Below are 144,179 nucleotides of genomic sequence, written 5' to 3' on the forward strand. Positions count from 1 at the left end.
ATAATAAAATTAAATATTAAACAATTAATACAATAAATAAAAATTAAACGTAAGAGATGAAACGACAATACCAAATTTTGGAAGTATCCGAAGGTTGCGACTTTAGAAACTTCTGCTCGTACTTTGTAAATGCAAAATTAAAAAATTAAAATGAACACTTTAAGAAATTAAATATATTGAATATTTGAGAATTGAGAATTGAGATTTGAGAGAGAATGAGATTTTGAGAGAGTGAAAAATTATGTGAAAAATGATTTGAAGGTGTAGGGTATTTATAGAATTTTTTTTGGGATTAAAAATTAATTTTTAAAGTAATTTCTTTTTTTTAAGAAATGGGCCCAAACTAGCCGTTTGGACCCAAAAACAGCTATATAGCCGTTGGACCAATGACTAGTTTTGCCCAAAACCCAAAAATTAAAAAAAATAAATTCTGGGCTTGGCCAGGCCAGTTAACCGGTGGGCCTGGATTGGGCTTGGTCTATGCCGGGTTAACCGGGCCCAAATTAAAAAAATAACCGGTCCGGGACCCGAAACCCTAAAGCCCTAGGGCTTACTGGGCCAGGTCAAACTGGGTCGGGTCCTTTAAGTGGGCCTGGTAGGGTCGGGTCAGGCCAGCCCACTTGACAGGCTTAGTTATGTTAGAAATAATGACCAAATCAACTCATTTTTTGCCAGTCCATACTCTTATTAAACCGAGGACTATGCCAATCTCTATCTCAGAGAGTTGGTTAGGTTTCACGGTGTTCCCTTATCTATCATCTCAGATAGAGGTGCTCAGTTTACCTCTCACTTCTGGAAAGCATTCTAAAAGGGTCTTGGTACCCAAGTCTACCTCAGTACAGCCTTCCTTCCTCAGACAGACAGTCAAGAAGAAATGACCGTTCAGACTCTTGAGGATATGCTGAGAGTATACGTTGTTGATTTCAAGGGTAGTTGGGATGACCATTTGTCTTTGATTGAATTCGCATACAATAACAGCTATCATTCCAGTATCCGTATGGCTCCATTTGAGGCTCTCTATGGTAGGAGATGTAGGTCTCCAATTGGTTGGTTTGAAGTAGGTGAGGCTATAGTAGTAGGGCCTGACTTGGTGTTTGATATGTTAGAAAAGGTTCAGTTGATCAGAGAAAGGCTTAGGGCTGCCCAGAGCCGACAGAAATCATATACTGATATGAGGAGAAAGGATCTCGAGTTTGAGGTCGGTGACTTCGTTACTTGAAAAGCTCTCCCATAAATAGAGTGAAGAGATTCAGCAAGAAAGGGAAACTCAGTCCCCGATATGTCGGTCCCTTCAGAATTCTTAGTCGTTTCAGAAAGGTTGTTTACGAGCTTGAGTTGTCTTCAGATTTAGCCTCAGTACACCTAGTGTTCCATGTCTCATTGTTGAAAAAATGTATTGGCGATCCAGCTGTAGTTGTTCCCTTAGAAAGTGTAGATATTCAGAACAGTCTCTCCTTTTAGAAAGTCCCAGTCGAAATTCTTGATCATCAAATTCGTAGAATAAGGAACAAAGAAGTTACATTAGTCAAAGTTCTTTGGCAGAATCAGTCCGTTGAGGGAGCCACTTGGGAAGTAGAGGCAGATATGCGAACCAAGTACCCTCATCTCTTCTCTGCAAATCCAAATTCAGTATAAGGTAGCAATCTATTTAAGATTTTCTTTTCTCTGTTATGCTTTGTTTCAGCCGCACATCATATTCATGTCAGGCGTGGATTCATGAATCAGTTTAGTTATGCATTCCATGTATCAGACATGCATATTCAGTGTGTAAGCTCAGTCCATCAGTTCCCTCAGCTTAACCAGTTTCATTTGTGGATGAATGATCCCAAGGGGGAGATATTATAGCACCCTATATTTTTCTAGCATAATCTAAGTCCCAATACATGAGTATTCGTACATGAAATTTTTGAAGCACTCATTATTATTTAGTTTAGAGCCTGCCATTGCATAGGAAATTTAATTAGCTTTTCAATGATATAAAATTTGCCTAAATTCGATAATCGAGTAAGAAGTTATGGCGATTTTAAGTTTTAGTCGTTAAACATCGTTATTTTAAACCTTAGCACATCACGTAGGCAGCCCAAATGACAATATTCAATTTCTAGTGTGACTCCACGATCATGACGCATTGTAGAGCAGGCCAATTTCCCATTTGTCTATTTCCAGTGGGCCTCCGCGATCATGGTGCATCGTAGAGATGGCCAAATTGGCATCCACAGGCTTACCGCAATGGTGGCGCATCGCGGTGTTTGTCCAGGTCCCAGTTGTCCCTTTTCCAGTGTCTTGGTGCGATAGTGGCACGTCGCGCCAAGGCTAAAAATTGGGGCGGTTAGTTTTCAGCTTCCGTTTTTAAATTTTTTCAAGGGTATTCGAGTCTTTTTCCACGGCCTTAATTAACCTAAAATACAAAATTTAACCCTTAAACACCCTAAGTAGTCATCATTATTTCAATTGCTCTCACAATAAAAAAACCTCTCTTTCAAGAACGAGAAACCCTAGCTTTCAAATTCAAGGACAATCCTCAAGAACTCACCCAGATCTTCAAGAAATTCACTATCCCAGGTATGTTTGATGTTTATCCATGGATCGCTTTCACCCATGGAGTCCAAGAAACCCTTTTAAATTATAAAATTTGTGATCTTTTCAAGTTATTATGTTTTAAATTATGATTTCATCCATGAATCTCCATGTACTATTGATTTTATACCATATTACCATGAAATTATTATTATTATTCAATCTTCCATGTTTTAATATTATTATTTACTGAATTAAACTATGATTTAATTCTACTATAATGAATTCATAGTATTCCTAAAAATTCTATGACATTTCTATGATTGTTTTAAACCATGAACTATAAGTTCTTGATAAAATGCCTACAAGAGTGATTTATCTAATAAGAGCCTTCATGTTTTGGTCTTCAAGCTTTAGTGTCTTTTCAGTATTGTTGTTTTGAGTCCTGGGGGTATTGAATGCCTGAAAAACATAGCTATTTATTTAGTCTAGCCTCAGTACATTACAGAATAGTCGTCAGATTATATTATGAGCACTATCAAAATAGTAAGATATCGGTTATTCAACTCAGAATAGTCTAGTATCTCAGTGTCTTTTAGTTGGGAGTAAGATTTAGCACCAAGAAAGTATAGGGATGACGACTTCCTCGTTAGATAGGAAGAGTCGTTATAGCAGTCCCTATACTCCAGAACTACGTAGCCAGCGTAGGATATGAGTAGTCACCAGTCAGATTAGGCTTGATAATCTCGCACCTTTGGATATTATATCAGTTTAGTGGATCCACACAACCATTATTAGTACCCATGGCATGGTATTAACACCCTTCCAGCTGGGGTTACAGGTTGGACCCCAATTAGCTTAGATTGGGGCATGTAGGTTAGATGATACCTGTTGCAGTCTCAGATATAGTCTCAGTTACAGTCCCAGCTTAGTTATTCAATCTTAGTGTTGTTTGACCAAAGCATATAGAGTTCAGTTATCTCAGTATTTTAGTTTACATATTTTACTCAGTTATGTTACATGCTTGGTCATGCATCCTCAGTATTTACAGATTTTTATGCATTATCAGTATCTACAGATTTCATGCTCTCTACTATGTACTCCATGCTTTACATTCTTATCCAGTTAATTATTAGTTCTGTTCATGAAACCATGCATACCAGCCTGCCTTATTTAGCATACCAGTATATTCAAAGTACTGATCACATACCTTTTTTTTTGCGCTATGATGTTGTAATACCCCGTATTCTATCTAGCTTAAATTCATCCCAAAGATGTCAAAGACTTGTTTTAAAGATGAAGCTATTTTTAAACATGTGGTGTTTTTAAGATTTTCACTTTTTGTCATGTGGAAAATTCAATAAGCTTTCCATCGATATAAGATTCACCTAAATCCAATAACCAGGTAAAAAGTTATGACTAATTCAAGTTTTAGTCATAAAACACCGTCATCTCAGTCAGTGGCGCATCATGCCATAAGCCAAAATGACATTCATCAATTTCCAGTAAGACTCCGCAATTACACCACATCGCGGAGGACTCCCAAATTCCAATTGTTAAAATCCAGTGAAGCTCTGTGATTTCCCCCTGTCGCGCCATCGTCCAATTTTCCAGTTGTCAAATTCCAGTGAAACGGCGCGATAGCACCGCGCCGTGCCTAGGGTCCAGGTTGGAAAATTTTTACAAAATTTAAAAGACGCATCCAGGGTTAAATGGGTCTTTTCCCATGACTTTAGTTAAACCCTAAATAAAAAATTTAACCCTACATAACCTAAGGATATCATTGTTCACTTTATTGTTCCCAAATTGAGTTGCTCTCTCTCAAGAACAAGAACCCTAGCTCTAATATTCAACGGCCAAATCACAACAACTCTCCATCAATCCTTCCAAATTCATTTACTCAGGTATGCATACTGTCCATTCATGGACTCCTTTCGTCAATGAAGCCCAAGAATCACTTTTCAAAGTTTAAGTATATGGATTTTTATGAATTCCATGTTGGGTTTGTTTTTGTTCATGTTGATAATGACCAATTAAATTCTAATCCATGTTTGGTGATAAATTTTATGTGGAATTAGTTATTATATGTGTAGATTCATGTGAACCCATGTTTTAAACCCTTGAATTGTGAAACTAGAATTGAATCATGATGTTTACTTGTTCTGCAATGTAGCCTACATATACTATGCTCACTATGTGTTTGATTAAATGCCTATGGGAAGGAAAAGTACCATACTAGTATGATAATATGAAATCCCCATTCATATACAATTTCATGCATGTCAAGTCTTTGATGAAATGTCTTCATCAATGGATTATGGATATGTGTGTAGCCATTGTTGTGCTTTAGAATTTATGAAATGAATTACTTTTATGATATCGAGTCCTGGGGGTATTTAATACCTGATAATTTAGCTGTGCCTAGAGCCAGTATCATGTTTTTATGATATCCTCAGTCAAGCTATGTTCAGTAGAATTCAGCTAGTCATGTGACTCAAGAAAAATTTAGTAAGCTCAGTAATCCCAGTAAATCTCAGAAAGCTTAGTAATTCAGTAATCTCAGTAGTATTTCGTCAGTCATCGAAACTCCGTGAACTCAGTCCAGTTCAGTTCAGTTAATCATGTTCAGTGTCTCTTCAGATGGGAGTAGGAGTTAGCACTGAGTGAGCACAAAGATGGGAAATCACCTATTATTAGAGGGTGTGATTCTTAGAAGCAGTCTTTACACTCCAGAACTACGTAGCCAGCATAGTTTGAGGCATTATAACCTATTATATAAGGGAAGATGAGGTGGCTTAACCTGTTATATGAGGGTCCCACTGTTCTCATTAGTATAACCTGTTATATGAGGGTCACTCATAGTTTGTCCTTACTAGTGGTGCAGTATTGACACCCTTCCAATTGGGGTTATAGATTGGACCCCAACTCAGCCATAATGGCTTATTAGGGGCATGTCAGTTAGATGACTACTTCCCATAATTTTAGTAACAAAATTAGGACTATCAGATACTATCATTCAAACTCAGTAATAGAACTCAGATAGTTCTACAGAATTCACGACTGTCTGATATAGTTAACTCAAAATAGTACAAAACTCAGCTAGTTCTATCAGAACCTAGACTGCCAGATACGGTCAATTCAGAATAGTACGAAACTCAGCTAGTTCCATCAGAATCTAGACTGTCAGATATAGTTGCTCAGTATCAGTTATACAGTTATCAGTATCTCATGTTATCAGTACTTAGTCTCAAAAATCATGTCATCACAAACTCAGTTACAGTTATTATGTAATTATGTATGCATTCTCAGGTTCATGTTATCTAGTTAGTTAGTATAGTTCATGCATGTGAACCTTTTGCATTCAGCCTACCTCACATGCATACCAATACATTCAAACGTACTGATGCATTTGCGCTATGTTGTTTTATACCATAGGTTCAGAAGCATAAGCTCCAGAGCATCAGTAGCATTCCAGATTTTAGCAGCCAGATTTAAAAGTGAGTCCTCATCTTTTGAGGACATGAACATTACTTTATTTCTTCATTACTTAGTCTATTACAGTAGTTAGAGTTAGTTGGTAACATGTCCCATCAACTCCTTATTCAGACAGTTAAAGGCCTTTTAGACATCATGTTTCAGACAGTTTATTTCAATTGTGTTGGGTATTCATACTTCATCCATATGTTATGTTTTGTTTTATCAGTTTTGAACCTTAAGGCCTTTATTTCCGCATTATACAGTATATTATGCAGTATTCAGGTACATATATCAGTCATGGGTTAGCTTATGGTCCTCCGAGGTCACGAGCACCATGTAGTACTCCGGGTACCAGATTTGGGGCGTTACAAATTTGGTATCAGATCCTAACGTTCAATAGTGTCCTATGAAGTCTGAAAGTCGTATTTAGTAGAGTCTTATGCATGGGTGTGTTGTGCGCCATATTTATGTGCAGGAGGCTATGAGATGTTTTAGGAACAGTTTCCCTTCTTTCAGTATTCATGTCGTGCCAGTGAGCGTGACCTCAAATTTAACTCTCCGTCTAATCTATTTCTGCCTTTCTTCTATAGAACATGCCTCCCAAAAGAAGAAATAGAAATTAGTCAGCCCCTCAACCCGTCCAAGAAGACCCCTTGGACGAGCATGTTTCTCATGCAGAGTTCAGAGCTGTATTCACCACTCTTGCTAATTTAGTTACTGCTCAGAGTGAATGGCCCGTTGTCATTCCAGCTAATCCAGTGGCCAATTCAGTTGCAACTAGTATTTGGGACTTCACCCGAATAAATCCTCTATTTTTTTATGGGTCTAAGTCAGAAGAGGATCCTCAGGAGTTCCTGGACCAGGTTCAGAAGGTTACAAATATCATGGGGGTTGCTTCTAGTGAGAGTGCTGAGCTAGATGCATATCAGTTGCAGGATGTTGCTCACACTTGGTTCAAACATTAGAAGTCAGAGAGGGCTGTAGATGTAGGGACTATTAAGTGGGAGGAATTTGCTACTGACTTCTTAGATAGATTCTTTCCCCTAGAGCTGAGAGAAGCTAAAGTATTAGAATTTATCAACCTCAGGCAATACGATATTATAGTCAAAGAGTATTCTCTTAAGTTTACCCAATTAGCCAGATATGCTCCTCATGTAGTGACAGATAGCAGAGCTAAGATGAGTAAGTTTGTGTTAGAGGTAAATGATAGTGTGGTTAATGAGTGCAGATCTACAATGCTAATTAGTGAGATGGACATAGCCAGGCTTATGACCCATGCTCAATAGATAGAAGAGTAAAAGATTAAAATGAGAGAGAAGCAGAATAAGAGAGCAAGGACAGGTAGTTCTAACTTTTCTCAGCGCAGTTCAATCACCCAAATCAGTAGGGTTCCATTTCCAGTGCTACTAGTGGGCAAAGCCCAAACAAACTTTATGCTCTTTAGTCCTGACAGGATCAGGAAAATTCTCCTGATATGGTTACTGGTACATTTCAGATCTTTCAATTGCATGTTTATGATTTGCTAGATCTAAGAGCTTCCTTGTCTTTTGTTACTTCATTTATAGCAGTTGGTTTTGGAGTCAGTCCTGAAATTCTAGTAGAGCCCTTTTCAGTCTCTACCCCAATAGGTAAAACCATCATAGCCCGGGTGGGTATACAGGAACTGCCCGATTATGATATTTCAGAAAGTCACCTCAGCAGATTTAGTCAAATTAGAGATGACTGATTTTGATGTCATTCTCAACATGGATTAGCTTTATTCCTGCTATGCCACAGTCAATTTCAAAAATAGAATAGTCCAGTTTCAGTTTCTAAATGAACCCATCCTAGAGTGGAAGAGTAGTGTATCTGCTTTCAGAGGTTCGCTTGTTTCCCACCTTCAAGCATGGAAAATGCTATCTAAGGGATATGTCTATCATATTGTTCATGTTAAGGACTCTAGCTCCAAAACTCCTAGTCTTGAATCAGTCCCAGTCGTAAATAAATATTCAGATGTCTTTCTCGAAGATTTTCCAGGAATTCCTCCTGAAAGGGAAATAAACTTTAGTATTGATCTTCTTCCAAATACTCAGCCTATATCTATTCCGTCATACAGAATGGCACCAGTAGGACTCAAAGAACTGAAAGAGCAGTTGAAGGATCTCCTATATAAGGGATTCATCAGACCCAGTATGTCCTAGTGGGGTACACCAGTCTTATTCGTGCGTAAGAAAGACAGTTCTCTCAGAATGTGCATTAATTACTGTCAGCTCAATAAAGTCATAGTCAAGAACAAGTATCTTCTTCCCAGAATTGATGACTTATTCAACCAACTTCAGGGTGCCAGGTATTTCTCTAAGATAGACCTCAGATCATGCTATCATCATCTCAGAGTAAGAGAATGTGACATTTCTAAAATAGCTTGCCGTACTCGGTATGGTCACTTTGAATTCTTAGTTATGTTCTTTGGTCTTACAAATGCCTCTGCAACTTTCATGGACTTGATGAACTGGGTGTTCAAAAAGTACTTGAACATGTTCGTCATAGTTTTCATAGATGATATTCTTGTCTATTCCCACAGTGAGCATGATCATGCAGACCATATCAGAATAGTATTTCAACTCTTAGAAATCATCAATTGTTCGCCAAATTTAGTAAGTGTGAATTTTTGCTAAGGTCAGTATTATTCCTTGGTTATATCATTTTCGGTGATGGCATTAGAGTAGATCCTCAAAAGACCGAAGCAGTAAGAAACTGTCCCAGACCCGTCTCTCCATTAGATATCAGGAGTTTCTTGGGTTTGGCTGGCTATTACAGATGATTTATTGAGGGATTTTATTTTGTTACATCCCCTATGTCTAGATTGACTCCGAATAAAGTTAAGTTTCAGTGGTTAAATCCTTGCGAGAAGAATTTTCAGGTATTGAAGACTTGACTCATCTTAGCTCCAGTTTTGACTCTCCCAAATGGTCCAAATAGGTTTGTGGTATACTGTGATACATCCAGAGTAGGTTTAGGTTGTGTCCTTATGCAGCATGATAAGGTCATAGCCTACGCCTCCAGAAAACTTAAACCCATGAGAAGAATTATCCTACTTATGATCTTGAGTTAGCAGCTGTAGTATTTTCTTTAAAGGTTTGGAGGCATTATCTATACGAAGTTCATGTAGATGTGTACATAGATCATAAGAGCCTTCAGTATGTCTTTTCTCAGAAAGATCTTAATCTTTGTCAGAGAAGGTGGTTAGAACTCTTAAAAAATTATGACAGAGTGTCCTTTATCATCCGAGCAAGGCCAATATAGTGGTCGATGCTCTCAGTAGACTGTCTATGGGTAGTGTTGCTCATGTTGAGGACAGTAAGAAAAAGTTAGCTCAGGAAGTCCTTCAGCTTTCCAAACTAGGTATTCGCTTAGTCGATACAGCGGAGGGTGATGTATGGGTTCAGAGTAGTTCAGAATCATCTCTAGTTTCTGAGGTGAAAGAAAAGAAAGATAGATATCCCAATCTAGTTAAGTTAAAAGAGTCAGTCAAGGATCAGAAAGTAGAGGTTTTCTCCCAAGGGGGAGATGGTGTATTGCGTTGTCTGGGTCGTCTGTGTATTCTTGGTGTAGATGACTTGAGGCAGCGAATTCTTATAGAAGCACATGGTGCGTGCTACTCTATTCATCCATGGGCCACAAAGATGTACCGCGACTTGTAGGAGATCTATTGGAAGAGTGGGATGAAGAGAGATATTGTAGAGTTTGTTACTAAGTACTCTATATGTTAGCAGGTTAAGATAGAGCATCAGAAGCCTAGTGGGTCCATTTAGGAGTTCAATATTCCCACTTAGAAGTGGAAAAAAGTAAACATGGACTTTGTGATGGGTTTGCCTTAAACTCGTCATCAGTATGATTCAGTTTGAGTCATTGTATATAGAATGACCAAATCAACTTATTTTCTCCCATTTTATACCTTCTATTCAGCCAAGGATTACTCCAAACTCTACATCAGGTATTGGTCAGATTACACGGTGCTTCGTTGTTCATTGTCTCAGATAGAGGTACCCAGTTCAACTCTCATTTTTGGAAAGCATTCCAAAAGGGTCTTGGTACCCAAGTTCATCTCAGTAAAGCCTTCTATCCTCAGACAGATGGTCAAGAAGAAAGGACTATTCAGACTTTAGAAGACATGCTGTGAGCGTATGCAATTGATTTCAAGGGTAGTTGGGATGACCACTTGCCTATGATTGAGTTTGCATACAACAAAAACTATCATTCCAGTATTAAGATGGCTCCATTCAAAGCTCTCTATGGTAGGAGGTTTATATCTCCAGTCAGTTGGTTTGAAGTTAGTGAGGCCTCAGTTATAGGGCCTGACTTAGTATTCGATACCTTAGAAAAATTTCAATTGATCAGAGAAAGACTCCGAGCTGCTCAGAGCTTTCAGATGTCTTATACAGATGTGGGAAGAAAAGATCTCGAGTTCGAGATTGGTGACTATGTTTATCTAAAAATCTCTCCAATGAAGGGAGTGAAGAGGTTCGGCCAGAAGGGAAATCTCAGTCCCCGATATGTCGGTCCCTTCAAAATTCTCAGTCGCTTTGGCAAAGTAGTTTATGAGCTCGAATTGCCTTTAGATTTAGCCGTAGTTCATCCAGTCTACCATGTTTCTTTGCTCAAGAAGTGTATAGGTGACCAAGCAGTTGTAGTCCCTATTTGGAGCATAGATGTTCGAAATAACCTCTCTTATGAGGAGATTCCAGTCGAACTTCTTGACTATCAGACTCGTAGACTGAGGAACAAAAGAGTCCCTCTAGTCAAAGTCCTTTGGAGGAATCAGTCTGTTGAGAGAGATACTTGAGAAGCATAAGCAGACATGCGTACCAAGTATACTCACCTCTTCTCTGCTAACTCAGATCTAGCTCAAGGTAACAGTTCTCCTTAAACTTTTCATCTTCACGTTCATATTTCAGTTACAAACTAGTTTCATGCTTAGATTCCTATTTTAAAACTTGATATCCATTTACCATTTCATATCCAATCATATGATCATATATCAGATCAGTCATGTGTTCATGCATCAGACATGCATTCTCCTTATGAGAAGATTCAGTTAGTAGAAATCTCAGTCATGTATGCATAAGTTAGTTCATTCATGTATTCATGCATCAGATATGCATGATCAACATATCATACTCTTAGTCATGCATTCATGTATCAGCTTAGTCATAAATTCATGCATCAGATATGCATACTCAGTATGAATCTCAGAAATATCAGTCATATAGTCATGTTTCAGTTGTTTATGATTAGTAGATACTTCAACTTATAGTTTCTCCCATCTCAATCAGTCTTATTCGAGGATGAATATTACCAAAGGGGAGATATTGTAATACCCCATATTTCTATCTAGCTTAAATTCGTCCCAAAGATGTCAAAGACTTGTTTTAAAGATGAATCCATTTTAATATATTTGGTATTTTCAAGATTTTCACTTTTTGTCATGTGGAAAATTCAATAAGCTTTTCATCAATATAAGATTCGACTAAATCCGATAATCGGGTAAGAAGTTATGACTAATTCAAGTTTCAGTCGTAAAACACCGTTATCTCAGTTAGTGGCATGTCGCACTATAAGACAAAATGACATTCATTAATTTTCAGTAAGACTCCGTAATGTCACCGCGTCGTGGCGGACTCCCAAATCCCAATTGTCAAAATCCAGTGAAGCTCCGCGATATCCCCGCATCGCGCCATCGTCCAATTTCTCAGTTGTCAAATTCCAGTCACACGGCACGATAGCGCCGCGTCGCGCCAGGGGTTCAGGTCGGGAAATTTTCACAAAATTTAAAAGATGTGTCCAGGGTTAAATGGGTCTTTTACCATGATTTTGTTCATCCTTAAACACGAAATTTAACCCTACATGACCTAAGGATATCCTTATTCACTCATTTTTTCTCAAATTGAGTTTCTTCCTCTCAAGAACAAGATTCCTAGCTCTAATATTCAAGGGCCAAATCACAACAAATCTCCATCAATCCTTCCAAATTCATTTACTCAGGTATGCATACTGTCCATTCATGGACTCCTTTCGTCAATGAAGCCCAAGAATCACTTTTCAAAGTTTAAGTATATGGATTTTTATGAATTCCATGTTGGGTTTGTTTTTGTTCATGTTGATAATGACCAATTAAATTCTAATCCATGTTTGGTGATAAATTTTATGTGGAATTAGTTATTATATGTGTAGATTCATGTGAACCCATGTTTTAAACCCTTGAATTGTGAAACTAGAATTGAATCATGATGTTTACTTGTTCTGCAATGTAGCCTACATATAATATTCTCACTATGTGTTTGATTAAATGCCTATGGGAAGGAAAAGTACCATACTAGTATGATAATATGAAATCCCCATTCATATACAATTTCATGCATGTCAAGTCTTTGATAAAATGTCTTCATCAATGGATTATGGATATGTGTGTAGCCATTGTTGTGCTTTAGAATTTATGAAATGAATTACTTTTATGATATCGAGTCCTGGGGGTATTTAATACCTGATAATTTAGCTGTGCCTAGAGCCAGTATCATGTTTTCATGATATCCTCAGTCAAGCTATGTTCAGTAGAATTCAGCTAGTCATGTGACTCAAGAAAAATTTAGTAAGCTCAGTAATCCCAGTAAATCACAAAAAGCTTAGTAATTCAGTAATCTCAGTAGTATTTCGTCAGTCATCGAAACTCCGTGAACTCAGTCCAGTTAAGTTCAGTTAATCATGTTCAGTGTCTCTTCAGATGAGAGTAGGAGTTAGCATTGATGAGCAAAATGATGGGAACTCACCTGTTATTAGAGGGTGTGATTCTTAGAAGCAATCTTTGTGCTCCAGAACTATGTAGCTAACGTAGGTTGAGGCATCGTAACCTATTATATGAGGGAAGATGAGGCGGCTTAACCTGTTATATGAGGGTACCACCGTTGTTATTAGAGTAACCTATTATATGAGGGTACCACCGTTGTTATTAGAGTAACCTATTATATGAGGGTCATTCAAAGTTATACAGTATATTATGCAGTGTTCAGGTACAAATATCAGTCATGGGTTAGCTTGTGGTCCTCCAAGGTCATAAGCACCATGTAGCATTTTAGGTACCCTATTCGGGGCATTACAGATATATTATATCATAGGTCCTGATGCTTAGTTCCCAGCTCATGATTAGACTTATCAGATCCTCAACAGTAGCGATGGTGAGTCCTCATACTTCGAGGACAGGCTTACTTTATTTCATGTCTCAGTTAGTAGTTAGTTGGGGCCTGTCCTATCAACTCATATTCAGTCAGTTAGTTTTAGAGGCTTTTCAGACATTAGAGTCAATTATTCAGTATTCAGATATTATAGTTAGTTATCTAGTTTATCACTATTTTATTAGATTTAGCAGTTGTTTCTATAGACTCGTATTTTAGTTTCAAATTCAGTTATTAAAACCTTATGGCATATCAGTTGTTCTTCTATAATTATGATTATATTATTCAGTGCTCACAGCAGGTACCAGCTCATGGGTTTGCTTGTGGTCTCTCGGGACCGTAAGCACCGTGTAACGACTAAGAGGTAGTCTCAGGTCGTTAAAACTTCTAAGAAGGTCAATTCTCAATCAAACACTTCTAATGTTGCTGATTCCAAATTCTTTGCTGAATTAGAAAGCATCTTTTGTATTACTTTTAGAAGCTCTGGAGCTGTCACAAAGAGCAAGGCCCACATGCGAGGACAACAAACACATCAAGTGTCGTCCGCGCCAACTCTAATTTTTTAATCTTCAACCCCATAAGGAGGAAGATCCTATGAAAGTTCTTCAGAAGAGGGAAGCAATGTAGCAGAGACACTTAAGAAGACTCAAGCTTTACTTGAGCTCTGGGTCAAAATACTCTAGCAGAAAGAGCGATGGTCGTTTAACTAACACATCATCTCCACTTACACCACATAAGCTGAGCACTTCAAAGATAAATTTATGTGATAATCCATGTTATTCTACAATATCTCCAGTGATCATGCAAGTAATGGTGACTGATACCTTATTATAGAGGAGCAGTTTTTGAATATGACTAAGGAAATTGAGGGTCTAACCAAATATGTGCAAAATAAATATGCTCAAATTGATAAGTTGGTGGATAGGATGTATGAATTAATAGACAGAGAGTCTAGCCATGCACCTAGAAAATATTCAGAGGTTTACGAGAAAGATCATCTTTCAAAACAAACACCACCAGCTAAGGAAATACAAGTTTCTTCTGAGGGAATGATACTGATTGATCAACTGAAGGAGTTCATTGAATGGACCCTTAAATACAAGTATGATGTCACCACCAAGTCCTTCTTAACATACACCAAGCCTTACACCTCAAGGATTGATAGCCTCAAGATACCTACCGTCTATCAACCCTCCAAATTTCAATAAATTGAGGGCAAAGGGGACCCAAAATAACATGTCTCACACTTTGTTAAGACATGTAATAATGTTGGAACTTATGGTGACTATCTTGTCAAATAATTTTTCCGATCCTAAAGGGAAACGCCTTCGATTGTTACACGAACCTTGAATCTAATTCCATCGATAGCTGGGAGTAACTAGAGCATGAGTTACTGAATTGCTTTTATAGCACAAGGCATATAATGAGCATAATAGAGATCACATATACTCATCAAAGAAAAGATGATCTAGTCATTGACTTCATCAATCAATGGAGAATGTGATCCTAAACTACAAAGATAGGCTCAGCAAAATATCTGCAATAGAGATGTGCACCCAAGGAATGTACTGGAAGATTCTCCATATCTTGCAAGGTATTAAACCAAAATCCTTTGAGAAATTAGCCACTCGTGCTCATGACATAGAGTTGAGCATGGCCTCTGCCGAAAAAAGAGTAGCACCTATCCATGACTCTCTAAAGGGAAAGGATAAACAAAAATCCAAAAAATGAAGCAAGTTTGTTCCTAAAGGTGACAATAAGGAATCCATGAATGTCAATGTGTCTCCTGTAAAGTTCACCACAAAGGTGAGAAAAAAATCAAAGCATGAACACAACTTCTCGAGCATGTCCAAATTAGAAGTTGACCTTGAAGGGGATGTAAGAAAAGGAATACCCTTTTCTTGATTTAGACGTTACCAAAATTTTTAATGAACTTTTTGAGCACAAGCTCATTGAGCTACCAGAGATGAAGTAGCCTGACGAAGCTAGAAGGAGCAATGACCCAAATTATTGCAAGTATCATAGGCTTGTGGATCACTCTCTGGAAAAATATTTTGTCTTCAAGGACTAAGTTATTCCATTGGCAAATGAGAAAAAGATCTTCTTCGATGATGAGATGGCCAGTTCACATCAAATCTCTATCACTTTTGCCTCGCTCGATCCGGTGTAAATATGCATTGAGAGCATAATGAGAAACTATTAAAGCATGATAAATCTTCAATTTACAAAGGTGATGATGGAGGTTAGTTTCTAGTGACAAGGCACAGATGCAAAAAGACGAGTCTACGAAATGAGTTATTTAAGCATCCAACTAGAAGGAGGATAGTGAAGAACCCCAGGAACCAGAGGATGGTTGAGCTTCTAAATAAGACGAGGGTAATGGAGCATCACCACTAAAAATCACCGCGTCCAATGACTTTGGAAAAATTCTTACCAAGTTATTTTCGTACAAAGACTGCTTAAGTTAACCTTGAGGTATCTTGTTTTAATATGCCAAAGAGGGGTAAAAGGGTGAAAATCTACCTATAAAAGTTCCTTCATCTTTGGAAAAACTTGCTGAACCTCTTGCCCAAGAGGCACATGCATATGACACAAAAAAATTAGATTTACAGATAATGATCTTCTACTTGGTGAAACTCTACACAACCTTCCCTTGTACATGATGGGTCAAGTTCTAGGAAAGAAGATAAATAGAATCTTGATAGATGAAGGATCCATAGTTAACATCCTATCGATTTGCACAATTAAGGAACTTGGCATCACTACTGATGAACTTGCTGAAAGCTGTTTGTTGATTCAAGGGTTCTACCAAGGGGGTCAGAGGGCCATGGGCTCTATCAAGTTGAGGGTTCATATGGACAATTTTTGATCGAATGTATTGATGTATGTGATCGATGCCAAGACATCATAAAACATACTGCTTGGTAGTCCTTGGGTACACAAGACCAAAATTGTCTCTCCTCTTACTATCAATTCTTGAAGTATCTCGAAGGTAGAGAAGAAAAAAAGATAACTGCTGATGATAAGTCATTCACTGAAGGTGAGTCATATTTTGCTGATAAAAAATTCTATTTGAAGAATTATTTTGTAAATGAGAAAAGGGTTGATGATGTCCCAACAACTAAGTGCAATGATCTTACAACTAAGAAGATCACGATGGATGTAAAAAAGTCATCACTAAGAAGCCTCCTTCACTTCAATTAAAGGGAATATCTCATCCTTGAAAAGAAAAGTGACTCCCGTGCTCCGTTATGTACCGAAGATAAAGAAGGATGAAGATCATTCATCTGATACCTAAGATAATATACTAAATGGCCTAAATCTACCTATCAAGTGGATTGGTGCAACAAACCCATCCTTAAGGCTACTTGGAGAGTGTGTGGCTCAAAATCCGCTACAACTTCCTATGAAATATACAAAAGAAGGCCTTGATACAAATGCGTACAAGCTATTTGTAAAGGTTGGATACAATCCTAATGAGCCATCAAGGTTGGGTAAAATTTCATTAGAAAGTACAAACAGGTAGGCACGTGAAGGCCTTGGGCACACGCCACCACTTCCAATTCGCATCTCTATAAGAAGGGCAGTTAGCACCTACATCACTGTTGAAGAGAAGTCTACTAATTCTAATAAAAAGACTTTTGTATTTTCTTAACTCAGAGAATCAACTACAAGAACTTTTATATTCAAGAGGTTGGGTCCACTAAATAAGAAGAAAAGCCATAAGCATCGGAGAAGTTGTCAATGCACAAAGATACACTCTTCACTCAACATTCAGAAGAATTTTCAAAGTTGATTCCTTTTAGAATGAGGCAGAAGATGGACCTTGTGGTTTCATGTAAGAAGGTGTTAAAAGATAAGGCTCATACTATTGTTCATACCAAGAAGCGTGAGGAAGATGAAGCAAGTGTTGGATCCTTATATCATGTTACAACCAAAAGTGAGAATGATGTCTCATATCAAATAAAGGTTGATGAAGAAATGAAAGATACTTTCTAGTGTTACCACATATCTATCAATGACAATGATCCACAAGAGGAGGAAAATGCTGGAGATGCTCTGTCAGAACTAAGGGTGGTAGCGAACCAGAGTTAATCCGATTTTGGTCCTTTTCCAGTCATGGTCCGGTCCGGTAATGCAATGGTACCGGTTTGTACCGGTATACCGGTACCAAATGACCCGTAATACGGTACCGGTGTGGAGGGGCATTTTTTCGGTAGTTCCGGTTCCGGTTGGCCAAATCCGATCCGACGTCGACCGGTGCATGTTAATTTTTTTTTTAATTTTTTTTTGGTTTTGGCCGTTGTTGACCATTGTAAAATAGTTGTTGGAGGGGGAAACGACTATTTTGTGCCTTCCCCTCCCAATTAGCCCACTACACCATTAATTTTCTACTATAAATATCCTTTTAAATCAATTTTTTTCTCACAAATTTCTCAATTTCTCATACTCTCTAAATCTTAAATCTTAATATTCTCATACTCAATATTTATAATTTTTGTATTAATTGGAGCTGTTGATTTTTTTAAAGATTCTACAAGCTTCAATTATCATATTTCAATTACGACATTTGGTATACGTCTGCTTTTACGCAGACGTTCGGTATATTCGTTCCAACTTTAATCTCTATTTTTTTAATTTTTAATATCTATATTTGTTTACTTACAGTCTTACATTTATTTTTTGATTTATAATATTTATATTGCTTGTTTTAATATTTTAATTATATTTAAATTTAATTATGGATGCAAATAAAAGTAGTGGTAAGAGACCAATCTTTGGTAAGGTTTTTCGTAGAAATAAAAAAAATAATGCTGCTACTAGTTCATTATAGCCTAGATTTAATGAAAATTCTTTATTACAACCTAATGGTTTTGATGTTGGCGCCGGTATGGAATTAGACCATGAGACACTAAGTTGGCGTTATAATAATTTTGAGGAAGATTTACCGGAAGAAGAAGATATAGAAGTACAAGAGTTAGGTGAAACCCCTACCCCTACTATTCTGGTTACAGAAATACCAAAAGACGATGATGTACTTTCCCCTTTACCGGAATTTAGTAGGGCCAAAGGTAGTGAACGTCCTAAACGGTCTTTAGTTTGGCAATTTATGAGTCAAGATAAGGAAAAAATGCTACTACTTGCAATAAATGTAAGAAAGTTATGAAACATTTGACTGGGGGAAAAATGGTGGGATAGGGTTGCTTACTACGCATTTGAGGAAATGTAATACAAAATTTATTTGTCTAGAAAATGAGGCTAAGGCAAAAAAAGGTGGTACATCATTGACGGAAGAATATTTGGGAGGTAATATGGTTCAAACGCGTTTAGATAGGTTTAACCCAGCTAGCTCAATTTCTATATTGACATATAATGAAGATGTAGATAGAGAAGAACTAGAAAAAATGGTTGCTGTTATGGGATTGTCATTCAGTTTTCCTTCGCATCCCGATTTTATTCATTATATTCAACGAGTATATAATCCTTCTTTCAAAGTTTTTTCACGAAATATAATTAAAAATGATATTTTTAAATTTCAAGGTGAACATTGTCATTTTCTTCGTTGCTTATTTGGTAAATTTGATGGTAGAGTATCTATTACTTCTGATATGGGTCGTAGTATTATCGGTAATGATTATTTTACTGTCACAGTTCATTGGATTGATCACCATTGGAACATGAAAAAAAGAATTATTGCTTATAAATATGTTGACGAAACTTAAACTGTTAAATATATAAATTTTACAATAGCGGAATGCTTAAAATATTTTAGACTTATTAATAAAACTATGACATGTACATTAGATAATTCTTCTAATAATTTGAAAGTCATTGATTTTTTAAATACTAGACTATGTCCCATGGATAATGATTATTTTCATGTTAGATGTACTGCACATATTTTAAATTTGATAGTAAATGATGGTGTTAAGTTATTTGGAGATGGTTGTTATAGGGTTCGCATTGCATGTAGTTTTATTTTAAAAAATAAAAAAAAGGCTATAATAGATGATTTTAAATATCAATGTAAAAAATGTGACCTTCTATATAGAAAAGTTCCAAGAGAAATTCCTACTAGATGGAATTCTTTGTATCAAATGCTTGAAGTTGCTAGTGTGTATCGTGAACCTATACAATTAGTTTATAATTCGCTTAATACGACTAATGGTTTAAGGCTAGGTTCTGATGATTGGATTGAAGTAGAAGAACTTTATAAATTTTTGAAAACTTTTTATCAAGCTACGAACACAGTATCTGCACAATATACTCCAACTATTTCTTCCGTTTTAGTAAATATTACTGCTATTTCTAAAGTACTTGCTAATTATAAAAAATTTATCCTTACAAAGAGGCAATTGACGCTATGGTTGACAAATTTAAAAAATATTTTTTTCCGATTTCATAAATTTATTTGACAGCTACTTTATTCAACCCATTTTACAAAGAACATGGTGTAATTATGATGGTTCAAAAAATTTACACCAATTTAGAAATTGAACCTCATGAAAGGCCATCGGTTGAAACGTGTTGTGCTAGCATAGTACCTAAAGCCAGGTGTTTATATAACATGTATCAAGTTATGGAACATAATATTGCGCCAGTCGAACCTCCTACTTTTAGACATGGATATGATGATTTAGATGATGAGATGGGTGAAGAACTTGGTCTTCAATGTTGTAGTAGTAATGATTTTGATTCATATATTTCTCAGGATCAGGAATATATTAGAGATGCAAATGGACAACAACAACTTTTAGGATGGTGGAAGACCCGTACCAAACAATTTCCAAAACTATCAAGATTGGTTCGAGATTTGCTAGCAAGTCAAGCTTCTTCAGTCGCATTGAAGACGAAATAGATGAAATATTTGAGGAGAATAGTGATGATGTAATGGAAGCAATGGAAGAACAAGGAAAAAGACCAATTCCGAAAAATATAGAAATAGGGACATTATCGATATTAAGATTCTAGAGTACAGATCTAATTCAAACAGAACCCTTCCTAGAAGGTGGCTTCGTATATTAGATTCTCTTTTAATATTTATAATAAATGTACAATGTAATGTATTAAATTAGAATAAATATAAATTTTTCAAAGGTTATGTAATAAAAAGTTAATGTTATGAGTTAAACTTATAACTATTTTAAAAATTATATATCAAGTTGATGTTAATCTTTTGTAGCATAACTTTATAATTATATTAATAAAATAATTTAAATTATTAAAATAATTATATACTTTTAATTTTTTTAAAGTTAAAAAGTAAATGTTATAACTATACATACATTCTTTTATTATAAAAGTCATAACATTAATAAACAATTAAACAAATAGTGAGATGCAAACAGTAAAACGCCGGAACTCCAGTTTCCGTACCAATCCGACACGGTACCGCACCGGTGACAACCGGACCGGGGTGGAAGGACCATATTTTTCCGTGGTACCAGTTCCGGTTGTACCGATTTCGGTATAATACACCAGCTATTCTCTCCGGTAACGGATCCGGTTCCGGTAAAACCGTTCTGGTTGTTCCATTTCGGTTTGTTGTCGGGCTTAATCAGAACTCAAATAAAGAGTGAAGACCACAATAGTGTAACGCCCCAATTTTCTATAACCAAAATGTCACACGGTGCTTATGATCCCAAAGGACCACAAGCTGACCCTCTTCTGATATCTGTACTTGAGAACTACATAATATAATATACTAAATGTGAAAAACTAGCAGAAACTTGCCATAAGATTCAAAACATCTAAAATAATCAATACTGAAAACTGAATACTAATATATTTGTCCGAAAATCCTCTAAACTGTCTGAACTGTGGAGTTGATGGGACATGTCCCCAACTAACTCTATCTACTAAAAATAAACTGAGACTAATGCAATAATAAGATAAGGATCATCCTTAAATGATGAGGACTCACTGCTACATCTACCAATGCTGAATGAATTTGGACTGCTAAGGATACTCTAGATCTTGCGCTTTGGAACCTATTGTATAAGACACCATAGCACAAGAAAGCCTGCATCAGTACTTTGAATGTACTGGTATGCTAGATGAGGTAAGGCTAAATGCAAGGGCTTATGCATGAACAATACTGACTGAATAATCTGAATATACTAAATGAGGATACATGCATGATTGCATAAATCATAGCTAAAATCATGGCAACACTGAATACTAACTTCTGAATAATTGAACTTCTGAAAACTGAGCTTATTATTACTGGCATCTGAATTCACTAGCATTGGGAGACTGAACATTTGAGTCTTACAAATAACTGAGTTCTGAGCTTGCTACTATCGACTGACTAAAACTGAGATCAAACCTCTCTAACAGATGATCTTTGAATCTACTAATAATGATAAGGAATTTTTGCATCTGAGATCAGGCCTATTTAGCGGAAGATCTCTGAATCTTTTAACAATAAAAATAATGGACTAAGTTTGAGATCAAGACTATCTAATGGGTGATCCCTGGATCTTTTGATACTGATAAGGATAATAATAATAATTGACTGAGTTTGAGATCAAGCCTACCTAGTGGGTGACCTCTGAATTTGTTGAACTATCTAAGTTCCTTACTAAGATGGATAACCGTATCTGACGATCCTAAATCTGAAGAACTATCTGAGATCTTGACTAAGACTGAATCTGAAAATAAAACTATAACTGTGGAAGTTCTCACTTAACCAACATACCCCGAATCTGATCTGGTGTGGTCCAAACTGTAACCCCAGCTGGAAGGGTGTCACTATCGTACGAAGGGTAAAGATCTCTGCTATGGTCAAGCCTCTCTAACGGGTGACCCTGAATAGGAAGTCAAGCCTAAGACAATATGATAGTCAAGCCTTAATCTGATGGGTGACCCCTGGTCCTACACTGGCTATGTAGTTCTGGAGTTCGGGGATTAACGACTCTGCCTCTCTAATAGGGAAGCCGTTATCCCTTCACTCGCTCGGTGCTAGTTCCTACTCCAAACTGAAAGGAACTAAACTGATTGTCAACTGAACTTAGACTGAGCTGAATCAGTTACTGATTATCTTACTTGACTGATTTGACTGAGTTTACTTGATTCCATTGTCTGACGGAATACTTCTAAATTCTACTTTCTGTCCGAATACGACTGAGTTCTATAACTTACAGAGCTTTACTAAAATTTGAACTGAATACAAAATATACTGAGGTCTGAACTGAGTACTGAGCTGGATTAGACTAAATATTGAGATTTACTGAGTTTTCTTAACTTCTGTCACTAACTGAAATCTACTGATCATAGCACGACTAAGATTATCTTGAGACTGACTCGGCTCTAGACAAACAGCTAAATTTTTGGGTATAAATACCCCAGGATTCGATAGCATAAGAAAATAAGACATGACAACTTTTGTGTAACAACATGACAATAGACTATCGTTCGTAACATGATCAAGGAAGTATCACTTCAAGCACTTAGTAATCTTAAACATGTAATTGTATATGGAGGCATGCTATTGTCTTATAACTTATTCAACAAGGAACCCACATGAATAGAGAGTACATGCAACGTATCATACTTCACTTATCTTGGCATTGCAACAAATACATGACATGCATTACTTGTCACAAAATTGGGGATTTTATACTTCACATGCTTCAATGGTACTATTTTCTTCATATAAGCAATTTATCAAACATGTAGGAGGTACACTTTGATCATACAACATTCAAGACCCTAAATTAACATGATTACATGATTCAACATGCTTCTTGAAGGGCTTTTATCATGAACATCACATAATCACCATACTAAGATCAAAGGTTGAATCTTTATAACCAAATCATGAATCAAAACATATCAACAACATGAACTTCAACTTATATTCACATAAATCATGGGATCTCATAAAAATAAAATCTTTGAAACTTTAAAGAGTATTCTTGAACTTCTTGGGTGGAAGGAACCCAAGAATCAACATCAAACATACCTTAGTATATGATCTTTGAAATTTTAACGGAGCAATCTTGATGACTTTGGTCTTGAATTATGAACCCTAATATTTGTTCTTGAAGGAATTTGAGAGAAAACTAGTATTTTTGGGTGAAATAATGAGAAATATTGTGTTAAAGAGTATATAAGGGGGTTGGAAATTAACTATTTTACCCTTGGAAACACGAAAGCTAAAGGCTGAAATATTGGCCCAAGGCTATAGCTTGCGCGGCTGTAATAACCCGTACCTTTTCCTAGCTTGAAATCGTCTATAAAATATTAGGTTCTTTTTTTGAAAGATGAATCCACTTTTGTACATGTGGTATTTTTAAGACATTCACTTTTTATCATGTGGGAAATTCAATAAGCTTACCATGGATATAAAATTTGCCTTAATCCGATAATCGGGTAAAAAGTTATGACTATTTCAACTTTCCATCGTAAAACAATGCCATATTGGTCAGTAACGCGCCACGCCATAAGTTAAAATGACAATTGTCCTTTTCCAGTGTCTCAGCGTAATTTCCTCTGCATTGAGCCAATGTTTCAGGTGGAAAAAGAAGGGGCAATGCAATGGCTCCGCATCGCGCCATCCCTCAGTTTTCCAATTGTCAAATTTCAGTGACACGACACGATAGCACCGCATCACGTCAGGGGTCTAATTCGGGAAATTTTTATTGAAATTAGAAGACATGTCCAGGGTTAAAAGGGTCAATTTACCACCCCTATTTAAGCACTTTTACACGTAATTCAATCACTTTTCACCTAAAATACACTCTCTTCTCTCAAAAACCTCTCAAGAACAACCTAGGGCTTTTCATAGAAGATTCAAAATCAAGAATTTCCTCCGTCAGTCTTCATGTTTTTACGAACCAAGGTATGCGTTGTGTTCATTCATGGATTTTTTCTATCCATGAAGCTCAAGAACCTTGTTTTTATTTATAAATCATGGTATTTATGTTGTGGGTTAATTATAATTATGTTGTTGACGTTGATTGATTTCAAAGCTGAAGTCCTTGTGTGTTTTTCATGATATTATGTTGATATGCAAGTTAAAATCCATAAATTTAGTTGCTAATAATGTGTAATTTGATGATTTCACCTATGCTCTAAATTGTGCATGCAAGGTGTCTGATAAAATGCTTGAAGGAGTAGAAATCATGCCTTATAGTTCAAAACATAAACTAAATGTGACATGTTTTTCATCTTCCTATGTTTAAATGGTCTCCATGCTATCATTGTGAAATGTATATGTTGTCGGAATGCCCATGATATTAGAACATGAGATTATGATATGATTATAAGCATTTTCGTCCATGTTAGATAGTATGATAGCCATGTACTTAGTGAAATCCACAACTTATTAGATTATGTATTATTGATGTGGATCTTGTACGCAAGAAAGTCATGCTTTCTCAGTTTCTTTCTATTGAGTCCTAGGGGTACTCGTACCCGATAAATATAGCAGTGTGCCTAGAATCAGTGTCATGTTTCCAAGATATCCTCAGTCAAGCCATGTTCAGTAGAATTCAGTCACCCACAACTTGTTTTTACCAGTGGTGCGGTGTTGACACCCTTCCAATTAGGGTTACAGATTGGACCCTAACTCAGCCATAATGGCATATTAGGGGTATGTCGATTAGATAACTACTTCCCACAGTTTTAGTTACAAAATCAGGACTATCAAATATAGTTATTCGGTCTCAGTAATAGAACTCATATAGTTCTACAGAATTTAGAACTGTCAGATATAGTCAACTCAGATACAGTATAGAACTCAGCTAGTTCCATCAAATTTAGGACTGTTAGATATAGTCACCCATGTCATCAGAACTCAGTTATAAGCCATGTTAGATATCAGTAAATTCATGTTATCACGATCTCAGATATAGTTACTATGTATTCATGTATGTATTCTCATGTTTATATTAGTTAGTTAGCTAGTATTGTTCATGCACATGAACCCCATGCATTCAACCTACCTCATATGCATACCAGTACATTCAAAGTACTGACGCATTTGTGCTATGGTGTCTTATACCATAGGTTCAGAAGCACAAGCTCCAAAGCATCAGTAGCATTCCAATCTAAGCAGTCAGAGTTAGCAGTGAGTCCTCATCTCTCGAGGACATGATCATTTATTTATTATCTCATTAAGTAATTTATTAGTTGGAGTTAGTTGGGTACATGTCCCATCAACTCCTCATTCAGACAGTTCAATCAGTTAGAGGCTTTCCAGACTATCATGTTTAGACTATCATGTTATTTCTATTCTATTTTGGGTATTTCATACCCTATTGAAATGTTATATCTTTATCAGTTATGTTATAGTATTGAACCTTATGGCCTTTCAGTTTATGTTTTCATAATCATACAGTATATTATGTAGTATACAGGTATAGATATCAGTCATGGGTTAGCTTGTGGTCCTTCGGGGTCATGAGCATTGTGTAGCATTACGGGTACTAGATTCGAGGCATTACAAACTTGGTATCAGAGCCTAAGGTCAATAGAGTCCTAGGAAGTCTTAAAGCCGCATCTAGTAGAGTTTTGTACATGAGTGTGTTGCACGCCACATTTATGTACAAGAGGCTATAAGATGTTTTAGGAACAGTTTCCCTTCTTTTAGTATTCATGTCGTGCCAGTGAGCAAAATATCAAGTCAATCTCTTAGTCTAATCCATTTCTCCCTTTCTTCTACAGAACATGCCTCCTAAAAGAAAAAATAGGAATCAGCCAACCCCTCAGCCCGAAGAACATTTGGGCGAACATGTTTCTTATGCAGAGTTCTAAGCTACATTAACTACTTTTACTAACTTAGTTGCTACTCAGAATGAATGACAATCTATCGTTCTGGCCAATTCAGCGGCAGCCAGGATTTGAGATTTCACCCCAATGAATCCTCTATCTTTCTTGGGTCTAAGTCAGATGAGAACCCTCAGGAATTCCTAGATCAGGTGCAGAAGGTTACTGACAGAATAGGGGTTAATTGTAGTGAGAGTGCTGAGCTTGCTATATATTAGTTGCAGGATGTTGCTTACACTTAGTTCAAGTAGTGGAAGTCATAGAGAGCAGTTGATGCAGGGTTAGTTGAGTGGGAGGAGTTTGCTTCTGCATTCTTAGATAGATTCTTTCTCCAAGAGCTGAGAGAGGATAAGGTATTAGAATTCATCAACCTCAGGTAGGGAAACATTAGACTGAAAGAGTATTCTCTTAAGTTTACTCAATCTAGATATTCCCCTCATGTGGTTGTAGACAACCGGGCCAAGATGAGTAAGTTCATTTCAGGGGTGAATGATAGCATGGTAAATGAGTGCAGATCCGCCATGCTAAATAGTGACATAAATTTAGCCAAGCTTATGAATCATGCTCAACAGATAGAAGAGCAGAAGATTAAGCAAATGGAGAAGCAGAATAAGAGAGCTAGGACAGGTAGCTTTAATTTTAGTCAGCCTATGTCTGAGGGAGGCAATCGTTCTCAGATTTGTCCTAAGTCATCAGTTCCAGCTCCTTTGTCAGCCAGTGCTCTAATGTCAAAATTCAGAGATGGCAACAGAGATAGAGCGCCAGGATCTAAGTCTCAGGGCAGTGTTAGAAGTGCCCGAACTAACCTCCTTTGTCAGACTTGTGGTAAGAACCATAAGGGTATGTGCAGAGATGGCAGTGATGTATGTTTCGGTTGTGAAAAGCCAGGCCACAGAGTCAGAGACTTCCCTTAGTCAGGTTATCAGAGTCATCTCCGCTCCTCAGCTTAGTCCGGTTGCCCAAATTAGTAGGGTGCCACCTCCAATGCTACTAGTGGGCAACACCTAAATAGACTCTATGCTCTCTAGTCCCGGCAAGATGTGGAAAATTCTTCTGATGTGGTTACTGGTACATTACAGATCTTTCATATGCATATTTATGCTTTGCTAGATCCAGGTGCTTCCTTGTCTTTTGTTACTCCCTATATAGAAGTTGATTTTGATGTTAGTCTCAAAATTTTAGCAGAGGCCTTTTTAGTCTCTACCCTAGTGGGTAAAACCATCAAAGCTCGGTGGATATACATGAACTACCCGATTATGATATTTCAAAAAGTCACTTTCGCAGATCTAGTCGAATTAGAGATGACTGATTTTGATGTCATTCTCGGTAAGGATTAGCTTCATTCCTGCTACGCCATAGTCGAATGTAAAAATAGGATATTCTAGTTTCAGTTCCCAAATGAACCCATCTTTGAGTGGAAGGGTAGTGTATCCGCTTTCAGGGATCAATTTATTTCCTACCTTCGGGCAAGAAAAATGATATCTAAGAGATGTGTCTGTCATGTTGTTTATGTTAAGGATTCTAGTTTCGAAACTCCCAGTCTTGAACTCGTTCCAGTTGTGAATGGATATTCAGATGTTTTTCCCAAAGATCTCCCAAGAATTCCTCCTAAAAGGGAAATAGACTTTGGCATTGATCTTCTTTCAGATACTCAACCTATCTCTATTCTGCCATATAGAATAGCACCAGTAGAACTCAGAGAATTGAAAGAACAGTTGAAGGATCTCCTAGATAAGGGATTCATCAGGCCCAACATTTCTCTGTGGGGCGCGCCAGTATTATTCATGTGCAAGAAAGATGATTCTCTCAGAATGTGTATAGACTACCATCAACTTAATAAGGTCACGGTCAAGAACAAGTATCCTCTTCCCAGAATTGATGACTTGTTTGACCAAATTCAGGGTGCTAGCTATTTATCCAAAATAGACCTCAGATCTGGCTATCATCAGCTCAGAGTCAAAGAATGTGACATTCCAAAAATAGCTTTCCAAACTCAGTATGGTCACTTCGAATTCCTAGTCATGTCCTTTGGTCTCACCAATGCCCCAGCAGCTTTCATGGACTTGATAAACCATGTGTTCAAGCAGTACTTGGACATGTTCATCATAGTCTTCATAGATGATAGTCTGATCTATTGCCGTAGTGATCGTGATCATGTAGACCATCTTAAAATTATACTTCTGAATCTCAAAAATCATCAGTTGTTCGCCAAATTCAGTAAGTACAAATTTTGTCTAAGGTTAGTAACATTCCTTGGTCATATCATTTCGGGTGATGGCATTAGAGTAAACCCTCAAAAGATCAAAGTGGAAAAAAACTGGCCCAGACCTGTCTCTCCATTAGACATCAGGAATTTCTTGGGTTTGGCTGGCTATTACAGATAATTTGTTAAATGACTCAGGAAAATCTCAAGTTTCAATGGTCAGATCCTTGTGAGAAGAGTATACTATGATGCATCTAGAGTGGGCTTAGGTTGTGTCCTCATGCATCATGGTAAGGTCAAAGAATACGCCTCCAAACAACTTAAACCATATGAGAAGAATTATCTGACTTATGATATTGAGTTAGCAGCCATAGTGTTTGCCTTAAAAATTTGGAGGCATTACCTATACGGTGTTCATGTAGATGTGTTCATAGATCATAAGAGCCTTTAGTATATGTTTTCTCAGAAAGATCTCAATATTCATCAGAGAAGGTGGTTAGATCTCTTGAAAGATTATGACATTAGTGTCCTTTATCATCTGGGAAAGGCCAACGTAGTGGCCGATGCTCTCAGTAGACTGTCTATGGGTAGTGTTGCTCATGTTGAGGACAGTAAGAAGAAATTAGCTTTGGAAGTCCATCAGCTTGCCAGACTAGGTATTTGCTTAGTCAATACAGAAGAGGGTGATATATGGGTTCAGAGTAGTTCAGAATCATCTTTAGTTTCCGAGGTGAAAGAAAAGCAAGATAGGGATCCCAGTCTAGTCAAGTTGAAGGGGTCAGTCAAGGATCAGAAAGTAGAGGTTTTCTCCTAAGTGGGAGATGGTGTATTACGCTGTCAGGGTCATTTCTGTGTTCTAGGTGTAGATGACTTAAGGCAGCGATTTCTTCCAGAAGCGCATGGTACACGCTTCTCTATTCATCCAGGGGCCACAAAGATGTACCGCAACTTGTGGGAAGTCTATTAGTGGAGTGGGATGAAGAGAGATATTGTAGAGTTTATGGCTAAGTGCTCTGCATGTCAGCAGGTTAAGATAGAGCATCAAAAGCCTAGTGGTCCCATCAGGAGTTCATTATTCCTACTTAGAGGTGGGAAGAAGTGAATATAGACTTTGTAATAGGCTTGCCTCGAACTCGTCATCAGCATGATTCAGTTTGGGTCATTGTACACAAGATGACAAAATTAGTCCATTTCCTTCTAGTTGATACCTCTTATTCAGTCGAGGATTACACTAGACTCTACATTAGGAAGTTGGTCAGATTACACGGAGTTCTGTTATCTATTATCTCTGACAGAGGTACCCAATTCACCTCTTATTTCTGGAAAGCATTCCAAAAGGGTCTTGGTACCCAAGTTTATCTCAGTACAACCTTTCATCCTCAGATAGATGATCAAGCAGAAATGACCATTCAGACTTTAGAAGATATGCTATGGGCATGTGCAATTGATTTCAAGGGTAGTTGGGATGATCACTTGCCTTTGATTGAGTTTGCATACAATAACAGCTATCATTCCAGTATTTGGATGGCTCCATTCAAAGCTCTCTATGGTAGGAGATGTAGATCTCCGATCGGTTTGTTCGAAGTTAGTGAGGCCTTAATCATAGGGCCTCACTTAGTATTCGATGCCTTAGAAAAATTCCAGTTGATTAGAGAAAGACTCCGGGCTGCTCAGAGCCGATAGAAGTCTTATGCAGATGTTCATAGAAAAGATCTCGAGTTCAATATTGGTGACTATGTCTATATAAATATCTCTCCCATAAAGGGAGTGAAGTGGTTTGGCAAGAAAAGGAAACTCAGTCCCCGATATGTTGGTTCCTTCAAGATTCTCAGTCGATTCGGCAAGGTAGCTTATGAGCTTGAATTGCCTTCAGATCTAGCCTCAGTTCATCCAGTTTTCCATGTCTCTTTGCTCAAGAAATGCGTAGGTGACCTAGCAGTTGTAGTCCCTATTTAGAGTGTAGATGTTCAGAACAACCTCTCTTATGAAGAGATTTCGATCGAAATCCTAGACTATCAGACTCGTAGATTGAGGAACAAAGAAGTCCCTCCAGTCAAAGTTCTTTGGAGAAATCATTCCATTGAGGGAGCTACTTGGGAAGCAGAATAAAACATGCGTACCAAGTATCCTTACCTCTTCCCCGCCATCTCAGATCAAGCTCAAGGTAACAGTTCTCTTTAAGTTACTCAATTTCATGTGTTCATCACAAACTTGGTATCAAGTACTATTGCATATTCAGTCATGCATTCATATATCAATTCAATTATATAATTATGCATCAGAAATACATTTTTATTAGGAGAAACTTAGTTCCTTAGAACACTCAGTCATGCATTCATGAATCAGTTACACATGCATCAGATATGCATGTTTAGTATGATATATTCAGTTATCAGTCATGTCAGTCATGAGATCATGTTTCAGTTATTCATGTTTAGTATATTTGTTAGTTTATGTTCTTACCCTCACCCTCAGTCTCATTCTAGGACGAATGTTCTTAAGGGGGTGATATTGTAATACCCCGTACCTTTTCCTAGCTTAAAATCATCTAAAAAATGTTAGGATCTTTCTTTGAAAGATCAATCCACTTTTGTACAGGTGGTATTTTTAATATTTTCACTTTTTGTCATGTGGTAAATTCAATAAGCTTTCCATCGATATAAAATTTTTCTAAATCTGATAAACGGGTAAGAAGTTATGACTATTTCAAGTTCCCGTCGTAAAACAGCACCATATTGGTCAGTGGCACGCCATGCCACAAGATAAAATGGCAATTATCCTTTTCCAGTATCTCAGTGTGATTTTCTCCGTGTCTCACCAAAGTTCCAGGTCACAAAAGAAGGGGCAATGCTATGGCTCCACGTCGCGCCATCCCTCAGTTTGCCAATTGTCGGATTCCATTGACACGGTGCGATAGCGCCGTGTCGCGCCAGGAGTCCAATTCAGAAAATGTTTACTAAAATTACAAGACACGTCCAGGGTTAAAAGATTCAATTTTCCACCCCTATTTAAGCCCTTTAACATGTGAGTCAGCCACTTTTCACCCAAAATACACTCTCTTCTCTCAAAAACCTCTCAAGAACTACCTAGGGCTTTTCATAGAAGATTCAAAATCAAGAATTTCCTCTGTCAATCTTTGTGTATTTATGAACCAAGGTATGCGTTGTGTTCATTCATGGATTCCTTATATCTATGAAGCTCAAGAACCTTGTTTTTATTTATAAATCATGGTATATATGTTGTAGGTTAATTGTAATCATGTTGTTGATGTTGATTGATTTCAAAACTGGAGTCCTTGTGTGTTTTTCATGATATTATGCTAATATGCAAGATAAACATGAATTTAGTTTCTTATGATGTGTAATTTGATGATTTCACCTATGCTCTAAATTATGCATGCAAGGTGTTTAATAAAATGCTTGAAGGAGTAGAAATCATGCCTTATAGCTCAAAACATAAACTAAATGTGACATGCTTGTCATCCTCCTATGTTTAAATGGTCTCCATACTATCATTGTGAAATGTATATGTTGTCGGAACGCCCATGATATTAGAACATGAGATTATGATATGATTATTAGCATTCTCGTCCATGTTAGATAGTATGATAACCATGTATTTCGTGAAATCCACAACTTATTAGATTATGTATTGTTGATGTGGATCTTGTACGCAAGAAATTCATGCTTTGTCCGTTTCCTTTTATCGAGTCCTGGGGGTACTTTTACCCAAAAAATATAGCAGTGTGCCTAGAATCAACGTCATGTTTCCAGGATATCCTCAGTCAAGCCATGTTAAGTAGAATTCAGTCAGTCTCATGACTCAGGAAAACTCAGTAATCTCAGTAATTTTAGTCAGTTTTAGATATTAGTAGTGTTCTATCAGTCAACGGAACTCATTTAACTGAGCCCAGTTCAGTTCAGTTAATCATGTTTAGAGTCTATTCAGATGGAAGTAGAAATTAGCACCGAGTTAACCCAAGGATGGGAACACACACTGTCAGATGGGGTGTGACTCCTAAAAGTCATCCTTGAATTCTAGAACTATATAGCAAGCATAGTTTGAGATATCAACACTTCCGATGAGGGTTGATAAGGTAGATAAACACTGTTAGATGAGGGTCCCACCATTCTCGTTTAGGGGACACTATTAGACAAGGGTCACCCATAGCTTGTCCTTACCAGTGGCGTGGTATTGACACCCTTCTAATTGGGGTTACAAATTGGACCCTAACTCATCCATAATGGCGTATTAGGGGCATGCCAGTTAGATAACTACTTTCCATAGTTTTAGTTACAGAATCAGGACTGTTAGATACAGTTGTTCAGTCTCAGTAATAGAACTCAGATAGTTCTATAGAATTCAGGACTATTTGATACAGTCAACTCAGATACAGTACAAAACTCAACTAGTTCCATCAAATTCAAGACTGTCAGATACAGTCTCTCATGTTATCAGAACTAAGTTATCATCCATGTTAGTTATCAGTAAATTCATGTTATCACAATATCAGATATAGTTACTCTGTATTCATGCATGTATTCTCATGTTCATATTAGTTAGTTAGCTAGTATTGTTCATGCACATGAATCCGATGCATTCAGCCTATCTCACATGCATACCAGTACATTCAAAGTACTGGCGCATTTGCGCTATGGTGTCTTATACCATAGGTTCAAAAGCACAAGCTCCAAAGCATTAGTAGCATTCCAATCTTAGCAGGCAGAGTTAGCAGTGAGTCATCATATCTCAAGGACCTAATCATTTATTTATTATCTTATTAAGTAATTTATTAGTTGGAGTTAGTTGGGGACATATCCCATCAACTCCTCATTCAGACAGTTCAGTCATTTAGAGGCTTTCCAGACTATCATGTTCAGACTATCATGTTATTTTAGTTCTATTTTGGGTATTTAATACCCCATTCAAATGTTATATCTTTATCAGTTATGTTACATTCTTGAACTTTATGGCCTTTCAGTTCATGTTTTTGCAATCATATAGTATATTATGTAGTATACAGGTATAGATATCAGTCATGGGTTAGCTCATGATCCTTCGGGGTTATGAGCACCATGTATGATTCTGGGTACCAGATCTAGGGTGTTATAGCGGTGCCCTGCTATTCCCAGGGGAGAACCTGGGCGGTACCTTGCTTTTCCCATAGAAGAATCGGGCGGCGCTTTGCTACAGAAGGAGAGAGCCAAAGCTCTAAGCTGGGCGGTGCCCCTCTGTAGCCTTTAGATATTATTTTGCCAACCCAAACATAACCTTAGGCTTGTCCAAATATTCTGAAACTCACCCGAGATGTACTCTTAACATGCCCCATCATAATGTAGCAAGAAAATCAAGAAACGGAGGTCGGAAAGGTCACAAAATAATTCATCAATTTTTTGAAGGCTTATGGAATGGAAAAGTTTCAACACTTAGCTAAATTTTCTAAGTGTTAATCCTCTCTTGGCACGCTTTAGAAGCTCTATTGACTCAGAAATTTTTATGAGGTGTTACATTATCTTCCCCTTGGGAACATTCGTCCTCAGATATGGCTGACTAAGCTGAGATTTCTGATCGACCGAACTGGCTTAAGGGATGAGAACATCTGAAACATATCTATACGATGGAAACTACTAATGTACTAAACTTTATACTGAGTATATATCGCTGATGCATAGGATTTCCGGCTGAAACTATCGATAAGCAGAATTCTCGTAATGAACATGCATAATTGATGCATGGGTTCGTGATTGAGTTGTTCTCATGAATGCATGACTGAATGCCCTAAAAAGCTGATCTTTTGTACTTAACATACATATCTAATTCATGGATATCTGACTGAATTGACTCCTGAAAGCATGACTGACTATGCAATGATAACTGATGCAAAGCTTGTAATGAGAGTCTGAGCGTGAAAATAAATGGGTTTAAGGACTTGAAAACTTTAGGGAGTTATAGGATATCTCCCCCTTGGGACTCTAAGTCCCTCTAGGAATTCTTACTTTGCTGATGTACTGGGGCAATGCACATGGCATCTACAAACTGGATTATAACTGAACCTCGAGAGTCTAAAACTAATGCATGAACTAATTTGCTTGAAACTACTAGGATACTCTATCTTAGAATAGTTACATTCCAGAGATTCCTTATAACATGCTTAGATGAAAAGGTGAGAAAACAAACTATATGAATCTAACTGCCTGACTACTAAACTGACTTCCTGGCTTTGCTATCTACTTTATGCTAAAACATAAGCTCAAATGGGAGCAAAGGATATAATAAAGCATATCAGAAAGATGAAGGACTCATAACGTACCCGAATCTATATTAGGGAAACTTCCCTGATCACGGTGGGTTTGAAGTGCATAGAGTCTGTTCTGATGCTGACCACTATTGGCATCAAAAGTGACACCCTGCTGATGTAATTCTCTACCCCTCTGAGCTAGCACTCTACAATCTCACAATCTGTGGCCTGGCTTACCACATCCAAAACATACCTGACTATTAGCTCTATACACACCTAGGTGATTCTTGCCACACTCTCCATAAAATGGATAGGTACGCTTACTTTTCACACTACCCTGGGCTTTGGAGTCTGGCACTCTATCATGACTGACATATCAAAACTTTGGTGTAGGTACACTAGCTGAGGATGGATCTGGAACTAAAAACTTCAAACTATGCTGAGAACAGTTATCACCTTATGACCCTGCTTGAGAGAAATTATGACTACCTTTTCTAAATCTCTTATTAGATCTCTCTCTCTCCCCTTAGATTTTTCTGCCTCTATTTGCTAAGCATGCATCATTAAACTAGCAAGATCCATGTCTCTATTGAGCATAGTGGTTCTATACTTCTTTAACACCAACCCGAATACACCAATGACAAACTTACTTATACTCGCTCTAGGGTCAGCTATCAAGTCAGAAGCATACTTAGGTAACTGGTTGAACTTAAGACAATACTCCTTTACTATCATAGAGCCTTGCCTCAAGTTCATAAACTCTTCAACCTTAGGTTCCCTCATATCTAGGGGGAAAAAATTATCTAGAAAGGCATCCTAAAATACTTGCCAAGTCATGGGAGCTGCATCCTTCCCTCTACTCTTCTTCTATGCTACAACCCAGCAATGAGCGACATCCTTCCGCCTATAGGATCCTAATTCTATACTCTCCTTCTCAGACACATGCATAATCTAGGTGGTCTTCTTCACCTGCTCAAGATGAAGCTGTGGGTCCTCACCTGCTACTGACCAAAAGAATTCTAGCTGTGGCTAAACCCCCATCTTGCTGAGGTAGGGCTGCAACCTGACGGTTACCCTGAACATTAGTCATCATAGCTTAGGGTAGCACTTGAAAATCTACCCGAAACTCTGCATGTGACACATTCTTGTTCGGAGGATCTATGGGCTAGGTGGCTTGTTATCATCCCTATGGGAATTAGCTTTGCGAGGAGGCATACTCTGAAAATGGAAGAAAGAGATGGATTATACAAAGGATTAACTTGAGTTCATGCTCACTCGCATGAATGAATACTGAAAGAAGGGAAACTATTCCTAGAAACATCTTATAGCCTCTTGTACATAAATATGGTGCGTAACACTCCCATGCACAAGACTCTACTAGATGCGGTTTTTTAGACTCCTAAGACACTATTGAACCTTAGGATTTCTTACCAATTTTGTAATGCCTCAATTTTGTATAACCGAAATGTCACACGGTGCTCATGACCCCAAAGGACCACAATCTAAAACTCTTTTGATATCTGTACCTAAGAACTACATAATATAATATACTAAATATGGAAAACTGGTAGAAACTTTCCATAAGGTTCAAAACGTCTAAAATAATTAATACTCAAAACTGAATACTAATATATTTATCCGAAAAACCTCTAAACTGTCTGAATTGTGGAGTTTATGGGACATGTCCCAAACTAACTCTATCTACTAAAAATAAACTGAGTCTAATGCAATAATAAGATAAGGATCATCCTCGAATAATGAGGACTCACTACTACATCTACCGCTACTGACTGAATTTGTACTGCTAAGGATGTTCTGGATCTTGCTCTTCAAAACCTATGGTATAAGACACCATAGCACAAGAAAGTATGCATCAGTACTTTGAATGTACTGGCATGCTAGATGAGGTAAGGCTGAATGCAAGGGCTTATGTATAAACAATACTGACTGAATAATCTGAATATGCTGAATGAGGATACATACATGATTGCATAAATCATAGATAAAATCATGGAAACACTAAATACTAACTTCTGAACACTTGAGCTTCTGGAAACTGAGCTTATTATTACTGACATCTGAATTCACTAGCACTGGGAGACTGAACATCTGAGTCTTACTAATAACTGAGTTCTGAGCTTTGTACTATTGACTGACTAAATCTAAGATCAAATCTCTCTAACGGATGATCTCTAAATCTACTAACAATGATAAGGAATGATTGCATCTGAGATCAGACCTATCTAGCAGAAGATCTCTGAATCTTTTAATAATAGAAATAATGGACTAAGTTTGAGATTAGGCCTATTTAATGGGTGATCTCTGAATCTTCTGATACTAATAAGGATAATAATAATAATTGACTGAGTTTGAGATCAAGCCTACCTAGTGGGTGATCTTTGAATCTGTGGAACTATCTAAGTTCTTTACTGAGCTGGGTGACCGTATCTGACGATCCTTAATCTGAAGAACTATCTGAGATCTTGACTGAGACTGAATCTGAAGCTAAAACTATAATTGTGAGAGTTCTCACTTAACTAACATGCCCTAAATTTGATCCGATGGGGTCCAAACTGTAACCTCAGCTGGAAGGGTATCTATACCGTGCCATTGGTAAAGACCTCTTCTATGGTCAAACCTCTCTAATGGGTGACCCTAAACAAAAAGTCAAGCCTAAGATAGTATGATAGTCAAGCCTTAATGTAATGGGTGACCCCTAGTCCTGCACTGGCTATGTAGTTCTGGAGTTCAGGGATTGCTCCTAACGAATCTGCCTCTCTAACGGGGAAGCCGTCATCCCTAGACTCACTTAGTGGTAGTTCCTACTCCAAACTGAAAGACACTAAACTTTGATTGAGCTGAATCTGTTACTGATTATCTTACTTGACTGATCTGACTGATTTTACATAATTTCGTTGTCTGACGGAATACTTCTAAATTCTACTTTCTGTCTGAATACAACTAAGTTCTATAACTTATGGAGCTTTACTAAAATTTGAACTGAATACCAAATACTAATGAGGTCTGAACTGACTACTGAGATGGATTAGACTGAATACTGTGATTTACTAAGTTTTCTTAACTTCTGTCACTAGCTGAAATCTACTGATCATAGCACGACTGAGATTATCTTAAGACTAACTCGGCTCTAGACAAGCAGCTAAGTTTTCAGGTATAAATACCCCCAGGACTCGATAGCATAAATAAATAATACATGACAACTCTTGTGTAACAACATGACAATAGACTATCATTTGCAACATGATCAAGGAAGTATCACTTCAAGAACTTGGGAATCTTAAACATGTAATTGTATATGGAGGCATGCTATTGTCTCATAATTTATTCAACAAGGAACTGACATGAATAGAGAGTACATGCAATGTATCATACTTCACTCATCTTGGCATTGCAACAAACACCTGACATGCATTACTTGTCACAAAATTGGGGATTTTATACTTAACATGCTACAATGGTACTATTTTATTCATATAAGCAATTTATCAAACATGTAGGAGGTATTCTTTGATCATACAACATTCAAGACCCCAAATTAACATGATTACATAATTCAACATGCTTCTTGAAGGGCTTTTATCATGAACATCACATAATCACACATACTAAGGTCAAAGGTTGAATCTTTATAATCAAATCATGAATCAAAGCATATCAACAATATGAACTTCAACTTATATTCACATAAATCATGGGAACTCATAAAAATAAAATCTTTGAAACTTTAAAGAGGATTCTTGAACTTATTGGGTGGAAGGAACCCAAGAATTAATATCAAACATACCTTAGTATATGATCCTTGGACTTTTAACAGAGGAATCTTGATGGCTTAGGTCTTGAATTATGAACCCTAATATTTGTTCTTGAAGGAAATTGAGAGAAAACTAGTATTTTTCGGTGAAATAATGAGAAATCTCGTGTTAAAGAGTATATAAAGGGGTTGGAAATTAACTATTTTACCCTTGGAAACACAAAAGCTGAAGGCTGAAATGTTGGCCCAAGGCTACAGCCTGGGAGGCGCCTTGCTCTTTCCATAGAGGAACCTGGGTGGCACCTTGATATAGAGGGAGGGGGCCAAGGCTCTAAACTGAGAGGCGCCCCTCTGTAGCCTTTAGCTACTATTTTTCCAACTCAAACACGACCTTAGGCTCATCCAAAAATTTTGAAACTCACTCGGGATGTACTATTGACTTATCCTATTGCAACACAACAAGAAAATCAAGAAACGGAGGTCGGGAAGGTCACAAAATAATTTGTCAACTTTTTGAAGGCTTATGGAATGGAAAAGTTTCAACACTTAGCCAAATTTTCTAAGTGTTAAGCCTTTCTTAGCACGCTTTAGAAGCTCTATTGACACAGAAATTTTTACAGGGTGTTACAAATAGATCTCTTGAAGGAAGTCAATCTTGGAATTGATGAAGATCCAAGACAAACTTACCTGAGAACTTTTCTAGAAATGGTTGAAGAAATTGCTTATCTAGACATACTCTATGATTATAGGGATGTCTTTTCTTGGATTTATAAGGAGGTGTCTGGCTTAGATCTGAAAGTAGAAGTCCACTAGTTGGCGGTCAAGAATAATGCTCGTCCTATTAAGAAAGCCTAAAGGCACTTTAGGAAAGAGGTTGTTCCATTCATTGAAAATAAAGTTAACAAACTCATTGAAGCTGGTTTTATTCATGAATTCAAATACCCCACATGGATTTTAAGTATTGTTCCTGTGATAAAGAAGAATGGAAAAATTTGAGTTTGTGTCGACTTTAGGGATCTTAACCACACCTATCCTGAGAATGATTTTCCAATTCCCATTTAAAATTTGATGATTGATGCTACCACCTGTTATTAGGCGATGTCCTTTATGGATGGTTCATTTGGAAATAATCAAATTCACATGGCACCAAAGGATGAAGATCTCAGTGTATTTCATATGCCCAAAGGCATTTACTCTATAAGGTGATGCCTTTTGGTTTGAAGAATGCTGGTGCCACTTATCAAAGGGCTATACAAAACATCTTCGACGACTTACTCCATAAGAATGTTGAGTGCTATATGGATTACTTTGTAGTGAAGTCAAGAAAGAGGGACGACACTTGAAAGGTCTAAGAATGGTATTCGAGTTGCTATGAAGATATCAACTTAGGATGAATATATTGAAATGTGCCTTCGGAGTTACTTCTGGAAAGTTCCTTAGTTTTATTGTACGACACCGAGAAATTGAAATTAATCAGGCCAAGGTCGATGTGATTCTAAAGATGTCAGAGTGTTGAAACATTCATGAGTTAAGGAGCCTTCAAGGAAGGCTAGCATAATTAAGGAGGTTCATCTTCAACCAAGTCAAAAAATGTCAACCATTTAGCTATCTCATAAAGAAGGATGTTCCTTTCGAATGGGACCAAGCTTGTAGTTATGCCTTTGAAAGTATCAAATCATACTAGATTAAGCCTTCGGTTCTTGTGATACCCATACCTGGGAAACCATTGATACTTTATATCGTGGTATAAGAGAGGTCATTTGAATCACTAATGGCTCAAAAAATAGTGAATGAAAAGTGATAATGCTTACATCACTCCCATGTTTGAGGGGTGAGACGGTCATTGTCAATAACCCAACTCGAGTTTGGGTCGAATCCACGAGGAGTGAATTACAAATTTCAAGTCCTATGGGTGGTCTAATTACTAAAAGGTTACCCAAAATGCTAACAAACACGACACGTAAAATAAAATGGGGGAATTGATTTGGGATTTGTTTGTAATGATTTTTGGTTAAAAATGCCCAAATATTGAACTTTTGACTTAAAATCAAGATTTGAGGAGATCTTGGGATTATGTCTACCTAAAAGTAAAAACATGTGGGCTGATAATGGTTTACCATGAAACTTAGTTGTTAACTAAAGGATAGGCTAGGTCAAAGATCATTGTGGCTAATCTTTCAATAAAACCAAAATGATTTCACCCATTGACTCTTTCAAGCACCTAATAAGTGTGCAATTCGTAATCACCCGAAACTTTAATCAACCATCCCTATTTCTAGGATGATGCTCTTGACATGATTTACACTCCAATTACACTTATTTCTAAGATTGAAAAAGGTAGTAAACCATAGGCTTAATTATCCACCATTGCCTTGTCCCTCGATAACCCTCTTTCAAGGATGTTATGGGATACCTCATGTTTAACTTCATCCATCTTTCAAGGATAATGAAGGACTGTTACTAACGAATCTACCTATATAATGGGGAAGCCTCCATCCCTGTGCTCGCTTGGTGCTAAATCCTACTCCCAACTGAATGACACTGGATTACAAAGCTCTTCTGAGTTTAACTGACTGATCTGATAATTCTTGTATATATTCTGATGCTATTCTATAGATACTGAAATGAGACTAAGTAAACAATTATGGTTTTCAGGTATTCAAAGCCCCCAGGACTCAAAAGCTATAATAGTAAGATAATATTAAAATTTGAGGACATAGCATGAAAGCCTTTATCAAATATTCCTTCTTGTAGGCATTTTACCAAAAAATTATAGTTCAATAGTTTAATCTAGTCATGGGAATAGTGTGAAACTTGAAGTAACAATATGATTTCAAGATCAATGACACCTAATCATGATTTAATTCGATGAATAATAACAATAAAACATGTGGGATTTGAAAACAACAATAATTTCATTGAAACATGGTGTAAAGTAAATATTCATGGAAGTTCATAGAGACTCATAGTTTAAAATCACAATTTAATATCACAAATTTCAAAAAGATTATAACTTTTGTAATTAAATTGGGTACTTGGACTCTATGGGTGAAAGGTACCCATGGATGAACACTTAACATACCTGAGTTGACGAATTTGTGATGATTTTTGGTGAGTTCTTAAGATTTGGCCTTGGATTTTTAAGTTTAGGGCTTTTGTTCTAGAAGAGAATTGATTTAATTTGATAGAATAATGTAAAAATGAGTAAATAATGCTTTATAAGGGCTTAAATCCCGTGTTATGATGGATTAGTATCCTTGGGAAAAGACCAAACGACCCTTGAAATTTTAAATGGTTGTCTGGAAATCCCACTTTTTGGCCTTGGTGCGACACAGTGCAATAGCATCGTGCCACTGTAAAATGATAATTGGGAACTGGACTTGTGGCGCGACATGGTGGAATAACGGTTTCCCACTGGTGGGGTCTTGGAAGTTCACTGTGACATGGGACAATCGTGTTAGTTCACTGCTTTTTGACAAGTTCCATTTGGCATGCCTCTGTGATACGTTGATTGCCAATTTGGCACACTATTTTACAAAAATGGCCATAACTCTTCACCTGGGTATTGGATTTGGGCGAATTTTATATCGTTGGAAATCTAATTCAATTTCCCATAATTTGATGCAATTTGAGTTGGAAAATTCTGAGTAGAGCAAAAGGTATTCTCGCTTGAAATTGATTAAGGGGCTATTCTCACATGGAATTTAATCATTAAGGGTTATTTGGATTCATTTAACAGCTGGGAGTTATTTGAGACCTAAATACACTTCAAACTAACTTATCAAATTATCCAAGAGCTATATTGCACAATGCGTGAGCTCGAAATATGATGCTAAAATAGTTTTGGATTTTTGAGGTATTACAATATCTCCCCATTGGGAACATTCATCCTCGAATGAGACTAGCTAGACTGAAAGCACTAAGGAACTGAGAGTACAAGATGAAAACATGGTATAATGACTGGGTCTTAGACGTGATCCATTATTGAACTGGGTCTATAAATGCATGACTGACATGAACATGATGTTCAACTAAAATTGAGCATAATAAAGAGAAATCTTAAGAAGATTAGTACCTTAAACTGAATCTGAGTTTGTAGAAAAGAGGTGAGGATACTTGGTCCGCATGTCTACTTCTGCTTTTGAAGTAGCTTCTTCAACGAACTGATTTCTCTAAAGACTTTGACTAAGGGAGTTATGACTACTGGGTCACCAATGAGAGCGGACCTGGACTGGAACCTCTTTGAAAGAGAGATCATTATAAATATCTATGCCCTCTAAGGGAGCTATGACTGCTTGGTCACCAATGCATTTCTTTAGCAAGGAGATGTGGAATAATGGATGTACTAAAGCTAGATCTGAAGATAACTCAAGCTCGAAATCTACCTTTTCGAAATGGCTGAGAATTCTATAAGAATCGATATATCGGGGACTGAGCTTCCTCTACTTGTCGAACCTCTTCACTTCTTTCATTGGAGAGATAATCAAGAATACAAAATCATCGATCTCAAAATTGAGATCTTTTCTCCTCATATCTGTATATGTTTCTATCGGCTCTGGGCTACCTTAAGCCTTTCTCTGATCAACTGAACCTTCTCTAAGGCATCAAACACAAAATCTGGCCCTACTACTGCGGTTTCACCTACTTCAAACCAACCAATTGGAGATCTACATCTCTTCCCATAGATAGCCTCAAATGGAGCCATCTGGATATTGGAATGATAGATGTTATTGTATGCGAATTCGATCAAAGAAAACCGATTATCCTAACTACCCTTGAAGTCAACTACCCACGCTCTTAACATATCCTCAAGAGTTTGAATGGTCCTTTCTGCTTGACCATCTGTCTGAGTGTGGAAGGCTGTACTGAGGTGAACTTGGGTACCGAGACCTTTTTGGAATGCTTCCCAGAAATGAGAGGTAAACTGGGTACCTCTATCTGAGATGATGGATAAGGGAACACCATGCAACCTAACCAACTCTATGAGGTAGAGTTTGGCATAGTCCTCGACTGAATAAAAGGTATGGACTGGCAAGAAATGAGATGATTTGGTCATTCTATCTATGATAACCCAAATTGAATCATGCTGATGACGAGTACGAGGCAAGCCTATCACAAAATCCATGTTCACTTTCTCCCACTTCTTAGAGGGAATACTGAACTCCTGTATAGACCCACTTGGCTCCTGATGTTAAATCATAACCTACTAACATATAGAGCACTTAGCTACAAATTCTGCAATATCTCTCTTTATCCCACTCCACCACTAGATCTCCCACAAGTCGCAGTACATCTTGGTGGCCCCTGGATAAATCGAATAATGCACACTATGCACTTCTGCAGGGATTCATTATGTCAACTCAACAACGCACGACACACATAATCTGCCCTGACAATACAACACACTGTCTCCTTCTTGGGAGAAAACCTCTACTTTCTGATCTTTGACTAACTCTTTCAACTTCACAAGACTAGGGTCTCTATCCTACTTTTCCTTCACCTCAGAAACTAGAGATAATGCTGAACTAATTTGCACCCACATACTACCCACTTTGGTATTTTCAGGATTAACTCTAATACCATCACTAAAAACTATATAACCAAGAAAAGCAAATGACCTTAGCACAAATTTGCGCTTACTAAATTTGGCGAACAACTGATGGGCTCTGAGGGTCTGCTATACTATTCTGAGAAGGTCTGCATGATCATTTTTGCTAAGGGAGTAAACAAGAATGTCATCAATGATGACTATGACGAACATGTCCAAGTACTACTTGAAAACTCGATTCATTAAGTCCATGAAGGCTGCTGGGGCATTCGTGAGACCAAAGGACATGACTAGAAATTCAAAGTGACCATACTGGGTTAGGAAAGCTATTTTTGGAATGTCACATTCTCTGACTCAAAGTTGATGATAGCCTGATCTGAGGTCTATCTTAGAAAAGTAGCTGGCACCCTGAAGTTGGTCGAACAAGTCATTGATTCTAGGAAGTGGATACTTATTCTTGATGGTGACTTTGTTCAACTGACGGTAGTCGATACACATTCTGAGAGAACCATCTTTCTTATGCATAAAACTGGTATGCTTCACGGAGAGATGCTGGGCCTGATGAATTCCTTATCTAGGAGATCCTTTAATTGTTCTTTTAATTCTTTGAGTTCGGTTGGATCCATTCTATATGGCGGAATGGAGATAGGCTGAGTATCTGGGAGAAGGTCTATTTTGAAGTTAATTTCCCTTTTAGGAGAAACCTCGAGAAGATCTTCAGGGAACATATCTAGAAATTCCCTTACTACTAAAATGGACTTAAGAGTTGGGGTTTCTGAATTTGAGTCCTTGACTCAGAAAAGCTTATAAATACACCCCTTGGATATTATCTTTCTCGCTCTAAGGTATAAAATCAACTGACCCCCAATTGCTGTAGTACTACTCCTCCATTCAAGGACTGGTTCATTTGGAAATTGAAAGTGAACAATTTTATTTCTACAGTCAACGGAAGCATAACATGAGTTGAGCCAATCTATGCCGTGAATGATGTTGAAATCATTTATCTCTAACTAAACAAGATCAACTGAAGTGACTTTTTCAGATATTATGATTGAACAGTTCCTGTATACCTTCCTAGCTACAACGGAAACACCTACTGGGGTAGACACTAAAATAGGCTCTGCTAAGATTTCAGGACTAATTCCAAAGTTGATGACTATATAAGGGGTAACAAAAGACAAGAAAACTCCTGGATCTAGCAAAGAAAAAACATGTAAATGAAAGATCTATAACATACCAGTGACCCCATCAGGAGAAATTTCCTGATCTTGTCTGGACTAAAAAGCATACAATCTGTTTGGACGCTGACCACTGGCAGTACTAAAAGCGGTACCCTGCTGAGTCAGGCAATCAACTGAAATTGATGACTGATAGGACTGGCCCTATTGGCGTAAATACCTACCTTTCTAAGCAACTACCCAACACTCCCAAATTTGATGGCCAGGCTTACCATACCCAAAACATATATAACTGCCCACTCTATACTTATACTGATGGTTTCTACCATATTTCTGACATAAAGGATTGGTACGGGCACTGTCAACACTTCCTTGGGACTTAGAGCCTGGTTCCCTATCCCTATTATCATTTCTAAATTTGGGAACTGGGGAACTAGCTAAAGATGGTGCTGGGACTGAAGATCTCTGACAAAACTGAGGATGGTTACTACCTTCTGACCTTGACTGACTGAAATTAAAGATACATGTCCTAGCCCTCTTGTTCTCCCCCTCTCTTTCCTTAGTCTTTTGCTTCTTTATTTATTGAGCATAGACCATCAACCTAGATAGGTTCATCTCCCTAATTAGCATTATGGTCCTACACTCTTTGACCACACTATCAGATACACCAGACATAAACTTACTTATCTTAGAACTGCTATCAGCTACTACGTGAGAAGCATATCTGGCTAATAGAGTAAACTTAAGGGAATACTCTTTCACACTAATATTACCCTGCCTCAAGTTGATGAAATCTAACACTTTAGCTTCAATAAGCTCCAACAGAAAGAATCTATCTAAGAATGTTGTAGCAAACTCCTCCCACTCTATAGGTTCTGCATCTGCACCTCTCTCTACCTTTCACTGCTTAAACCATGAGTTGGCTACATCCTGCAACTGATATGCAGCTAACTCAACACTCTCTCTAGATTTCACCCCCATGATATATGTTACCTTCTACACCATATCTAAGAAATCCTATGGATCTTCTTTAAACTTGGATCTCATAAAGGAAGAAGGATTCATTCGGATGAAGTATTGAATCCTAGCTTAGTAGTATTGGCCACTGGATTAGCCAAAATAGTGACTGGCTGAGCATTCTAAGCCGCTACAGAGTGAGCTAGAGTAGTGAATGCAGCTCTGAATTCTGCATGAGATATATGCTCATTCAAGGGATCTTTCTGAACAGGCGAAGGTGCTGGCTGGTTCCTATTTCTTCATCTGTTTGTACTTTTGGAAGGCATGTTCTGGAAATGAAAGAAATATTATATTAGACTAAGATTTTAACTTGAGCTCATGCTCACTCGCATGACATGAATACCGAAAGAAGGGAAACTTTCTTAAAACGCCTCATAGACTCTTGTCCATAAGTATGGCGTGCTACATACCCATGCACAAGACTCTACTTGACGCAGCTTTAAGACTTACTAGGAAACCTTAAAACCTTTCGCTCTGATACCAAGTTTGTAACGCCCCAAGAGTACATCCTAGGTGCTACATGGTGCTTACAGTCCTGAGGGACCACAAGCTAACCCATGAGCTAGTACCTGCTGTGAGCACTGAATAAAATATAATATACACCGAAGAACAACTAATAAGCCATAAGGTTTTAAGTAAAGAAAATTGAATAAAAAAACTATAAACCAAATTATTGAAATAATCTAATAAAGTCAACTGAATTCTGAATACTGAATAACTGACTGTAGTGTCTAAAAGCCTCTAATTTGATTGAATGTAAGTTGATGGGACAGGCCCAAACTAACTCCAACTAACTACTGAACTGAAAATATGAAATAAAATAGTCTGTCCTCAAAATATGAGTACTCACCACTGCTACGGCTGATAGTCTAAGATGTCTAGGCACGATTCAGGAATTGGGCATCCAAACCTATGATATGATACATCATAGCGCAAAATAAGAGTATGCGATCAGTACTTTGAATGTACTAGTATGCTAAATAATGTAGGCTAATATGCATGGTTTCATGAACATGAACAAATAATCATCTGAATATGTACGTGTAAAAATAAGGTACTGAATAGAGTGTATGAAGTCTGTAGACACTGAGAATACATCTAATCTGTAAATGCCAAGGATACATGACCAAGCATATAACTTGAACTGAATATAATCTATAAACTGAAATACTGAATTCAGATAACTGAGTTACTAGAAACTGTATACTATGGTCTAGCAACTGAAATTGAAATACTGGACTAATCACTGGACTGAGACTGTGGGAGATATCATCTTACCGACATGCCCAATACGAGTTAATTGGGGTCCAACCTGTAACCCAAGTTGGAAGAGTGCTAGTACCATACCATGGGTTCTAACGCTGGCTATTTAGATCTACTATACTGATGTATTGGCCCAAAGAACTAAGGGTGTCAAGCCTAAACTGACGGGTGACCCCTGCGAGATAGTCAAGCCTAAACTAATGGGTGACTTCTCATATTCTATGCTGGCTACATAGTTTGGGAGTATAAGTACTGCTACTAATTACTCTACCTATCTGATGGGGAAACCGCCATCCCTGTGCTCGCTCGATGCTAAATCCTACTCTTAACTAAATGACACTAGATTACTAAACTGTTCTGAGTTTAACTGACTGATCTAATATTGCTCGTATATATTCTGAAGCTATTCTGTAGATACTAAAATGAGACTAAGTAAATATCTATGGCTTTTGGGTATTCAAAACCTCTAGGACTCAAAAGCAATAATAGTAATATAATATTAAACTTAGAGGACATAGCATGAAGGCCTTTATCAAATACTCTTTCTTGTAGGCATTTTACCAAACACTTGTAGTTCAATAGTTTAATCTAGTCATGGGAATAGTATGAAACTTGAAGTAACAACATGATTTCAAGATCTATGACACCTAATCATGATTTAATTCGATGAATTATAACAATAAAACATATGGGATTCGACAACAACAATAATTTTATTGAAACATGGTCTAAAGTTAATATTCATGGAAGTTCATAAAGACTCAAATTCGGGACAACTTTGATGTTCACTTTATGTATTTTCTTATTTATTATCATATTCAGTCGATCATGATCATGTTGAACATTATCAGCTATGATATCTAGTTAACTTTAATCAGTATCAGTATTACTTCAGCTGGGAGTAAGATTTACCACTGAGTAAAACAAAGGATATGGGCTCACCTGCCAGTCGAGGGTGTGACTTTTAGTAACAGTCCCTAAGTTCTAGAACTATGTAGATAGCATAGGTTTTGAAAGGTCTTCCTGCTAGTTGAGGTTCTACACTTTCTTAGGGTTACCTTCTATTAGAGGTTGATACCCTAGTCCTTAGGGACAACAGTTTAGTGGATCCACACACTAGTGTCGGTACCCGTGGCAAGGAAATGACACTCTTCCAACTGGGTTTATAGGTTGGACCTCGATTAGCTCAGATTGGAGAATGTCGGCTACATTATAGCTCCCACAGTATCAGTTTGGTATCCAGATTTTATCTTAGGTTTACATGACCAAGGGTTTAGTTTATCATCTATTCAGCCAGTCAGTTTTTACAGATTATTTTAGGACATATTTTACTTGGTTTTACATTCATTTTACATGTTCATGCATTCATGTTTATTATCTATATGCATTTCAGTTAGTCCCTATTTAACGTACCAGTATATCTAAAGTACTGACCGTATACTCTCTTTTGTGCTATATTGATTTCACAATATAGGTTTAGATGCTTAGTTCCCCAATCGCCCTTAGCTAGCTCAACACCACTCAGCAGCAATTGTGGTGAGTCCTCATCCATTAAGGACAAGTATTTTTAGCTATTTTCAGTATTTTCTTCATTTCAGTCATTCGGAGTTAGTTGGGTGTTTGTCCCATCAGCTCCTCATGTCTTAGAGGCTTTCAGATGTTTAGGCTATTAGACTTGATTTTAAGTTTTATCAGCTATTTTAGACATGTTAACTATTGTTGTAGTAGTACATCTTAATAACATTTGATTAGTTTATCTTTCGTATGTGATATTCTAGTATTGTTTTATTAAGTGCTCACAATAGGTACCGAATCACAGGTTAGCTAAGGGTCACTTGTGGCCTTAAGCACCATGTTATGACTAGGGGTAGCCTTAGGTCATGACAAAACTTGGTATCAGAGCCAGATTTTAAACTGTCCTAGTGTGTTTGAAAGTCACGTTGAATAGATCCTTGTGTATGGGTGTGAAGTGCACCATATTTATGGGGGAGAGGCTACAAGACATTTCAGTAAAGTTTCCCTTATTTTAGTGTTCCTGTCATGTGAAAGAGTGTGAGATCTATTGAATTCTCTTTTTTTAACTCATCTTTCATCCATTTATAGAAAATTCCTCCTAGAAGAAACAACAGAAGAAGAAATAGAGATCATCCCGCACCACCATCTGCTTAGGAAAATCCCCTGAATGAGCATGTTTCCTATGCCAAATTTAGGATTACTTTTAATATTTTGGCCCAGACTATGGCTGCTCAGAATAAACAGAAGGTTGTTGTCCCATCCAATCTAGTAATTAATACAGCTACAACTAGGATTTGAGACTTTACTCGGATATATCCTCTATTGTTTTCTGGATCCAAGTCTGAGAAGGATCCACAAAAGTTATTGGATAGTGTGCAGAAAGTAACAGACATTATGGGTGTAACTTTTAGTAAGAGTGCTGATTTAGCTGCTTTCCAGTTCCAGGGAGTTGCTCACACTTGGTTCATGCAGTAGAAGGAGGACAGAGGTGTTGAAGCAGGACCTATAGTTTGGGAGAAATTTACATGACTTTTTTTGATAGGTTCTTCCCACTAGAGTTAAGGGAGGCTAAGGTGCAGGAGTTTATAAATATAACGCAAGGTAACATGAGTGTGAAGAAGTACTCACTCAAGTTTACTTAGTTGGTGAGGTATGCTATGACCATGGGGGCCGATTCTAGGTCTAGAATGTATAAGTTTGTGTCTGGAGTGTTAGTGTAATGCCCCAAGAGTACACCCTAGGTGCTATACGGAGCTTACAGTCCTGAGAGACCACAAGCTAACCCATGAGCTGGTACCTGCGATGAGCACTAAATAAAATACAATATACGCAAAAGAACAACTAATAAGCCATAAGGTTTTAAGTAATGAAAATTGAAAAAAACTATAAACGAAACTGATGAAATAATCTGATAAATTCAATTGAAGTTTGAATACCGAATAACTGACTGTAGTATCTCAAAGCCTCTAATTTAACTGAATGTGAGTTGATGGGATAGGACCCAACTAACTCCAACTAACTACTGAACTAAAAAGTTGAAATAAAATAGTCTTTCCTCAAAATATGAGGACTCACCACTATTACAACTGATAGTCTGAGAAGTCTAGGAGCAATTCGGGAATTGGGCATTCGAACCTATGATATGATACATTATAGCGCAAGAAAAGAGTATGCGATCAGTACTTTGAATGTACTGGTATGCTAAATAAGGTAGGCTAATACGCATGGTTTCATGAATATGAACAAATAATCGTCTGAATATGTACGTGTAACATAAGGTACTGAATAGAGTGCATGAAGTCTAGAGACACTGAGAATACATCAAATCTGTAAACTAAAATACTAAAATCTGATAACTGAGTTACTAGTAACTATATACTATGGTCTAGCAACTGAAACTAAATTACTGGACTAATCACTGGACTGATCATTATGAGAGGTATCATCTAACCAACATTCCCCAATACGACCTAATTGGGGTCCAACCTGTAACCACAGTGGGAAGGGTGCTACCATGCCACGAGTACTAATGCTGGATGTGTGGATCCACTATACTGATGTATTATCCCAAATGACTAACGGTGTAAAGCCTAAGCTGACAGGTGACCCCTGCGATATAGTCAAGCCTAAACTAACGTGTGATTTCTCATATCCTATGCTGGCTACGTAGTTTGAAAGTACAAGGACTACTACTAATGACTCTACCTATCTGATGAGGAATCCGCCATCCCTGCGCTCTCTTGGTGCTAAATCCTACTCCCAACTGAATGACACTGGATTACAAAGCTCTTCTGAGTTTAACTGACTGATCTGATAATGCTTGTTTATATTCTGAAGCTATTCGATAGATACTTAAATAAGACTAAGTAAACAACTATGGTTTTCAGGTTTTCAAAACCCCCAGGACTCAATAGCTATACTAGTAAAATATTATTAAAATTTGAGGACATAACATGAAAGCCTTTATCAAATATTTCTTCTTGTAGGCATTTTACCAAACACTTGTAGTTCAATAGTTTAATCTAGTCATGGGAATAGTGTGAAACTTGAAGTAACAACATGATTTCAAGATCAATGACACCTAATCATGATTTAATTCAATGAATTATAACAATAAAACATGTGGAATTTGACAACAACAATAATTTCATCGAAACATGGTGTAAAGTAAATATTCATGGAAGTTCATGGAGACTCATAGTTTAAAATCACAATTTAATATCATAAATCTTGAAAAGATTATAACTTTTGTAATTAAATTGGGTACTTGGACTCCATGGGTGAAAAGGACCCATGGATGAACACTTTAACATACCTGGGTTGACAAATTTGTGATGATTGTTGGTGAGTTCTTAAGATTTGGCCTTGAATTTTAAAGGTTAGGGATTTTGTTCTTGAAGATAATTGATTTAATTTGTGAGAATAATGTAAAAATAAGTAAATAATGCTTTATTAGGGCTTAAATCCCATGTTAGGATGGATTAGGAACTTTTGGAAAAGACCAAACAACCCTTGAAATTTTAAATTGCAGACTGAAAATCCCAATTTTGGGCCTTGGAACAACTTGGTGCAGTCGCGTCGTGCTACTGGAAAATAACAATTAGGAACTGGGCTTGTGGCACGATGTGGTGGAATTGCAGTTTCCCACTGGTTGGGTTTTGGAAGTTCACCGCAACGTGGGATACTCACGTTGGTTCACTTGTTTTTGACTAGTGCCATTTGGCATGCCTCCGCGATGCGTTGATTGCCAATTTGGCACACTGTTTTATAAAAATGGCCATAACTTCACCCGGGTATCAAATTTGGGTGAATTTTATATCATTGGAAAGCTAATTCAAATTCCCACAACTTGATGGGCTTTGAGTTGGAAAATTTTGAGTAGAGCAAAAGGTATTCTCGCTTGAAGTTGATTAAGAGGTAATTCTCACACAAAATTTAGTCATTAAGGATTATTTGGATTCTTTTAACAAATGGGAGTTATTTGAGACCTAAATACACTTCAAACTAACTTATGAAATTATCCAAGAGCTATATTGCACTTTGCATGAGCTCAAAATACAATGCTAAAATTGTTTTGGATTTTTGGGGTATTACAATTAGATAGTGTAGTCAAGGAGTGTAGGATAACTATGTTGATTAAGGAGATGGACCTTCCTAGGCTGATGGTACATGCTTAGTAAATTGAGAAATAGAAGCTCGAAGTAAAAGAAAGAAAGAATAAGAGGGCTGGAACCGACAATTTTAACTTTTCACAGAAAAGGTTTGATGATAGGAATCATTCTCAGATTTGCCAGAAATTTCATCTCAAATCTCATCTTCAGTAAGTGTGTCAGTGCCTAAGTTCAGGAAGGACAATTGGGATAGAGTGACAGGCTCTAAGTTCCATGGTAGCGTAAGTAGTAGTCGCACCAATCCTTTTTGTAAGAAATATGGTTAGAACCATAAGGGTTAGTGCATGGCAGACAGTGATGTGTGTTTTGGATGTGGCAAGCCAGGCCACAGGATCAGGGATTTCCCAAGGGTTGTCCAGAAGGGAAAAGGTTTTCATCTATAGGGCCATCCAACTTTTTATCAACTCCAGTAGAAAACCACCTCTAGTTCCACCAGTGGATAGTGTTAGAACTGATTTTATGCTCTCCAGACTTGATAGGATCAGGAAAGTTCTCCTGATGTGGTTACGAGTATGTTACAAGTTTTCCACCTTCATGTTTATGCATTGTTAGACCCTGGAGCTTCATTTTTTTTATGACTCCTTATATCGTAGTAGACTTTGGCATCAGTCCCAAAATCTTAGCAGAACCCTTCTCAGTGTCTACCCGAGTGAGTATTTTTACTATAGCTTGAAAGGTATATAGAAATAGCCCGATCATAGTATCCATTCATGGTATGCCTTAGTTGATTAGAAATAGAATTATCTAGTTCTAGTTTCCTAATGAGCCACTATTAAATTGAGGGGTAGCACTTCAGTACCTAAAGGTTAGTTTGTCTCCTATCTTAAGTCAAGAAAGATGATATCCAAGGGACGTATTTACCATCTCATTTTAGTCAATGACTCAAATTCTGAAACTTTGAGTCTTGAGTCAGTTCTAGTAGTGAATGAGTTTCCAGAAGTGTTCCTTAAAGTTTTTCCCAGAGTTCCTCCTAATTGGGAAATTGACTTTGGAATAGATCTCCTACTAGATACCCATTCTATCTAGATTCTACCATACATAATGACTCCAGTTTAGCTTAAGAAATTAAAGGAATAGTTGAAAGATCTCTTAGATAAGGGTATCATCAGGCCTAATATTTCTCCATAGGGTGCTCCAGTTCTCTTCATGCATAAGAAAGATAGTTTTCTCCAAATGTGCATTGACTTTTTTTAGTTCAATAAAGTCATAATTAAGAATAAGTGTCCTCTCCCCAGAATAAATGACTTAGTCGACCAACTTCAGGATGCAATCTATTTCTATAACATAGCCCTCAAATTGGGCTATTGTCAGCTTAGACTTAGAGAATGGGACTATCCAAAGATAGATTTAAGAATTTGGTATGGTCACTTTGAATTTCTAGTTATATCTTTTAGTCTAACAAATACTCCTAAAGATTTTATGGACTTGATGAGCAGGATATTCAAGAAGTACTTGGTCATCTTCATCATAGTATTCATAGAAGACATCCTTATCTATTCTCATAGTGAAGGTGATCATGCAGAATATTTGAGAATTGTATTGAAGATACTTAGGGATCGCCATTATTTGCTAAGTTCAGTAAGTGAAAATTCTTGTTATGATCAGTACGTTTCCTTGGTCACATCATTTTTGATGGTGGCATTTGAGTTGACCCTCAAACGATAAAAGCAGTGAGAAACTTTCCTAGAACTATCTCTCCATCAAACATTAAGAGTTTCTTGGGTTTAGTTGGTTACTATAGAGGGTTTTTTGAAGGGTTTTCTTCTATTTCTTTTCCCATGTATCGACTAAACCAAAAAAAAGCCAAATTCTAGTGGTAAGATTCCAGTGAGAAGAGTTTTCAGGAGTTGAAGACTCGACTCACTTCCGCTCCATTATTGACTCTACCAGATGGCACAAATGGGTTTGTAGTTTATTGTGATGCTTTTAAAGTTGGTCTTGGTTGTGTGTTAATGCAGCAAGGGGCCATAGCCTATGCCTCTAAACAACTTAAACCCCATGAGAAGAATTACCCGAACCATGACCCTGAGTTAGATGTAATTGTCTTTGCCTTAAATATTTGGAGGAATTACCTTTATAGGGTTCATGTTGATGTGTTTACGAATCATAAGAGTTTGCAGTATATGTTACACAGAAATACCTGAGTCTTCATCAGAGAATATAGCTGGAATTATTGAAAGACTATGATATGAGTGTGATGTATCCCCTGGGTATGGGTAATGTAGTGACTGATGCCCTTAGTAGATTGTCTATTGGAAGTATTATTCATATTGAGGATGATAAGAAGGAGTTAGTTTGTGAAGTTCATCAGCTTGCTAGGTTAGGTATTCAACTGGTTGATTCGGATAAAGGTAGTATATAGGTTCAGAATGGTTTGAAATCTTCATTGGTGGCCGAAGTGAAATAAAATCAGGGCAGGATCATATTTTGGTCAAGTTAAAAGAGGTAGTTCGAGATCAGAAAGTGGAAGTTTTCTCCAAAGAGAAAGATGGTGTGATTCGTTGTCAAGACAAGTTATGTGTTCCATGTGTTGATGGTTTGAGATAGTGAATATTAGCTGAAGCGTATGGTGCGTGATTTCTATTCACCCAGGAGCCACTAAGATGTACCGTGATTTACAGGAAATCTATTGGTGGAGTGGTATGAAGAAAGATGTTATGGAATTTGTGGATAAGTGTTTGAATTATCAGCAGGTTAAGGTTGAGAACCAAAGGCCTAGTGGTATGCTTCAGGAGTTCAACATCCATACTTAGAAGTGAGAGGTGGTGAACTAGATTTTGTGACAAGGTTACCTCATACGCGCATCAGCATTATTCGATTTGGGTCATTGTAGATTGAATAACCATGTCAGCCCACTTCTTACCAATTCATACTTCATATTTAATTGAGGATTATGCTATACTCTATCTTACGGAATTGATAAAATTGCATAGGGTTCCATTAACCATCATTTCAAATAGAGGTACCCAATTTACATCTCACTTTTGAAAGGCTTTTCAGAAGGGTCTTAGTACACAGTTCATCTCAGTATAACTTTTCATCCTCAGACAGATGGTAAGGCAAAATGGACCATTCAAAATTTAGAAGACATGTTGAGGCCTTGTGTTATTGGCTTTAAGGCTAGTTAGGATGACTACTTACCTTTGATTGAGTTTGCTTACAATAATAACTATCACTCTAGTATTCAGACGGCTCCCTTTGAGGCTCTCTGCAGAAGGAGGTGTAGATATCCTAATAGTTGGTTTAAAGTAGGTGAGGCTGCTTTAATAGGACCAGATTTAATATATGAGGCGATGGAGAAAGTTTAATTAATCCGAGAAAGGATGAAGACAACCCAAAGTCGTCAGTAATCTTATGCAAATGTGAGGAGAAGAGATCTTGAGTTTAACGTTGGTGACTTGGTTTATTTGAAAATTTTACCCATGAAAGGGGATAAGAGGTTTGGTAATAAGGGGAGGCTCAGTCCCTGCTATGTTAGCCCATATAGGATTTTGAGCCATTTTGGAAAGGTAGCTTATAAGTTAGAATTGCCTGCAATTTGGTATTAGTGTATCTAGTGTTTCATGTCTCTTTGTCAAATAAATGTAATGGTGACTCAGCTTTTATTATTCCTTTCGAGAGTATAGATGTGAAAGATAGTCTCTCATACGAAGAAGTCTCAGTTGAGATCCTTGATCATCAGATTTGTAGGCTAAGGAACAATGAAGTTCCCTTGGTTAAGGTTGTATGGAGAAATCATTCCGTTGAGGGAGCTACTTGGGAAGCAGAAGTAGATATGTGAGACAAGTATCCCCATTTTTTCTACGAATTTAGATTTAGCTTGAGGTAATGGTTTCTCTTAAGTTGATTCTCTCATTTTTTATCTCTTCTATCCAACCATCCTCATGTCATAGCATACATTCATGAATTCAGTTCAGTCCATGCATCATATTTCAGGTTTAGTTATTTAATTATGATTCAGCTCTCAACTTTCTTAGTATCTCAGCTTAAACAGCTTTATTCGAGGAAGAATGATCCTAAGGGGGAGATATTGTAATACCCTACAAGATTCTAGACAAGTTTCCAGCTACTAGTAGCATGTTTAAAGGGTCTAAAGTCATTATTTCACACTAAGTACAAGAGACTTTGCCATTTTAATACCCCAAGAGTTCAAACAGTTTATATTTTGCCTTCTCGAGTTTGAAACATTGATTTTTGAGTTGAAATGTGTTTAGGGATACTAAAAGGGTCATCCGGGAGAGTTTCAGAATTTTCAAAATAGGATCGAGGTGTTTTTAGACTAGGGCGGCAGAATGCCTCTGCGATTTGGGTGTGTTTCAGAGGCTGGACAATGATAAATGGAATGTCACGGAGGTTAGTCTCCATGATACACACCCTGTCATAGAGGCTAGTCTCTGCAATAACCTGCATGCCACAGAGGCTGTGTTTTCCTGCAACATTATTTAAAGCCCAAGGGGGCATTTTGGTTATTTCTCCATCTCCCTAATCGTCCAAATCACGAATTAAAGTCCAAAAAGGACCTTATTTGCCCCATTCGTCATGAGTTAATGACGTAAAAACATCTCTCTTGCCAAGAACACAAAATTTCAAGTTTTTTCCTCAAGAATTCAACCATTCAAGCTCCTAATTCCAAGTCTTCTTAAAGAATTCAAGCAACTTAGGTATGTGGGGGTATTCATCAATGACTTCCTTCCACCCATTAAGTCCCAAGAATCCTCTGTATTTTATATATAAACCCTTTTCCCTCTTCTTATAAAATTCCAATGTTAAGTATGAATTTACTCAATGTTCTCCTAGTAATTTTGAATACAATCCATGCCAATATGTTTACCTATGTGAATCATGTTATTACATGCTTTAAATTTCAATCACCCATATCATGCTCAGTTGACACCATGTTAATTTTCTAATTTATGAATTAAACTATGTGAGCATGTTGTCCTCATAAGTTTAACCAATTCCCATACTCAAAATCATGAATTTCATCAGTTAGGGATATATTCTATGTTTTGGGTCTCTAAATCATGAATTTTATTACAGTGTTGCTAAATAATGTCATTGTATTTAAAGTAATATTCAGTGTTGGAGGGTTATGAACACCCAATACCTATCTGTTTATAAATGTTTCTATTTTCAAGCAACAAGTTAGTCAGATCATGGTTTTATTAGCATACTTAGTTGGTCATGATCATGTTGAGCATTATCAGTTGTGATGTATAGTTTACTTAATCAGTACCAGTGTCAGTTCAGTGGGAAGTAGGATTTAGCACTAAGTGAACCTAGGGATGGGGAATCACCTGCTAGTCGAGGGTGTGACCTTTAATATAAGTCCCTGAGTTCCAGAACTACATAGCTAGTGTAGGTTTTGAGAGGTCTTGCTGCCATTTGAGGGTCGACACTCTCTTAGGGGCACTTGAAAATAGAGGGTGACACTCTAGTCCTTTGGGAAACCAGTTTAGTGGATCCACACAGCTAGTGTCAGTACTTGTGGCAAGGTACTGACACCCTTCCAACTAGGTTATAGGTTGGACCCTGATTAACTCAGATTAGTGCATGTTGGTTATATGATATCTCCCACAGTTTCAGTTTAGTGTCCAAATTTTATCAGCTCAGGTTTGCATGACCAAGTATTCAGTTTATCAGCTATTCAGTCAGTCAGTTTTACAGATTATTTTAGTACATGTTTTACTTGGTCTTCCATTCATTTTATATGTTCATGTATTCATGTTCAGTATCCATATGCATTTCAGTTAGTCCCTATTTCACGTACTAGTATATTTAAAGTACTGACCGCATATCTCTTTTGTGCTATATTGATTTCACAATATAGGTTCGGATGCTCAGTTTCTCGATCACCCTTAGATAGCTCAGTACCACTCAGTAGTAGTTATGGTGAGTCCTCATCCATCGTGGACAAGTATTTATAGCTATTTTCAGTATTTTCTTTATTTTATTCAGCTGAAGTTAGTTAGGGATTTGTTCCATCCACTCCTCATGTCTTAGAGGCTTTCAAATATTCAGATATTCAGACAGTCAGACTTGTTTTCTGTTTTATCAACAGTTTAAAACATGTTAACTATTGTTTCAGTAATACATCTTAACAATATTTGATTAGTTTATCTTCCACATATGATGTTCTAGAGTTATTTTATTCAATGCTCATAGCAAGTATCGAATCATAGGTTAGCTTGGGGTCACATGTGGCCTTAAACATCGTGTTATGACTAGGGGTTAGCCTCGGATCATGACATTCTCCTGCCCCATCTAACCCCACCCCCACACTCTTTGATCTTTGTTGTAGTTAAATAAGAAATGATTAGTAGTATTACTATAATGTATTTTAATATTTGGAGTATAGTGTAATTTTTCAAGATCTTTTCTTTTCACTTTATTGCGGTTCATATTATATGGTGTTTTTAGTTTTAATATACTTTATTCATCTTAAAATAGTTAGCATATAGTATAAATTTGGCACAACTTTTAAGAAAAAATTATTTAGGGATGTAAATTGACTAATATAACCCTATTATCTATTTAATATTGATTACATGAATCTTCTTCAATTAATAGGAAAAACCTTTATTTCTAATGCTAGAGTTGAAAAAAATGGCTAAATATCTCTTGGTCTTTTAAACATGCCAAATATTTTGAGATAATTTTTTTTAACAAAAATGCCAACTATTTTGAAATAAAAAAAACAATCCTTAACATGTGATAGATCTTTAAAAGTAAACGTATTTTTACAAAATTATCCTCAATAAATAGTAGTATCAATTTAATATCCTGAACCCTTAAAAGTAAAAAGTATTTTTACAAAATTATCCTAATCAAAATAATGGTATCAATTCAATATAATTTCTTGATTATATAAAAATTATATATCTACATAAGTATAAAATTGAAAAAGAAGTCAACATCTTCCTGATTTTTTTGTAAAACAATATAGCCATGCGTAAGCTAAATTATGCCAAATATGGACGGCAGGAAGTAAATTAAGTTACCTTTTTGGTCAAATTAAGGTAAATTTATAGCTATATACTAGTTACTAATAGCCCGTGCCATGCACGGGCCCAACAAATATTTTTTTTAAAATTTATTTTAATTATTGTGATTTATAATATTTTTTAAAAATATATAACATATTATTTTTTTTAGATATTTTAAGTTGTTAAGTATTGTAATTTATAATACTTTTTATGTAATTTTTAAATGCTTGGATGACCATAATAATTAATTATGAGTGATATAGTAAAGCTACGAGTGAAGCAGTGAAACAGACATGTCTTAATGACTCACAACAACTAATTAAAAATGATACAACAAAATTACTATAAAAAAATACTTATGAAAAAATTTAAATGGTCATAATAATTAATTAGGAGTGACATAGTAAAATCACGATTGAAACAACAATGCAGACATATGTAATTAGAAGTGATACAACAAAATTACTATACAAAAATAGCTTGGTGAAGTAGCTGAAGCAGATATGTCATAGATATCTATTTTACCTTTTTATTAAATATTATTAATTTTCTAATACATAAATAACTGATATTAATTAATTAGAGATGATATAATAAAATCACGGAGGATGCAACATATGAAGCAGACAGGATCATAAATATCTATTTTACTTTTTTTAATTATATAATATTAATTTGTTAATACATAAATAACTTATAATAATTAATTAGAAAAAACATAATTAAAATCACGTAAGAAGCAGTTGAAGAGGCAAGAGGCAGGAGAAAGAGAAATAAATTATAATAATTAATTAGAGATGATATAATAAAATTATGAAGGAAGCAACTTATGAAGCAGGCAAGATCATAAATATCTATTTTATCCTTTTTATTAAATAATATTAATTTTATAATACATAAATAACTTATAATAATTAATTAGAAATCACATAATTAAAATTATGGAAGAAGCAGCTGGTGAAACAGGCATGTTCACGGAGAGCTGCCTGTTTCTCCTAACTTTTGCCTCTTATTAGATAGTAATTTTCTTTTTCAATGGACGCATTTATTAGATCTTATTTACGTTTAAATAATTTAATATCATATGTTCCCCTCTATATCTTTTCTATGGGTTTAGGAAATATAATTTGTACAAAATATTTTAGATCACTTGATTAAAATTTTTTGAAATTAATAATATTTTTCTTGAATTTCGTTTAAGGCCAAGCTTAACTTATCACATTTAACTAGCATAAAATCATGACATACAAAAATAATGTGTGAAAAATTAGTGATATCAAAAAAATATATTTCTCCATTTATATAGTTGCAAATACCATAATTTATTGTGTTAGCCTATATAATATCAACTTACCTGTTTCTTTTGGTATTTATTAATTTCTTGCTAAACTTGCTTTCTCATGGTTAATTTTTTTTCTTTAAAACTTATGAAATTCTTTAACTAAGGAACATAATAATTAAGATACTTATCAAAAAATATGATTAAATGCAACTACACTAAATTAATCATGCAATAAAAATAACATAAATTAAACTTATCTCATTTGATTAAAATTACATTATTTGAGTTTGAGTCTGAGCTTAGCACGAACCTCCTGCGACTACTATAAATGATAAAGTAGAATAATCTTGCATGAGGTTATGCCAAGTGACATATCAAGAATTAGTCTCTTACAACAAAAAGAAATTTTATAGATTATTAATTATTTAACATTTATTTCATATTTCATATTTGTGGCAAAATTTTAAATCTCTCTATATATAATAAAGGAAAATAGTCTTGCATGAGGTAATACTAAGTGGCATCTTAAGAACTAGTCCCTTAAAATAAAAATAAATTTTATATATTATTAATTATTTAACATTTATTCCATATTTATTTCATATTTTATATTGTGGTAAAAATTTTAAAATTATTGTTAAATGAATTAGTAATTATAGTAATATAAAATAAGGAAAACATGATCTCAATATCTTATTCAAATATAAATTAAATTTTTAACAAGGATTTTTGAATTTGAATTTAAATTGAAAATTTTACCTCTTATATATACCCTTTTTATAAATATTACTAACTCCCCCCCCCCTCCCCCCCGTCTCCCCACACACACACATTCTCTCTCATTGTTGATCATTAGCTTTATTTGTCATTATCATGCTTTGGATTATGAGTATGTAGCAATTAAAGAAGAGTTGTCGATATTTTTAAAAAGATTATCTCTAATTTTGTTGATGATTTTAGGCTTAAATAGCAAGTTTTTGTAGAGTACAAGATCAAACATCGTCATGCATTGTTATCATTAATTTAAAGCGAGTGTTCAACAGAAGAATCGACGTATGAGGAGGTTCAATAATGTATTCAGAACTTAACATAGATTTGAAATAAAGAAATAGCAATTATCGAAAATAATTTGAATTACTCGTAGTGTTTTTCTTTCTTGATAAAAATAATTTGTTGGTTTCCTGATTTATTTGTAGAAATATAAATTTGTAATGTGGATAATATAGTTCCTTGAATATATATATTATTTTGGGGTCTTACATAAATATGATATGAAGGTAATTAACTTTCTTGATCTTTTTTTAATCCTTATATCAAATTTCGGTAGAGTAAGAGACCAGGCATGTTAATGAAATGTTATCACTAATTCAAAACGAGAATTTGGTAAAAAAAGAAACATATGAAAAGATTGAACTCTACATTCACAATATTGTTTTGGAACAAAGAAGTCATTTGCTGAATATTTATATGGATCAAGAAAATTATTTGTCGAATATAAATTTAACTATACACAATATTTTTCTTCTAAAGACAAATATAATGTGATAAGTTTGGTAATTTTTTGATTCAATTTAAAAATATCTTTTTATTATAGAGATTAACTAACGTGTAAGATATAAAAACTTTAAATAAAAGAAAGTTATTACGTAATAAATTAAATCATTGTTAAATTATAAATTTACGGTAAAATAGTGTCACTATACAACAAGGTCTATATATATACACGATACAAAAAAAAGTGTAAGAAATATTAATGAAGTTACAAATATGATTATTTCAAAGCTAATTGAAAATTAAAATTGCAAAATTGAATTCTTTACTAATAAAACCCGTTTGGCTATATTTTCATCGATCAGAACATTCAAGCCTATCTTTGCTACACCCACTTTACGAATTTCTCCCCACTCTCTCAAAGATTTTTTTGCCACATATTCCCCCTTCCTAACTATTTCACTTAACGAAAGTTCATCTCCCTCTTTCTTTTTCAGCTATAACCTTAGCTCGAGGTAGTTACACCAAAATTTACCACAATAAGAAATATCTACTCTCTTATCTATGATATTATTACGATTCCACAACCACTATCATACTAACACAAGTAGGGTCATTGAGGGACCAGAGCATAAGCATCACGAATGGGAGTAATACTATTCAATTATAACTTATATTTATTGATCTACGCAAGATAGGGCATGAGATAAAGATATGATTCAATAGGCACGAAGTGCTTCGTACATCAAATGTATTTATCATATATATAGAGTCGTTCGGGCATAATCATAACACAACAGAAGTTCTTAGAACTGGGCACAGTGAGAAACATGAGAGCATGTATCATGAGCTATATAACATAAATCCGAAATTCATGTAGTCAACGATCTAGATAAGGATTTTCACTTGAAGCTATTGGTCCTCATTTAACGAACTGAAAATGTCCATGAGTTTACATAAACCTTATCGATCTGGCTAGACTTGACATGAAATGAATCGATAACATATAGAAAGAATACTTTCTTAGAACTAAGCATGATATGGGACATGGAGTTTTTTATGGATCATGAGCATTCTAACATAGAACTTGAATACTTGAAAGCTTGGATTTTTGAGAGGCATTATTGCTTCTAGTTTGGAGGTCAGAACATAGACATAAGTTGCATAGAGAACTCGAACCTTAGTCATAGGTATTAGTTAAATATGTAAGACATTTGTAGAATGTCCTCTTAAATTGAAGTATCAGGAGTTTACTAGAATGGGAATGGATTTATCATGACTCTTTCTTGAAACTTGACACCATGGAAAAATTCAAGAACTACCTTAGTCCATCATCCCCCCCCCCTAAATCAAAGTCATAATCCTAGACTTGCAGACATATTCTCTAATCAAATCTATATAACAACCCCCAACACAATGGGGGTATCACTATACACTTGAACGTCTTGAATGTCAGACTCACCCTGATAAACTATGTAGGAAAAGTACTAACTCCTTACTATACATTCATCCTAAGTGCACTACTCTTAACTTCTTTTAGCCTCCAAGATTGAACCCTAACCTGACTACCTTTGAAACTTAGTTTGGGAATGAAGAGTGACCCTTTAAGAGAATACTGAAGTTTGAAGGCTTAAAAATGGGTTATAAAAAATTGGACGGTATATAGGACATAAAGGACCAAAATAACCTTAACATACTTTTAAAATTAAACCTCATCAATGAAAGAAGAGAAGTATATGGCATGAAGCCCAAGGTGAACCTACAGCTTCCCAGCAAGAAGCCCAATGTGAAAGAATAGCTTCGTAGCGCATAGCCCAGTGCGAAGCTGAGGTAGTGAGCCTTCACAGCTCTCTCACGGCGCGGAGCCAATGAAAACTCACCCTTTTATGATGCACAACCTATTTTCCATGCCCAAACTTTTCCCAATGCATTAAAACCTATATCGAGACGTCCTATGCTAAATCTAGGGACTACTTAAGCTCATTTTAAGCACAATTTAGAGTCCACAAACACTAGGGTTGTTACAAACTCATTTCTTGAACACTAATCCTCATATCCATATATATATATATATATATATATCAAAATTTTTCACTCAAACTTCTCATAAGATATCAACCTAGTCTCCTTCACACATCAAATTATGTCAAGCCTATTAATCCATTTCAACAATACATATATCATTATTCTTAAGCTAATATTCTTACCATCTCCATCCATATCTAAAGTTCATACCTATAGTCTAGAATCAATCATGTACCACCTATGAAGCATACCACATACTATACTAGTACATCAAATTGGGAAGTCAACCTAAATTCCTTATCTCACTTAACTATGGCCTACAAGCGCATATTCTTCACAACGCCATTACCACACCATAAAGTTTACTACTCATCTTCTCAAACATTGTAATAGTTTACCACCACTAGCAATAAAGAGAGTCACAAGGGATAAAGTCACATAACAAGGATAGTCGATCTTAATCTTAATCATAACCTATTACGATCTATTAGCATATTCTACTTTCGCACATCATACCTACTTACCCATACATACATCCCAACTACCTTTAAGATTCCATAAATACCAATGAGCTTTCCCTAAGTTTTTCTGTACTTATAACTTATTGGCTAATCCCCCCTTTCCTTTCACAACCTATAAATGATTTCTACAACCACCATAAATATCCATTTTGAGCTCCCCCTATTTTAAATAACTAATAATCATAGTTAATCACTTCTTCCAGAGACTACCATACAATCTACAAATCTTGCTATACTATTATTCAATCACCATAAAAGGGCATATCACCTTCTACTTAAAGGTTACATAACTACAACTACTTTCTTTATGCAAAATTTACCCTTACTCTGAATTCTAAACCTATGACTTCATATCACTTACTTCAGAACCATCTTACTACTAATAGGTTATGATACCTTTAACATATACTACTACTAGGGTGGAAATACTATTCCAGTATTATGATATATATCTCTACTCTTAAGCATGGCATCTTCAACAAGGATTCTAAAAGGGATTGATTACACTTTATATTTTAGGCTGAAAAGCACGATTTCATTAAGATAAAGGTATACACTCGAATTAATAAAATTATTGCACTAATGGATCCCTCTCAAGTCCTTGTGCAATTTCATAACTTTTGATCACTCTATCGAAAAGGACCATTTCATTAGGAATCTAAGCTCTTGTACTTATATTACCTCAACAATGAGACATAGTCAATAGAATTAGAGCAAAGGGTGGAATTTAGACAACTTTTGTATGTACGATGCTATAGCATGAACTAGAGTATGAAAGAATAAGAAACATCTCCTAAATATCTGGTAACCTTCTGATTATAAATGTGGTGCACAACACGCCCACAAACAAGACTCTATTAGATATGGCTCCATAGATACCTTGGGACCATGATATATGCTCTGATACCAAGTTTGTCATGATCAGAGCTGAGGCCCTGGTCGCAATGGGCATCACAAACTATGAAGGCCCGAGAGTCCTCTTAGCATACTATCATAAGCATAATACATACATAAATCAAAGTGTGGAAGATATAAGGAAATTCAAGGGAAACTTATAATCCAAACTATGTAAAAAAAGTAGTGACAATACAATAATCAAATTTCATCTCTGAATCCTCTACTGAATACTAACTTTCTAAGCTGGGACAAGGCCTACGCCTGGATCATAAATTGACAGAAGTCAATATATGAATAAATTGCCTTTCAAAATATGGATGACTCACAAACTCTGTCATATCCAAGTGTTCTATTGATGCGGTGGACCATGAGAATATGCCTCAAAGCCTGTATTATGAGAGGGGGTCAATACTTGGAAAGTATTGGTATACAGAACTAATAAAAAATAACATATACTTCAGGTGATATAATTGAGAGCATTGTGAGAACAATTTAGCATAATATATATAAAAGCACATAGGCATAATAGGAAGAACTTTAATTCATGCTTGTAAAACATTGACTGAACTCTTTACTTTAGTTTTGAGCTAGATAGTACATCATAAATTTTTAAAAATATCCCACGGGCAATATGGGATCCGTCCTTGACTAAGCGGCCAAGCCCCAACTCAAGTTTGCTGCAAGGCTGGATTTTTTGATTTCTGATATGCTAAAGGGCAGAAAGCCAATGTATAGTCCATGTTTTAGGACATAATAAACCCACATTAGCAAAATATGATTTTGGGCAATAATTTATATAAACTCATTCCTTCTTCGGGTAACCATCTAACTCTCTTAAAGCCCATTTTATCCTTTTAAAACATGTATCTTATGTGAGACATGGTATGAAGTATAAAAAAGATCTGTAGTCTGTTTTGCTCTAAGTCTGTCATGACATTTATTTGATTTGGTATTGTCATACCAAGACTTGCTATCCATATCATATCATATCATATAAAATCTATAGCCCTTTCTTATTCAAAAGATATTAATGATCACCAAAAGATTTAAACATCACCTGAGATTTCTCATTTTAAAAGTATATGAAGACTTATTCAAAGCACTATCTGTTTAAGTATTTAACACATGGTGGCAAATTATTTCATTAATCACACATAATTTCTTCTTTAGGACACAAGAGTCTTGTTATATATAGTTTTGATGATGAAAAGCTAACTGCAAGGGACCAGGTCCCTGGATGGACAAGATACAGTACAACAGGCATGCGTTGTCTGGATAATTTTGCTATCTGCCATTTTGTATTGATTAGGATAGCTGGTCCAATGATGTTTCAACCCTAATCATCACTCAACTATAAAAGGAATGAGACACCTATTCATTAAAAAGTTTATGCAAATACAAAGAGTAAAGAGATGCAGCAAAAAATCCATATCAACACTGCTCAAGTTCTTTTATGTGAGCTTAAAATAAAATTATTCTGGAGTAGGTACTAACTTGTAATCAAACTACTCATGCTATAAGAGTAGTGTTTTCTTTTGTGAGTGCTTAGGTAAAGTTACTTAAGCTAGTTGCTGACTAGAGTTAATTAGTAGAGAGCTCCTTGGTAGAGTTACCAAGATAAGCTTGTTGTATAGTTTCTATAAGCTAAATGAGCCTAGAGGTAGGCTGAAATCCAGACTGTATTCAGGAGGATTGATCATAGTGGATTTCTTTGGTGTTTGTGAGGCTTTCCACGTAAAATTAGTGTGTTTTTTTTACCTTCCTTCTCTCCATTTGTTTTTTGAGAACCTTATAGTTTCTTTACTATTCTATTACTTGTGATTGACTTTGAGAGACTTGGTCCCTCACTGTATGGTGCAACCCCCAAAGGTTCCAACAATTGGTATCAGAGTCGGTTCACTCTAAAAGATTCATACCTAGTTTATTCTGGTCATCATGGCTGCTATAATTGAACTAGGCATAGAAAGAAAGGAAATAGAAAAATTGACATTCCTAACCTTGAATGATTTAGAGTCTAGTCCCAGTGAAGAAGAAATTGATGCTACACTTCTGGTAATAAGAATTGTTAGAACTGTAAAAAGGGTCGGTCAGTTTAGCAAAAAAAAATGTTAGGATTGAAGGCAGTTGCAAAATTAGTGGTTCTGAAGAATTCATAAGGAACTACCCAATGCAAGAGAAGGAACAAAATCTTGAGAAGTAAAAAATGAAGGATGCTTCTAGCCATGTAATTAAGAAGATATTAGCAGCATGGGGAGACTCTTCCAGTGACTTAGATAAAGATAAGAATACTTGAGATGTCTGTATTCTAGCAGTGAAAGACAATTCAGTTATCTATTATTCCTTGTTTGCATTTATGGAAAACTCAAAAGATTCAGAAGAAAAAGAGGTAACATTTTCTAACTTTAAGGAAGACCTAGATAACTACTCTACTAGGAAGTTAAAAGGGCTTGCAAGTGTGTTGATAGAATCTATATGTGAACTAACTATTGAGAAGAATGCCTTAGAATAAAAAATATAGAATCAAGAGCATGAGCTATTTGCCTTAACTCACCAAATTTTTGAAATTGAAGAATTATTCACAAAAATGAAATCTGAAGATCTGAGCCTGATGAGTAATCTGAAGAAAATAAATTATGAAGATTGAAAAAAGAAATAAAGAAGCCTCAAGGCTTCAAGTTGATATTGAGGAAAGATTATGGGATTCCAAAAAATACATTATGACTGCACTTCACAAGAATAAAGAATTAGAGAGGGACCTGGTCCGCTTAAGGGAAGCTTTAAATAAATCTCTTAAATGAACTGTTTTTCACACATTCTTTCTAATTTGACTAGCCAGGGTGTGAATGATGACAAAGGACTAGGCTATCAAAGAGAGTTCCAATCTGCTGGATGGCAAGAAAAGACTATCAATGGTAGTAGAAAGAAGACTCCCAAATCTATGGACAATCATTGTGTAAAAAAGGGCACTCTAAAGGGAATTGTCAAAGCTGGAAGAGTGAAGGAATGAATGAATTCATATATATTCAACAGGAGAATACACAATAAAATGGAGTTAAGTAATTAAATAAGATGAAAAAGAGCTCTCTACCTAGATGGGCCAAGAAGTTTTGGTCACCTTATTGACTTCTTAATGGGAACTAAAACTTAAGTGGGTTCCAAAATCAAACAAGTAATCATGGGTCCAGGTTGGAGGAATGAAATTGTGGTCAGGAATATTTATCAAAAGTAGGTGTTCAGAGCATAATATTAGAAGATCTGATTGTGTTTTCTCTCTCTCAAGGCACTCTAATCTAGAGATATCATATTTTGAAATAGTTGAATTTAAGGGACGTGGTCCTTAGAAGGCTCATCTTAAAAGAGAAAGTTTCAACAAAAGACTAAATCATAGATTGATCAAGCTAACCTGACCTGACATGTGAATCAATGTAACTATAAAAATTGGCTATGCTAAGGCGACAAATATCCTTGGTAGAATAAGTGATTTCTAATCTAAAACAGATCTGTACCTTTGAAGGTATACACTTATACGAATAACTTAGGAGAAGAAAAGTTAAAGCCATCATAAGTACTGAATTCAATCAAAAGGGCAAGGGACCTGGTCCAATCACTCAGGTCAGTACCTATACAAGGAGCTTAAAATAATCATAAAATGCTATCTGAAAAAGTCATATATGTTTTCTCCCCTAAAGTGTCAATTTCTGTAAAAAATAATGAGTCACACTTTAGGTCTAGATATGTCAAATCAATAGAAAACTCTTTTAAGGACATTGGTCACCGCTTAAAATTGCTAAGTTAGACCTTTTTGTCTCTATTCTTCAACTAGTCAAAATAAACTTCCCAAATCGACAAATTTTCTCTAAACCTTAAATTAAGCCAGCTCATCTCTATCTCTCCAAATCAAATGGACCATATTACTACATTATCAAACCTAACAAAAATCTCTGAAGTAGACAAAACTTCAGAGAGTCAAACTAGACTTCCCTAAATTAAACATATCGATTCTTCAGAATTTGAAACCATGGAAAACATTATCTGTAGTCCTTAACAACAAATCGAATCCTCATTAAAATGACCAAAACCCTCAATCGAGCCAGTCTCTATTGAATGCTCCTTAATATCAGAAGCTTATGCTCAGCCGATCATGATGGAGAATCCAAACCAAGGATTTGGATCACTAATAGAACATGAAACATCTCAACCTAAAAATCCATTTTCTCTAGAAAATTCAAAACTTCCTTAAATATTTTGAATTCTTGAGTCATCCAAAAAATCCAAAAGCACTGAACTCTCTAAAACACAACAAGCATCTGACTCTCCTACACTGTTAGACTCAAACCTTATTTTACCCAGTTATTTGGTGAAGAACCTCTAGTGAAAAGGGTTAATCTTTCCTCCAATGAAAACTGGCTAGCAACGAATCTACTCATACTTGCATATGATACCAAGAAAAAATCAGTAAATAGAGAAGAACCAAAAGTGGGTGATAAGGATAAAGGGAATGAGGGAAAGGATATGTTGTTACCATCACATAAGGAAGATGAAAAGAATGAGGATGAAATAAATATAAGATGGTAAGTAAAGTAACTAAGAGGAAGTATAGGTAAGGAGAAAGTGATAAAATTGGAGGTGAAAGTGATTAGAACTTATTCTACAAGAGGTTCTGAAAATAATATGATGGAAGATGCCATTAAGAACAATAAAGCTTCAACTATGAAAACAAAAAGGATGAGGAAATCAATGACAATAGAGGACAAGTAAAATGTGGAAGTTTTGGAGGTTGAGAAAGAAGAAAACATAGATTCAGCAGTTTCTACTGCCACTAAAAAAAGAAAATTGAAAGTTGAGAATGATGAGAGGACCAGGTCCTCTAAGTCAAAGACTAGTAGATCCACTGGAATGAGGAACAAACATATAACTGGAAATAAAATAAAAGATTCTAAAGGATCCAATCCCGTGAAGAGAAAAAATAATAAAAAAGAAAAGCTAAGTAGTGAGCCCAAAAGAAAGAAAAAGGATGAAGAAAAGAATGACATGTCCAGAGAAAGAAGGATTGAGAACCTAAGAACATCGAAGGTTCTATCTGTGAGAGTATTTGACCTAAAAATCTATAAAAAAACTAGGGATGGTAGAACTGGTGGAGTATGTACGACATTAGGGTTGGTTGCACTTGCTAGAAAAACCAACTCTCATTGTCTTTGAAGGAGAGGTGAGAGAATCGTACCACTCTATGAAATTCTCAAAGGATGGTTTGCGTTTGACTGTAAAAGTGTATGAAAAGGTTCTTAAGATGGATGAAAAACACTAGGAAGAATACTGGATGTATGTAATACCCCGCATTTTTGGGCTAGACTTTGAACCATTGTTCTTACGTATATAAGTTACAATTCGAGTGATTCTCATGTGAATATAAGTTTCATGATCCTTATACTAGTGTGTGAAATGCTCATGAGGTTAAAAAAGTTCATATAAATCATTTAGAGCCACGTTGAGCTAAGATCCTTTGATTCGTCCAAAGTAAGATATTCGATTCTACAAGGGTCAACTTTAAACATGTATAAATTTTTATATACTTAAAATTTTTCAGCTCAAGAAATACCAAATTGTAAATAATTGAATTATCTTTCCATCTATACCAATTTTGCCAAAATCCAATACTCGAATAAAAAGTTATACAGTTTTTCATGTAAGGCAGTAAGGGGTCGCAATAGCCTCGCGACGTGAGGGATACTTGACCCAAATAGGGGTCGTGTCGCGAGGGCTACTTGACCCAACTAGGATGCGGGGGCTATTCCCCTATAGTTTTTGCTTCTTAAGGGTCAAGGGACACTTTGGTCCTTTCCCCTAGACCCCAAACGTCCAATGGACAATTTATAACACCCCAAAGGGCATTATTTGCCCATTTTTCATCATCAAAACTCACGTAAACCCTCCCCTTTTTCCACCATGAACAAAGTTCAACTTTTTTGTTAAGAACTCAAGGATTTAAGTTTTGAATTCAATATTTCTTAAAGAATCCAAGGGTTAAAGTTTCCTAGTCCGATAAACCTCTAAGAAAAATCAAGAGTGAAGTTTCTTTCATATGTTCATCATTCAAGATTCCAAGATTCAAATTTTCTTCATAATTCAAGAAAAAATGAGGTATGTGGGAGTTCATCCATGGGTCTTTTTCACCCATGGAGTCCAAAACCCAAATTTCAAGTTTAAAGTCATAATCTTTAAATGTTCCCATGAATTTTTGCCAATAAATTTTCATGAATCTCAAGCTTACATCATGTTTCCATGAAATTGTGGGTGACATTAAACCTCACATGTTTGAATTGTATTGTTTGATAAATTTATGCCCTAAATGGTGATTTTAGAGGTGGAATCATGCTATTACTACTATTTTAACTATTCCCATGCTTAGCCTAAACCATGAATTACAAGTGTTTGATGAAATATCTACAAGAATGATTTTAAACAAAGGCTTACATATAATGTCCTTAGAGTTTAAGTTTGATTTCATGATTGATACTATATTCAAAATAATTAGAAATATTTCCATGTTTTAAGTTCATGTTTTCCCACATGATTGATCCTTACATGTTGTGATGAAATGCCCATGTCCTATTTTAAGTAAATTTTATGTAATTTCCCCAATTCGCGGGTTAGTTATGAAACCATGCTATGCTCTCATGTTTTAAGATATTCCCATGTCTAAGTATTAATCTCCATGTGAATTGAATAGAGTAATCATGACATGTTACCATGTCTTCTCATTCATGTACAAGTCCATTACCTCCAAGTGTTTGATAACAAGTCTCAGTGAATGAATTATGAACAATTGGTGATTGTTATACTATGATGATCATGCAATGCTTTACTTTCATGCTATCGAGTCCTGGGAGTATTTAATACCTGATAATTTAGCAGTTTACCTAGAGCCAGTGTCAGTTACAGAATAGTATCAGTCACATCATGATCAGTAGTACTCTCAGTCAGTTACAAAACTCGGTAGAACTAAGTCAGTTAGCAGAACTTAGTAAATTCAGTCAGTTAATAGAACTCAGTGTACTCAGTCAGTTCCATACCTCAGTAGTATTTAGTATTCAGTTCAGACCTCAGTAGTATTTAGTATTTAGTTCAGACCTCAGTAGTATTCAGTATTTAGTTAAGACCTCATAGTATTTAGTATTCAGTTCAGACATTAGTAGTATTTAGTATTTAGTTCAAACCTCATTAGTATTCAGTATTCGATTTAGACCTCTATAGTATTCAATTAGTTAATAGAATTCAGTAGTATTTACATCAGTCCACGAAACTCAGTGAACATAATTCAGTTAGTTAAACAGTACAAGTAGTAATAATTCAGTCAGTTAACATAATCAGTAATGGTTCAGTCAAACCCAATACAGTCTAGCAATCAGTTTAGTGTCTATTCAGTTAGGAGTAGGATTCAACATCGAGTGAACCCAAGGATGAGGGCTCACTTGCTAGTAGAGGGTGTGATCCTTAGAAAAAATCCTTTCATTCCAAAACTATGTAGCCAGCGTAGGTTGAGACATCAAACCTGCCAGATAAGGGTTGATAAAGTGTTTTAACCTATCAGTTGAGGTTCCACCATTCTCATTAGAGTACCTTCCAGATGAGGGTATCTCTTCAGTTGTATTTACCCGTGGCATGGTACTGACACCCTTCCAACTGGGGTTACAGGTTAGACACCAAATCTATTAAAAAAGGGGCATGTCGGTTAGATGATTACATCCTATAGTTTCAGTTTTAGACTTAGTACAGAAAAAAGTCTCAAAAAGAAAAAAGTCAAAGAAAAAAAAAGCTATTTTCTTTATGAGTCTATTTCAAAAGTTGTAAGTCTCACTCTATGTTATGTATATTTTGAGTCTCATGCCGCCCTTTCTTTCTAACCTTATCCAAAATTCAAGTTACAACCAAAGAATAACCTTCAGATCAATCTTTGAGAACGTAAAGGCTAAACATGTTATGGGTATATGATGTTTCATATTTTTGACACTACTTTCCTTCATCAGCATAAAAATATAAGAAAAATAAAAATAAGAGTCTTATGGGTGAAAGCTTTCATGGGAACCATAAGGCAACTGTGAGCTATGAGAAAAATAATAATGAGAGATTTTATTGGAGAAAACCTTCATAGGAATCATAAAACAACAATGAGTTTAGATAAAATAAAAATGAGAGAGACTCGCTAGCAAAAATTTGAGGCGCCACTAGCCGAAGAAGGTCTATAATCTAGAGGGAAAATACTCAAGAGCAACTTGGATTCAAATTCAATGAGTGGGCAAAAGTTGATAATGATTAATATGAATAGATCAGGTTGTGTAATTCAAAATGCATGTCATAATTATTGGAATCAGCTGCCATAACCAGATAAGTTTTTCTTTCTACATTTATGAAAAAGAGATGTCTATTGTCTTTCTCTTTTATTTTATTATTTTTATTTTTGATTTTTGTGTCTTTCTTGTTAAATGAAAAATCAGTGACATCATCTTTCGCATATTTTGGGTAAAATTCACTTCAAGACAAGTGAGAAAGAACTTCTAAACTTGCCACCAACTCCTTTAATTGCACAAAGAAACACAAAGGGCCGATGCATAATGAAAACATATTTCAAAATAAATTAAGGTACTCAAGAATAGCTGTCATCCAGCAGTTTTTGGACTCATGGAATTATAAAAGATGCATTGAAAGTTAAATACTGAGGCATCATGCCAGAAAAATATGATTTGAGTCAAACACATTTGGTGGCTAGAATTTGGGGTCTATAACACAACAAGTTGACAATACCTATCAACAATTGGAAATTGAGCTGAACATGACAAATCAAGAGCAACCACCTCAAAAGCCAAGTGCCACAAACCAATAACCATGGTTTTAAAATTACAATTTGTGTTTGTTTTAAATAGAGATGAATGCTGACTTCAAATCAAATGCTTTAAAACTTAGATATCAGAAAGATGATATTCCTCACTTTAGAAAATGCAAGAGGAAATATTACTACACTTGTGTAGTAATCACAATCATGGTGAAAACTCATCATTCTATTCCCCTACGAGACATACTTTCTTGTCTGGGTATTTCAGGTTTCATTTGTTAGGAAAAGCACTTTCTAACTCCTAGTAGACACTTTTTCTAGTAGAGTCATTTAACCCCTAGGAGACACACTTCCTAGTCTGTATAATTCAAGTTTCATTTGTTAGGTGACATACTTCCTAACTTGAACCTTCACTTCTAGAAGACATACTTTCTAGTCTAGTCTTTTCATTTAACTCCTAGGATACTATAATGCCCCGAGTTTGAACCCTGAATGTCACACGGTGCTCATAATCCCAAATGACCACTAGCTAACCCATGACTGCTACCTGCTGCAATAACCGAGTAATAATACTATAATAATATGAAACTTAGGTTGAATCTTATGGTTCATAGCTGAGGGACTTGGGTATTTTAACCCTTGTACAACCTCCGTCTCGTTGTCTCATGATCGTGCTTACATAATTTACTTGGTGATGCCATAAATCCCTTTCCTTTTAGATCCTATATGTGTTTTTTTAATGAGAAATTCCTAATGTAAATTTACATAATTTATTCAATACTTCTAAAGATTCGATAACTTACTACATATCATTTGAGTATAAATGGTTCCAAGGGAGAGATAATGTAACACCCAATATTTTCAGGCTAAAATTCAAACAGTTATTCCTTCGTGGATATGTGTTACAAACACTAAGTATGCTGCTTATAAGTTGGGCTGCTAAGTACGATCAGGAGGACATGCGTCTGAACCTATGATATAAGACATCATAGCATAAAAGAAAGGTATGCGTCAGTACTTTGAATGTACTGGTATGCTAAGCGAGGTAAGGCTGAATGTATGGCTTCATATGCATGAACAACAACTGACTGAGTGACATAAATATATCTGAATGAGTGTACATGTCTATATGAAACTACTGTAAATAGAGATTATGCAATCCTATGCACATAACTACGTATACTGTAACTGAGATCATATTAACACTGGGTACTGAGTTCTGATAACTGAATGACTGATATCTGAGTTTACTGATAACTATATTACTATTAGCTAGGTGAATTTTTCTAATAGTCTTGGTTTTATGGTATTGAACTAAGTTCTATGCTGATCTGGGTGATTGTGTCTGGTAGTCCTGGTTCTGTTGAACTAAATTGAGTTCTATACTGGGACTGAAACTGAAATTGTGGGAGGTAATCATCTAACTGACATTACCCTCTCTGGACTGATTGGGGTCCAGCTTGTAACCCCAGTTAGAAGGGTGTCAGTACCATGCCATAGGTAAAGACAAGTGTTAAGTCACCCTCATCTGGCAGGTGCTTTGAGTAAGAACGGTGGTACCCTCATCTGGCAGGTAAAACACCTTATCAACCAACCACTAGAAGGTTGATGTCTCAACCTATACTGGCTACGTAGTTCTGGAATGCAAGGACTACTTCTAAGGATCACACCCTCTAATGGCAGGTGAGCCCCAATCCTTGAGTTAACTCGGTGCTGAATTCTACTCCCAACTGAATAGACCCTGAATTGATTTTTAAGGTGTACTAGGCTTGACTAAACTATTACCGATCGCGTTAACTGACTGAACTAGACTGAGTTCGCTGAGTTCTTCTATCTGACTGAATACACTGAGTTCTGTAACTAACTGAGTACTACTGCACGTGACATCATTGATAACGCTCAATCTACAGCTCTCGTGGGAGTGTAAAGCGGTCGTTAGCAAATATAGAACCCAACCTGGGTTGGGTATCGATCCCACAGAGAATAGCTTGGCCAACAAGCAAGAGAAATTACTAGACTTTTAGTGCAAGTCTCGTAGGAAAGGGGGGATTGTAGTATGTAACCAAAACAAGAATGTAAGAACTGAAAATAGCAAAATAAAGAGAGATTGTCACGTGTGTTGTAAACAATGAGAATTGAGGCGTTGGGGTTATGTCCACCTTCTGAGGTATACGTCTCTATTGGCTATGAGTGTGTAGAGTCTTGACATGTAATTGCTTATAGAGAATTGTAGTCGATGGTAAATCCAAGCGTCTCTCGACCTAAACAAGGACTATTTCACTTTAACTCTCTCGAGCTTAAAGCGTGACTAACGGTACGAATTCTCCAAGAAGTTAGTCCAGGTACGGCACTAGCTTTTTAATAGGAAAGGGTGTCCTACTACCTTGACATTATCTCTTTTCCAGACAAATAACTTTTCTCTCGAACAAGTCAGATGTTAGACTGGCGTTGGTCTATGCGTCTTCTTTTCTAGACAAATAACCTTTCTCTCGAACAGGTTAGATGTTAGAATGGCGTGTTCTTGTGTTTGAACCGCAAAGAATGTAGATTTAAGATGAAGAGAATAATGATATAAGCAATATACTTGTCTTGAACTCACAAACTCATAGCTATAGATAGTAACTCATTCGGCTTCCATAACCCCAACTAAGAGATTTAGTTACCCATGAATGCGAAGGATATCACGCTTTGCATGGTGGATGGCGTGAATAGTAGGTGTTTGGCGTGTGGTTTTAGTGATTCCGTAGCAAGTAACGATTCTCTTGTTGTGGAATTTAAGAGTAGAAGAATGAAGAATTGAGAATGGGTTGTAGGAAGATGTCTTAATTGTAAGGAGATGAATGAATTGTCAGAATGTCTCCCCCCCCTTTTCTTCTTTAACATGATAGGGTATTTATAATACTCCTATCCTACTCCTACTAAACTAATAAAATAAATAACCAAATCCTAATATACTAATGAAATCCTTGACCCAATTGTACTAGGGTAAGGTTACAAAATTATAATCCAAATAGAATGATGAAACACATAACCTAATTGCACTAGGTTAATGTATTATGGCAAAAATCCAGCTTTGTGTCTGTAAGTCCCAAAGTCTTCAGAAATGCTGTTTTAGCCCGGGACAGATTTTCCATGCAGCAGATTTAGTCCTTTATGCGTCCAGCTCCTTTCCATCTCGTTTGTGAGCTTTCTTTTGCGTCAAGTAAGCCATAAATTGCTGTATTTTGCATCATTTATACCTGAAACTTTCCTAATCACATTTGTTAGCTCATTTACAGGAAAAAGGACTAAAAGTGTACGAAATAGATAATTAGTTCTCGAAACTAGGCTAAAATATGGGCAAAATATATTGATATAGGCGCGTAATTTCGCCTATCATCAATCATAGAGACTATTCTGAAGCTACTGTAATTCTATGTAAGCAGCTAGATTTTGGGTATTAAATACCCCCAGGACCCGATTGCATAGATAGTAAAATGTAATATAATCTTGAAAACATGATAACTACTCAATTTGTCACAATTCATTCATTGAGGCATTTTAGCAAACACTTGCGTGGCATGAACTTGTACACATACTAACATGGTATAATTTTACTACTCAACTCACATGAATATTTTATCAAACACTTGGGGACATAATTTATGCACATAACTATAATACAACATGCAAGCATCATGACCACAATACCAACTCATAAATTCAAGGGTTTTTAATATGAAACCATATAACAACACATACATGCTAGTTATTTCTCATGAAATTTGTAATTAATCATGGATTATAAACCCAACTAACATCATAATCATGAATGCAATTTAATTTCATATGAAATTCATGAAAATAGTCATCTTGAAATTTAAAAAGGGTTCTTGAACTCTAAGGGTGGAAAGAAATCCTTGGATGAACACCTAACATACCTTAGTAAGTAAATTCGTGAAGATTGATGGTGTGTTCTTGAAGATTGGTCTTGAAATTTGAATGCCCTAGGGTTTGCTCTTGAGTAAATTTGAGAGAGAATGATATATTTTGCCTTTAGAGTAGGTTAATCTTGTCTTTTTGGGGCTGATTAAGGGTGAATAAATGACCCTAAATACCCCTCTGGATGTGGAGTTTTAATGACTAAAAACATGCCCAGTGGCACGTTGAGTGACACGCCGCGTCAATAGAATTAATGCGATGACCATCGCATCACATTGAGTTTGCGTTGGTTCATTAGAATTACACTAAAATCTGGGGAAAATTATTCATTGACGCGATGGGTGACACAATGAGTTGAGATTACGTCGACCCACTATTTTTGTCACCTCAATATTATTAAAATGAGGTTCAAAATATCCGAAACTCACCCGAAGTAACCAATTGACACACCTAATCATGATTCAATCAAAGAATCAACATTTTAAGGTAATAAGGGTCATAAAATAAGATCTCCAAATTATGAAGGATAAAATAATTCTAAGTATAAACACTTATCTGAAATTTTTAAGTCTGGGACCTCTTTTCATGCTCTAAAGGACTGAGTAAAGCTTAGGATTTTGTGGGATCTTACAATATCTCCGCCTTGGGAATATTCATCCTCGAATGATACTAACTAAGCTGAGAATACTGATAGAATAAGTTTACATACTGAATATGCACGAATGAAGCATGATTACATAACTGAAACTACTGATATCCTTAGTTATCATACTGAACATACCTAACTGAAGCATGATTGAGCTCTAAAGACATGACATATGACTGAGCTATTTTATGAAGGTATGCATGATATAAGAATGCTATGCAACTGAATCAATACAGAGTTTGTAAAAGTAATGTGAGCATGGAACTGAGTAAATTCAAGAAAAAAACTGTTACCTTGAGCTGAGTCTAAGTTTGCGGAGAAGAGGTGAGGATACTTGATCCGCATATCTGCTTTAGCTTCCCAAGTAGCTCCCTCAATGGACTGATTCTGCCAAAGAATTTGACTAGAGGAACTTCTTTATTCCTTAGTCTGCGAACCTGATAATCAAGAATTTTGACTGGGATTTCCTCATAAGAGAGGCTGTTATGGACATCAATACCCTTTATTGGGAATACAACTTTTGGGTCACCTATGCATTTCTTAAGCAAGGAGACATGAAACACTGGATGTACTGAGGCTAAATCTGAAGGCAACTCAAGCTCATAAGCTACCTTTTTAAAACAGCTGAGAATTTCGTAAGGACCGACATTTCGAGGACTGAATTTCCCTTTCTTGGCAAACCTCTTCACTTCCTTCATAGGAGAGATTTTCAAATACACATAGTCACCAATCTCAAACTTGAGATCCTTTCTTCGCACATCAACATAGGATTTCTGTCGGCTCTGAGCTGTCTTAAGACTTTTCCTGATCAACTAAACTTTTTCTAAGGTATCAAATACCAAGTCAGGCCCTACCAGTGCGGCTTGACCTACTTCAAACCAACCAATGAGAGATCTACATCTCCTTCTATAGTGTGTCTTAAACGGAGCCATCTGAATGCTAGAATGATGACTGTTACTATACGCGAACTCAATTAAGGGCAAGTGATCACCCCGATTACCCTTAAAGTAAATGGCATACGCTCTTAATATATCTTCTATATTCTGAATGGTCTTGTGTGCTTGACCATCTATTTGAGGATGAAAGGTTGTACTGAGGTGAACTTTGGTACCAAGACCCTTTTGGAGGGCTCTCCAAAAGTTAGAGGTGAACTGCATACCTCTATATGAAATAATAGACAACGAAACTCTATGAAATTGACCAACTCTCTAACATAGAGCTTGGCATAATCCTCGACTAAATAAGAGGCATAAACTAGTAAGAAATAAGCTGATTTGGTCATCCTATACACAATGACCCAAATCAAGTCATGCTAACAACGAGTGTGTGGCAAACCTATCACAAAATCCATATTCACCTTCGCCCACTTCCAAGCGGGAATACTAAACTCCTGCATAGTTTCACTAGGCTTCTGATGCTGTATCTTAACCTGCTGACATGTCGAGTACTGAGCTACAAACTCTGTAATGTCTCTCTTCATCCCACTCCACTAATAGACTTTCTGCAAGTCATGGTACATCTTAGTGGCTCCTGGGTGAATCGACTAGCACACACCATGTACTTTAGAAAGAATCCACTATCTCACGCCATCTATATATGCCACACAAAGTCTACCCTGGCAACAAAATACACCATCTACCCCTTGGGAGAAATCCTCTATCTTCTGATATCTAACTGACTCACTTTTGATCTCTGACTGACTCTTTCAGCTTAACTAGACTGGGGTCCCTATCCTACTTTTCTTTTACTTTAGAGACCAGATATGATTATAAACCGTTTTGCACCCACACACTACCCTCTACTGAATCGACTAAGAAGGCACCTACTTGGGAAAGCTGATGAACTTCCTAAACTAACTTATTATTACTATCCCTCCCATGGGAAATACTACCCATAGACATCCTACTGAGAGCATCAACCACTACATTGGCTTTGGCCGGATATACAAAATACTCATGTCATAATCTTCTAATAATTCTAGCCACCTCCTCTGACATAGGTTCAAATCTTTCCAAGAAAATACATACTGCAGGCTTTTATGGTCTTTAAACACATCAACATGTACCCATACAAGTAGTGCCTCCAAATCTTTAAGGTAAACACTACAGCTGCTAACTCAAGATTATGAGTTGGGTAATTCTTTTCATAAGGCTTAAGCTGTCTAGAGGCATAAGCTATGACCTTACCTCTCTGCATCAAAACACACCCCAAACCGACTCTGGAAGCATCACAATATACCACCAACCTATTTAAACCATCCTGTAAAGTCAAAACTAGGGCTGTAGTGAGTCAAGTCTGTAACTCTTAAAACTCTTCTCACAAGAATCTAACCATTAGAATTTGACTTTCTTCTGAGTTAATTTGGACATGGGGGATGAAATGGATGAAAATCCTTCAATAAACCATTGGTAATAGCCATCCAAACCCAAGAAACTCCTAATATCTAATAGAGAGATGGGCTTCGTCCAGTTTCTTACTGCTTCGGTCTTTTGAGGATCAACTCTATTGCCATCACCAGAAACTATATGGCAAAGAAAAGTTACTAACCTTAGCCAAAATTCACACTTACTAAATTTTGCTAACAACTGATAGGCTCTGATACTTTGTAATACTATTTTTTGATGGTTAACATGATCACTTTCACTATGGGAGTAGACAAGAATGTCATCAATGAAGATGACGAACATGTCCAGGTACTGCTTGAACACGCGGTTCATCAAGTCCATGAAGGCTGTTGGAGCATTGGTAAGACCAAATTACATGACTAGGAATTTGAAGTGACCATACCGAGTTCTGAAAGCTATTTTTGGAATGTCACATTCTCTGAATTTGAGCTGATGATAGCCTGATCTAAGGCCTATCTTAGAAAAGTAACTGGAACCCTGAAGTTGGTCAAACAAGTTATTGATTTTGGGAGGTGGATACTTGTTCTTGATTATGACTTTATTTAGCTGATGGTAGTCTATACACATTCTAATAGAACTATCTTTCTTACACATGAATAGAACTGGTGCACACCAAGGGGATACGCTGGGTATGATGAATCCCTTATCTAAGAGAACATTCAACTGTTCTTTTAATTCTTTGAGTTCTGTTGGAGCCATTTTGTATGGTGGGATAGAGATAGGCTAAGTATCGGGAAGAAGGTCTATTTTGAAGTTAATTTCCCATTTGAGAGGAACCTCAGGAAGATCTTCGAGAAAAACATCAGGAAAATCACAAGCTACTAGAACTGTCTAGAATCCTTAACTTGAACAAGATGATAAATACATCCCTTAGATATCATTTTTCTTTCCCTTAGGTAAGAAATAAGCTGACCCCTAAGTGCTAAAGTACTACCCCTCCATTCAAGGACAGGTTCATTGGAAATTTAAAATGGAAAATTCTATTTTTGCAGTCAACTAAAGCATAGCATGAATGAAATCAGTCCATGCCGAGAATGACATCAACATTATCATTTCTAATTCTACTAAGTTTGATAAAGTGACTTTTTAAGATATCATAGCCAGGTAGTTCCTATATACCCATCGAGCTATAATGGATTTACCCACTGGGGTAGGAATAAGAAACGCTTTACTAAGATTTTGGGACTAACTCAGAAGTCAACGCTATATAAGGAGTTACAAAGGACAAAGAAGCTCCTGGATCTAGCAAAGCATAATCATGTACATGATAAACTTGTAATGTACCAGTGACCATATCAGGAGAACTTTTCTGATCTTGTCGGGACTTAAGTGCATAGAGTTTATTTGGACGCTACCCATTGGTGGCACTGGAAGCGGCACCCTGTGGATTTGGGCGATCAAACTGAGCTGAAGGACGATTATACTGATCCTGAAAACCTGAATGAGGACAATCTCTATTCTATGGCTTGGGTTACCACATCTAAAACACACATCTCTGCCAGCTCTGCAGATACCTTGATGGTTTCTGCCATACTTCTAGCAAAGAGGATTTGTTCAGGAACTACTAACACTACCCTGGGGTTTACGGCCTGGTGCCCTATCTTTATTATCGTCTCTGAATTTCGACACTGGAGAGCTGGCTAAGGATGGAGCTGGAACTGGAGATTTTAGGCAGAACTGGGAATGATTTCCACTCTCTGACTTAGGCTGAGCGAAGTTGAAGCTACTTATTCTAGCCTTCTTATTCCCTCTCTCCTTCTCCTTCTTATTAGCCACCTCTATCTGCTGAGCATGGACTATGAGCCTAGATATGTCTATCTCATAAATTAGCATTACGATCCTACACTCCTTGACCACACTGATAGACTATCATGCTAACTGAGTAAACTTGAGAGAATACTCTTTCACTATCATGTTCCCCTATTTTAGATTAATAAACTCCAAAACCTTCGCTTCCCTCAACTCTAGTAAGAAGAACCTATCCAGAAAAGTAGTGGCAAACTCATCCTATTCTATGGGCCCTGTATCTGTGGCCCTCTCTACCTTCCACTACTTGAACCATAAGTGAGCCATATCCTGCAATTGATATGCAGCTAACTCAGCACTCTCACTAATAGTTACCCCCTTAATATCTGTGACTTTCTGCACCTGATCAGGGAATTCCTGTGGGTCCTTATCTGACTTAGACCTGGTAAATGATGGAGGATTCATTCGGGTGAAGTCCTAAATTCTAACTACAGCAGTATTAGCCACTGGGTTGGCTTGGGTAGCAGTTGGGCGTTTATTTTAGGCTACCACAGAATGAGCCAAAGTGGTGAAAGCTGCTCTGAATTCTATGTGGGAGAGATGCTCGTCCAGGGGATCTTCTTGAATGAGCGGAGGTGCTGGCTGATTTCCAGTCCTTCTTCCGTTATTCCTTTTTAGAGGTATATCTGAAAAGAAGTAGACTAAGAGTTTAACTTGAGCTCATGCTTACTCGTATGATATAAATACTGAAAGAAGGGAAACTTTTCCTAAAATACCTCATAGCCTCTTGTTCATAAGTGTGGCGTGCTACACAACCATGCCCAAGACTCTACTAGACGCAAATTTTAAACTTCCTAGGACTCTATTGAAACTTAGGCTCTTTCAGACCTCCTAGGACTCTGTTGAACCTTAGGCTCTGATACCAAGTTTGTAATACCTCGAGTCTTCATCCTAGATGTCACATGATGCTCATAATCTCGAAGGACCACAAGCTAACCCATGATTGGTACCCGCTGCAATAACTGAGTAATAATACTGTAATAATGAAAAACTTAGGCTGAATCTGCCATAAGATTCATAACTGAAATCAAATACTTATATATAAATACTCAAAACTGAGCATTTGTCTGAAATAATCTAGTCTTAAAGCCTCTAACTGTCTAAAAGTGAAGTTGATGGGACAAGCCCCTAACTAACTCCGGCTACTGAAAATATACTAAAATAACAACTCTGTCCTCAAACTATGAGGATTCGTCACTAAGTATGCTACTGATAAGCTGGGCTGCTAAGTACGATTAGGATCCCATGTATCTGAACCTATGATATAAGACATAATAGCACAAAAGAAAGGTATTCGTCAGTACTTTGAAAGTACTGGTATGCTAAGCGAGGTAAGGCTGAAGGCATGGGTTCATATGCACGAAAAACAACTTACTGAGTGATGTGAGTATATCTGAATGAGAGTACATATATATATGAAACTACTGTAACTACTGATTATGCAATACTATGCACATAACTACGTATACTGTAACTGAGATCATATTGACACTGAGTACTGAGTTCTAATAACTAACTAATTGATATCTGAGTTCACTAATAACTATATTATTGTTATCTTGGTGACTATTTCTAACAGTCCTGGTTCTGTGGAACTAAATTGAGTTTCGTGCTGAGTTGGGTGACTGTGTCTGATAGTCTTGGTTATGTAGAACTGAACTGGGTTCTATACTGTGACTGAAACTAAAATTTTAGGAGATAATAATCTAACTAACATGCCCCTCTCTGGACTGATTGGGGTCCAACCTTTAATCCAGTTAGAAGGGTCTCAGTACCGTGCCATGAGTAAAGATAAGTGCTAAGTCACCCTCATCTGGAAGGTGCTTTGAGTGAGAACGTCGGTACCCTCATTAACCATCAACTGGAAGGTAAAATATCTCATTAACCCTCAACTGGCAGGTTTATGTCTCAACCTTGTTGGCTACATATTTCTTGAATACAAGGACTGCTTTTAAGGATCACACCCTCTACTGGCAGATGAGTCCCCATTCTTAGGTTCACTCGGTGCTGAATCCTACTCCCAACAGAATAGACCCTAAATTGATTTCTAAGTTGTACTAGGCTTGACTGTGTTGTTACTTATCACGTTAACTGACTGAACTGGACTGAGTTTAATAAGTTCTGCTATCTGACTAAATACACTTAGTTCTGTAACTGACTAAGTACTATTGCATGTGACATCACAGAGACTATTTTGAAGCTACTATAATTCTATGTAAGCATCTATATTTCGGGTATTTCATACCCCAAGATTCGATTGCATAGATAGTAAAAAGGTAACATATTCTTTAAAACATGATAACAAGTCAATTTGTCACATTTCATTCATTGAGGCATTTTAGCAAACACTTGCATGGCATGAACTTGTACACATGCTAATATGGTATAATTGCACTACTCAGCTCTCATGAACATTTTGTCAAACACTTGGGGACATAATTTAAGCATATAACTATAATAGAACATACAAGCATCATGACCACAATCCCAACTTACAAATTCAAGGGTTTTTAACATGAAACCATATAACAATACACACATGCTATTTATTTCTCATAAAACTTGAAATTAATCATGGATTATAAACCCAAATAACATCATAATCATCAATACAATTTAATTAAACATGAAATTCATGAAACAGTTATCTTGAAATTTAAAAGGGGTTCTTGAACTCCAAGGGTGGAAGGAAATCCTTGGATGAACACCTAACATACCTTGGTAAGTAAATTCGTGAAAATTGATGGTGTATTCTTGAACATTGGTCTTGAAATATAAATGCCCTAGAGTTTTCTGTAGAGTAAATTTGAGAGAGAATAAGAGATTTTGCCTTTAGAGTAGGTTAATGTCATTTTTTTGGGGCTGATTAAGGGTGGGAAAATGACCCAAATACCCCTATGGACGTAAAGTTTTAATGATTGAAAATGTGCCTAGTGACGATTTGAGCGATGTGCAGTGTTAATGGTAACAACGTGATGACCATCGCATTGCATCAAGTTCGTGTTGGTTCACTGGAATTGCACTGAACGCTAGGGAAAATTATCCGTCGACGTGATAGGCGACGTGATGCACCGTGATCACATCGACCCACTATTTTGGTCACCTTAATATGAGTCAAACGAGGTTTGAAAAATCTGAAACTCACCCAAAGTAACCTATTGACACAACTGATCATGACTCAATCTAAGGATCGACATTTTAAGGTCAGAAAGGTCGTAAAATAAGATCGCCAAATTATGAAGGCTAAAATAATTCTAAGTATAAACACTTAGCTAAAATTTCTAAATCTAGGACCTCTTTTCATGCTCTAAAGGACTGAGTTAAACTTAGGATTTTGCGGGATCTTACAGATACGCACTTCCTAGTCTGGATAATTCTAGTTTCATTTGTTAGGTGACACACTTTCTAACTTGAATTGTTACTCCTAGAAGATGCATTTTCTAGTCGAGTCCTTCCCTTTAACCCCTTGGAGACGCACTTTCTAGTCTAAATAATTTAAGTTTCATGTGTTAGGTGACACACTTCCTAACTTCAACCTTCACTCCTAGAAGCCACACTTTCTAGTTTAGTCATTTCACTTAACCCCTAGGAGACACACTTTCTTGTCTGGGTAATTTAAGTTTCATGTGTTAGGTGACACATTTCCTAACTTGAACTTTCACTCCTAGAATACACACTTTTTACTCGAGTTATTTCATTTAACCCTTAGGAGTCATACTTTCTTGTTTGGGTAATTTAAGTTTCATTTGTTAGGTGACACACTTCCTAACTTGAACCTTTAGTCCTAGAAAACACACTTTCTAGTCGAGTCATTTCATTTAACCTCTAGGAAACACACTTTCTTTTCTAGGTAATTTAAGTTTCATGTGTTATGTGATACACTTCCTAACTTGAACCTTCACTCTTAGAAGATACATTTTCTAGTTGAGTCATTTTATTTAACCCCTAGGATACACACTTCCTTGTCTGGGTTATTTAAGTTTTATGTGTTAGGTGATGTACTTCCTAACTTGAACCTTCACTTCTAGAAGATGCATTTTCTAGTTGATTCATTCCATTTAACCCCTAGTATACACACTTCCTTGCCTGGGTATGTCATTTTTCATGTGTTAGGTAACACACTTCCTAGCTTGAACCTTCACTCCTAAAAGATGGACTTTCTAGTCGAGTCATTCCATTTAACCCTAGGAGATCTATTTTCTTGTTTGGGTAATTCAAGATTCATTTATCAGGTGACATACTTCCTAATTTGAGTCTTTACTCCTAGAAAATACACTTTCTAGTTAGAGTCCTACACGCTAACCATAAGAGATGCACATCAGTTTTAATCTTAAGAGACACATTTCTTTATAAAGGCCTTGATTCACCTTCTTTACCTTTTTTAAAAAGTTATGATCTGGTAACACTCATAAAATTTTTCTTGTACAAAATGGGGCAATAAATTTGTTCGTATTTAATGGACTTTAATTCAAGCACAAAACCCTCCTTGATAATGGGTTTTTTAATTTCTGCTCTGGACACTCCTGGATAATGGGCTTTTACTTTATGCTTATAGCCTTCCTGGATAATGGAGTTTTATTTTCTGCTCAAAACCCTCCTGGATAATGGAATTTTGCTTTCTACTAAGGACCCTCCAGGATAATATAATTTTTCTTTCTGCTTAGGACCCTACTAGGTAATGGGACTTTACTTTCTTCTCAGGATCTTCCTGGATAACGGGCCTTTAATTTTCAGCTCAGGACCCTCCTGGATAATGAGATTTTATTTTCTGCTCAGGACCTTCCTCGATAATGGGATTTTATTTTTGGCTCAGGACCCTCCTAGATAATGGGATAATACTTTTCTGCTCAAGACCCTCCAGGATAATAGTACTTTCCTTTATGCTCAGGACCCTCCGGGATAATGAGATTTTATTTTTTACCCAGGACCCTCCTGGATAATGGGATTTTAATTTCTGCTCAGGACCCTCCTGGATAATAGGATTTTATTTTCTGTCCAGGACACTCCTGAATAATAGGGCTTTACTTTCTACTTAGGATCCTCCTATATAATGGGATTTTACTTTTCTGCTCAGGACCCTCCTAGATAATGAAACATTTATTTTCGCTCAGGACCCTCCTGGATAATGAGATTTTACTTTCTACTTATTACCCTCCTGGATAATGGGATTTTGCTTTCTGCTTAGGACCCTCCCGGATAATGGAACTTGACTTTATGCTCAGGAACCTCCTGGATAATGGGACTTTAGTTTTCAGCTCAGGACCCTCTTACATAATGGGATTTTTATTTTTTTCTCAAGACCCTCTTGGGTAATGGGATTTTACTTTCTGCTCAGAACCCTCCTCGATAATGGGATTTTACTTTTCTGCTCAGGACCCTCCTTGATAATGGGACTATACTTTATACTCAAGATCCTCCTAGATAATGGGATTTTATTTACTTTTCAGGACCCTCCTATATAATGGAATTTTACTTTTTGCTTCGGACCCTCCTAAAAAATGGGATTTTGTTTTCTTCTAAGGACCCTTCTGGATAATTGGACTTTAATTTCTGCTCAAAACCCTCCTGGATAATGGGATTTTACTTTTCTGCTCAGGACCCTCCAGGATAATGGAATTTTATTTTAGCTTAGGACTTTCTTGGATAGTGGGACTTTACTTTCAGCTTAGGACCCTCTTGGATAATAGAATTTTATTTTTTACTCAGGAAACTCCTGGATAATGAGACTTTTATTTTTGCTTAGGAACCTCCTGGATAATGGGACTTTATTTTTCGCTTAGGGCCCTCCTGGATAATGGAATTTTATTTTCTCCCTAGGACCCTCCTAGATAATGGGGCTTCAATTTTTGCTCAGGACCCTCCTGGATAATGTGACTTTAATTTCTACTCAGAATCCTCCTGGATAATGGGACTTTATTTTCTTCTCAGGATCCTCTTGGATAATAGAACTTTATTTTAAGCTCGGGATCCTCCTGGATAATGGTACTTTATTTTACGCTCAAGGCCCTCCTGGATAATGGGATTTTATTTTTAGCTCAGGACCCTCTTGGATAATGGGCTTTTATTTTCTGGTCGGACCCTCCGGGATAATGGAAATTTACTTTCTGCTTAGGACCCACCAGGATAATGAGATTTTACTTTTTTCTCATGACCCTCCTGCATAATGAGATTCTACTTTTTGCTCAGGACCCTCCTAAGTAATGGGATTTTAATTTTTCTCAGAACCCTCTTGGATAATGGGATTTTACTTTCTGCTCAGGACCCTTCTAGATAATGGAATTTTATTTTCTGCTCACGATCTTCCTAGATAATGGGACTTTAATTTTTGCTCTGGACCTTCTTGGATAATGGGACTTTACTTTTATATTCACTTTTTACTTTGAGTTCAGGAACATGGTAGGAGAATCAAAATTATATTTAATTTTGAAGCTCAGGAGCCCGCCTGAAGAATAGGGTGGTGAAATTACAAGTCAGGAGCCCGTTTGAAAAATAGGGTGATGAAATAGCAAGTTAGGCGCTTTCCTAGAGAATAGAGTGAAGATTATCAGTTGAAAGTTCAAGATCCCGCCTGAAGAATAGGGTGAAGATTTTCAAGTTTAAATCAGACGAAAGTATGAAGAATAGGTCAATTTTCAAGTTCCTTTTCAATACCAAGAGTCCACATGGAGAAACATTTTATTTTCCTGTTTAACTCAAAATAACGACTGTCTCACAACTTGAGAAGTCAAAATGATTCAAGTCAAGATTCTAGAAAAGTTGTGCATAGATAGGATCTTTCATTTGTATCTTCATTTTTTATTTTTATTTTTCATTTGGATGTAAAAGCAGAATCCACGAACCAGAGCTCGACGGAACCTCACTTAAACTCTAGCTCGTCGTGCCACCATTTCACCTCTCTGAACTAAACATGATCTGATTCCCTTATAACTTGGGATATGTAGGCAGTCCACACCAAGACTCGATCGCATCTCCTTATTCTTTCTCCTACCCTTTCAAATAGCCGGAGGTTCAAAACTTATTTTGTTGCCCACTGTGTACTCAAACAAAGTGGGACAAAATGTAGACAAGTAGTTTTTGACCCTTCCCTAACTTTTACCTATTTTAGCATAAAAAATTTATTTATTTATTTTAATTATTCTTTTTATCTAATTTTTATTTTATCTTTTATTTTTCATCTCAAGTAGGTTTTATGAGAGAAATTATAAAAAAAAAAAAATTTCTTTTAAAATAAAGTTACATCTTAGGATATTTTTTATTTTATTTTAATTTACCAAATAATAAGAAATTTTTCAAAAATATGTTTTTCTTTTCATTTAGTTTTTAGTAAATAAGCTAGTAATTTTATTATTTTCTTAATTATATTAGTTATATTTTTTTTTTTTACATTTTGTTTAAAAATAAAAAATATAAAACATAATAAATATTTCTTATTTTTTTTATTTAATTTTAAATAAAAATAAAATCCTATCCTAATCTATCCACACCCTAAAACCACCCTTAGTAACTCTTTCCCCACTAACATAAATTCGCCCCGCGTCCCATCTTTTCTGGCAACACACACATACATGACATACAACACAAACACACCTAAACATATTATTATATAACTCACATAAACATACTGAGAAAAAAAAACTACGTTAGAAAAGAAAGATTAGATGAGGAAAAATGTATAGTAACCAAAAGAAAAACTCAAAGTGAAAAAGAGAGTAGGAACTTGAGGAAAGAAAGATGACCGGAGAAAAAAACAGAAAAAAAACAAAAAAAATAGGAAGAAAACAAAAAAAAAAGGGCGACGAGTTGAGGATTCCATTCGAGTTTTCGGTGTTATTGTCAGTGCTTTGCTTTTAATTAGTTCAATCTTATAGGTTCTTATCCATTTCCATACTATTTATTTTAAAAGTTTTGTTGTGAATCGAAGCATGAATGAAATTATCACAATGACTTCTTATATTATCTAGCGTGGGTAGTTTTTTTTTAGGTGGTTCGCGCTCTCCCCGCACGTGTATTTGTATGTGTGTGAGACTATTAGCCCATTTTTTTGTATGCCATGTAGTATTTGACATGTTTCTTAAACATGTTTTGTTTCGTGTCATAATGTAAATGGTCTAATCTTTGGTAATGTAAAAGCAACATCTTTTGAATTCCTTTGTCAAAGAGTTAGAATTTTTGAGGTAAGAGTAAATTAGTTCCACTTTATTTGTAAGTTAAGAGTAAATTTGGTTGCCCTTCATCTGAGAGATATAAACTTAGCCTGTCTATTTGATTTAGCCTACAAAGTAGAGATGACTTTAATAAGTTTGTTTTTTTACACTGGCATGTTAGAAAAATATAGACTTGTTCCGCATACAAAATTTGCAACACAATTAGAAGTATGCTATTCTAAGATAGATAAGAAGATAAGTTGTTGATCTGAATGGTTAAGAATTGAAGTTGTTGTAGCCTTTAGATCAGGATGTTTTTTGCCTTTATTGGGTTAACATTTTTTTTATACTGGTTTTCATCACATTAGGAAAATGGTCTAATTTTGTAATTTGTTGATGTAAAAGCAAAGGAGAAAAGTTGTCATTTCTGGGAATTGTTAAAAGTTTAAGTCATTGTTGAGCAAAACTCCTATAAATGTTGATACCATAATGGACACCTCTCTATGTTGTGATTCAATTAAATATTTTCTTCTAAATGATTATGTAACTTTGTTATGTTAACTTGTTATGTAACTTTGTTAACTTTATTATGTGATTATCAAAATTTATTGTTAACTTTGTAATGTTAACTTTGTTAGATGTAACTTTGTTATGTTACATAATTATGTTAGTTTGAATTTTAAGTAAGTTTGTTTAGTTGATATATTAAGGATAAATTACACAAAACCACAAACTTAAGAGTCTATATTATCCAAAATCCCTTATCTTTTAAAAAAAATTATTTAAATCCATGATTTAACTTTTACTCTTGATACATATGTAGAACCCTCCCATCCGATATTTTCTCCACCATTAACGCATGCAACACTTTATTTTTCAATAATTTTCTCCCCTAAAATCTCTCCCTAATTATCATTAGTTGAGGTAACTTCCTTGTCCATTACTTCAATTTCTTAGAACTATCAATTTACTTCTTTAAATTTCAAAAATTTGCAGTTATTTCACTGAGGTGAGTTGATTGTTTAAGTGGATTTTAATTTAATTTTTGACAAGACAAATCAATATTCATATATGTTTTAATTTCTATTGTGTTAATTTGTTTGATCTTCAAAGGCTAATGAAGATTCACCCCCATTTAGTTTGAGAATTTCCCAAATCAAAATACAAAAAGGTATTCCTGCAAGTCATCAGGTTGTGAATTTTACTCCGAGTAACTTTGATTACACAAAGGAAGGTTTTCATGAAAATAGGTCAAAGAACCATTATGAACTAGGAAAAATGTAGAATATTAGAGAAGATTTTGTTGCCAAAAATCAAGAATCTGACATGCAAATGAAAGATCAGGAGAAAATAGAGTAGATCCATAATTCTTCATTGAATCAGGTATTGAATTCATCTGTGATACATATAAGTGGCACAATTTTTTTTTAAGAAAAATGGCCTAATACATACGTAAAATTTTAGAGTTATTGATACATTTTCATAGTATAGTGGTGATTCATATTATAGATACATACATACATATACATACATACATATATATATATATATATACACATGCGCGCACACACACACACATATATATGTGTTTGTGTAATACCCCAAAAAAATCCAAACCAATATTAGAGACATGTACCAAGCTCATGCATAGTACATCATGGTTATTTTATAGTTTTATGAGTAGGTTAGATGTATATTAAGGCTTCAAATAACTCCCAGCTATCAGACGAATCAAAACATTCCTTACCGATTGAATTCTTGAGAAGGATATTGGTATAGTCAAATTCAAACGAGTATATCTCTCATTATACTTGGAATTTTTGAGCTCATGACCTAGCAATAGATATATAATTGAATTATCTTTCCAACGATAATAATTTTTCCTAAATTCGATATCGGAGCAAAGATTTATTCCTATTTTACTCCAGCATGTCAGGATGGAAACAGTGTGACAACATTCGTGGTAGCTTATCACATTTGTGACGCCCTATCACGAAGGTCGTCAGCCTTACACAGAAACCAGCTCCTAAGTGACGATATTTATGGTAGCTTACCACATTTATGATTCCCTATCACGAAGGTCGTCAGCCTTAGGCAGAACCGACTCCTAAGTGGCGATATTCGTGGTAGCTTACCACATTTGTGATGCCCTATCACAAAGGTCGTTAGCCTTAGGCAGAATCCAGCTTCTGTGTGATGACATTTTTGATGGCCTGTCACATTTTTGGTGCCCTGTCACAAATATCATCAGACTTAGGTAGAAACCATCAATTCCAGCTCCTGTGTGACAACATTTTTTATGGCTTGTCATATTTTTGATGCCTCAGCTATTATTTTCAGCAAATGGGAATTTATTTCATAAGGGTATTTTTGTCTTTTCCCTTCACTTCCCACGACTTTTAAACCTCAAGGAACGTATTATCTTCCATTCTCTTTAGTTAAAACATCTCAAAAAGCTCTCTCATACACTTTGAACCACAAGATTAGGGTTTCCTCTCAAGATCATCTCCTTAGGAACAAGAACATTCTTTCCCAAAGGGGTTAAACCCTAGTCAAGAAAAAGCAAGGGCAAGCCTAAGGATTTCTTCAGGAACCTTCAGAAACATTAGATCTCTTTCAAGATCAAGCTTTAAGGTATGCGTAGTGTTCATTCATGGGTCCCTTTCATCCATGGAGCTCAAGAATCATGTTTTAAATTATAAATTGTGATTTCCTTGTTGGTTTATGACTATATTCATGTTGATGATTGTTGTTTGGATTCAAGGTTGTATCTAGATGTGTTTTTCATGAATCATGTAAATAGGTTAGTTGGAAACCCATGAATTTGGGTGGTTCAAGGATTCTAAATTTATTAAGTACACCTATGCTTAATATTATGCATGCAAGGTGTTTGATAAAATGCTTAGGATGCTAGAAGCTCATATTTACATGGTTCCATAATATCTAAATGACAAGTCCATGTTAGCTATATACTTCAATATAACCTCCATGCTATTGATGTGTTGCTATTGTGGTGGTATAAAGCATGTATGATAATGGATATATAATACATGTACATGAAATATATCCATGCACTCCTTACCATGCTTAAGGTGTTGAAGAACTACATGAAGTATAATATCCCCTACTTAAGACAATGTGAATTGTGGACTTCAATCTTTTTATCAAGTCAGTCATGTTGTGTCAGTTGCCTTCCATCGAGTCCTGGGGGTATTTGTACCCAAAAAATATAGCTGTGTGCCTAGAGCCATGTCATGTTATCATGATAATCTCAGTCAAGCCATGATCTATAGAATTCAGTCAGTTACATGACTCAGGAAAATCTAGTAACCTCAGTAATTTCAGTAGGTCAGTAATTTCTGTGATCGCAGTACTCAGTAATATTTGTAACCTCAGTATTCAAAGTCAATCTCAGTAACTTTAGTACTCTCAACCAGTCCTCAGAACTCAGTATATTTCGTCAGTCATCAGAATCTAGTAAACTTTGTTTAGCTCCGCTAAACAATACCACTAGTATCAATCTAGTTAATCAGTATCAGTTCAGCAAATTAGATCAGTTCAGTTATTCAGTTCAGCCCAGTTATTTAGTTCAGCATCTTTTAGATGGGAGTAGGATTCAGCATCGAGTGATACTAGGGATGGGGACTCACCCGCTAGATTAGGATTGAGATCCTTAGAAACAATCCCTAAGTTCTAGAACTATGTAGCCAGCATAAGTATGAGATGTCACCTGTTAGATAGGAATAACATACTCAGGGGCCACCAGTTAGCACATTTATATGTATAAGACTGATCCCAGGAGTCTCCCACTAGATTAGGACTAACTCCACAGCAGATGTCTTTACTGGTGGCGCAGTACTGACGCCCTTCCAGTTAGGGCAGAGATTTGACCCCAGTCAGCTTAGCTTGGGGCATGTCGATTAGATGAACACATCCCACAATTTCATTTACAGATTCAGGACTGTTAGATACAGTCAAGTAAGTTTAGTAGTACAAATTCAGTACTGTTAGAGACAATCAATCCTTATCATTATAAATAGACTTCAAGATCACCCATTAGATAGGACTAATCTCAACTATAGTGAAACAGTATCAGAATCATCAGATTTAAAGATCACCCACTAAATTGGACTGATCTCAAATTTAGTTACTCCATATAAAATAGAACTTAGATAGTTCCATCAAAACTTAGACTGTTAGATAAAGTCGTTCAGTATTAGTTACATCGGTTAGGCCGATCATCACAGTTATATCAGTTATATCAATTTTCTAAACTCATATATCAGTCATATCAGTTATCAAAATTCATGATATCAGTATTTCGCTTCAGGACTGTCAGACACAGTCAACCAGACCAGTTCTTCATAATTCAAACTATCAGAAATAGTCGTTCATGTATTCAATATCTCAGTATCAGTACACTCATGTTGTCAGTATTCAAACTTAATAGTCAGTATATCTACGAGTTCAGTTACAGTTATGTATGCATGTATGTATTCTCACGTTCATATTAGTCAGTATTGTTCATGCATATAACCCTTTGCATTTAGACTACCTCACTTGTATACTCAGTACATTCAGATGTACTAACGCATTTGCGCTATGGTGCTTTCTTTTATGTTACACCATAGGTTCAAAGACACAAGCTCCAGATCGGCAGTAGTAGTTGCATTTCCAGTCGCAGAGATTCAGTGAGTCCTCTTTATTCGAGGACAATATAATTTAATTTATTCATTATTATTTTAGCCAGTTATCAGTTTACGGAGTTAGTTGGAGACATTTTCCTTCAACTCCTTATTCAAAAAGCACTTAGAGTCTTTCACATTTAATTTCAGATTTATGTTCAGATTTAATTTAGTTTTCAGCGTTTTTGGGTATCTTTCACTCATATGGATATTATATTTTAAGAAATTCTTTATTCAATTGAACCTTATGGCCTATATGTTTATGTTTTCTGCATTATTATGTTATATAAGTAGTGTACAGGTACAAATATCAGTCATGGGTTAGCTTGTGGTCTCTCGGGGTCGTAAGCACCGTGTAGCATTCTGATTCAGAAAATTGAGGCATTACAAACTTGGTATCAGAGCCTAAGGTTCAATAGAGTCCTAGGAAGTTTGAAAGCTGCATCTAGTAGAGTCTTGTACATACGTGTGTTTTGCACCACACTTATGTGCAGGAGGCTATGAGATGTCTTAGGAACAATTTTCCTTCTTCCAGTGTTCATGTCGTGCCAGGGAGTATAATATCAGTCTAATCCATTTTTGTCTTTCTTCTACAGACATGCCTCCTAAAATAAGAAACGGGAATCAGTCATCCCCTCAGCCCGAAGAACCTTTGGGCGATCATATTTTTCATGTGGAGTTCAGGGCCGTATTCACCACTCTTTCTCAGTCAGTTGCTACCCAAATAAACAACCAGCTATTGTTCTGGCCAACCCAGTGGCCAATTCAGCTGCAGCTAGAATTTGGGAGTTCACCCGAATGAATCCTCTTTCCTTCACGGTGTCTAAGTCAGATGAAGACTCGCAGGAATTCCTAGATCAGGTTCAGAAGGTGACAAATGTTATTAGGGTTACTACTGTTCAGATTTTTGAGTTAGCCGCATACCAATTATAGGATGTCGCTCATACTTGGTACAAGCAGTGGAAGTCAAAAAGGTTAGATGATGCACGTCCTATAGAGTGGGAGGAGTTTGCCTCTGCTTTACTTGATAGATTCTTTCTGCTAGAGCTTAGAGAAGATAAGGTACTAGAGTTCATCAACCTCAGGCAGGGCAGTATGATGGTAAAGGAGTATTATCTCAAGTTTACTCAATTAGCTAGATATGCCCCTTTTGTGGTTGCAGACAGTAGAGCTAAGATGAGTAAGTTCGTGTCAGGGGTGAATGATAGTGTGGTAAATAAGTGCAGATCTGCCATGTTGAATAGATATGTCACTTTAGCCAAACTTATGAAACATGCTCAGCAGATAGACGAGCAGAAGATTAGGACAAGAGAGAGAGAGACAGAGTAAGAGAGCAATGATAGGTAGTTTCAGCTTTGCTCAGCCTAAGTCACAGGGTGGTAACTGTTCTCAGCATAGTTAGAAATTTTTAGTCCCAGCTCTATCCTCAGCTAGTATACCAGTACCTAAGTCCAAAAATGACCGTTATGATGGAGAGCCAGGCTCTGAGGCCCAGGGTAGTGAAAATGGAGGTCTTACTTATCCGCTTTGCAAAGAGTGTGGTAAGAATCATCTAGGTGCATGTATGGTAGGCAGTTATGTATGCTTTGGGTGTTCCAATCCAGGCCACAGGATGTGAGAGTGCAGAGTTTTAGCATAGAGAGGTAAGGAGTTGCGTCAGCAAGGTACCAACAGTGGTCAGCGTCAGAATAGACTTTATGTACTCCAGACCCATCCTAATCCAGAAAGTTTCCCTGACTTAGATTCGGGTATGTTACCAGTCTTTCATGTTCATAGTATGCATTGTTAGATATCTTTCTCTCATTCGAGCGTATGTTTCAGTATGAGTTAGCTAGTAAATCCAGCAAGTCAGTTTAGTAATTGAGCAGTCAGATTTTCATAGCTTGATTTCTCATCTTTGCATCTATTCATGCTATCCAAAATCTCAGAGAATGTAACTATTTCAAGGTATAACCTCTTAGTATTTGCAAGTTTAGTTCATCTCATGCATCATGCATTAGTTTCAAACTCCTAATGTTTAGTTATAATCTAGTTTGTAGATGCCCTGTGCATCACCAAGTATCTCCATAAGGTAAGCGTTCTTAGAGGGACATAGAATCCCAAGGGGGACATACCCCACTTTCTGTTAATACTCACATGCCTTAGATCCTTCAATTTCTCCTTGCATAATGAATTCAGTCTAGAATAGAGGGTACTCATAAGTTACCTTCAAGTTAGACCTCAGCTGTAAGTCAAGTATTCAGAGGTTCAATTCAGTTCGTGATGTTCAGTCTATATGTCATGTAGGAGAATCAGTCATGTTCTTATCTTTCAGTTCTATCTTAGTGCCTTTACCATTGCATGTTCAGTCGCATATTTGTGAGTCAGTTCTATCATGTATTCACGCATTAGATATGCGTGGTCAGCTTATTAGTACTTTCAGTTATGCATTCACGTATTATGTCAGTCATATAATCATACATCAGATATGCATAGATTCAACTTATCAGTTAAGCATCAGATATGCATTCTCAGTTTGAGAAACTCAGTTTATCAGAACACTCAGTCCTACATTCATAAATCAGCTACCTATGCATCAGATATGCATGTACAATATGATATGCTCAATTTTCAATCATATCAGCCATGAAATCATGATCAGTCATTCATGCTATATATGCATCATTTTATCTTTTCTCCCCTCTCAAGCAGGCATCATTCAAGGACGAATGTTTCCAAGGGGGAGATATTGTAATACCCCAAAAAAATCCAAACCAATATTAGATCCATGTACCAAGATCATGCATAGTACCTCATGGTTGTTTTATAGTTTTATGAGTAGGTTAGATGTATATTAACGCTTCAAATAACTCCCAGCTATCAGACGAATCAAAACATTCCTTACCGATTGAATTCTTGAGAAGTATATTGGTATAGTCAAATTCAAATGAGCATATCTCTCATTATACTTTGAATTTTGGATCTCATGACATATCAACAGATATATAATTGAATTAGCTTTCCAACGATACAAATTTTGCCTAAATCTGATATCGGAGCAAAGAGTTATTCCTATTTTACTCCAGCATGTCAGGCTGAAAATAGTGTGACGACATTCGTGGTAGCCTACCACATTTGTGACGCCCTATCATGAAGCTCGTGATCCTTGGGCAGAAACCAGCTCCTAAGTGAAGAAATTCATGGTAGTTTACCATATTTGTGACACCCTATCACGAAGGTCGTCAGCCTTAGGCAGAATCCAGCTTCTGTGTGACGAAATTTTTGATGGCCTGTCACATTTTTGACGCCTTGTCACAAATATCGTTAGACTTAGGCATAAACCACCAATTCCAACTCCTGTGTGATGACATTTTTGATGGATTGTCACATTTTTGATGCCTTGTCACAAATGTCGTCTGCTATTATTTTCAGCAACAGGGAATTTATTTCATAAGGGTATTTTAGTCTTTTCCCTTCACTTCCCATGACTTATAACCCTCAAGGAACGTATTATCTTCCATTCTCTTTGGTTAAAACATCTCAAAAAGCTCTCTCATACACTTTCAACCACAAGATTAGGGTTTCCTCTCAAGATCATCTCCTCAGGAACAAGAACATTCTTTCCTAAAGGGGTTAAACCCTAGTCAAGAAAAATCAAGGGCAAGCCTAAGGATTTCTTTAGGAACCTTCAGAAACATTAGATCTCTTTCAAGATCAAGCTTTAAGATATGAGTAGTGTTCATCCATGGGTCCCTTTCGTCCATGGAGCTCAAGAATCATATTTTAAGTTATAAATTGTGATTTTCTTGCTGTTTTATGACTATATTCATGTTGATGATTGTTGTTTGGATTCAAGGTTTTTTCTTGATGTGTTTTTCATGAATCATGTGAATAGGTTAGTTGGAAACCAATGAATTTGGGTTGTTCAAGATTTCTAAATTTGTTAAGTACACCTATGCTCAATATCATGCATGCAAGGTGTTTGATAAAATGCTTAGGATGCTAGAAATTCATGTTTACATGGTTCCATGATATCTAAATGACAAGTCTATGTTAGCTATATTCTTCAATATAAATTCCATGCTATTGATGTGTTGCAATTGTTGTGGTATAAAGCATGTATGATAATGGAGATATACTATATGTACATGAAATATATCCATGCACTCCCTACCATGCTTAAGGCGTTGAAGAACTACATGAAGTATAATATCCCCTACTTATGACAATGTGAATTGTGGACTCCAATCTTATGATCAAGTCATTCATGTTGTGTTAGTTTCCTTCCATCGAGTCCTGGGGGTATTTGTACCCAAAAAAAATAGCTGTGTGCCTAGAGCCATGTCATGTTGTCATGATACTCTCAGTCAAGCCATGATCTATAGAATTCAGTCAGTCACATGACTCAGGAAAATTCAGTAACCTTAGTAATCTCAGTAGTTCAGTAATTTCAGTGATCTCAGTACTCAGTAATATCTGTAACCTCAGTATTCAAAGTTAATATCAGTAACTTTAGTACTCTCAACCAGTCCTCAGAATTCAGTATATTCCATCAGTCATCAGAATCTAGTAAACTTAGTTTAGCTCCGCTAAACAATACCACAAGTATCAATCTAGTTAATCTGTATTAGTTCAGTTCAGTTCAGCCTAGTTATTTAGTTCAGTATCTTTCAAATAGGAGAAGGATTGAGCACCGAGTGATACTAGGGATGGGGACTCACTCGCTAGATTAGGACTGAGATACTTAGAAGCAATCCCTAAGTTCTACAACTATGTAGCCAGCATAAGTACGAGATGTCACCTGTTAGATAGGAATAACATGCTCAGGAGTCACCTGTTAGCACATTTATATGTATAAGACTGATCCCAGGAGTCTCCCGCTAGATTAGGACTGACTCCACAAGAGATGTCTTTACTGGTGGTGCGGTACTGACACCCTTCCAGTCAGGGCAAAGATTTGACCCCAGTCAGCTTAGGTTGGTGCATGTTGGTTAGATGAACGCATCCTACAATTTCATTTACAGATTCAGGACTGTCAGATACAGTCAAGTCAGTTCAGTAGTACAAATTCAGTACTGTTAGAGACAATCAATCCTTATTATTATAAATAGACTTCAAGATCACCCATTAGATAGGACTAATCTCAACTATAGTGAAACAGTATCAGAATCATCAGATTTAAAGATCACACACTAAATAGGACTGATCTCAAATTTAGTTACTCTATATAAAATAGTACTTAGATAGTTCCATCAGAACTTAGTCTGTTAGATATAGTCGCTCAGTATTAGTTACATCGGTTTGGCCGATCATCACAGTTATATCAGTTATATCAATTTTCTAAACTCATGTATCAGTCATATCAGTTATCAGAATTCATGATATTATTATTCAGTTTCAGGACTGTCAGACACAATCAACCAGACCAGTTCTTCATAATTCAAACTATCAGAAATAGTCGTTCATCTATTCAATATCTTAGTATCAGTATATTTATGTTGTCAGCATTCAAGCTCAGTAGTCAGTATCTCTATGAGTTCAGTTCCAGTTATGTATGCATGTATGTATTCTCACGTTCATACTAGTCAGTATTGTTCATGCATATAACCCTTTGCATTTAGACTACCTCACTTGTATACTCAGTACATTCAGATGTACTAACGCATTTGCGCTATGGTGCTTTCTTTTATGTTACACCATAGGTTCAGAGACACGAGCTCCATATCGACAGTAGCAGCAGTATTTCCAGTCGCAGAGATTCAGTGAGTCCTGTTTATTCGAGGATAATATGATTTTATTTATTCATTATTATTTTAGCCAGTTATCAATTTACAGAGTTAGTTGGAGACATGTTCCTTCAACTCCTTATTCAGAAAGCACTTAGAGGCTTTCACGTTCAATATTTAGACTTATGTTCAAATTTAATTCAGTTTTCAGCATTTTTGGGTATCTTTCACCCATATGGATATTATATTTTAACAAATTCTTTATTCAGTTGAACCTTATGGCCTATATGTTTATGTTTTCTGCATTATTACATTATATATGCAGTGTACAGGTACAGATATCATTCATGGGTTAGCTTGTGGTCTCCCGGGGTCATAAGCACTGTGTAGCATTCTGATTCAGAAAATTGGGGAATTACAAACTTGGTATCAGAGCCTAAGGTTCAATAGAGTCCTAGGAAGTTTGAAAGCCGCATCTAGTAGAGTCTTGTACATACGTGTGTTTTGCACCACACTTATGTGCAAGAGGCTATGAGATGTTTTAGGAACAATTTCCCTTCTTTCAGTGTTCATGTCGTGCCAGTGAGTATAATCTTAATCTAATCCATTTCTCTCTTTCTTCTACAGACATGTCTCCTAAAAGAAGAAACGGGAATTAGTCATCCCCTCAGCCCGAAGAACCTTTGGGCGATCATATTTCTCATGCGGAGTTCAGGTCCACATTCACCACTCTTTCTCAGTCTGTTGCTGCCCAAAATGAACGACCAGCTATTGTCTGGCCAGCCCAGTGGCCAATTCAGCTACAGCTAGAATTTGGGACTTCACCCGAATGAATCCTCCTTCCTTCACAGTGTCTAAGTCAGATGAAGACTCGCAGGAATTCCTAGATCAGGTTCAGAAGATGACAAATGTTATGAGGGTTACTACTGTTCAGATTTTTGAGTTATCCACATACCAATTACAGGATGTCGCTCATACTTGGTATAAGTAGTGGAAGTCAGAAAGGTTAGATGAAGCAGGTCCTATAGAGTGGGAGGAGTTTGCCTTTGCTTTCCTTTATAGATCCTTTCTGCTAGAGCTTAGAGAAGATAAGGTACTAGAGTTCATCAAATTCAGGCAGGGAAGTATGATGGTAAAGGAGTATTATCTCAAGTTTACTCAATTAGCTAGATATGCCCATCATGTGGTTACAGACGGTAGAGCTAAGATGAGTAAGTTCATGTCAGGGGTGAATGATAGTGTGGTAAACAAGTGTAGATCTACCATTTTGAATAGTTATATGACTTTAGCTAGACTTATGAAACATGCTCAGCAGATAGAGGAGCAGAAGATTAAGATAAGAGAGAGAGATAGAGTAAGAGAGCAAGGATAGGTAGTTTCAGCTTTGCTCAGCCTAAGTCATAGGGTGGTAACCGTTCTCAGCATAGTCAGAAATTTTTAGTCCCAGCTTTATCCTCAACTAGTGTACCAGCACCTAAGTCCAAAAATGATCGTAATGATGGAGCGCCAGTCTCCGAGGCCTAGGGTAGTGAAAATGGAGGTCTTACTTATCCGCTTTGCAAAGAGTGTGGTAAGAATCATCTAGGTGCATGTATGGTAGGTAGTGATGTATGCTTTGCGTATGTCAAGCCAGGCCACAGGATGCGCGAGTGCAGAGTTTTAGCATAGAGAGGTAAGGAGTTACGTCAGCAAGGTACCAATAGTGGTCAGCGTCAGAATAGACTTTATGTACTCCAGACCCGTCCTAATCCAGAAAGTTTCCCTAACTTAGATTCGGGTATGTTACAATTCTTTCATGTTCATAGTATCCATTGTTAGATATCTTTCTCTCATTCGAGCATACGTTTCAGTATGAGTTAGCTAGTAAATCCAGCAAGTCAGTTTAGCAATCGAGCAATCAGATTTTCATAGCTTGTTTTCTCATCTTTGCATCTATTCATGCTATCCAAAATCTCACAGAATATAACTATTTCAAGGTATAACCTCTTAGTATTTGCAAGTTCAGTTCATCTCATGCATCATGCATTAGTTTCAGAATCCTAAAGTTTAGTTATAATCTAGTTCGTAGATGCCCTGTGCATCACCAAGTATCTCCATAAGGTAAGCGTTCTTAGAGGGACATAGCATCCCAAGGGGGAGATACCCCACTTTCTAACGTTCACTTGCCTTAGATCCTTCAATTTCTCCTTGCATAACAAATTCAGTCTAGAAGAGAGGGTACTCATAAGTTGACCTTCAAGTTAGACCTCATATGTAAGTCAAGTATTTAGAGGTTCAATTCAGTTCATGATGTTCAGTCCATATATCACGTAGGAGAATCAGCCATGTTCTCATGTTTCAATTCTATCTTAGTGCCTTTACCATTGCATGTTCAGTCGCATATTCGTAAGTCAGTTCATTCATGTATTCACGCATCAAATATGCATGGTCAGCTTATTAGTACTTTTAGTTATGCATTCACGTATTATGTCAGTCATATAATCATGCATCAGATATGCATGGATTCAACTTATCAGTTAAGCATCAGATATGTATTCTCAGTTTGAGAAACTAAGTTTATCAGAACACTCAGTCCTACATTCATAAATCAGCTACCCATGCATCAGATATGCATGTACAGTATGATATGCTCGATTTTCAATCATATCAGCCATGAAATCATGATCAGTCATTCATGCTATATATGCATCATTTTATCTTTTCTCCCCTCTCAAGCAGTCATCATTCGAGGATGAATGTATCCAAGGGAGAGATATTGTAATACCCCAAAAAAAATCCAAACCAATATTAGATCTATGTACCAAGATCATGCATAGTACATCATGGTTCTTTTATAGTTTTATGAGTAGGTTAGATGTATATTAAGGCTTCAAATAACTCCCAGCTATCAGATGAATCAAAATATTCCTTACCGATTGAATTCTTGAGAAGTATATTGATATAGTCAAATTCAAATGAGCATATCTCTCATTATACTTTGAATTTTGGATCTCATGACCTATAAACAGATATATAATTGAATTAGCTTTCCAACAATATAAATTTTGCCTAAATCTGATATCGGAGTAAAGAGTTATTCCTATTTTACTCCAGCATGTCAGGCTGGAAACAGTGTGACGACATTCGTGGTAGCTTACCACATTTGTGACGCCCTATCAAGAAGGTCGTCAGCCTTGGGCAGAAACTAGATCCTAAGTGAAGCCATTCGTGGTAGTTTACCATATTTGTGACACCCTATCGTGAAGGTCGTCAGCCTTAGGCAGAATCTAGCTTCTGTGTGACGAAATTTTTGACGGCTTGTCACATTTTTGACACCTTGTCACAAATATCGTCAGACTTACGCAGAAACCACCAATTCCAGCTCCTGTGTGACGACATTTTTGATGGCTTGTCACATTTTTGATGCCTTGTCACAAATATCGTCTGCTATTATTTTTAGCAACTGGGAATTTATTTCATAAGGGTATTTTAGTCTTTTCCCTTCACTTCCCATGACTTATAACCCTCAAGGAACGTATTATCTTCCATTCTCTTTAGTTAAAACATCTCAAAAATCTCTCTCATACACTTTCAACCACAAGATTAGGGTTTCCTCTCAAGATCATCTCCTCAGGAACAAGAACATTATTTCCCAAAAGGGTTAAACCCTAGTCAAGAAAAATCAAGGGCAAGCCTAAGGATTTCTTCAGGAACCTTCAGAAACATTAGATCTCTTTCAAGATCAAGCTTTAAGATATGAGTAGTGTTCATCCATGGGCCCCTTTCGTCCATGGAGCTCAAGAATCATATTTTAAATTATAAATTGTGATTTCCTTGTTGTTTTATGACTATATTCATGTTGATGATTGTTTTTTGGATTCAAGGTTGTATCTTGATGTGTTTTTCATGAATCATGTGAATAGGTTAGTTAGAAACCCATGAATTTGGGTTGTTCAAGAATTCTAAATTTGTTAAGTACACCTATGCTCAATCTTATGCATACAAGGTGTTTGATAAAATGCTTAGGAAGCTAGAAATTCATGTTTACAAGGTTCCATGAAATATATCCATGCACTCCCTACCATGCTTAAGGCGTTGAAGAACTACATGAAGTATAATATCTCCTACTTATGACAATGTGAATTGTGGACTCCAATCTTATGATCAAGTCAGTCATGTTGTGTCAATTTTCTTCCATCGAGTCCTGGGGGTATTTGTACCCAAAAAATATAGCTGCTTTCCTAGAGCCATGTCATGTTATCACGACACTCTCAGTCAAGCCATGATCTATTTAATTCAGTCTGTCATATGACTTAGGAAAATCCAAAAACCTTAGTAATCTCAGTAGTTCAGTAATCACAGTGATCTCAGTACTCAGTAATATTTGTAAACTCAGCATTCTAAGTCAATCTGAGTAACTTCAGTACTCTCAACCAGTCCTCAGAACTCAGTACATTCTGTCAGTCATCGAAATCTAGTAAACTTAGTTTAGCTCCGCTAAACAATACCACTAGTATCAATCTAGTTAATCAGTATCAGTTCAGCTAATCATTTCAGTTCAGTTATTCAGTTCAGCCCAGTTATTTAGTTCAGCGTCTTTCAGATGGGAGTAGGATTTAGCATCGAGTGATACTAGGGATAGGGACTCACCCGCTAGATTAGGACTAAGATCCTTAGAAGCAATCCCTAAGTTCTAGAACTACATAGCCAGTGTAGGTATGAGATGTCACCCATCAGATAGGACTGACATACTCAGGGGACACCCGTTAGCATATTTATATGTATAGGACTGATCCCAGGAGGCACCCGTTAGATTAGGACTGACTCCATAGTAGATGTCTTTACTGGCGGTGAGGTACTGACACCCTTCTAGTCAGGGCAAATATTGGAACCCAATCAGTTTAGCTTGGGGAATGTCGGTTAGATGAACACATCCCATAGTTTCAGTTACAGATCTAGGACTTTCAGATACAGTCAACTCATTTCAGTAGTACAGATTCAGTACTATTCGAGAAAATTAATCTTTATCATTATAAATAGACTTCAAGATCACCAATTAGATAGGAATGATCTCAACTATAGTTAAACATTATCAGAATCATCAGATTTAAAGATCACCCGCTAGATAGGACTGATCTTAAATTCAGTTACATCAGAACTTAGACTATCAGATACAGTCGCTCCGCATCAGTTACATCAGTTATGCGGATCATCATAGTTATATCAGCTATATCAGTGTTCTAAACTCATGTATCATTTATATCAGTTATCAGAATTCATGATGTCAGTATTCAGCTTCAGGACTGTCAGTACAGTCAACCAGACTAGTTCTTCATAATTCAAACTATTAGAAATAGCTATTTATTTATTCAGTATCTCAGTATCAGTACACTCATGTTGTCAGTATTCAGACTTAGTAGTCAGTATCTCCACGAGTTCAGTTACAGTTATGTATGCATGTATGTATTCTCACATTCATATTATTCAGCATTGTTCATGCATATAACCCTTTGCATTTAGCCTACCGCACTCGTATACTCAATACATTCAGACGTACTGACACATTTGCGCTATGGTGCTTTCTTTCATATTACACCATAGGTTCAGAGACACAAGCTCCAAATCAACAGTAGCAGTAGCATTTCCAGTCGCAGAGATTTAGTGAGTCCTCTTCATTCGAGGACAATATGATTTGATTTATTCATTAATATTTTAGCGAGATATCAATTTACGAAGTTAGTTGGAGACATGTTCCTTCAACTCTTTATTCAGACAGTACTTAGAGGCTTTCAAATTCAGTATTTAGACTTATGTTTAGATTTGATTCAGTTTTCAGCTGTTTTGGGTATCTTTTACCCATATAGATATTATGTTTTGACAGATTCTTTATTCAGTTGAACCTTATGGCCTATATGTTCATGTTTTCCATATTATTATGTTATATATGATGTGTATAGGTACAGATATCAATCATGGGTTAGCTTGTGGTCCCTTGGGGTCATGAGCACCGTGTAGCATTTTGATTCAGAAAATCGAGGCGTTACAATATGAGTGATATATTTTTTTCACACTATATGAGTGATACATTTGCTGTTATATTATTGGTGATAAATATGTCCTAATTGTTTCTATACTTATTATATTTTTGTTTTCATTTATAAATAGGTGATACATTAGACATATGAATCATTATTTAATTTGTGTTATTGTTAATATTTGTTGTTGGAAGAATTTTAGTTTGGTTGTATAAAATCGACCTGCCCATATTTTAAGGTATGGTAGTGTACACAACCTCAATGTAGTAGATAGGCTTACCAAAGTTTTGAAGGATGAAGGAATCAGAATTTTCCGAAGCACCTTTTTGGGGTCATTTTTGGACCTCCCTAATTGTAACTTTTAAGGATTGATAGCAAGGTGTTTTGTCACAACCCGAGGCTACCCCCTAGTCGTAATAACAGTGCTTACAGTCACAAATGACCATAAGCTAACCCATGTGCTGGTATCTGCTGAGTGTACTGAATAAAATAATAACAATGGACATGTGTAGAAAAAACTAATAAAGCCCATAAAGTGAATACTGAAAATACATATGAATTCATAATTCTGAAATATCTGCCAAGACTGATAAAATAGACTAACTAACTAACTGACTGTTTGAACATCTGAAAAGCCTCTACCTGACTGAGGAGTTGATGAAACAAGCCACCAACTAACTCCGACTGACTAAAAATATGAAACCACTGAGATAACTTAATAAACTATCCTTTCCTCGATGGATGAGGACTCATTACTACTGCTGCTGGGTACGCTTATCTGTCTAAGCACTGTCAGGAAACTGTGCATCTGAACCTATGATATAAGACATCATAGTGTAAAGAAGAGTATACAGTCAGTACTTTGAATATACTGGTATATGAGATTAGTTTGGTATGATAAACATGGGGTACTGTGCATATGAAATAAGGACTAACTGAATAGCATGGGGTAACTAAACATGAAGGCATAAAAACTGTAAAATCTGATAATGCAAGACCAAGCATAAATCTGTAATTTGTAACAAGTCTAAAATTTAAAAGACTTTAAACTGTATAAGTGAAAGTTTGTACACATGGTCATGCGAACCTAAACTGAGAATATAGTGAAATACTATACCTAGACTGTGGGAGAAATCATCTAACCGACATGCCCCAATCTAAGGTAATTGCGGTCTAACTTGTAACCCCAGTTAGAAGGGTGTCAGTACCGTGCCACAGGTACTAACACTGGCTGTGTGGATCCACTAAGCTGGCGTCCCGAAGGACTAAAGAGTCACCCTCAACTGGCAGGTGCTCTAATAAGATATATGTTACCTCAACTGGAAGGTAAACACCCTGTCAACCCTCAACTGGCAGGTTGATATTTCTAACCTATGCTGACTATGTAGTTCTGGAACTCAGGGACTGCAATGAAAGGTCACACCCTCTACTGGAAGGTGAGTCCCCCATACCTGGGTTCTCTCGGTGGTAAATCCTACTCCCAACTGAACTGATACTAGAACTGAAATTGAACTAAGTTTAACTGAACATTATTTCATGACTAATAGTGCTCATTATGATAATCACAACTAAATAAATAGGAATAATCATGGTTTAACTGAATTATACTTAAAAATTTGAAAATCATGTAAAACATGTAGGTATTGGGTGTTTATAACTCACCAGCACTGAATGGAATCAACAATAATGTCATATAAAAACTTTAAAACCATAGTAGGGGATTATTGTTCAAAATCCAACACTTAGGCATTTTATCAAACACATGAGTCATGAACGTAAGCATGGGAATGGGCAAGCATACGAGGACAATACAATTACAAGACTAAAAGCATGAATTATGGATTTAACGTAAAGATTTCAACATTCTAAACATGTAATGGAATCATTCCACTTAAAACACTTATAAACATAACTTGTAATTGAAATTAACATAAAGTTCCATGGGAATTATTCAAATTAACATGTAAAAACTCATTCTTTAAAACAAAAAGGGGTTCTTGGACTCCATGGGTGAAAGAAACCCATGAATAAACATCTGCATACCTTAATAGATGATTTCTTAAAGATTTATTGAGGGTTTCTTGAACTTGAAGCTTGAATTCCTTGATTTCTTGGGGAGAAAGGAATTGAAATTGATGATCTTAGAAAAGAGGGGAGGGTTTTCTTGAGAGGGATTTGGAGAAAAGTGGGAAATCATGCCCTAAATAATGTCCCAATTCATATTATGGGTGATTTGGGTCGATGGGAAAAGATACAATTTCCCCCATGCAATAAAATTCATAATTGGGCATAACATACTTAACGCAATGCGGTCTAGTCACAGTCGGCCATTTCCCTCACTAAGATGCGGTGAACATGCAAATGAGAATATTACTGCGACATGGTCCTACTGCGGTGACTTGCTGGATTCTTGACCCAAACATGACCCAAACATTGTCCAAAAAATTTGAAACTTCTTCAAGACATGCTCTTTACACCCCTGAACATGAATTAACTCAAAAACCAATACCTCGGAGTCAGGAAGACTAATATAAAAATCCTCAAAGTTAAAAGGCCTTAGAAATGACTAAGTCCTCAACACTAAGTAAAATTTTCTGGCCTTAAGACCCTTATGCATTTAACTAGAAGCTGAAATGAGCTAAGAATAATACGGGGTATTACAATATCTCTCCCTAGGGAACATTCATCCTAGAATTAGATTGGCTAGACTGAGGGTTCTGAACTATGGAAACTAAGATCACATATTGAACATGCATGACTGGGAACATGAATACATAACTATGTCTAAAACATGATACATGAACTAAACTAATTTTGTGAATATATGCATTGACATGAGAATGTTTATATAGCTGGAATTGAGAATGGGAAAGAGTCAATCTAAGGAGAACTGTTACCTCAAGCTAGGTCTGAGTTTGCGGGGAAAAGATGTGGGTAATTTGTATACATATCCACTTTTGCTTCCCAAGTAGCTCCCTCAATAGACTGATTCCTACATAGAACTTTAACCAAGGGACTTCTTTGTTCCTTAGTCTACAAATCTAACAATCTAGAATCTCAACTGGAACTTCTTCGAGGCTATCTTGAACACCTATACTTTCTAAAGGAACACCAACAACTGAATCACCAATAAACTTCTTAAACAGGGAAATATGGAACACTGGATGCACTGATGCTAAGTCTGCAGGAAACTCAAGATCATAAGCTACCTTCTAGAAATGACTCAAAAATTTATAAGGGTCAACATAGCAAGGAGTGAGCTTCCCCTTTTTTCCAAATCTCTTCACTCCCATCATGGGCAAAATTTTTAAATAGACTAAGTCACCAACATCAAACTCAAGGTCTCTCCTCCTCACATCTGTATAAGATTTCTGGTGACTTTGGGCTATCTTTAGCCTCTCCTAAATCAACTGAACTTTCTCCATTGCCTTAAACATTGAATCTATCCCTATCAAGGAAGCCTCACCTTCTTTAAACCAACCAATAGAAGACCTACATCTCCTCTCATAGAGAGCCTCAAACGTAGCCATCTAAATACTAGAGTGATAACTGTTGTTCTGGGAAAACTCAATCAAAGGTAAGTGATTGTTTCAACTATCTATAAAGTCAATAATACATGCTCTCAACATATCCTCTAAGGTCTGAATGGTCCTCTCTGCCTGACCATTTTTTTGAGGATGAAAAGTTGTATTCAGATGAGCTTGGGTACCAAAACCCTTCTGAAAAGCCTTCAAAAAGTGAGAGGTAAACTGAGTACCTCTATCTGATATGATAACCAATGGAACTCCTTACAACTTAACCAACTCTCTAACATAAAGACTAGCATAATCCTCAACTAAATACAAAGTATGAACTGGCAAGAAATGATGTGATTTAGTTATTCTATATATTATGGCCCATATCTAATTATGCTGACGACGAGTACAAGAAAAACCCAGTACAAAATCTATATTCACCACTTTTCACTACCAAGTGGGGATGCTGAACTCTTGCAATGTACCACTAGGCCTATGGTGCTCCACTTTAACCTGCTGATAATTTGAATACTTAGCCATAAACTCTGCAATATACTTCTTTGTACCATTCCACCAATAGATTTTTTGCAAATCATGATATATTTTAGTGGCTCTTGGATGAATGGAATATTGTACACCATGTACTTTCGCCAAAATCCGCTCCCTCAAACCATCAACTCACTGAGCACATAACCTGCCCTGACAACAAAGTACATTATCTTCTCCTTGGAAGAAAACCTCTACTTTCTGATCTCTAACTGATTCCTTCAACTTAACCAGATTGGGATCTCTATCTTTCTTTTCATTCACTTTGGAAACCAATGAAGATTTTGAACCATTCTGAACCCATATACTACCTTCAACTGAATTAACCAACCGAACGCCTAACGTAGCAAGCTAATGAACCTCTCTAACTAGCTCTTTCCTATCATCCTCAACTTGAGCAACACTATCCATAGACAACTTTCTAAGGGCATCTTCCATTACATTGGCATTGTTGGAATGATACAAAACACTCATATCATAATCTTTTAACAACTCAAGCCACTTTCTCTAATGAAGATTCAAATCTTTCTGCGAGTATACGTAATGAAAGATTTTGTGATCCATAAACACATCAACATGAACCTCATAAATATAATGCCTCCAAATTTTCAAGGAAAATCAACAACTGCCAACTCAAGATCATGGGTAGGGTAATTCCTTACATGGGGTTTAAACTGTCTAGAGCAATAGGCTATGACTTTACCTCTCTACATCATTACATAACCAAGACCAATTCTGGAAGCATTACAATAAACTACAAACCCATTTAAATTATCTGTCATAGTCAAGAATGGGGTTAAAGTGAGTCGAGTCTTCAACTCCTGAAAAATCTTCTAACATGAATCTAGCCACTAAAGTTTGACCTTTTTTTGAGTCAATCGAGACATGGGGGATGCAATAGAAGAGAAATCTTCAACATACTATCTGTAATAGCCAGACAAACCAGAGAAACTCCTAATATCTGATGGAGTGATGGGTCTGGGCCAATTTCTTATTGCTTCGGTCTTTTTAGGGTCAACTCAAATGCCATAACTAGAGATAATATGGCTAAAGAAAGCTACTGATCTTACACAAAACTCATATTTACTAAATTTGTTGAACAACTGATGGGCTCTAAGAGTCTGCAATACAATTTTGAGATGGTATGCTTGATCATTTTCACTACGGGAATAGACAGGAATATCATTAATGAAGACTATGATGAACATATCCAAGTACTGCTTAAACACTCTGTTCATCAAGTCAAAGAAAGATACTGGGGCATTTGTTAGTCCAAAAGACATAACTAAAAATTTAAAGTGACCATATCGTGTTTTGAAGACTATTTTCAAAAAGTCACATTCTCTGTCTCTGAGTTGATGATAGCCGAATCTGATGTCTATCTTAGAGAAGTACCTGGCACCCTGAAGTTCATCAAACAAATTATTAATTTTGGGGAGTGGATATTTGTTCTTGATTGTGACTTTGTTCAACTGACGGTAATTGATGTACATTCTGAGAGAATCATCTTTCTTACACACGAAAAGGACAGGTGCGACCCATGAGGAAACACTAGGTATGAGGAATCCTTTATCTAAGAGATCTCTCAACTGTTCCTTCAATTCTCTAAGCTTAGCTGGAACCATTCTATAGGGAAAAATATAGATAGGCTAGGTATCTGTAAGGAGATCTATTTCAAAGTCAATTTTTCTTTAGGGAGAAGCTTTGGGGTGGTCTTCAGGTAACACATCTGAAAATTCCCTTACTACTGTAACTGACTCGAGACTTTGAGAATTAGAACTAGAGTCTTTGACTCAAATAGGATAGTATATTCACCCCTTAGATATCATTTTTCTTGCCTTAATAAATAATATGACCCGTAAGCACATATGTACTACCCCTCCATTCAACGACTGGTTCATTAGGCAACTAGAATTGAACGACTCTATTTCTACAATCAACTAAGGCATAACATGAGTAGAGCCAATCCATGTCAAGAATGGCATCAAAATCAGTCATCTCTAACTCCACAAGATCAACTGAGGTGATTTTCTGAGATACTATGACCGGGTAATATCTTTATACCTATCTGGAAATAATAGATTTACCCACTGAGGTAGACACTGAGAAAGGTTTTACTAAAGATTTGGGACTGACACCAAAATTGACTGATATATAGGGGGTTACAAAGGAGAGTGAAGCCTCGGGGTCTAATAACACATAAACATAGAGGTGAAAGACCTGTAACGTATCCATAACTACATCAGGAGAACTTTCCAGATCATACCATGTTTGGATAGCATACAACCTATTCTGAGCTGCCCACTGGTCATGCTAGAAGTGGCAATGTAATGCCCCGAAAATAGGTCTCAGGACGTCACACGGTGCTTAATGCTACAAGTAGCCCCAAGCTAACCCTTTGAGCCGTATTCACATTATTCAACACTTATAAATAGAATTACTATGATCAGTCATCAAAATATCCTCCATGATATCATAATTCAAAAAAAACAAAAGAGATGAGGAAAGGTAACAAAATACGACACATCACGACAACTCCAACCATCTAGTCTAGTCTGACAAGCCTCTAAAAGTCAATAACATTAGAGAGCCATTGGGACATACCCCAACTGACTCATACTCAATATCAAAAGTACATCATTCAACGAAATAGAAATTTGGATGTCACGTCTCGAATCATGAGGACTCACCACAACAGAGGATGTAGAACAGCGTGCCTAAAAAATCACTTTCCAGCCTGGGAATGAGCACCTGAGCCTATATTCTGAAAAAATGTAGCCCACATCCAGAGATGTGGGTCAGTACCATAGAAATGGACCGAGCATATGGGGGTGTATGCAGTTTAAAATATCAACATCATAAGCATTTATAGAAAGCATGCATGATATAATGAAAGACTCACATTGCTTGAATAAGATCACTGTAATCATCAGAGAGTGAAATATATGTAATAAAACATATAAGTCATCATATAAATTCTTAATCAATTTCCAATTCATTAAATGATCAAATCTCATAATAAAATCCCTCTTTGATAATATAAAATCATTAAACTTTGCAAAAATGATAGCTTTCACAACTCAACTTTCAAATCATTTCACTTTTTATCTCTGACATAAGGACACACACATACACTGGGAGTCTCTTACAACCGACATAAACCATGTAAGCTACATGGAGTCCAACGTCCAACCCACATTGGGGAGAGCTATCCTATCCTTGCCATCGGAGTAGGACCTTAATCATTCATTCACTAGTGATCACTATATCAAACAACCTTAGGCTCATATCCTATAGGGGCACGTAGTTCTATGGAAGTACCAATTATAGCTATCTCTCCCACTCGGTGCTAAAGACTACTCCCAAACTTAGCTCAGATATTTTCAAAGACAATCCACAACAAAACAAATTTAATAATTCATAACAGGAGCCATCATGCTACCCTCTTTTCATAATCAATCACAGTGTGGATTTCTTTTCTCATTCGAGTTCAAAAATAACTCTTTCAAGACCAAAAGGTCAAATCAATTTCATTCTTAAAGTGTGTATAACACATTACTTCGTAACATAATAATATCAATCCGGGTTCAAAACCCATAATTCAATACTTGAGCAAAACACTTCAATATTCATACTTTATTTAGCAAACATGATAATATTCATATAAAATCTAGAAATTCGACTTTTAAACATGATATTCACATCAAACTCATGAAATTCATTCTCAAAACATCTAAAATATCATAACTTCTTGATCAAGGATATAAAATATAAGTTTTCATCTCGAATTCACAATAAGACATGTAAAATCTTATATCTTTGAAAATAATACAATTTAGGCACAATAACGAAAGCAGGCTCTTGTTGAAAAACTCCACATACCTCTATAGTAAAGAAATTGTTGAAAGATTGGACCTTCAAACCCTTATTGGGCAACCCTAGTTGTTTTTCTCCTTTAGTGCTCTTGGATGATGAACTTAGACTTATACTAGGGTTATGATGTGTTTAGGAGTAATTAAATTCGTAGGGTTTTGTTTAGGGACGTGTAAGGAATGTTAAAAGGTTTATTTATCCTTGAAATAATGCAAAACGGAGTGTTTAAGTCACTTGAAACCAACACATAGGCGCCGCATATGCTATCGCTTATGTTTACATAGGCGTCGCCTATGCTATCGCCTATGTTTATATAGGCACCGCATATGATCTCGCCTATGCTTTCCAGTGACCAAAGGCGATTGGTTAGGCGACGCCCTCTACTTTGCAAAGCCATAACTCTTAGCTCGGGTGTTGGATTTTGATGAGATTCGTATCGTTGGAAAGATAATTCGATTCTCTATGATTTTGTGGGTAGAAATACACAGAAATACCACATATTTATCAAGTTATACTCATTCAAAGATGACCCTTGTGAATTCAAATGCTAAAACTTGATGGATTCCGAAACTCTTTGCTTGTATTACCTTAAGTGACTCATATAACCACACTTAACACATCATAAGATCTCTTTTAACTAGGGTAATCTTGATAATTTAGGTTCCCAAATATGGCTTACAAAATTGGGATTTCATATGTACGAACAACGGTTTGCTTTCTAGCCTAGAAAAGTGCGGGTTATTACAATATCTCCCCCTTGGAGACATTCATCCTCGAATGACGCTGGGTATATTAAGAGTAAAGAGAAAATGATGGTACATAGCGGAAGTAACTTGCTAATCTTGCCTCTACTTCATTCTATATTTTGGACACAGGAAAGACTGCATTACTCATGAAATCACAGCTGAATAATATAAAATAGCTGCTGAACTACTGCAATTCTACATAGAAAAGGAATGATTTAGAGCAGAATGGCACCTTCGGCTTGATCGGAGCTTATGGAAAATATGTGCGAATACTTGGATAGCAGAATGGTACCTTCGGCTTGATCAGAGCTTATGGAAAATAGGTGCAGGTACTTGGATCGCATATCCGCCTCAGCGTCCCAAGACGCACCCTCAATGAATTGGTTTCGCCACAACACCTTGACCAAGGGAACTTTTTTGTTCCTTAGTCTTCGGACTTGGTGATCTAAAATCTCAACAGGAACTTCCTCAAAAGAAAGAATATCTTGCACATCAGGGTTTTCTAAAGGATCTACAACAACACAATCACCAACGTGTTTCCTAAGATGGAGACATGGAAGACAGAGTGAACGGAAGATAACTCTACTAGAAACTCAACCTCATACGCGACCTTACCAACACGGCTAAGAACTCTATAGGGGCCAACATAACGGGGACTAAGTTTTTCCTTCTTCACAAATCTCTTCACTCCCTTCATGGGTGAAATCTTCAAAAACACCAAGTCACCAACTTCAAATTCAAGGTCTCTTCTCCTCACATCAGCATACGACTTCTGAGGACTTTGTGTGGTTTTCAATCTTTCTCTAATCAGTTTGACTTTTCCATAGCTTCAAAGACCAAATCAGGACCACTCACAACTGCTTCACCCACTTCAAACCAACCTATGGGTGACCTACGTTTTCTCCCATACAAAGCCTCAAATGGAGCTATGCCAATGCTAGAGTGAAAACTGTTATTGTAAGCAAACTCTATCAACGGTAAGTGCTCATCCCAACTCCCATTAAAGTCAAGAGCATACGCTCTCAACATATCCTCTAAGGTCTGGATGGTCCTCTCAGCCTGACTGTTTATTTGGGGATGGAAAGGAGAACTCAAATGCACTTGGGTACCAAGACCCTTCTGAAAAGCTCTCCAAAACTGCAAAGTGAACTGAGTACCCCTATCTGAAATGATGGACAAGGGAACTTTATGCAATCTGACTAATTCCCGGATGTACAATCTAGTGTAATCCTCAGCAGTATAAGTATGCATAGGAAAGAAGTGCGCAAACTTAGTCAATCTATCCACAACAACCCAAATAGAATCATGATGGCGTCGGGAAGAAGGTAAACCAGTCACAAAATCCATATTTATCTCTTCCCACTTCCAAGTAGGAATTCAAAACTCCTGCATCATACCACTAAGTCTTTGGTGTTCTACCTTAACCTGTTGGCACGTCGCACACTTAGCCACAAATGCTGCTATATCCTTCTTCATGCCACCCCACCAATAAATTTCCCGCAAGTTGCGATACATTTTGGTGGAACCAGGATGAATAGATTATCACGCACCGTGCGCTTCAGCCATAATTCTCTATCTCAGATCCTCAACATTCGAAACATATAATCTATCCTGCAATCTCAACACACCATCTCCTCCTTGGGAGAAAACCTCCACCTTTTGGTCCTTGACTGATTCCTTCAGTCTGACCAAGCTAGCATCTAAGTCTTGCTTTTTCTTCACTTCCAAAACCAAGGAGGATTCAAAACTACTCTGAACCCCTATACTACATTCAGCAGAGTCAAACAACCTAACCCCCAGTCTAGCCAATCGGTGCATATCATGAGCTAACTCTTTCTTACCCTTTTTAGCATGCAAAACACTACCCATAGACACCCTGCTTAGGGCATCCGCCTCCACATTGGCCTTGCCTGGATGATACAACATGCTCATATCATAGTCTTTTAACAATTCTAACCATCTTCTCTGCCTAAGGTTCAACTCTATCTGGGTAAATACACATTGCAAACTCTTATGGTCAGTGAAAACATCAACGTGAACACCATACAAGTAGTGTCTCTAGATCTTTAGAGCAAACACAACGGCAGCTAATTCAAGATCATAGGTGGGGTAATTTTTCTCATGGGGTTTCAACTGTCTAGAAATATAAGCTATCACCTTACCCTTTTGCATCAATACACAACCCAAACCAACTCTAGAAGCATCACAATATACCACAAAACCATCAACACCATCAGGCAGATTCAAAATAGGGGCTATAGTAAGTCGAGTCTTCAACTCCTGAAAACTTTTCTCACAAGAATTGGACCACAAGAATTTCACTTTCTTTTGGGGCAACCTTGTCATAGGGGACGCTATAGAAGAAAAAACTTCAACAAAACAGCGGTAATAGCCAGCTAGACCCAAGAAACTTTGGATGTCAGTTGGAGAGATAGGTCTAGGCCAGTTTCTAACATCTTTGGTCTTTTGGAGATCCACTCTAATACCCTCGAAAGAAATAATATGACCCAGAAAAGTAAATGATCTTAACCAAAACTCAAATTTGCCGAATTTGGCAAATAATTAATGATTTCTAAGAGTTTTCAAGACAATCTGGAGGTGATCTGTATGCTCATTCTCACTACGAGAGTATACCAGAATATCGTCTACGAATACGATAACAAACATATCAAGGTATGGTCTGAACACCGATTCATGAGGTCCATGAAATCTTCCGGGGCATCAGTTAACCCGAAGGACATAACAAGAAACTCAAAATGACCATAGCGAGTTTGGAAGGCTATTTTCGGGATGTCACACTCCCTAACTTTGAGCTGATGATAGCCGGAACGAAGGTCTAACTTTGAGAAGTAACTTGCACCTTGAAACTGGTCAAACAAATCATCTATTCTCGGAAGGGGATACTTATTTTTGACAGTGACTTTATTCAACTGGCAATAGTCAATGCACATATGCAAAGAACCATCTTTCTTCCTCACAAATAACATAAGAGAACCCCAAGGAGAAATACTGTGCCTTATGAAACCCTTATCTAATAGATCTTTGAGTTTCTCTTTCAACTCCTTAAGTTCTGCAGGTGACATACGGTAAAGAGGAATATAAATGGGCTGAGTATCGGGAAGAAGATTGATCCCAAACTCTATCTCTCTATCAGGAGATATCCCTGGGAATTCTTCCGAAAAGACATCCGAAAACTCATTGACAATGCTAACTGACTGGAGAGTTGGAGTCTCAGACTTAGTGTCCTTGACTCTAACCAAATGATAGATGCACCCCTTGGAAATAAGTTTTCTAGCTTTAATATATGAGACAAAATGACTCTTAAGAGATACAGAACTCCCAGACCACTCAAACACAGGTTCATTAGGAAACTGAAACTTGACTACTCGGGTACGACAATCTATAGAGGCATAACAAGAATGAAGCCAGTCCATACCCAGAATAACATCAAAATCCACCATGCCTAACTCAATCAGATCAGCCAAATGACTCTATGAAGGACTGTAACAGGACACTTTCTATACATTTTCTGGGCAACAATTGAATCACCACTAGGGTAGGAACTAATATAGGCTCAGGAATATTTTCAGGACTCATTTCAAAATTCACAAGAATCAGAGGTGTAACATATGAAAAACTGGACCCAGGGTCCAACAAAGCATAGACATCAAACTGAAGTATACGGAGCATACCAGTAATAACATCAGGAGAGTCCTCCTTCTCCTGGCGAGACGGCAAACCATAGAACCTATTTTGGCGCTGACCGCCAACAGTGCTAGAAGAGGTGCCCTGAGCTGGGGCTGGGCGAGTCACCTGAATCGGAGCACTAGCAGTCTGAGTCTAAGTCTGAGGGCGATTATCACGATGCCCTTGCTGGCATGTGGGCACTCCCTAAGTTTGTGACCCAAGCCACCACATCCGAAATAACCTTTCTTCTCACCCCAACACTCACCCGGGTGGGTCCTACCACACTTAGGACACTGAGGATAATTTGGCTTACTGCCAATACTGTACTGAGACCTGGATACATGTGATCGATTACCTTGCTCCTGCCTACCCCTAAGCATGGGAGCACTAGCTGACGACGGTGCTGGCACAGATGAATGGTGCTAAAACTGAGGGGGATTTTGTCTCTGCGATCTTTTCTGACCCTGTCCCTACTGTTCAGACCTAGCTCTCTTATTCCCTCTCATTCTATCTCTTTCCCTAATCTTATCTCCTTCAATCTGGTGGGCATGAGTCATCAGCCTGGAAAAATTCATATCACTATTTAGCATAGCAGACCTGCACTCCTTCACTACATAGCTAGACACTCCTTTCACAAACTTACTCATACTGGCCTGATTATCAGATACTAAGTCAGGGGCATATTTGCCGAACTGATTGAACTTCAGAAAGTACTCTCTAACATTCATAGCACCCTATCGCAAGTTCATGAAATCTTTTACCTTTGCCTCTCTCATCTCTAAAGGAAAAAACTTATCCAGGAATGCATCCTGGAACTCCCGCCAAGTCGTAGGGCAGCACCCTCACCTCTGTCTTTCCTTCAAGAAACCACCCAATCATAAGTAAGGTATTTCAACCGATACGCTACCAACTCCACACTATGCTCCTCGGATATATGCATCACCTGAGTAATCTTTTGCACCTCCTCTAAAAACAACTATGGATCCTCATCTGACTTGGACCCATAAAATTCTGGTGGACTCATCCACACAAAGTCATGAATCATCGTAGTAGCTGAATCACCTCCCTACTGCTGTGGAGCCGGGGCCGGATTGGCTTGAACATTCGGGGTAACAGCTTGGTCCAGCGCCTGAAAGGCTGCCCAAAATTCAGCATGAGACATATTCTCATTTAGTGGTTCAGCAGGCTGAGGTTGCTGACCATCGTTATTTCTTCTAGCTCGATGAGGAGGTATATTTCTAAAAATGGAGGGCACAAATTAATAGCAGAGAGAGAGACACTTTAAGCATGATAGACTTCTGAAAAAATGAAATCACACTTTTTTTCTAAAACGTCTCATAGCCTCTTGCTCATAGATGTGGTGCGCTACACACTGATGATCAAGACTCTACTTAATGTGGCTTGCTAGAATCCCTAGGACTCTAATAACCTTAGGCTCTGATACCAAGTTTGTAACGCCCCAAAAACAGGTCCCGGGACGTCACATGGCGCTTAAGGCTACAAGTAGACCCAAGCTAACCCTTTGAGCCATATTCACATCATTCAACACTTATCAAAAGAATTTCTATGATCAGTCATCAAAATATCCTTCATGATATCATGATTTTTTTAAAAAAAGAGATGCAAAAAGGTAACAAAATACGACACATCAAGACAACTCCAACTATCTAGTCTAGTCTGACAAGCCTCTAAAAGTCAACAACATCAGAGATCCGTTGGGACATACCCCAACTGACTCATACTCAATATCAAAAGTACTTCATTCAACAAAACAGAAATCTGGATGTCACATCCTCAAATCATGAGAACTTACCACAACAGAGGATGTAGAACAGTGTGCCTGGAAAATTATTGTCGAGCCTGGGACTGAGAACCTGAACCTATATTCTAAGAAAATGTAGCCCACATTCAGAGAAGTGGGTCAGTACCATAGAAAAGGACCGAGCTTATGGGGGTGTATATAGTTTAAAATATCAACATCATAAGCATTTATAGGAAGCATGCATGATATAATGAAAGACTCACATAACTTGAATAAGATCACTATGATCATCAGAGAGTGAAATATATGTAATAAAATATGTGAGCCATCATATAAATTCTCAAACACTTTCCAATTCACTAAATGATCAAACCTCATAATAAAATCACTCTTTGATAATATAAAATCATTAAACTTTGCAAAAATGATAGCTTTCACAACTCAACTTTCAAATTATTTCAATTTTTATCTCAGACATAAGATACACAGACAAACTGGGAGTCTCTTACAACCGACATAAACTATGTGAGCTACATCGATTCCAATTTCCAACCTACATTGGGAAGAGCTTCCTATCCTTGCCATCAGAGTAGGACCTTAATCATTCATTCACTAGTGATCACTATATCAAACAGCCTTAGGCTCATATCCTATGGGGGCACGTAGTTCTATAGAAGTACCAATTACAGCTATCCCTCTCACTCGATGCTAAAGACTACTCTCGGACTTAGCTCAGATATTTTCAAAGACAATCCATAACAAAATGAATTCAACAATTCATAACGGGAGCCATCATGCTACCCCTTTTTCATAATCAATCGCAGTGTGGATTTCTTTTCTTATTCGAGTTCAAAAATAACTCTTTCAAGACCAAAAGGTCAAATCAATTTCATTCTTAAAGTGTGTATAACACATTACTTCATAACATAATAATATCAATCCGGGTTCAAAACCCATAATTCAATACTCGAGCAAAACACTTCAAGATTCATACTTTATTTAGCAAACATGATAAAATTCATATAAAATCTAGAAATTCGACTTTTAAACATGATATTCACATCAAACTCATGAAATTCATTCTCAAAACATCTAAAATATCATAACGTCTTGATCAAGGATATAGAATGTAAGTTTTCATCTCGAATTCACAATAAGACTTGTAAAATCATATATCTTTGAAAATAATACAATTTGGGCATAAGAACGAAAGCAGGCTCTTGTTGAAAAACCCCACATACCTCTATAGTAATGAAATTATTGAAAGATTGGACCTTCAAAGCTTGATTGCGCAACCCTAGTTTTTTTTCTCCCTTAGTGCTCTTGGATGTTGAACTTAGACTGATACTAGGGTTATGATGTGTTTAGGAGCAGTTAAAATCATAGGGCTTTGTTTAGGGACATGTAAGAAATGTTAAAAGGTTTATTTATCCTTTAAATAATGCAAAACGGAGTGTTTATGTCACTTGAAACCAACACATAGGCGCCGCCTATGCTATCGCCTATGTTTACATAGGCACCGCCTATGCTATCGCCTATGTTTACATAGGCACCGCCTATGCTATCGCCTATGCTTTCCAGTGGCCATAGGCAATTGGTTAGGCGATGCCCTCTACTTCGCAAAGCCATAACTCTTAGCTCGGGTGTCAGATTTTAATGAGATTGGTATTGTTGGAAAGCTAATTCGATTCTCTATGATTTTGTGGGTAGAAATACGCAGAAATACCATACATTTATCAAGTTATGCTCATTCAAACATGACCCGTGCGAATTCAAATACTAAAACTTGATGGATTTTGAAACTCTTAGCTTGTATTACCTTAAGTGACTCATATAACCACACTTAACATATCATAAGCTCTCTTTTGACTAAGGTAATCTTGCTAATTTAGGTTCCCAAATATGGTTTACAAAATTGGGATTTCATATGTACGAACAACGGTTTTCTTTCTAGCCTAGGAAAGTGCGGGGTATTACAGGCACCCTACTGAGTTTGGTGACCGACTGGAACTAGAAGACGGTTGGACTGACCCTACTGACCAACCTTTGGGCAGTCTCTAACTCTATGGCCTGTCTTACCACATCCAAAACACACATCATTGGCATCTCTACACATACCCTGATGATGCCTGCCATATTTCTCGCAGAGCGAATGAGTTCAACCATTGTTCACACTATCCTGGGAATTAGAGCCTGGTGCGCTATCCCAACTATATTGCCTGAACTTAGGCACTGGTGCACTAAATAAAGATGGATTTGGGGATTAGGACTTCTGATGAAAATAAGGATAATCACCACCTTTCAACCTTGGGTGAGAAATGTTTAAACTAACTGTTTTGGCCTTCTTACTCTCTTTTTTCTTTATCTTTAAGCTTCTCTTCCTCAATCTGTTGAGCATGAACCATAAGCCTAGATAGGTCCATATCCTTAATCAACATTGCAGTCCGACACTCCTTGACCACACTATCAGATAGACCAAAAAAAACTTACTCATTCTAGACCTATTGTCTGCAACCATAGTAGGAGCATAACTAGCTAGATGAGTAAACTTAAGAGAATACTCCTTCACACTCATGTTGTGCTAATTTAAATTAATTAACTCCTAAATCTTAGCATCCTTCAACTCTAATGGGAAGAACCTGTCTAGAAAATACATGGCAAACTCCTTCCACTCAATAGGCCCTACATCAACACCACAGTTTTCCTTCCACTGCTTAAATCAGGTCTGAGCTACATACTGCAACTAATATGCAACCAACTCTGCACTCTCACTTTAAGTGATACCTATAATATCTGTCACCTTCTGAACCATATTAAGAAATTCTTACGGATCCTTTTCAGACTTAATTCCTAAAAACAAAGGAGGATTTCTTCAGGTGAAATCTCAAATCCTAGCTGCAACTGTATTTTTCACTGGGTTGGCTAGGGAAACAACCTGCTATTATTCTAAGCCGCTAATGAATGAGCTAAGGTAGTGAAAGCAGGTTTGAACTTGGTGTGAGAGGCATGCTCATTCAGGGGATCTTCCTGAATAGGTGGAGGTGCAGGCTGGTCCCCATCCCTTCTTTCATTCTCTATTTTAGAGGCATAGTCTATAAATGGAATGAAGGATGAGTTAGAAAGAGAGTTTAAATAGAGCTCATGGTCATTCGCATGACTGAATACTAAAAAAGGGAAACTTTTCCTAAAATATCTTGTAGCCTCTTTTCCATATGTGTGGAGAGCTTCACACCCATGCATAACTTTCAGACTCCTTAGGAAACGTTAAAACCTTAGGCTTTGATACAATATTTTTTCATGAACCGAGGCTACCCCATAGTTACGACAACGGTGCTTATGGTCATAAGTGACCATAAGATAATCCATGTGCTGGTACCTGCTGAGAGTACTAAATAAAATAATAATAATAGACATATGCAGAAAATAAATGGCAAAGCCATAAAGTCTGAATATTGAAAATATAAATGAATTCACAATTCTAAAATATTTGAGAAGACTAGTAAAATAGACTAACTGACTAACTGATTGTCTGAATATCTGAAAAGCCTCTAAATGACTAAGGAGTTGATGGGATAAGCCCCCAACTAACTTTGACTGATAGAAAATATGAAACCACTGAAATAACTGAAATAATTAATCCTATCCTCAATGGAAGAGGACTCACCATTACTGCTGTTGGGTATGCTAAACTATCTAAGCATGATCAGGAAACTGTGCATCTGAACCTATGATATAACACATCATAGTACAAAGAAGAGTATGCGGTTAGTACTTTTAATGTACTGGTATTTGAGATGAGGTTAGGCTAATAAAAATGGGGTACTGTGCTCATAAAATAAGGACTAACTGAATAGCAGGGGGTAATTGAAAATAAATAAATGAAAACTATAACATCTGAGAATGCAAGGCTAAGCATAAATCTATAATATGTAGCAAGTCTGAAATCTAAAAGACCGTAAACTATATAACTGAATAACTGAAAGTCTATACACTTAGTCAAACAAACCTAGATTGAGAATACACTGAAATACTGTACTAAGACTTTGGGAGGTATCATGTAACCGACATGCCCCAATCTAAACTAATCAGGGTTCAACCAATAACCCCAGTTAGAAGAGTGTCAGTACCGTTCCACGGGTACTAACACTAGTTGTATGGATCCACTAAACTAGTGTCCTTGTAATGCCTTAAAATCTGATCCTGAGATGTCACACAATGCTTAAGACTATGAGCAGCCTTAAGCTAACCCTGTTTGCATACTACTGAGCCTGAATCTTGGAATAATGGAAATATAGATATAGAAGTTATGCTAGAATGCGGAAACTATTTGTAATATCTAAGAATAATCTGAACATAACATATGAAATATCAAAACTAAATAATCTGCATCAAAACTAGTTGTCTAGTAAGCCTCTACTACTACTACTAGAGAGTCACTGGGACAAACCCCAAGCTAAGTCTAACTGTCTAAAAGGAAGTGCCATATCTCCTAAACTGATAAATTGCAAATCTGAAATGAATGTCCTCAAACTATGAGGACTCACCAATTGCCGGATTTAGATGGAGACGCTTGAACTACTCATGCTGCTGACACTGAGCTCCTGTACATACATTATAAGATAATGTAGCACATAGTCGTATATGTGGATCAGTACTTTGAGGATATACTGAGTATATGAAGGTGATATGCATAAGTAAAACATCATCTCATTATAATCATTTATAAAACAATGCATGTTAAATGTCAATGACTCACATAAGTTGGAATATATGAAATACTGAAATATGTAGCAATAAGAAGAAAAACATACTTTGTAAATCTTGTGAGCCATAACATTTAGTTCCAAAAATTATACGTGTATTCTCCCTTTAAATCATTCTAAGTGTAGATGACTCACTACTAAATTTGAAATTTGTAAGCTGAAATCTGTAGCTATTATCTTTTCTGTAAGGTATAATCTGAGTAAAACTTGTAAGCCTTTACACTTAGTTTTCTAAAAGCTTTTCTATTCATCTTTTACTATTAAGAAGAATACTTTATCTCTTATCTGAAAGAAAATACTTTAAAACTGTTACTTTTATTATTAGTAGGGAGGTTCTCTTAACCGACATAAACCATATGAGCTAACATGGAGTCCAACGTCTCGTCCTCCTAAGGAAGAAACCTCACATTGGGGAGAGGTGCCATACTCTTCTCAGGGAGTATAACCAACCCATATGATCGATCACAAGCTAAATCTGTCATCCATACAGAAATGGAAATAATCTGATAATCTATACGTACGTTGGCTACGGAGTTCAGTGGATGTAGGATGTTCTAAATCCATACTTCCCGCTCGATACTAAATACTACTCCCTTATCATTTTCTATGCTCTATATGTTGGAAATCCACGTTAAAACTATCATAAGGGTTTATCTAAAACAAATTATGCAATTATCTGAGTAAATCTGTAAAAAAAGTGTTCTGAGTTTTGTAATCAATAATAATCTGTAAAGTGGATTTCAAAACTTATTTGAGGGTCAAAAGATCAAATCTTTATTGTAAAATTAAAATAATCAACTTATAAGATGCTTAAAGCATTATCTTTCTCAAAATCTCAACGTATAAACTTGGGGCTTAAAACCCACACATTAAACTCATGTCAAAATATCATAGTAATCATGCTCGATAATAAAGTCAATGATAATTCATCTCAAATCTGGAAATTTCTGAATTAAGCAAGAAAATATGAACATAAGCATGTAATTCAACTTATAATTTACTTGAAATCTCATAATATTGTAAATGGCAATATTGGGTATGAACTCTAATTTCCATTCCATAGAAAATCATATAAAATCAAATAACTTTGTAATTTAAAACAAGGTTTGGGCACAAGGATGAAAGAAGATCCTTGTTCATAAACCCCACATACCCTGTTGGATGATTAGATGAAGAACCTTGAATTTTGGATTCCTATTGAGTTCTTGATGATGGGTTCTGGATTACCTTTTCTTGGGATCCCTTAATTTTAATCTTCCTTGGAGAATCTATGGAGAATTTGGATTTCTTGGAGAAGGAGCTTTGGTGGTCTAGGGTTTTCTTTTTTCTTGGAGAAGGACCTTTGGTGGTCTAGGGTTTTCTTTTAAGAAAGAAAGGATGAAAATAAGCATAAAATGCCTTAGGATATGTTATTTCTAGTGTTTTGGATGGATTAGGGGCTTGGAAAAAGACCAAAATACCCCTTTTAAACCCCTAAATGAAACTAAAAAAACATAACCGGGGTCCCAATTTAATCGGCCACTGCGACGTGCCACTATCGCGGTGGCTCAATGAAATTTGACGATTGGAAAATTGGGTGCCTCCGTGATGCAAAGCTATCACGTTGTTTTACTAGATTTTGACAATTAGGACCTGGAACTTCAATGGGATGGGCTACCATTGCGGTGCCCTATAGAAATGCCATTTTGACCTTCGGCGTGACACGCCACTATAGTGTTGGACTATTAGAAATTAACGACCGGGAAAATGGAACTCTCCGTGATGCTCCAATATCGCGGATGTCCATTGAAAAATGACAATTATGAATTTAACCATATCCGTGATGTGGTAACTGTCCAGGTGGTACACTGTTAACTTAAAAACGTCTTAACTCCTTCACCGAGTGTCAAAATTGGGCCAATTTGGTATCGATGGAAAGCTTATTCAATTTTCCAAATAATGGAATGTCTAAATCTAAAGAATTACACACAAAATAAATATTCTTAATTTTGGAAGCTATCCCTTAACATCCTAGGAATGAATTTAACCTAGGAAAATTTATGGGGTATTACAATATCTCCCCCTTGGAAACATTCATCCTTAAATGTGGCTGGTTAAGCTGAAGGTACTAAGAAATCTGAGGCTATAAGATACTATGCACAACTGAAATAAACTGAATGTCTGAGCAGTTACTGAACTGATCTAAAAGTGCATGAATTCTCACGAAGGTAACTATATAGCTGAATCTGCGAATAGTAAAAGACTGAATGAAAGATAACTATTACCTTCAGCTGAATCTGAGTTCGTTGAGAAGAGATAAGGATACTTGGTATGCATGTCTACTTCTGCTTCCCAAGTAGTGCCTTTAACGGACTGATTTTGCCACAGAACTTTGTCCAAGGGAACTTCTTTGTTCCTTTGTCTACGAATCTGATGATCAAGAATCTCTACTGGGACTTCTGCATTTGAAAGACTACTATGAATATTGTTGTTTTCTAAGGGAACTATAACAACTAAATCATCCATGCACTTCTTCAATAAGGACACATGGAACACTGGATGAATTGAGGATAAATCAGCGGGTAGTTCAAGCTCGTACGCTACCTTCCCAACACGACTAAAAATACGGAAGTGATCTACATAACGAGGAGAAAGCTTCCCCTTCTTGCCAAATCTCTTAACCCCTTTCATAGGGGACACTTTCAAATACACAAGATCATCAACCTTAAACTCAAGATCTTTTCTCCTTACATTTGTATAGGATTTTTGATGACTTTAGGCTACTTTTAATCTCTCTATAATTAATTGAACTTTCTCTATGGCTTCAAACACCATATCTAGCCTAATCAAAATGGCCTCACCCACTTTGAACCAACCAACTAGTGATCTACATCTCCACCCATAAAGATCCTCAAATCAGCCATCTGAATACTAGCATGATAACTATTATTATAGGCAAACTTAATCAACGACAAATGTTTATCCCAACTACCTTTGTAATCAAGAACACAAGCTCTCAACATATCTTCTAAAGTCTAAATGGTCCTTTCTGCTTGACCATCTGTTTGCAGATGAAAAGCTAAACTAAGATAAACTTGGGTACCAAGACCTTTCTGAAAAGCTCTTTAGAACTGAAAGGTAAATTGGGTACCCCTATCTGAGATGATAGACAAGGGAACTCCATGCAATCTGACTAACTCTCAGATATACAACGTAGCATAATCCTTAGCTCTATAAGATATATAAACTGGTAAGAAATGCATTGATTTAGTCAATCTATCCATAATAAACCAAATCGAATCATAATGACGATACGAATGGGGTAAACCAGTCACAAAATCCATATTCACCTCTTACCACTTCCAAGTGGGGATTTCAAACTCTTGTAACGTACCACCAGGACTTTGGTGATCTACCTTAACCTGTTGACAAGTTGTGCATTTAGCTACGAACTCTGCTATATCGGTCTTCATACCACTCCACTAATAAATTTCCCGCAAGTCACGGTACATTTTGGTAACACCGGGATGAATAGAATAACGCATACCATATGCTTTCGCCATGATCCATTGTCTCAAATCATCAACACAAGGAACACATAATCTACTTTGGTATCTCAACACACCATCTCCCCCTTGGGAGAAAACCTCTTCCTTTTGGCCTTTAACTAACTCCTTCTGTTTGACCAAACTAGGATCCTTATCTTGCTTCTCTTTCACATCTGAAACTAGGAAAGATTCGAAACTACTCTAAACCCAAACATTTCCTTTAGAGGAATCAACTAATCTAACACCTAATCTGGCTAATCGATGCACTTCTCGAGCTAACTCCTTCTTATCATCCTTCACATGAGTAACGCTACCCATTGACAATCTACTAAGGGCATCTGCCACTACATTGGCCTTGCTCGGATGATACAACACACTCATACCATAATCCTTTAACAACTCCAACCACCTTCTCTGATGGAGATTCAAATCCCTTTGAATAATTGCATATTGCAAACTTTTGTGATCCGTAAACACATCAATGTGTTCACCATACAGATAGTGTCTCCAGATTTTCAAAGCAAACACCACAATAGCTAATTCAAGGTCATGGGTTGGGTAACTATTCTCATGAGGCTTAAGCTGTCTTTAGGAATAGGCAATGACCTTACCCTTCTGCATTAACATACAACCTAAACCAACTCTGGAGGTATCACAATACACCACAAAACCATTTGTACCATCGGGTAATGCTAGGACTGGGGCTGAAGTGAGTTGAGTCTTCAACTCCTGAAAACTCTTTTCACAGGAATCTGACCGCTGAAACTTAACCTTCTTTTGGGTCAATCTAGACATAGGGGATGCAAAAGACGAGAAACCTTCAACAAAACGATGATAATAATCAGCTAGACCCAAGAAACTCTTAATGTCTGATGGAGAGATAGATCCAGGCCAATTCCTTATGGCTTCTATCTTTTGGGGATCGACTCTAATGCCATCAACGGAGATAATATGACCAAGAAAGGCTACTGATCTTAGCCAAAATTCATATTTAATGAATTTAGAGAATAATTGATGGTCTCTAAGAGTTTGCAAGATAATTTTAAGATGATCTACATGGTTATCCTCACTATGGGAGTACACAAGGATGTCATCTATGAATACTATAACAAACATGTCTAGATACTATTTGAACACTCAATTCATGAGGTCCATAAAATCTGCTGGGGTATTGGTTAGCCCGAAAGACATGACTAGGAACTCAAAAAATACCATAACGAGTTCTAAAGGTTGTCTTTGGAATATCACATTCCTTTACTTTAAGCTGATGATAGGCGAATCTAAGGTTTATTTTTGAGAAATAACTTGCACCTTGGATTTGATCAAATAAGTCATCAATTTTAGGAAGAGGATATTTGTTCTTGACTGTAACTTTATTCAACTGACGATAGTCAATGCACATACGCAAAGAACTATCTTTCTTTCACATGAATAGGACGGGAATGCCCCAAGGAGAAACACTAGGTCTTATGAACCCTTTTTCTAGAAGATCTTTGAGTTTCTCTTTCAACTCCTTAAGTTCGGCAGGAGCCATATGATAAGGAGGTATAGAAATAGGCTGAGTATCTCAGAGAAGGTCAATATCGAATTTTATCTCTCTATCGGCAGGTACCTCTAGGATATCTTCTAGAAAAAATCAGGAAACTCGTTGACCACTCGAACGGACTGAAGTGTTGGAGTCTCAAACTTTGTGTGTTTGACTCAAACTAGTTGATAAATATAACCTTTGGATATCAACTTTCTAGCATTAAGGTAAGATATGAAACGACTCTGGGGAGGTACTGAATTACCTGACCACTCAAAGACTGGCTCATCTAGAAACTGAAGCTTCACTACTCGAGTGCGACAATCTATAAAAGCATAACATGAATGAAACCAATACATATCGAGAATAAGATCAAAATCAACTATGTCAAATTTTATCAGGTCTGCTAACATAAATTTATAAAGGACAGTGATATAACAGTTTTTATAAATCTATTTGGCAACAACTGACTCACCTACTTGAGTAGAAATAAGAAGGGTTTAGGGATCTTTTAAGAACTTATCTCTAAATTTCCTGCAACTAATTGGATCACATAAAATAAACTCAACCCAGGGTCCAACAACACATAAACATCAAGATGAAAGACACGAAGCATACCCGTAACCACATCTAGTGAATCTTCCTGCTCCTGGTGGGATAGTAAAGCATAGGACTGATTCTAACGCTGACTACCACCGGTACTGGATGATACACCCTAAGGAGAAGTTGAGAAACCTAAAGAAGCTAATGCACTAGTAGCCTGAGTCTGGGGACGGTCATCTCTGTTTCCTTGCTTAGCATAAGAATAATATCTAATGTTGTGACCCAACTACCATATCTAAAATAACCTTTTTGACTAGCCAAGCACTCACCAGGATAATTCTTACCACACTTTTTACATGTAGGATAATTGGTCCTACCATCCACACTACTCTGGGATCTAGACATAAAAGACTTACCCCATGGTTATTGCCTATTTCTGGGTGTAGGAGCACTGGCTGAAGAAGGTGCAGGCATAGATCCAGACCTATTCTAACCATGATCAAGCTGCCCTATTCTATCCCTCTTATTTGCTCCCTCTTTTCTTCCCCTTTTCTGCCTCAATCTGTTGAGTGTACATCATTAATATAGGAAGATCCATGTCTCCAATGATCATAGTAGTCTTATACTCCTTAACTACCAACCCGGACACACCGGTCACAAACTTACTCATGCTTGACCTAGGGTCAGCCATCTGATCAGAGACATACTTCAACAACTGATTGAACTTGAGGCAATACTCCTTCATTGTTATCAAACCCTGCCTCAGGTATATGAACTTTTCTATATTAGCTTCCCTCAAATCACGTGGGAAGAACTTATCTAAAAACGCATCCTAAAATATCTGCCAAGTCATGGAAGCTGTATTCTCTCCTCTACTCTTTTTCCAGATCACTACCTACTCATATGCATCATCCTTCATCCTGTAGGATGCCAATTCTACACTCTCCTCATTAGAAACATGCATAATTTGGGTGATCTTCTGCACCTCATCAAGATATTATTGTGGGTCCTTACTTGCCTTCGACCTAAAGAACTCTGGCGGGTTCATTCTCATAAAATCTTGGATTCTGGCTGTGGCTAAGTCCCCATCTTGCTAAAGTAGGGATGCAGCCTTACGGTTACCCTAAACATTAGCTGCCAAAGCTTAGGCTAGTGCCCGAAAGGCAGCGTAAAACTTTGCATGTGACATATTCTCATTCAAAGGATCTACGGGCTAAGGTGGCTGGTTGTTGTTTCTGTGAGAATTATCTCCACGAGGATGCATTTTCAACTGTCACATGAAAGGATAAGTTAAAAGCAAATAGAAATACTATAAGCATGATAGATCATAAAAGAAAGAGATCATTTTCTAAAAAATATTCCGTAGCCTCTTGTTCATAAATGTGGTGTGCTTCACACCCATGACCAAGACTCTATGTAACACAGCTTGTCTAATTTGCTAGGACTCTTAAAAACCTTTAAATCTGACACCAAGTTTGTAATGCCCCAAAATCTGATCTTAAAATGTCACACAGTGATCAAGTCTACGAGTAGCCTTAAGCTAACCTTGTCTGCATACTACTAAGACTGAATCTTATAATAATGGAAAGATAGACATAAAAGTCATGATTGAATATGGACACTATTTGTAATATTTGATAATAATCTTAACATAACATCTAAAATATCAAAATTGAATAATCAGCATCAAAACTAGTAGTCTGACAAGCCTCTACTACTAATACTAGAGAGTCACTGGGACAAACCCCCAGCTAACTCAAATTGTATGAAAGGAAGTGCTATATCATCTAAATTGATAAATTTTAAATATGAAATGAATAAGTCCTTGAACTATGAGGACTCATTAACTGTTGGATGCAGATAGAGATGCTAAAACTACTCAAGTTGCTGACATTGAGCACCTGTACCTACATTATAAGATAATGTAGCAAATAGACGTATATGTGGATTAGTACTTTGAGGATGTACTAAGTATATGGGGGTGATATCCATAAGTAAAACATCATCTCATAATAATCATTTATAAAACAATGTATGCTAAATGTAAATGACTCACATAAGATGGAATATCTAAAATACTAAAATATGTAGCAATAAGAAGAAAAACATACTTTATAAATCTTGTGATCCATAATGTTTAGTTCCAAAAATTATACCTGTATTCTACCTTTAAATCATTCAAAGTGTAGAAAGACTCACTACTGAATTTGAAATTTGAAATCTGTAGCTATTATCTTTTCTGTAAGGTATAATTTGAGTAAAACTTGTGAGCCTTTACACTTAGTTTTCTAAAAGCTTTTGTGTTCTTCTTTTACTCTTAAGGAGAATACTTTATCTCTTATCTGAAAGGAAATACTTTAAAACTATTCTGAAAATTGTTACTTTTATTATTAGCAGGGAGGTTCTCTTAACCGACATAAACCATGTGAGCTAACATGGAGTCCAACGTCTCATCCTCCTAAGGAAGAAACCTCACATTGGGGAGAGGTATTATACTTTTGCTAGGGAGTATAACCTACCTATATGATTGATCACAAGTCAAATCCATCATCCATATAGAAATAGGAATAATTTAAAAATCTATACCTATATTGGCTACGTAGGTCTGTGGAAGTAGGATGTGCTAAACCCACACTTCCCGCTCGGTGCAAAATACTACTCCCTTATTATTTGCTACGCTCATTCTGTTGGAAATCCACTTTAAAACTAGCATAAGGGTTTATCTAAACTCAATTATGCAATCATCCGAGTAAATTTGTAAAGAAAGCTATTCTAAGTTTTGTAATCTATAATAATCTGTAAAGTGGATTTCAAAACTTATCTTAGGGTCGAAAGATCAAATCTTTATTGTAAAATTGAAATAATCAACTCATAAGATGGTTAAAGAATCATGTTTCTCAAAATCTCAACGTATAAACTTGGGGATTAAAACCCATATATCAAACTCATGTCAAAATATCATAGTAATCATACTCGATAATAAAGTCAATGATAATTCATCTCAAATCTGGAAATTTCTGAATTAAGCATGAAAATATGAAAATAAATATATAATTCAACTTATAATTCACTTGAAATATCATAATCTTGTAAATGGAAATATTGGGTATGAACCCTAATTTCCATTCCATAAAAAAATCATATAAAATCAAATAACTCTATAATTTTGTAATGCCCGTGCTATTTCTTAGCTTGAAAATCCTCTCAAGGATGCTAGAACTTGCTTTGAAATAAGAATTTATTTTTATACATGTGGTATTTCCATAATTTTCACTTCCAATCACTTGGGAAATTGAATAAACTTTCCATTGATATATAATTCGCCCAAATCCAACATCCGAGCAAAAATTAGGTACTTTTTAGTGAGACAGTGTTTGACCTGAGCCTTCAGCGCATCGCGGAGATAGCTCAAAATGCAATTGTCAATTTCTAGTGTTTCTCTGCGATACTAGTGCATCGTGCCAAACTTTCAGGTCGTAGATAAGGTGGAAACGCGATAGCTCCGCATCAGGCTACCGTGCAGTTTTCCAATTATCAATTTTTGGTGACATGGTGCGATAACACCGCGTCGCGCCAAGGGCCCAATTCAAGAAATTTTACTGAAAATTAAAATTACGTGTCTAGGGTTAAAAGGGTCCATCCCCCCCCCCCCCCCCCGCTATATAAGCTTCCAAACACAAAATTTAGCACTTATTCATCCAAAATATTGATGTTTTTCGCAAATACTCTCAAGAACTCAAGCTAGGGTTTTCATAGAAGGTCTAATTTCAAGAAGGTTTAACCATCAATATTCACGAAATCATGATCTAAGGTATGCATAGTGTTCATTCATGGTTTTCTTTCTTCCATGAAGTCCAAGAATCCCTTTTCAACTACAAGTTATGGATTTTCTTCATCTATTCATGCTTTGTATGTTCTCTTTCATGTTGATAAATGAGGAATTGATTTCTATTCCATGATTTGATAATGAATTCCATGTGGGTTGATTAGTATAGAGAAAGATTTGCGAAATCTCATGACTAAAACCTTGTATGATGAAATTGGAAATGAACCATGATGTTTAATTGTTATACCATGATGTTTACATGTACTATGCCTTCCATATGTTTGATAAAATGCCTAGATGAAGGAAATTTTCCTAACTAGCATGACATCATGAAAATCCCCATAAATGTAAAAGCTTATATCTATTAGACGTTTGATGAAATGCTTCAATAAATGTATTCTGGTGCTTATCATGTATTCAAGAATATCAAGTCATGTTATTTTCCTTCTATCGAGTCCTGGGGGTACTTGTACCCTAAATATTAACTGTGTGCCTAGATCCATGTCATGTTTTCATAATACTCTCAGTCAATCTATGAACTCTTATACTTTAGATAGTCTTATGACTCAGGAAAAATCTCCATGATCTCATGACTCAGTCAGTTATCAGATATCAGTAGTATTTCGTCAGCCACGAAAATTCAGTAACTCTGTCCATACTCAATTTATTTTAGTAAATCATGTCCAGTGTCCATTCAAATGGGAGTAGGAATTAGCACCGAGTGAACCTTAGGATGGGGACTCAACTGTTATACGAGGGTGTGATTCCTAGAAGCAATCCTTGCATTCCAGAACTATGTAGCCAATACAGGTTAAGACATCTTAGCCTGCTATATAAGAGTAGATGAGGTGACTTAACCTATTATGTGAGGGTTCCCACCATTCTTGTTAGAGTTACCTATATATGAGGGTAACCCATATATTGTCCTTACCAGTGATGCGATATTGATACCCTTCCAATCAGGGCATAAATTGGACCCCAGCTCAGCTATCATAGCACCTTTGAGGCATGTCAGTTAGATACTGTTTCCTACAGTTTTGTTTTATAGAATTAGGACTGTCAGATACAGTCAATCAGTCTCAGTAAAAGAACTCAGATAGTTCTTCAAATTTTAGTACTGTCAGACACGATCAACTCTGACATAGTACGAAACTCAGATATTTCCATTAGATTCAAGACTGTTAGACATAGTCACCCATGTTATTAGTTATATTCAGATACTGTCATTCATGTTATTAGTTATGTCATATTATCAGTATCTAGACTCAGTGGTCATGCTACCACGATATCAATATAATGTTATCACATTGTCAGTTACAGTTGCGTATTTATGTATGCATTCTTACATTTATGTTAGACAGTCAGTTAGTATTGATCATGCATGCAAACCCTTGTATATAGCCTACGTCACATGTATACTCAATACATTCCATTGTGCTGACGCATTTGTGCTATGGTGCTTTCTTTTTATATTACACCATAGGTTCAGAGACACGAGTTCCAGATCAGTAGTAGATTCCAGATTCATAAGTTAGAGTAGTAGTGAGTCCTCATACTTCAAGGATATGGTAATTTTTAGTATCTCATTGATTAGCTTATTAGTTGGAGTTAGTTGGGGACATGCCCCATCAACTTTTTATTCAGATTCTTCATACAGTAGAGGCTTTCAGACTAGATACGAACTATCATGTTTTAGAGTTTTGTTTTGTTTTGGGTATTCTATTACCCCGCACAAATGTTATGTTATTCAGTTATGTTCATGATCGAACCTTATGGCCTTTCAGAGCATGTTTCTGTATTATTATATTATTTTATGTAGTATACAGGTACAAATATCAGTTATAGGTTAGCTTGTGGTCCTTTGGGGTCATGAGTATCGTGTAGCATTCTGGTTCAGCAAATCAGGTCGTTACAAACTTGGTATCAAAGCCTAAGGTTCAATAGAGTCCTAGGAAGTCTGAAAGTCGCATCTAGTAGAGTCCTATGCATGGGTGTATTGCGCACCACATTTATGTGCAAGAGGCTATGAGATGCTTAAGAACAGTTTCCCTTCTTTCAGTATTCATGTCGTGCCAGTGAGCATAATCACAAGTCAGTCTCTCAGTCTAATCTGCTTCTTCTCTTTATTTTAGAATATGCCTCCTAAGAGAAGAAATCAGTCAGCCCCTTAGTTTGAAGAACCTTTGGGTGATCATGTTTGTCATGTTGAGTTCAGGACCGTATTTACCACTCTTGCTCAATCAATCGCTTCTCATAATGAACGACCAACAGTTGTTTCAGCCAACCCAGTGGCCAACTAAGCTGCAGCGAGGATTCAGGACTTCACACGAATGAATCCTCCAAACTTCCATGGGTCTAAGGTAGATTAAGACCCTCAGGAATTCTTAGATGAAGTTAAGAAAGTGACAGATGCCATGGGGGTGACTACTGTTGAGAGTGCTGAGCTAGTTGCATACCAGTTGCAGGATATGGCTTATGCTTGGTTCAAACAATAGAAGTTCGAAAGATCAGATGATGTAGGTCCTATAGAGTGGGAGGAGTTTGTCATTGCATTCTTAGACAGATTCTTTCCCCAAGAGCTTAGAAAAGCTAAGGTGATAAAGTTCGTCAACCTCAGGCAAGGCAATATAACGGTGAAAGAGTATTCTCTAAAGTTTATTCAATTATCAAAATATGCCCCTCATGTGGTTGCAGACAACAGAGCCAAGATGAGTAAGTTTTCTTCAGGGGTGTACGAAAGCATGGTTAATGAGTGCAGATATGCCATACTAAATAGTGACATGACCTTAGCCAGGCTTATTACTCATGCTCAGCAGATAGAGGAGAAGATGATTAAGAAGAGGGAAAAGAAGAATAAGAGGGCGAAGATAGGTAGTTTCAACTTCATTCAGCCTAAATCAGTAGGAAGAAACCATTCTCAGTTTCATCCTAAGTCATCAATTCCAGCTCTCTCTATAGCCAGTGCTCCAGTTCCTTAGTTCAGAAAGGGTAACAAAGATAGAGCACTAGGCTCTAAGACCCAGGGAAGTATTAGTAGTGCCGGAACCTATCCTCTTTTCCAGACTTACGGTAAGTACTATCAGGGTGTATGTAGAGCAGGTAGTGGCATTTATTTTTGTTGTGGCAAGTCAGGCCATAGAGTTAGATACTTTCCGTGGCCAGGTCCTCAGGGTTAACAAAATTGCTCTTCATCTTAGATCAGTCACCCAAATTAGCAGGTTGCCACTTCTAGTGCTACTAGCGGGCAACGCCCAAATCGTATCTATGCTCTTCAGACTCGATAGAATCAAGAAAGTCCTCCTGATATAGTTACTGGTATGTTATAGATCTTTCATGTGCATGTTTACTCTTTGCTAGATCCAGGAGCTTCCTTGTCTTTTGTTACTCCTTATATAGCAGTTGATTTCGGAATCAGTCCCAAAATTCTAGCAGAGCCCTTTTTAGTATCTACCCCAGTGGGTAAAACCATCATAGCTTGGCAGGTATACATGAACTGGCCATTTATGATATTTTAGAAAGTCATGTCAGCAGATTTAGTCGAGTTAGAGATGATTGATTTTGATGTCATTCTCATCATGGATTGATTTCATTCCTACTATGCCATAGTTGACTGTAGAAACAAATTAGTTCAGTTTCAATTCCCGAATGAACCCGTCCTAGAGTGGAATGGTAGTTTATCCACTTTCAGTGGTCATCTTATTTCCTAACTTCGGGAAAGGAAAATGTTATCTAAGGTATGTGTTTATCATCTAGTTCATGTTAGAGATTCTAGTTTCAAGGCTCCCAATCTCGAATCAGTCCCAGTAGTGAATGAATATTCAGATGTCTTTCCCAAAGATCTTTCAGGAATTTCTCCTGAAAGGGAAATAAACTTTGGTATTGATAGCCTTCCAGACACTCAGCCTATCTCTACTCCTCCATACAGAGAACTCATAGAACTGAAATAACACTTGAAGGATCTCTTAGATAAGGGATTCATCAAACCCAGCATTTCTCCATGGGGCACACCAGTCTTATTCGTGTGCAAGAAAGACAGCTAACTCAGAATGTGTATAGATTATCGTCAACTTAATAAAGTCACGGTCAAGAACAAGTATCCTCTTCCCAAAATCGATGACTTGTTTGACCAACTTCAGGGTGCCAGTTATTTCTCTAAGATAGACCTCAGATCCGGCTATCATTAGCTCAGAGTTAGAGAATGTGACATCCCAAAAATAGCTTTCCGTACTCGGTATGGTCACTTCGAATTTTTAGTTATGTACTTTGGTCTTAACAATACCCCAGCAGCTTTCATGGAATTGATGAATCGCGTGTTCAAGCAGAGCTTGGACATGTTCATCATAGTCTTCATAGATGATATTCTAGTCTATTCCCGTACTGAGCGAGATTATGAAAACCATCTCAGAATAGCACTTCATACTCTCAGAGATCATCAGCTATTCCCCAAATTTAGTAAGTACGAATTTTGGCTAAGGTCGGTAGCATTCCTTGGTCATATCATTTCCGGTGATGGCATTAGGGTAGATCCTCAAAAGACCGAAGTGGTAAGAAACCGGCCTCGCCCTGTTTCTCCATCAGATATCAGGAGTTTCTTGGGTTTGGTTGGCTATTATAGATGGTTTATTAAAGGATTTTCATCCATTGCATCCTCTATGTCCAGATTGACTCAGAAGAAAGTCAAGTTCGAATGGTCAGATCCTTGCTAGAAGAGTTTTTAGGAATTGAAGACTCAACTCATCTCAGCTCCAGTCTTAGCTCTTCCAGATGGTTCAAATGGGTTCGTAGTGTATTGTGATGCATCAAGAGTAGATTTGGGTTGGGTCCTCATGCAGCATGGTAAGGTCCTAGCCTACACCTCCAGACATCTTAAACCCCATGAGAAGAATTATCCTACTCATGATCTTGAATTAGCAGCCTTAGTATTTGCCTTGAAGATTTGGAGGCATTATTTATACGGTGTTCATGTAGATATCTTCATAGATCATAAAAACATTCAGTATATCTTTTCTCAGAAAGATCTAAATCTTTGTTAGAGAAGGTGGTTAGAGCTCTTGAAAGATTATGACATGAGTGTCCTCTATCATCTAGGCAAGGGCAACGTAGTGTCCGACGCTCTCAGTAGACTATCCATGGGTAGTATTTCTCATGTTGATGATAGTAAGAAGAAGTTAGTCCATGAAGTCCACCAGTTTTCCAGACTAGGCGTTCACTTAGTCGACTCTTCAGAGGGTGGTGTATGTGTTTAGAGTAGATCAAAATCATCTCTAGTTTCCAAGGTGAAAGAAAAACAATATAAGGATCCTAGCCTTGTCAAGCTAAATGAGTCAGTTCAGAATCATAAAATAGAGGTTTTCTCCCAAGGAAAAGATGGTGTTCTTCATTGTCAGGGTCGTCTCTGTGTTCCGGAGATAGATGACTTAAGGTAGAAAATTCTTGCAGAAGTGCATGGTGCGCGTTGCTCTATTCATCCAGGGGCCACTAAGATGTACCGCAATTTATGGGAAATCTATTGGTGGAGTAGGATGAAAAGGGATACTACAGAGTTTATGGCTAAGTGCTCTACATGTCAACAAGTTAAGATAGAGCATTAGAAGCCTAGTGGTCCTATGCAAGAGTTCAGTATTCCTACTTGGAAGTGGTAAGTTGTGAACATGGATTTCATGATGGGTTTGCCTCAAACTCGTCGTCAGTATGATTCAATTTGGGTCATTGTAGATAGAATGACCAAATCAGCTCTTTTCCTTCCAGTTCATACCTCTTATTCTGCTGAGGATTATGCCAAGATCTACATCAAGGAGCTGGTCAGATTGCACGGTATTCCATTATCAATTATCTCAGACAGAGGTACCCAGTTCACCTCTCATTTTTGGAAAGCATTCCAAAAAAGTCTTGGTACCCAAGTTCATCTCAGTATAGCCTTTCATCCTCAGACAGATGGTAAAGTAGAAAGGACCGTTCAGACTTTGGAAGACATGCTAAGGGCGTGTGTAATTGATTTCAAGGGTAGTTGGGAGGACCACTTTCCTTTGATTGAATTTACATACAACAATAGCTATCATTTCAGTATTCAGATGGCTCTATTTAGAGCTCTCTATGGTAGGAGATGTAGATCTCCAATTAGTTGGTTCAAAGTTAGTGAGGCCTCAGTCATAGGTCCTGACTTAGTATTCGAGGCCTTAGAGAAAGTTTAGTTAATTAGAGAAAGACTCCGGGCTGCTCAGATCCGACAGAAGTCTTGTGCAGATATTCATAGAAAGGATCTCACATTTGAGATTGGTGACTATGTCTACCTCAGGATCTCTCCTATGAAGGGAGTGAAGAGATTCAACAAGAAGGTAAAGCTCAGTCCCCGATATGTCTATCCCTTCAACATTCTCGGTCGATTTAGCAAGGTAGGATATGACCTTGAATTGGTTTAAATCTAACCTCAGTTCATTTAGTCATTTATGTCTCTTTTCTCAAGAAATGTATAGGTGACCCATTAGTCGTAGTCCCTATTCAGAGCATTGATGCTCAGAACAGCCTCTCTTGTAAAGAGATTCCAGTTGAAATCTTAGACTATCAGACTCGTAGATTGAGGAACAAAGAAGTCCCACTGGTTAAAGTTCTTTGACTAAATCAGTCCGTCGATGGAGCTACTTGAGAAACAGAAGCAAATATGCATACCAAGTATCCTCACCTCTTCCCCGCCAACTCAGATCAAGCTCAAGGTAATAGTTCTCCTTAAGCTTACTCAGTTTCATGATTAGTGTGCATCACTAACTTAGTTTACCATGATAATCTTGGTATTAACTACCACCACATATTCAGTCATGTATTCATGTATCAGATCAGTTATATAGTTATGCATCAGACATACATTCTCATTGTAAGAAAACTTAGTTCTTCAGAACTTTTAGTTATGAATTTATGAATCAGTTACGCATGCATCAGATATGCATGTTCAGTATGTTATGTTCATCTTGTCAGTCACGTCCGTCATAAGATCATGTTCCAGTTATTTATGTTTAGCTCATTGTTTCCCCTCTCAGTTAGTCTCATTCGAGGATGAATATTCTCAAATGGGAGATATTGTAATGCCCATGCTTTTACTTAGCTTGAAAGTCCTCTCAAGGATTTTAGAACTTGATTTGAAATAATAAGTCATTCTTATACACATGGTATTTCTATAATTTTCAATTCATATCACGTGGTAAATTGAATAAGCTTTCCATCGATATATAATTCGCCCAAATCCGACACCCGGGCGAAGAGTTAGGTCCTTTTTAGTGAGACAGTATTTGACCTGAGCCTTCAGTGCGTCGCAGAGATAGCTCAAATGGAAATTGTCAATTTCCAGTGTTGCTTCACGATACAGGTGCATCTCGCCAAACTTCTAGGTCGAAGACAAGGTGGCAATGCGATAGCTCCCATCGTACCACCGTGCAGTTTCCTAATTATCAATTTCCAGTCACACAGCGCGATAACGCCGCATCGCGCCAAGGGCCTAATTCGAGAAATTTTGCAAAAAATTAAAATTACATGTCCAGGGTTAAAAGGTTCGATTCCCCCCCCCCCCTATATAAGCTTCCAAACATGAAATTTAGCCCTTATTCATCCAAAATATTGATGTTTTTCTCAAATACTCTCAAGAACTCAAGCTAGGGTTTTCATAGAAGGTCTAATTTAAAGAAGGTTTCACCATCAATCTTTATGAAATCACGATCTAAGGTATGAATAATGCTCATTCATGGTCTCCATTCCTCCATGAATTCCAAGAATCCCTTTTCAACTACAAGTTATAGATTTTCTTCATGTGTTCATGCTTTGTTTGTTCTCTTTCATGTTGATAAATGAGGAATTGATTTCTATTCCATGATTTGATGATGAATTCCATATGGGTTGATTAGTATAGATAAATATTTATGAAATCTCATGACTAAAACCTTGTATGATGAAATTAGAAATGAACCATGATGTTTAATTGCTATACCATGATGCTTACATGTACTATGCCTGCCATATGTTTGATAAAATGCCTAGATGAAGGAAATTTTCCTAACTATCATGACATCATAAAAATCCCCATAAATGTACAAGTTTATGCCTATTAGACGTTTGATGAAATGCTTCAATAAACGTATTGTGGTGATT

The sequence above is a fragment of the Capsicum annuum genome, chromosome 9, assembly GCF_002878395.1.
Source record: "Capsicum annuum cultivar UCD-10X-F1 chromosome 9, UCD10Xv1.1, whole genome shotgun sequence".
Classification (NCBI taxonomy): domain Eukaryota; kingdom Viridiplantae; phylum Streptophyta; class Magnoliopsida; order Solanales; family Solanaceae; genus Capsicum; species Capsicum annuum.